The sequence below is a fragment of the Nerophis lumbriciformis genome, linkage group LG17, assembly GCF_033978685.3.
Source record: "Nerophis lumbriciformis linkage group LG17, RoL_Nlum_v2.1, whole genome shotgun sequence".
NCBI classification, from domain to species: Eukaryota; Metazoa; Chordata; class Actinopteri; order Syngnathiformes; family Syngnathidae; genus Nerophis; species Nerophis lumbriciformis.
Window position 1 is genome coordinate 14554401 of NC_084564.2, and position 108100 is coordinate 14662500.

General features: G+C 39.0%; 3 protein-coding genes and 1 long non-coding RNA gene across 4 annotated transcripts; 3 read left to right on the forward strand and 1 right to left on the reverse strand.

The window, feature by feature from the left end:
• Positions 1-11528: 11528 nt before the first annotated feature.
• bace2 (beta-secretase 2) lies at positions 11529-52929 on the forward strand. The gene is made up of 9 exons (XM_061972573.2): positions 11529-12004; positions 35083-35171; positions 35414-35630; positions 39098-39229; positions 39403-39537; positions 44461-44562; positions 47844-47993; positions 48064-48232; positions 51567-52929. The coding sequence occupies exons 1-9, from the start codon at positions 11708-11710 to the stop codon at positions 51806-51808; spliced, it is 1533 nt and encodes a 510-aa protein (XP_061828557.1). The 5' UTR covers positions 11529-11707; the 3' UTR covers positions 51809-52929.
• On the reverse strand, positions 42998-59791 carry LOC133614537 (uncharacterized). Its single transcript, XR_009816593.1, has 2 exons — positions 59666-59791; positions 42998-44587 (listed from the first exon to the last, which is right to left on the reverse strand). It is a non-coding gene; the product is annotated as an uncharacterized lncRNA (long non-coding RNA).
• srsf1a (serine and arginine rich splicing factor 1a) lies at positions 59619-67732 on the forward strand. The gene is made up of 5 exons (XM_061972574.1): positions 59619-59779; positions 59916-60152; positions 62748-62938; positions 66785-66957; positions 67120-67732. Exons 1-5 carry the CDS (start codon positions 59634-59636, stop codon positions 67315-67317), a joined length of 945 nt encoding a protein of 314 aa, XP_061828558.1. The 5' UTR covers positions 59619-59633; the 3' UTR covers positions 67318-67732.
• Positions 67733-69753: 2021 nt separating this feature from the next.
• dynll2a (dynein, light chain, LC8-type 2a) lies at positions 69754-77182 on the forward strand. The gene is made up of 3 exons (XM_061972576.2): positions 69754-69922; positions 70339-70483; positions 76496-77182. The coding sequence occupies exons 2-3, from the start codon at positions 70352-70354 to the stop codon at positions 76631-76633; spliced, it is 270 nt and encodes an 89-aa protein (XP_061828560.1). The 5' UTR covers positions 69754-69922; positions 70339-70351; the 3' UTR covers positions 76634-77182.
• The last annotated feature ends 30918 nt before the right edge of the window (positions 77183-108100 follow it).

Below are 108100 nucleotides of genomic sequence, written 5' to 3' on the forward strand. Positions count from 1 at the left end.
TATATATATATAAGAAATACTTGACTTTCAGTGAATTCTAGCTCAATATATATATATATATATATATATATATATATATATATATATATATATATATATATATATATATATATATATATATATATATATTTTTTTTTTTTTTTTTTTTTTTTTGGTTAAGTTTTGTACCTGACAAGTTTCGGCTACCTTGCTTCTGCAGCCTTCATCAGAGGTGTCACGTGATGTTAGCGTTAGAGGCGGTTGAAATCAGGAAGCGGGCCCCAAAGACTGTCAACAGGGACGAAGGAGCCTACCAACTATCCCACACCTGGGACACAGTCCTGCAGGGCCGCCCCCGGCCGTTTGGTAAACATCCAGACGACAGGGGGCGCCCCGCCCTATCCCCGGTGCACGCCAGGGGACACCACCATCCCACCGGAAGTGGTGGGATGGAACAATCCATATAACACGTCACAGATGACGTGACGCTAACATCATGTGACACCTCTGATGAAGGCTGCAGAAGCAAGGTAAAAAGTCTTTAATAAGTGAAAGTTGGAATAGGGAAGGGAAGGCTGTGCAAAACAAAACTCGACAGGTTACAAAAATAAAAAATGGAATTGCTGGAGAACAGCAAGGACTTACGGGCAAACACGAGCGGCAAGAGATGCGTCCACAATGTGCATGCAATGACAGTTAACGTTCCGCCACAAAGTTCTTCTTCTTCTTCTTTTCAGTTTTACAGCTGCTGGCCTCAATATGTGTTACATTACTGCCATCTTCAGTTTCATGTTATAATTACATAACAGTCTCTCCTTGAGACCAGTATGATTTAAAAATTCCCATAGTATTTCCCTTCCATTTTCAATGTCCGCAACATTTCTCAGGCTCTTCAGCGTCCCATCCACAGGTCCCAGTACCCTCAGTTTTTCAGTCATAGTCAGTCTTCCTATATTATATTTAGTACAGTCCAAAAAAACAGTTTTTACTGTTCCTAATACCCTACATTGTTCACACATTCCTGTAGGGTGTTTTCCAATTAAAAACAATTCATCATTTAAATAGCTATGCCCAATCTGCCCTAATTCTGCTTATTATTACTTGATGTTTCCTTACAATCCCTCTCCATCTTGGAACCCGGACCAGGTTCTGAACAGATAATAACTGCCTTCCTTTTTCATAATTTTCCCAAATTATTTGCCATTGCTGACTAGCCCTCTGTCTAATGATACTTTTGCCTTCCCTCTTAGATAACTTAATGTTTACATCAATCTCATCTTATCTAAGACTACGAAGTTAGCAAAAGGTTCCATTTAAATAGTCCTGATTGCTACCAGGATACATGTGTGGGGCGTGGTTAAGAGGGGAGGAGTATATTGACAGCTAGAATTCACCAAGTCAAGCATTCCATACACACACACATACATATATATATATATATATATATACATATATACATACACATCCTGAAAATATGCAAACAAAACTGTGTTTAGATCATTGATACTTCAAACTTGCATAAATAAATCTTAATATAACATAACTTGGCTTCTGAGAGCTTCAAAATGTAATGAATAAAATGCTAAAGTTGTTGATAAACAAGCAATTATTTTAATAATTAGATATGGTCATTTTAAATTAATTATTATGATCATTTAAAATTAATTATTTCAAACATGTTTATTTAAATGTATAATTCTATGGCTGGATGTAATAAGGAGTCAGAAAAAATACAAATAAAAATACAATTCATTTTGATGTTTTTAGCAAAATATAGTAAAAATGTATTTAGTTTGTTTTTTTTTTATTAACAAATATATTTATTCGTAGGTAAAATAAACATAATAATACAATTTATCTCTAGTCTGGATGATTTAGTTCTTATCACCCTGTTGTACTCCCGTCATGAAAAAAGGCTGCCCTCACTCAGGTCTGCATGGAGCTGGAGGGGGCGTGGCCTCCAGCTCCGGCTAAAAACCGGGAGATTTTCGGGAGAATATTTGTCCCGGGAGGTATTCGGGAGAGGCGCTGAATTTCGGGAGTCTCCCGGAAAATTCGGGAGGGTTGGCAAGTATGCTAATAATGGAAGTTAGCTAAGCAGATAAAAGTGTTTTTCTTTATTTTTCTCAAGCTGTTGTACCTTTCAAACCCCTGTATTTGTATAAGTATGTAAATGTATCCAAATTACACCTTAAAAACAGCATATTGCAGCAAAGTTATACACCCCAGCACACTAAGACAATAACAATTAACATTTCAAATGTATACTAATTTCAAAGGTTAGTGTCATTATTCTTTAAAAGGGAGGATAAAAGAAAATGTATTTGAGGTGGGCTATTATGAACTAAATATATATCCTTTTTTCAAAAGTTTTGTGGGTTTTTTTCAACAGTCGTCCCTTGTTTACTGTGGTTAATTGACCACGTTAAATTAATTTTCGCGGATTGTGAATTTCTGTCGAATATGAACCATTAATCAAATCTGAAATATTTTCATAGCTACAGCATAAAAAACCTGTTCATGACCTTCTAAATACATTTTTCAACATTATGAGAGCCCTCTTTACATGAAACAACACACTTAGGTCACCTTTACACTCTTTTAATCCATCATAGTAATGCTCGCAATACAAAAAAAAATTAAGGCAATACAAAAAAGGCCATAACTTTGAGAATATTCCAGTGAGAGATCCCATTTTTGGCCCAAATTGAGATGTTGAAGGGGATCTGCACTTTTTTTTTGGAATTTTGCCTATCGTTCTCAATCATTATGAGAGACAAGAAGACAAAAGGGTTTTGTTTTTTTAGGGTTGTCCGATAATGGCTTTTTGCCTATATCCGATATTCCGATTTTGTCCAACTCTTTAATTACCGATACCGATATCAACCGATACCGATATATACAGTCGTGGAATTAACACATTATTTTGCCTAATTTGGACAACCAGGTATGGTGAAGATAAGGTACTTTTAAAAAAAAATTATAAAATAAAACAAGATAAATAAATTTAAAAAAAATTATTGAATAAAAAAGAAAGTAAAACAATATAAAAACAGTTACATAGAAACTAGTAATTAATGAAAATGAGTCAAATGAACTGTTAAAGGTTAGTACTATTAGTGGACCAGCAGCACGCACAATCATGTGTGCTTACGGACTGTATCCCTTGCAGACTGTATTGATATATATTGATATATAATGTAGGAACCAGAATATTAATAACAGAAAGAAACAACGATGAGTGCGAATGAGTGTAAATGGGGGAGGGAGGTTTTTTGGGCTGGTGCACTAATTGTAAGTGTATCTTGTGTTGTTTATGTTGATTTAGTTAAAAAAAAAAAAAAAAAAAAAAAAAAACGATACCGATAATAAAAAAAACGATATCGATAATTTCCGATATTACATTTTAGCGCATTTAGACATCTCTAATCATGTTGTATGTTTGCATGTTTGAAATAAACTCAAACTCAAACTCAAACTCAAACTCAATCTCAAACTCAAACTCATTTGCCCAAAAATAGTCGTCTTCGTTGTCTACTACCAAATCTGCCATTATTAGAAAACACTTGCATTTGTTTCCGGAAGTAGAAACACACATTTGTTGCCGGAAGTCGAAAGTGCGTTGCTATGGAAACAGAAATAAATGCGCTGAGGAATTAGTTGATTGATTAAAATGACCACAATATAGTAAATATTGTACATATTACATATTGTTATGAACGTGTCTGTTACTACATTATATATAGACTTGCAGCAGTGACGTGCAGGGCCTCACCTGCCATCATGGAAAAAAAATAATGTAAAAAGAAAAAAAAAAATTAAATTGTTATATGTATTCAGTGATTATACTATAAAGTTATTTTCCATTTAACTTCACCAGTTTTAGATTATTTTTATTCAAAATCGCTGAATTTTCACATTTGCCGTTCAAATACTGAGAAGAGAAGGTGCGGTGATCAGCAGCCAGTTGAGGCACGTCACTCAGTTGTGCCTCAACATGGATTGCGGACTCGGCTAACTGCTGGCCTGCTGTGCAGTGAGACCGTATTGCTATATGAATTATATTATACATTTCCATAGTTTAGTTAGCTGAGGTATATAATGTACAGTGTATTTTGTCAACAACTGTATGTGTGTAACGTATTTCTTGTGCTGAGCAATCATAAAACGGCTGCGAAGACGCACTGTGTGAGGCTCGCGTAATCCCGCCTCCTGGTGCCGGTTAATGCACCCCCGCGCAGAATGGACGGGAACGCCACACCAACCAAAGCCCACACCCAAACCCTCCACGTGCAAGACCGAATCCACCCAAAAAAAGTCACTTAACAAGAAGCCAAAAAGTGCAAAAACAACAATGCTCGCGTTGGAGGAGCCGCGAACGACTACAGGGACACAACATTAGGTACACCTGCAGACTGCAGCACGGATTTCATATTTCATTCATTCACAACTCCTCCAACACGAACACCACTGTTCCAGCACTTATAAGTAAAGGTAAGACCATAATAACGTTTTTTTAATTAAATGTGCTTTTTTGTGTGCTGCAGTTTGTATGTGTAAAGTTAAAAATAAGTTAAAGTAGCAATGATTGTTACACACACACTAGGTGTCGTGAAATTTGTCCTCTGCATTTGACCCATCCCTTGATCACCCCCTGGGAGGTGAGGGGAGCAGTGGGCAGCAGCGGCGCCGCGCCGGGGAATAATTTTTGGTGATTTAACCCCCAATTCCAACCCTTGATGCTGAGTGCCAAGCAGGGAAGAATGCTGGTATGAGCTTTTAAACACAACCCGTTAACTGCTGCCAATCAAGGGTTCATATGTTTGTAAATCTGACTGTGATGAAGTCAGTGCCTCACCAGCCATGAACCTCACCGCACGTCACTGACTTGCAGTGTGTATATACAATGTTGATGGAAGGTTTTGAGGTTGTCTTAGAAGGCATTGAAGGCTACAACGGTGACTCCCATTAGCCGCATTTTCCAAGCATTTTTTTATCATCTTTAAAATCCTAAAAAAAAACAAAAAAAAAACATGAATTCTTGTCTCTCATGATTGTGAACGATGGGCAAAATTCCCCAAAAATGCAGTTCCCCTTTAAGTTTGGTTAAAAACCACAGATAATTTGACTTTGATCTGAATAAAACAGTGACCAGTATCAATATGGAAAAACAAATCGGTACGATTCAGTCTTGTGCAGGCGGTTATATACAAGTTAGCCATGCATTCTCAGGCCTTTGGGAAATCACAGGCGTTAAAGAGGAAATACGCTCAAATCATCCATTCACAAGACCCAGGGCATGACAAGCACTACACAGGAAAGACACGGTCACAGCCTTCCCTCGCATTATTCAGGTTATTGTAAGCGTGGTGGTTTACTGCAGTTAGCGAAGGGTGAGGACGATGAGGGCGAACATGTGACCAGTCCCGCTGTGGACTCATGGAGGAATTCACAGCCAGACACTGGTTGCCTGTGTGGAACAGGCAGCGTAGAAAAAGCTCTGTGACGTCTGTGATCTAGTCTCAACGCTTTGAGCTGCACATTCGCCCGCTTTGTGTTGACTTGTTTGGACCAGATGAATAAACTCGGAGCGAAACATAACGTCTTTACATTGGCACCGTGTCCGGATTGAAGATATACATTAAATAATAAAAAGTGACAAGCGAATGGTTCAAGTTACTAACTATAGAAGCTACAGTTGTATTGTTTATTTTTAGATAAAACCCATGTAATATTGGCACATATATGCTAAGCTTGTGGTAGGTACACGGGCGCCATGTAGTGGTACGCCAAAGAATCACTTGATTAAAGTACAGTGTATTATTTACCTATCATTAAACACAGTGTTACTGTTCACACTGTGTGTAATGTTACAGTGGCCAAAAATATGAAATATACCGTATTCTCCAGACCATAGGGCGCACCAGATTATAACACGCACTGCCAATGTAGGACTGTGCACCCTAACAATTATATGGTGAAATTTGCGGACGATACCGTGCTCCTAAGCCTTCTACACAAGGATACGGACCCCTCTGTGTACCAAGACGAGATAGACCTATTTATTAGGTGGTGTGATACCAACCATCTTATTCTAAATGTGACCAAGACACAGGAAATGGTTTTGGATCCGAGGAAAGTGACTGACCATGAGCCAGTGGTCATCAAAAATCAGGAAATCACCCAGGTATCCTCATATAAATATTTAGGGGTTCATATTGATAATCTTCTCTGCTGGAAGACACATATTGACAAACTGTGCAATAGACTGCAACAGAGGCTATATTTTTTGCGAAGATTAAGATTGTACGGCGTAAGCAGCCACATCATGATGATTTTCTACCGTGCCATTGTAGAGAGCATCATTAGATACGGGATCACCTCATGGTTTGGCAACCTAACCGTTAAGCTAAAAAGAAAACTGGCCGGCATGCATAAAACGGCAATGAAAATCGTAGGGAGGAAAGAATATGAGCCTATACAGAGCATCTAGGAGCAGGCAGTTAGGAATAAAGCTAAGAAAATTATTTCCAACTCACAACACCCACTCTTCCCTGAAAAAGGAACCCTGCCATCAGGGAGAAGACTCCAGGTCCCACTATGCAAATCTAACCGCCTTAAATTATCATTTGTCCCAGCCTCCATTAAGCTGACCAACAATGTGCAATAGAATGTTAATACATAGGTTAGCACTTTTTTAGCACATAGCACTGTAGCACATAGCACTTTAGAACTAAGCACTTTAGCACACAGCACTTTATCCATGAGCTCTAGTGCAATGCACACTGGTACTTTATCTTTATCTCCATACTGTAGATTTTATGCCTACATCAAAGTGCCACCTATGTCTATCAAGCTCCATATTCTGATGTTTAAATGTTAGTTGTCTGGTTGTGGTTGTGTCTGTGCTTGTGTTTTTGTTCTGTTGTTTTTGGGTATGTTAAGAAAGCAATGATGCACTGTGCCCAAGACAAATTTCCCCGCGGGGACAATAAAGTTGAACCTTGAACCTTGAATGAATGGTCTATTTTCGATCTGTTTTCATATATAAGGCGCACCGGATTATAGGGTGCATCAAAGGAGTCATGTTATTATTTTTGTCTAAATGGAAAGCACTTCCTTATGGTCTACATAACATGTAATGGTGGTTCTTCGGTCAAAATGTTGCATAGATTATGATTTACAGATCATCTTCAAGCCGCTTTCTGACAGTCGCTTCCGGATGCACCAATTTGTGGGCGGTCTTATTTACGTGGCTCACCTTCGGCAGCGTCTTCTCCCCGTCATCTTTGTTGTAGCGGTGTAGCGTGCAAGGACGGGAGTGGAAGAACTGTCAAAAGATGGAGCTAACTGTTTTAATGACATTCTGACTTTACTTCAGTCAATAACGGAGCAGCGTCTTCTCATCCGGAAACAACAACAAGGCCGGAAATGTGTACCGTGAAAAAACGTCCGACCGGAACTCTCTAGTACAGGTTCTTAAACTTGTTGGAGGTACCGAACCCCACCAGTTTCATATGCGCATTCACCGAACGCTTCTTTAGTGAACAATAAAATGTTTTTTTGTTTCAAATTCAAGACAAAGTTATATGCTTTTGGTAACACTTTAGTATGGGGAACATATTCTAAGTAACAAAGACTTCATTTAGAGTTATTTGGACACTAGGGGAACATATTCTAAGTAATAAAGACTTAATTTAGAGTTATTTGGTTAGGGTTAGGGTCAGGGTTAGAGGGTTAGGGTTATAACCCTCTATCGGTGAATAAGGCATTAATAAGTACTTAATAATGACTAGTTAAGAGCCAATATGTTACTAATTTGCATGTTAATAAGCAACTAATTCATGGTGAATATGTTCCCCATACTAAAGTGTTACCATGTTTTTTTTTACTGGTGAACAAAATGAACCGTGCATGAACATCACCTTGTTCAAAGAACAAAACCAACACAGTGCATAAACTCACAACAAATTACACACCTGCAAATCAGTCAGCTGTTGCCGTATCCGTAATACGCCGATAAAGAGAAGTTTGTATTTACACGATGAGTCGGGTGTGTTTTGACCTCCGCCGAACCCCTGAGGCTTCGATCGAACCCAGGTTAAGAACCACTGCTCTAATAACTAAAGTTCCTTGGGTGAATAAAATAAACTCACTACACCGGTATGTTTTAGCGCTTTCATGGCGAGTTTACTGACAGATATAAGTAAGAACTTTACACTACTTTATATTAGAAATGGCAACAGCGGAGGATGAATGTCCCATAACAAGAAGATAGAGAAAAAGAAGTAGCTTATCGACCATGGTGTTCTCAGATATTTATGCAGATCCAAAATACAGATTAGCAGGTACCAGAAGGTAAGAAAAGTTGCTTTTGAATAATATTGCGAAACAAAACGGCAGATAATATGTCTTACCTTATACACACACATCATAACAATACTCGTATGTTGAAGCACAGTACAATCCATCAAGCGGTGCGGCTTCATAGCTTACCAAAGTCGTATTAAAACATTTTGATAGATTTTTGAGCACCGTGTGTAATGTTCTATATTTTTAATGGAACATATAAAATGTTGGTGTTTTGTTAACTAGAGTCATATTGCCATCATGTTGCAGTCTATACGTATCCCTTATGTTTGACTGCCATCTACTGGTCACACATATAATGTACCAAATAAAATTGCTTCGGGGTCGGTAGGCAAAACCGGAATTGTTCCGTACATTAGGTGCACCGGGTTATAAGGCGCACTTTTGAGTTTTGAGCCTTATAGTCCGGAAAATACAGTACTTGTTAAATAAAACCTCTGCCTTGTTTTTAATGAACGGGGGTAAAAAAGGATTTTGACAAAATAAAAATATCGATCTTATCGCTCTAGTATCGTTCATATACTGATACTACCTTGGTATCGGTTGCAACCACCAACGGTTGTTGTTATATTATTCTCTCTCTACACTCTTATTAATCTACTTATTGATGTCCTGTTAATAGCTGCTTAATGTCTGCTTTTGTTCAAGTTTACTGAGCGCTTATTTATCGGTGTTGTTTCAAACCAGCTTAGCAGCTAGTTTAGCTGTTAGCATGCCTCCTCCTGGCTTGCGGTCGGTGTGTGTTATTACGAGTGTAGCGGCTCCACACTGTGTCTGCAGATACATAATTAGCTGCTGCTGTCTAAATATTAACGCAGTGTCAGCCAGAGAGGATCGACGTTTGTGACTGGCATTGATAGGCATTAATCAGCAATGGCAATCAGGGGATTACGCTTATGAAAACCAGTCGATACTGATCAGCACATCCCTGATAATACTTGATAATACATCTAATTAACAATCAATGTATTTATTTTTTTTAGAATATATCGAGGGCCAATATAAACAAGCTGCAGGACAAAAAGGGTCCATCGCCGCACTTTGGATAGTACTTTGTTGGATTTGAAAATGTAACTAAAAAAAATAAAAAAATAAAAAAATGGGGAAAAAGTCAACAGCAATCGGTTATGAATGATGGGCAGGGCAACCACCTCATAGTAAATTCTGCAGCAACATTAGATTTTTACATACTTCACTGTATAACATTATTTTACTTTTGCTTCAGTACAATATTTTTACTATTACTGAAATAACATTTGTACACACTTTATGTTATTCAATAAGAAGGCGTGCCCAAGCATTGGACTGGTACTTAGTAATAAGTGATAGTTATTTTTAATGCATCATAGTTACTGGAAAAGTTTCACCTTTATGCCTCCCTTGAGTTAATAGTTATAAACACCTAAGTTAGACATGTTTATCTTGAATACTAGAAAGAATGAGGGGATTTCCATGCAAGTTCAGAAAGTGACACTAAATCGTTACGCATTTAAAGTCCAGTATGTTTTCATAACACTGTTTTTAATAAATGTTGTTGTATTTGCCATTACTATGATTTTTACTATAGATAATAATAATCAGAAAAGTGATTATTATTATTAATAATAATACTATTAGGATCAGAGATTGGTCAATGGTTGGCAGCAACATTGATTTTAATACAGTTTTTTAGAGATGTCCGATAATATCGGCCTGCCGATATTATCGGCCGATAAATGCGTTAAAATGTAATATCGGAAATTATCGGTATCGTTTTTTTTATTTATCGGTATCGTTTTTTTTTTTTGTTTTTGTTTTTTTTAAATTAAATCAACATAAAAAAACACAAGATACACTTACAATTAGTGCATCAACCCAAAAAACCTCCCTCCCCCATTTACACTCATTCACACTCATTCACACAAAAGGGTTGTTTCTTTCTGTTATTAATATTCTGCTTCCTACATTATATATCAATATATATCAATACAGTCTGCAAGGGATACAGTCCGTAAGCACACATGATTGTGCGTGCTGCTGGTCCACTAATAGTACTAACCTTTAACAGTTAATTTTACTAATTTTCATTAATTACTAACTGTTTTTATATTGTTTTACTTTCTTTTTTATTCAAGAAAATGTTTTTAATTTATTTATCTTATTTTATTTTATTTTATTTTTTTAAAGTACATTATCTTCACCATACCTGGTTGTCCAAATTAGGCATAATTATGTGTTAATTCCACGACTGTATACATCGGTTGATATCGGTATCGGTTGATATCGGTATTGGTAATTAAAGAGTTGGACAATATCGGAATATCGGATATCGGCAAAAAGCCATTATCGGACATCCCTATAGTATTTTTTTTTAGAGTGTCAGATTTAAAACAAAACCTTACACTTGAGAACCTTATGTATATTTTATATATTTTTACATTTTCCACATTCAATCATTCAACCTTTTTAAAATATGGATTATATTATCTTGCCAAAATGTTTTGTATTTGGGGAATTTTATAAGTATGAGTACTACAAAACAAACAAAGTGAAAGTCAAAACACAAATGTATTATTTCAGTCGTAAAACAGTAGGTAATTTATGCATGCTTTGAATGGGAATAAGTAGTACAATTTGGGGGACTAATGTAAAAAAAAAAGGTTTATTAAAAAATCTGTCATATCAAATGAAATGTCAACAAAGTTGAAAAAGCTGTTTATATGAAGATACAATACAATGTCTAACATTGCCTTTAAATTGAGAAATGTGTTTCTGGTTGTGTTGTCATTTTTAGGCCAATTCAAGGAAAAAGGCGATTAAAAAATGTTCTCGGAAATAAATATCATCCAGCAAATTTCATTCATCAACACCAAAATTTAAGTGTGTATTGTGAGTTAGGACTCCTCTAAGAATTGGTTGGAGAAAAAAAAAAAAAAAAGTAGATTCTGAGTGTAAAGTTCAATCACATGGTTTGGTTATTCGCCTGGCTGCAGGCAAACACGAAATCAGGTTGAGATTGTGGAAATAAGATCAGCATTTCCGTTAAGATGACTTCAAAATAAAACACATGTATTTTAAAATGCCCAATATTTTTGACAGTGTGTTTTAGTTTGAAGTACAACACCGGAAGTATTATGTGTTACGTTGTCTAGCAAAAGTTACTCATGTTTTTTTTTCATGCTTTTTTCACGCCACTCTAAATTGTCTCTTGCCTTTCTTTCACAATGACGACGTGACTAGCTGACGCTGTAGTGGAGAGGAAAAGTCCGCGGTGATGGCGTTGAAATAATGGCCGAACTAAAAACTTAGGAACCACGCTGTAAACCCGGAGACTCACCCTAACTTGGCCATCCCGTCCCAGCAATAGAATAACAACACGATGGCTGCCGGTGCTTATGCCCCCCTTTTGGCGTTTGTTTTCAGCTTTCCCCTCCTCGACGTCAACGAGGCTTACCTCTCGATTCCTCTCAAAATCTTCCCGGGGAAGTACAACATCTCCACGGCGGTGAGTTTATCCACCGTCCGCCTGGTCGCTCTGACGCCCGATGGCAAGGGTCTCTCCCTGGCCACCGACCCCAGCGGTCAAGTCAACTTTGTGGACATGGTGGGCAACCTGCAAGGGGACTCCGGGAGAGGATACTACATAGAAATGTTGATTGGCACCCCGGGACAACAGGTAATGTGTATTCTCTTTTATATAGTTGTTTATGGCTCTCTTCAACGTTGCTGTAACGATATGAAAATTCAATCAATCAATCAATCAATCAAAGTTTATTTATATAGCCCTAAATCACGAGTGTCTCAAAGGGCTGCACAAGCCACAACAACATCCTCGGCTCAGATCCCGCATCAGGGCAAGGAAAAAACTCAACCCAATGGGCTACAATGAGAAACCTTGGAGGGGACTGCAGATGTGGGGACCCCCCCCCCCCCCACCCCCCAGGCGACCGGTGCAATGGACATCGAGTGGCTCTAGTTATTAGTGTGAGGCCCCTTTTACACTAAGCCGGCATAATTCATTACCATGAATTGATTTACGTGGACCCCGACTTAAACAAGTTGAAAACTTATTCGGGTGTTATCATTTAGTGGTCAATTGTACGGAATATGTACTGTACTGTGCAATCTACTAATAAAAGTTTCAATCAATCAAAAAAAAGGTAAAGGTAAATCCCACCTAACCTTATACGTGTCCACACACAACAATGCCACCGTTAAAGACCACCTCCGTCCGCCGGCGCAACTCAACCTAGTACGCATGTGCGGAAAATGCACACGTCATAGTCACTTCCAGTGTTGCTTTGTGTGCCAGTTAAATTTAACTTACCTGAACAATATCCAGTGTTGTGGTATTTCAATTAACTGGAATCCAGTACGCTATAGGGCCCTTTTGCAGCGAATCACACCTGAGACATCATAAATTAATAAAATCTTGTGATAAAGAACATTTTACAACAGTCAATCTAGGGATCTAGATATCTGGTCAGGATACTCCTCACTCTTTTGCCTTCACCTTCATTGTCCATTTGTTTTTGGTGACTTTATATATTACTTTATATACTTTATATAATACTAGACCTAGACGTTGAGTCCGCGACATACATGGCGGACAATAACCGATACCGTCTGCTTTGCCAGTCCAAATGCATTCGCTGTTTTCCGTAGTTTTCCGTCGACGGCCAGGTAATACAAAACACACGCTATCCATCACATCCACGGGAGCCCACATTCTCGTTGACTCTCCTTCGACAAATGGACAAAGTTTTTCGATAAGTAGAATCACAGCTGACCTGGACATTCGAAAGTTCTCTTGCCGTCTGAGAAGTGTTGTATTCGAAATAGCTGCAATCGCTTTCTCTTAAGGTATGCATGTGTGATTTCCACAAGCGTCTGTACAGACGGAAAGAGAAACACGACATGTTTGGATGACTCGCCTTCGTATTTCCAGTGGTTAGCTCTGAGTTACGAAACCGCTTTATTATGAAATTGGCTGTGGCGTGTTCTTTCTGACGTTACTTCCTGTGTGGGGCACAGACTTTCTGGCGTCACTTCCTGTGTGGGCGCGGTCTTTCTGGCGTCACTTCCTCTCCGAACTCAGTTTGTCAATCAATCAATTAATCAATCAATTCCTTTATTGTCATTGTCATAATAACACTTAAGTCATACATGTCAACGAGATTTTGTTTGAGCTTTGTCCAGCGGCATAGAAACTGCATTGAAGTGCAGGTTGACCATAGTTTACAGTTTAGCATTGTTAGGAAGATGGCGAATAGAGGGACGTGGGGGTGGGAACAGTCGGATGTCTGATGGGTGTTCCGTTGATGTTGCAGCAATGCAATGTCCAGAGCACAATTAATGAGGTGGTGAAGAGTGAGGTAATAAGATGGTCCGGGGCAGCAAAGGGGCAGGCTGTTCATTTAGGAGTCTCACAGCCTGGGGATACAGACTGTGAGACATTCTGGTGGTCCTGGCGCGAATCGATCTATACCTCCTTCCAGAGGGTAGCAGGTTGAAGAGGCCATGTGCTGGGTGGTATCTGTCCTTCAGGATGTTGTGTACTCGCTTTAGGCAGCGAGTTGTGTACATGGCACTCATCTCTGGGAGTATCGTCCTTGTAATTTTCCCCGCCGCTTTAACGACTCGCTGGAGGGCCTGTTGGTTCGCTTTAGTGCAGCTAGCAAACCACACTAAAAAGCCGTAAGTGAGGACACTGCTGATGGCACAGTTGTAAAAGTTTACCATTGATTTCTGCGGAATGTTTGCGCATTTTAGTTTACTGAACAAAAAAAAAAGACGTTGTTGGGCCTTTCCGACTGTAGAAGCAGTGTTAATGTTGCAGCATAGATCTTCTGTTATTTTCACCCCTAAGAATTTGAAATGCTTGACCCTTTCTACGAGATTGTTATTAATTAAAAGTGGAGGGTGTTTGTTCTGCCCTTTCCTGCGGAAGTCTACAATTAGTTATTTGGTTTTGTAAGTGTTAAGAACCAAGTTATTGTTAGCACACCATGAAGCCAGCTGTTGGACCTCTGCATTGTATGCTGTCTAATCATTGTTCCTGATGAACCCAAGTACCGTGGTGTCTTCGGCATATTTGACGTTGATTGTAAACGATCAATGAGTCCATACACAGCTAAGTGCCGGAGATTCAAGAAATACCTGTGTAAAAATTTGTCCGAGGACGGGGACTTTAAACGCTGGTTTAGCGTGGCTGAAACGGGGCTTAGGCTAAATAATTATTTGTTTAAGGGGTGGAGACAAGTCAGCAGCGCAGACATGTCCCCAAATGATGCACAGATGAGTGGTCTACCCCGGGTCCCGACTTTGAACAGCTAGCGCCTCATCTGTGGTCACCTAATCTGTGCAGAGTAGAAAAGAGACGGCAGATCAACTGGTCTAAAAGGGGGGTCTATTTAAAGGCTAGAGTATACAAATGAGTTTTAAGATGGGACTTAAATGCTTCTACTGAGGTAGCATCTCTAACTGTTACCGGGAGGGCATTCCAGAGTACTGGAGCCCGAATAGAAAACGCTCTATATTTACCATTTGAAAGGCAATTAAAAAAAAAAAAAAAAGAATAGTGAACAACAGGCTGAATAAGTGTACGTTATATGACGCATAAATAACCAACTGAGAACTAACTGGTATGTTAACGTAACATATTATGGTAATAGTCATTTAAATAACTATAACATATAGACAGAGGTGGGTAGAGTAGCCAGAAATTGTACTCAAGTAAGAGTACTGTTACTTTAGAGATTTATTACTCAAGTAAAAGTAAGGAGTAGTCACCCAAATATTTACTTGAGTAAAAATAAAAAGTATGTTGTGAAAAAACTACTCAAGTACTGAGTAACTGATGAGTAACATACACACACATATCATCTATATATATATATATATATATATATATATATATATATATATATATATATATTTATATATATATTTATATATATATATATATATATATATATATATATATATATATATATATATATATATATATATATATATATGTATATATATATTTGTGTGTATATGTGTATATATATATATATATATATATATATATATATATATACATACACTCAAATATATATATACACACACACACATTTATATATATATACACATATATATATATATATATATATATATATATATATATATACAGTATATAATTTATATTTATTTATTTTGCCGTTTTTGTTTACATGTTAAAGGTGTTTTAATGAATATACATGCATGTTTAACACATATAGATTCCTTTATTTCATGAAGACAAGAATATAAGTTGGTGTATTACCTGATTCTGATGACTTGCATTGATTGTAATCAGACAGTAGTGCTGATAGCGTCCACGTTTTCAAATGGAGGAGAAAAAAAGTTCCTCCTTTCTGTCTAATACCACATGAAAGTGGTTGATTTTTGGCATCTTATTTGTCCAGCTTCCATATTCGTTTTTATACACTTTACAAGAAATACATTGGCGGCAAACTCCGTAGCTTGCTAGCTTGTTTACGCTGGCTTTCGGAGACTCTTGTTTTGAAAGCGCAGGCGCGATGGAGCGGCACTTTTATTGTGAAGACAGGAACTGTGCAGTCAGTCTTTAGGCTTTTGACGGGAAATAAAAAAGGGTCTTTTTTCCTTCACACTTTTGATTGATTGATTGAAACTTTTATCAGTAGATTGCACAGTACAGTACATATTCCGTACAATTGACCACTAAATGGTAACACCCCAATAAGTTTTTCAACTTGTTTAAGTCAGGTCATGTGACCGCCTGGCTCTGTTTGATTGGTCCAACGTCACCAGTGACTGCATCTGATTGGTGGAACGGAGTGAACGTCACCATTGACTGTATTTGTTGAAACGCAGGCACTATGAAGGTCTGTCTGACAGACCAAAACAAACAAAGCGTGCATTAACAGATCGATAAAAATTAGTAGCGAGTAGCGAGCTGAATGTAGATAAAAGTAGCGGAGTAAAAGTAGCGTTTCTTCTCTATAAATATACTCAAGTAAAAGTAAAAGTAAGTTGCATTAAAACTACTCTTAGAAGTACAATTTATCCCAAAAGTTACTCAAGTAGATGTAACGGAGTAAATGTAGCGCGTTACTACCCACCTCTGCATATAGAACATGCTATACGTTTACCAAACAATCTGTCACTCCTATTTGCTAAAGCCCATGAAATCTTATACGTCTAGTCTCTTACGTGAATGAGCTAAAAAATATTATTTGATATTTTACGGTAATGTGTTAATAATTTCACACATAAATCGCTCCTTAGTATAAGTCGCATCCCCGTCCAAACTATGAAAAAAAACTGCGATTTTTAGTCCAAAAAATACGGTAGTATCTTTGACTAATAAATCACTCGAAATATGCACTTTAGCTGAGATAGGCTCCAGCACCCCCCGCAACCCCGAAAGGGACAAGCGGTAGAAAATGGATGGATGGATGGATTCTAGTAAAACTGGTCCACCCTCTTTATGATTTATTTATTTGTCAAATTGTACATATTTTAATAAACATCCAGTTCCAAACATTGGGGCTGTTTCTAATAGGTACCTTGTGCTAAAGGTTTTGTTGGTGTATTGCAAATATTTTCCATCTACTGTACTGTAGCAGCTATTTCCAAATTGTTTGCTACCTTCCTGGAACCTGTTTCTCTTTCACACACCTGCCCTTAGGAGGAGGAAGTGTGATTTACTGGTAAAAACACATTTTGAAATGTGTATTAGTAAAAAGCAGAACACATTTTGGGCCATAACTGGTTCAATCTTCATCAACATGCAGACAATCTGCTATCATGGATATGTTTAAACGTAATTGATATATTGGAAGATTTGATTAAATGATTTTTTACCAAAATACACCCACTGCTTGTAATTTATCCATAATGTAATAGTCTAATTAAATTGACAATGAGCAAAATTGGTGGCATTACATACAAACAGCACAAAAAACACATTTATTTGGCAGATGTAGTATCAGAAATCTAAAAACCGTCAAAAGTTTGGACACTTCCTCGTTCTATAGCGTGAGTAAGTGTTCTGTGTTGTACAGTGTGCATATGTTTAAAGTGGAGGCTCCTTGTCTTGATGATGCTTGACAGGGTTGTTAAATGTGCAGATGGTGATTACAAGATAAGATGAGACTAATAGTAGAGTAAACAATCTTTGTGTTAGAGACAGGCATTGGTTAATCAATTGCGTGGCATTGGTTGGCGATTCATGGCGTCTTTAAAGGCCTACTGAAATGATTTTTTTTTATTTAAACGGGGATAGCAGATCCATTCTATGTGTCATACTTGATCATTTCGCGATATTGCCATATTTTTGCTGAAAGGATTTAGTATAGAACAACGACGATAAAGTTCGCAACTTTTGGTCGCTGATTTAAAAAAAAGCCTTGCCTGTACCGGAAGTAGCGTGACGTCACAAGTTGAAAGTCTCCTCACATTTCCCCATTGTTTACACCAGCAGCGAGAGCGATTGGGACCGAGAAAACGACGATTACCCCATTAATTTGAGCCAGGATGAAAGATTCGTGGATGAGGAACGTGAGAGTGAAGGATTAGAGTGCAGTGCAGGACGCATCTTTTTTCTCTCTGACTGTAACTTAGGTACAAGGGCTCATTGGATTCCACACTCTCTCCTTTTTCTATTGTGGATCACGGATTTGTATTTTAAACCACCTCGGATACTATATCCTCTTGAAAATGAGAGTCGAGAACGCGAAATGGACATTCACAGTGACTTTTATCTCTACGACAATACATCGGTGAAGCACTTTAGCTACGGAGCTAACGTGATAGCATCGGGCTTAACTGCAGATAGAAACAGAATAAATAAACCCCTGACTGGAAGGATAGACAGAAAATCAACAATACTATTAAACCATGGAGCTGTAACTACACGGTTAATGCTTTCCAGCCTGGCGAAGCTTAACAATGCTGTTGCTAACGACGCCATTGAAGCTAACTTAGCTATGAACCTTGACAGAGCTATGATAAAAACATTAGCTCTCCACCTACGCCAACCCTCATCTGCTCATCAACACCGAAGCTCACCTGCGTTCCAGCGATCGACGGAGCGACGAAGGACTTCACCCGATCATCGATGCGGTCGGCGGCTAGCGTCGGATAGCGCGTCTGCTATCCAAGTCAAAGTCCTCCTGGTTGTGTTGCTGTAGCCAGACGCTAATACACCGATCGCATCTACAGCTTTCTTCTTTGCAGTCTCCATTGTTCATTAAACAAATTGCAAAAGATTCACCAACACAGATGTCCAGAATACTGTGGAATTTTGCGATGAAAACTGAGCTTTTTGTATTGGATACAATGGCGTCCCAATACTTCCGTTTCAACCATCGACGTCACGCGTATACGTCATCATACCTAGACGTTTTCAACCGGAAGTTTTGCAGGAAATTTAAAATTGCACTTTATAAGTTAACCCGGCTGTATTGGCATGTGTTGCAATGTTAAGATTTCATCATTGATATATAAACTATCAGACTGCGTGGTCGGTAGTAGTGGGTTTCAGTAGGCCTTTAAGCAATTGAGGCAAAAATAGAGTGCACTGTTGAGGTACTGTTGATTTAGTCGCAAGTCATGGTCTGGAGAAGAAGAACATGACTTCAAACCTTTTGGATTCAAAACTATTATTAAAGAAAATCGTGCATTTCAGCCACACTTTCTGAAATGCAAGTACTGTACCATCATGTGAGATGTAAGTTTTTGTGCAATTCTGAGGCATATTTTTACCCAAAATTTTGGTTGGTTTCCAAATAATACAACCTTGATGGTATTTAAATCAAGCAAATCCTTTGTCCAAACAGTAATGGTATAGAGAACTGTGGTGCAAAACCCTAATTCACAGATCATGTCGAAGAAGGGTTATTTTATGTTATCTCCTTGGGTGCAGTTAAATTCTCTGTATCCTTGCTCTGTTGTTGCCTTACAGTACTCCAGTTTTTAATAACATAACACACTAACACAGTAGCCTATTGTGTCACATCATAGAATCAGATCAGCTGTCCACCGCCACTATGTTGGGATAGTACCGTGTCTGTGGGGTGCACGCAGCCGCCTGGAGGTGTGTAGGTACGCTCAACCCTCCTCACATGCTGCTCTCACATGATGCTGGCCTGTGAGGACCATTGTTTCTTAGCAGGCAGCTGACAGGGATTACGAGGCTCCCAAACGGAGCACAGAGCTGCCCCACACTTGCAGCGACTCCCTCGTCTTTCTTCCTCCTCATTTTCAGGGTGATTACGCAGAACTAGGCATGTGTGATCTACAATCATTTATCCGGCTTGATACGTTAAGTGCCCTAACAAGATCATATTAATTTTTAAGGGAGAATAAATGGTCCCAGAAGGGATTTTCCCAGTCGCTATTAAAAATACATGATGCTTTAGGCTGTTGTAGATTTAACACTAACACAAACTGGTTGCGATAGGCTACTTAAAGCAATGTAGAATTGTCTCATTAGTGACTGGAATCAGTGTTCTAAGTAGTCTCTGGTTTTAGAGTCCTGTGTTAGAAGCTTATCGTGTGGGCTTGTAGTAGGGCTAGACAATTATTCAAAATTGTATTTCGTTTATGGCTAATCTAATAAAAACAAATAATGGGCAGCGCAAAGTTCATGCAAATTCTGGAGCTTGTAGTGATGAATAAGTGGAAAAAAGACCACATCTACTACAAGTGTGGGATCTCACCATGGTTGCTCCTTTTTATGTGACTAGGTATGGGAATTGATACAATTTTTCCAGTTCCGATTCACAAATCGGTTCCTTCACGGTTCTCATATATCGATTCTTATTTGGAGAAAAAAGGGTAGATTAGCATCAATTTTGTTTAGTTTAGAGGTAACATTACCTTACAAAGCCTACAGTGAGGTCTCAAGAGACATATATGTAGTATAGAAGAAAAAAATAACTTTTTCTAAATATAAGAAAATAACATTCTATATATAATTTAATCATGTGCAAAATGCACAAGAATGTAACATTTAGTAACATGTGATATTAACTTATTACATGCAAAGTGAGATATGGCAAGCCTTAATTGGTTAATACGTTTGATGATTATGTGTATGAACACTTTGAATTGAAAATCTCAGAAAATGTAAGGTTTCAGAAAATGTAAGCCATGATGATCAAACAAATAAAACCTTGACATATCTCACATTGCATGTAATAAGTTAATATCACATATTAGGAGTAACATACATGTGCAGTTACTGTGCAGGTGAATCGAAATTTTAAAACAATAGATAAAACTAAGCTTTGGCAGTCAGGAAGGCAGAAAATTGAGACATTGGAGGAGTTTGGCAAAGCCATGGAGAACGACTTCTGGATGACTTCAAAGAGATTCTGGATAGAGGCAGGAATCTTTGGCCACTTCACGATTCAATTACGAATACGATTCATGGGCTGTGATTAGATTCTAAATTGATTATTTATACATCAAAGTCGTGTGCCGTCTATCTATGGCCAGCTGCCGGACTGTATTGTTATTATTGTCGTTTCTGATTTATGAATGTACTTGTTAATTTCGTCTTCTTGGATGGTTACTCTCTGCTGTAACGCGGTTCCCAGTAGACTTCTGTTAAAGTGTACAACGCATTTATTATTTTATTGTTTTACTACCTCACATTCAAGCTAGCTTAGCGCTGTGGTTAGTATAGCTTGTCCTCTCCTCCTCCCTTCTCCGTGAGTGTCTGCGCTAACACGTGTAAAAAATAATATTAGTTAATGGTTCTTCGATGGTTAGTTATTCGCAAACCGAGAACTAATGTTTAGAAAACATTAGCCTTAATGCCACATTTTAGAACCGTCTGTATTACTTTATCAAACATTCGTAAATTACCGATATTTGGACATTTGTCCATTGATTCATGAATCGCCCACGTTCTAATCACGATGAATCGGAGAATCGATTATTTTACCCACCTTTAATTCTGACCCACCAACCGTCTTCTCTGGAAGGGGAAGCAGTGTACTGTCAACACGGTGTTTGCTTGGGACGGTGTGCTGCTGACCTCGACTTCGGATGTTCTGAATCTGTGAAAGGAATTCTTCAAAGATCTCAATCCCTCTTACACGTCTTCCTGTGAGGAAGCAGTGCCCGGGGACTCTGTGGTGGCCTCTCCTATCTCTGGGGCTGAGGTTGCCGAGGTAGTTAAGTAGCTCCTTGGTGTCAGGGCCCCAGGGGAGGATATGATGATACCATGTCATGTAGTACAAATAACCATTCATTCAATTTCTTCTGTTAGCATTTCAGCTCAGCAACAGCATCCCCAATGTCAATAGGGTTTACAATTTCTTGTTACTATCTTCATTTTACCGGGTCTAATGTGTCTCTGCAGCAAAAGCGTAAATTTCGCTAATACTGCTTAGTGATGCCCCGGCGTCAATACGCACCTGCTATTCCACAATATTGTGCTAAACGATTAGCGCTATTTACATAAAATGATGATGTTGATGTGATTACACGGGCAGCAGTTGTTAAATGAGTCATTGCCTATACGAGCCGCTAATTGCTGCATCTGTTAGCATGTGGCGGAGTCGAGGCGACGTGTCAGCCGGCGAAGATTTCACAGCTGCTAATTGGTACAAACAGGTAGCAGATTGTTGCCTGAGCGACGCCACCAATTAGACAGTGAGTGCTCAACTGCGTGTGATCACAGCATCGCGGCTCGTTGGGAAGATTGGCCCTGAGGCTCAGTGGCCAAGATGAGGGAGGAAGAAGTAGATGTGCCATTTATCCGCCTGTGCCTTTTAAACAAATTAGAACCAAGCCAAGCGAGATATTGTCAATGTATGACACATTGACAATATCCCACAATCAATTACATGAGTGCCTGGAACCTAATCTATTTGTTTGTTTACATATTTGACCGGAAGGCAATATCGTTAGCCATTACGTCCGCTAACCAAGGGCCGTGCTGCACTGTAGTGATGGTAAACCTGATTATATTTACCAACTTGGGTACCTGTGAGTCACTAACCAAAATGAATCTATTCACTTGATTCACTCATCACAAAACGCATGCGCAAAAGCTTGCACATGTATGGTTACTTGATTCACCATCACGGAGCGCATGTGCAGAACCTCACAATTCACTCATCACAGAGCGCATGTGCAGAACGCTGCACATGACTCAGCCGGCTGAACATGTCTCACCGTCGTCCATCTACTCCAGTGTTGGCGCTAGGAATTTTCAAAATGGTGTCGCAGCGACCCCATCAAGTCATAAAAATGGGTTCCCGCAGTAAATTTTTGGGGCCTCACTTTTTTGTAACCGTTTTGAAAACAAATGATAAATGTATTCATTATCCCTGTTATAACTCACATTCTATAGCAGTGGTTCTTAACCTGGGTTCGATCGAACCCTCTGGGTTCGGTGAGTCGGCCTCAGGGGTTCGGCGGAGGTCAAAACATACCCGACTCATCGTGTAAATAAAAACTTCTCCCTATCGGCGTATTACAGATACGGCAACAGCAGAAGTCACACTGATTTGCAGGTGTGTAATTTGTTGTGAGCTTATGCACTGTGTTGGTTTTGTTCTTTGAACAAGGTGATGTTCATGCACGGTTCATTTTGTGCACCAGTAAAAAAACATGGTAACAGTTTAGTATGGGGAACATATTCACCATTAATTAGTTGCTTATTAACATGCAAATTAGTAACATTGGCTCTTAACTAGTCTTTATTAAGTACTTATTAATGCCTTATTCAGCATGGCCTCATTATAACTCTAACCCTCTAACCCTGGCCCTAACCCTCTAACCCTGGCCCTAACCCTCTAACCCTTACCCTAACCAAAAAACTCTAAATTAAGTCTTTGTTACTTAGAATATGTTCCCCATACTAAAGTGTTACCAAAAACATATAACTTTGTCTTGAATTTGAAAAAAAAAAACGTTTTATTTTTCACTAAAGAAGGGTTCGGTGAATGCGCATATGAAACTAATTGGGTTCGGTACCTCCAGCAAGGTTAAGAACCACTGTTCTATAGTGTCCATCCATCCATTTTCTACCGCTTATTCCCTTTGGGGTCGCGGGGGGCGCTGGAGCCTATCTCAGCTACAATCGGGCGGAAGGCGGGGTACACCCTGGACAAGTCGCCACCTCATCGCAGATACAATAAGAAAACACGTTTTTATGCATATGTAAATGTATTCAGTTATAAACATCAATTCACTTTCTTCTTTCCTTCGTGGATCTAAACTTTACCGCAGCCTGTATTTTTTTTCTATTTTTTCATTTAATATGTTGTAGGTGTATTTATTTCAGTATAAAAGTGTAAAAAGTGTTTTGCTTCGGTCATGAAATTATGATAATCGTGTGCCAGGGCATACATGCATATGACAAATTTAATTGATTATTCTCACCTGTATGTAGATCATCGGTCCTTTAAAAACCGCCACATCTACACTTTCATGTCAAATAATGCCAGCAAACTTAGAATTTTGCAAGTTAGTTTCAATGTCATTTAATACAGTGGCACTCAATGCCTCTAGCATTTCATCTCTGGCTTCGTGATGTGGTGTGGTGTGTTCCCCTTTAAGAATGGCGGTATGTGGGGTGAGTGACGTGTGTAAGTGAGTGGGCAAGTTAGGAGAGAGAGCGCTAGTATGTTCACGAGTGTTAAAGGCCTACTGAAATGCGATTTTCTTATTTAAACGGGGATAGCAGGTCCATTCTATGTGTCATACTTGATCATTTCGCGATATTGCCATATTTTTGCTGAAAGGATTTAGTAGAAAACATCGACGATAAAGTTTGCAACTTTTGGTCGCTGATAAAAAAAGCCTTGCCTCTACCGGAAGTAGCAGACGAGTAGCGTGACGTCACAGGTTGTGGAGCTCCTCACATCTGCACATTGTTTGCAATCATGGCCACCAGCAGCGAGAGCGATTTGGACCAAGAAAGCCACAATTTCCCCATTAATTTGAACGAGGATGAAAGATTCGTGGATGAGGAAAGTGAGAGTGAAGGACTAGAGGGCAGTGGGAGCGATTCAGATAGGGAAGATGCTGTGAGAGGCGGGTGGGACCTGATATTTAGCTGGGAATGACTAAAACAGTAAATAAACACTAGACATATATATACTCTATTAGCCACAACACAACCAGACTTATATTTAATATGCCACAAATTAATCCCGCATAACAAACACCTCCCCCCTCCCGTCCATATAACCCGCCAATACAACTCAAACACCTGCACAACACACTCAATCCCACAGCCCAAAGTACCGTTCACCTCCCCAAAGTTCATACAGCACATATATTTCCCCAAAGTCCCCAAAGTTACGGACGTGACATGCACATAGCACGCACGTATGGCCAAGCGATCAAATGTTTGTGTCTGCGTATCCAACTCAAAGTCCTCCTGGTAAGAGTCTCTGTTGTCCCTGTTCTCCACAGGCCAATGGTAAAGATTGACTGTCATCTTTCGGAAATGTAAACAATGAAACACCGGCCGTGTTTGTGTTGCTAAAGTCAGCCGCAATACACCGCTTCCCACCTACAGCTTTCTTCTTTGCTGTCTCCATTGTTCATTGAACAAATTGCAAAAGATTCACCAACACAGATGTCCAGAATACTGTGGAATTTTGCGAGGAAACAGACGACTTAATAGCTGGCCCACATGCTGTCTCAAAATGTCCTCTACATTCCGCGACGTCACGCGCTGACGTCATCATACCGAGACGTTTTCAGCAGGATATGTCGCGCGAAATTTAAAATTGCACTTTAGTAAACTAACCCGGCCGTATTGGCATGTGTTGCAATGTTAAGATTTCATCATTGATGTATAAACTATCAGACTGCGTGGTCGGTAGTAGTGGGTTTCAGTAGGCCTTTAATAGCATGGTGGATGTTCGGTCGGCTTTGTGGAAAACAAAAATAATGAGTTGTAACAAATCGACGGTCTCGTCATTCCGACCAAAGAGCTGTAGGGACTCAGTGGAGGGTGTTACTGCCTACAGCATATCGGTCCTGGAGGGAACGTCTCCCCTGCGCTCCTCGACCTCGGTCTAGGAGCCGACAAGCGAGAAAGGTGTAACATGATGTTTCTTGGTGCCTGGTGAGGCTGGATCTTTGAAAATCAGTGCACCCGGTCGTAAAGGTGTTCTTTTTATTAGCCCGTTCACATGGCGTGCAAAACATATTTCCATCTGCATAAGTGAGCCTTTTGCTGAAAAGTGGCTTCTGAAGCCCCTTTTCATTCTTGGGTTTATTGCTCGCCATGACCAAAACAATAACACGCGGGAGTCCTAATACCGGAAATGCAGTATTTGTGATAGATAAAACTTTTCTGCGAATCAGAATTTAAGAAATAGTACCGGAAAGTTAATTAATTTGAAGTCAACCAATAAAAACGCAATAAACGGGGACGGAAATTTGATTCGGCAAATCTAAACAAAACAAAACACCGGCGGAAAGCGATAATCGATAAAAAAAACAACAAGTAAACCAGAGTTTTGACTCAGAGAAGGCAGGGTCTATAAAAAAAAAAAAATAAATCTGCATCCCGGGGTCGCGCGGACTTCCGTTAACGCGCATCCTTTCTGATTTCAATGCGTAAAAAGACACATAAAGTGCGTTAACGCCAACAGTGTACTCCATTACAAGGCGCATGTGTAGGGATTTGCACATACGCAACAGATAATACCATTTAATTTTAGATTTAACACCTGCAAAAATTAATGCTGCGCAACTTTAACAGGTAGCAGTATTAATTCAACAATGGTGAAAACAAAGATAAATTCACTTTGTCTTGATAAACTGCAGCCTTTATTCAAAGTTAGTTATATCCACTGTCGCAACAGTTAACGACATTGTAGTTTTTGCCAACCACTCCTCGTGTCACTTTCTGCCTGTGAGCTCCTCATCTATAATCCACCTGATTGTCAGTGATGTGTTAAAACAATACATCATACACATACAGTTGTGGACATAATACATGCAACTTATAAAAGTGAATTTTCTGGACCGAATAAAAACTAAATGCCATGCAAGTGATTTAGCGATGGCAGGAAGTGGAAAGGAGAGTTGATTTAAGGCAATAAACATATGTGTTGCTGTTTCTATTTGGCAAATACATTTATAGAAACACAGTTAGATTGAGAGGGGCATAATTAATTACATGTTACATAGTTTATTCTCTTAATTGGCTAACATGGCAGTGGCGAGTCACTGAGCAAATCAATGAGTGCTGTTTTATCAAAACACTTGCAGGTTTTGAATGATTCATTCATGACTCGCACATCACTACTACTCCGTACTTGTTCACTGAGTAGATGCATAAGGTTGCTCACTTTAATTGTGTAACTTGTGGGACATCGATTTGCAAATGTGTGTGTAATCAGATCTGTGTCCGTTTCCTAATTCGTGTGTCTGTGTTTGGATTTGTGTGTTAAAAAAAAAAAAAAAAAATCTGTGTCTGTGTTCATCTGTGTGAAGAAGAGTTGAAGCAGACATTTCAGGTAGAAAGTTTTAGTTTGGTATCGACTTTCTGTGTCGGCCACCATTCGAATCGAAGCTAACTTCAGAATTGTTAATAACACAGGGTGCTCGGCGCCGACTAGTGGTTAGTGTAGACAAAGGAAAGGTGAAGTTGTGTTTAGGGCCGCAACTAACGATTAATTTGATAATCGATTAATCTGTCAATAATTACTTTGATTAATCGATTAATAATCGGATAAAAGAGACAAACTACATTTCTATCCTTTCCAGTATTTTATTGGAAAAAAAACAGCATACTGGCACCATACTTATTTTGATTTTTGTTTCTCAGCTGTTTGTACATGTTGCAGTTTATAAATAAAGGTTTATAAAAAAATTAAAAAAAACATTTAAAATAAAAAAATGCCTCTGCGCATAGCATAGATCCAACGAATCGATGACTAAATTAATTGCCAACTATTTTTAGAATCGATTTTAATCGATTTAATTGATTAGTTGTTGCAGCCCTAGTTGTGTTACAATACAGGGGGAATAAGACGGCACAGAATGCAGGGACGTAGTTTAGCTCTATTTATTTTATATACAAAAGTATGGAGTGTGAAACTAATCCAAAATGTGTATAGTGTGCGACTATGTGTAGCGATTATCTGATGAGTATTACAGGAAGTGTTGAGCGAGGTGCAGAAGTCCAAGGGGGCAAGGCAAGCTCGGAGGTCCATGGGTAGGCAAGGGCAGGGGCGAGGCGTCAAGAGTCCGGGAGGTCGAGATCCAAGAAGAAGCCAGGGAATAGGGGGAGACGAGACACACAGCTCGTGATGCGGGAACGGAGGAATGCTGCTGGAAGACGACAAGGGACACGAGACAAATGAACACGGAGGGGGAGAAACAGAGAGAGAGAGAGTGTGCATAGAGCTAGGGATCTTCGGCTTACTGTACTGGAACAGGGTGCTACGTTCTGGCCCGGAACGCAGGTTTGAACTGGCTTAAGAAGTCCAGGGAGCTCATCAGCGGCAGGTGTGTTGAGTGCTGACTGATTGGCGATTGAATGCAGCCGCCTGCTGCAGCCGGAGTGGCGCGCACTGGAGTGCGCCCGGGCTGTGACAAGTTACCGAGAAATATTTTCTACATGTACTGATTGTTACACGCACGTACAGATCTGCCATGGCAGAAGTGTAGCAAAGGTGTAAAAAGACAGCTAATCAAGGAATCCTGCTTTATATAGAGTTAAACACGGACGCGTAGATTTATTTATTTTTTTACACACACACAAATGCCAACACGGACACGCAGATCTGATTACACACACCGATTGCGATATTCATTTGGAAATTGTTTTGCTACAATAATACTTCCATACCTTACCATACCAAAGTCCTACTACGAATGAATGTATCACTGCATCCCAACATATTTTCCATTTTGGCCAGTTTGACCGGTTCAGACCTACGTCTTTGAAAGATGGTGTTGCCATCTTTAACACACAGCAGTTGTTTTGGATGGTACAGTCACAGGGGTTGGACCGATGCCAGTGCACTGAGCAGGAGGTGATAAGCGTGACTCCTGCTTGACTCCGGGGCCTCCTGGCCTCGATCAGTCTGTTGCACATTGTTGATAATTACCTATGCCAAGGAGGCCATGTTTTTTTGTGCCTCTACATGGTGTGAAAATGGACCTTGGTGGAATGCTTTACATTTTGCAGGGTTGGCTCACTGGGCTTTTGGAACATTACATCATACTTCTATGTTCTCCTGGCTGATAATACCTACTGTAAGTACTAGTTAGACAGGTTTAGGAGGAACAAGGCACAAGGAAGTATTTGAGAATGTGTGATTGTCGACTTTGTAAAGCGTGGAATGTGCACCTTCACACGGACTACTGTGATCCGATAATTATGCATGTGTGTTGTATGAGATTCACAACAATTGCTTTCAACAAATGAGGACTGGAAAAAGAGTGTCGCATTTAACATTTCAGACTTCATTCCTGGCTTTGTGAGATAGGATGCACTCTCAAAAGGAGCTGTTCCGCCTCTGGTACGGCTCTGATGCCTCCAAAGTCAGGAACATTTGTGAGAAAAGCTGTGGAAAAAATATGTTGTGTACCGTATGTTTTATTTCTTCCAGTACAATGATATTGTGATATCGCTGTATCGTAATGTAATCGTTATTGCATTATTGTGAGTTAGTCTGCGATTCTCACCTATAGGGTGAGGTATATAGGGTATGTACTTCTAAAATGCATTGAAGATATGCTTTTAGGTATGGCAGGAGAAACAGTTGTAGATTGGCTTGGATTCCCGGAATAGTTTGGTCTGTTCATTTCTCATACTTCTATGTGAAGTTCCTTTTACATGCACTTTCTCTTTGATTTTTTTGGCCAAACGCTGTGTGTCTCCAAAACGCGAGGGCACGTTTTTTGTCTTTTTTGCACATTCAGCCGGTTTGGTACCGGACTGTCTGCGACTCAGGTTTTCTATAGCCGAGTCTGATTCGTTAATGTTTTTTGTTTGCTAGCATGGTACATGGTAGCACAAGCATAACTAATGGGGATCCCCACAAATAAACAGACCTCATTTGTGACTTTTTCCACCTCAAAAAAGCTAAAACACTCAGATAAACAAATAAACAGCAGGGATTGTATAGTTTGGTTATGGTTATGGTTAGAGATGTCCGATAATATCGGCCTGCCGATATTATCGGCCGATAAATGCTTTAAAATGTAATATCGGAAATTATCGGTATCGTTTTTTTATTATCGGTATCGGGTTTTTATTTTTATTTTTTTATTTTTTTTTTACAATTAGTACACCAACCCAAAAAACCTCGCTCCCCCATTTACACTCATTCACACAAAAGGGTTGTTTCTTTCTGTTATTAATATTCTTGTTCCTACATTATATATCAATATATATCAATACAGTCTGCAAGGGATACAGTCCGTAAGCACACATGATTGTGCGTGCTGCTGGTCCACTAATAGTACTAACCTTTAACAGTTAATTTTACAAATTTTCATTCATTACTAGTTTCTATGTAACTGTTTTTATATTGTTTTACTTTCTTTTTTTATTCAAGAAAATGTTTTTAAATTTATTTATCTTATTTTATTGTATTATTTTATTTAAAAAGGACCTTTTCTTCACCATACCTGGTTGTCCAAATTAGGCATAATAAAATGTTAATTCCACGACTGTATATATCGGTATCGGTTGATATCGGTATCGGTTGATATCAGTATTGGTAATTAAGAGTTGGACAATATCGGAATATCGGATATCGGCAAAAAGCCATTATCGGACATCCCTAGTTACGGTATTAGTTTATTTCAAGCGTGCCTACAATATTGTACATGACATATTTCCCCTTTGTCATTACAACATGTTCGAAAAGAAGTAGGAAAAAGAAAAGCTTATTTAATTCCACCCCCTTTCCTTTTCATAGTAATTGCTAACATATTTATTTGTTCACTCCCTGTGCTCAAATATATACATGAATAAAAAACTACACAATAAAGTGCCATGAATAAATAAATAGTGAAGTAAGTTGTGATTCACATGAGATGAATAAGATTCACATTTTTCAATAAGGTTCAGATGTTTATCAGGATTATTCTTCTTTGTACAGTAATTTGTAAACACTGTGAGTTTGAACAGTTTGTTAAACCTGATCATATTAGTACTTTGTTTGTCTCATTTGTTTAATCCATTCCATAATTTAATTCCACATACTGATATACTGACGGTCTTAAGTGTTGTACTTGCATACAATTGTTTTAGATACCATTTATTCACAAGGTTATTTTTCTCTTGTTGAAAATAATTGTTAAACATTCTTAGGTAGCAGGTTATAGTTTGATTTGTGCATAATCTTAGCTGTTTGTAAATGCATAAAATCATTGATTTTTATTATGTTTTAATTCAATAAATAAAAGGGTTTGAGTGTTCTCTTTAACCAACATTATGTATTATTCTAACTAACCCTTTTTGTAACACAGTTACTACATTAAGCGCACTTGTGTAGTTATTTCCCCATATGTTATATATGGTAACACTAGCAAGCAGTAGAGAATATGGAGTGATTTTTGGTCCAGAACATATTTTGCTTTATTCATTATTGAAGTATTTCATGCCACCTTATGTTGTATGTTTTTAGATTTCCAGTTCATTTTATCATCTATTACTACACCTAGAAATTGTATTTATTTTACCCTGTCGATGTTCACTCTGTCTATTTGTATTTAACTTCCTACTATGACAGAATATCATTATTTTAGTTTTACTAAGGTTCAAGGATAGTTTGTTTTTGTCAAACCATAATGTATTCAGTTGTTCTGTTATTTGTCTTAGCTTTTTTGTGTTCTCTCCTGAACAAAATGTGATCGTATTAATACTAACTTTAAGTCCTAAGTAATTTTACAGATGCCTTTTTTATAAAGATTGAACAATTTTGGTCCCAATATTAATCCCTGGGGTACGCGGCAAGACGTATTTAGCGTTGTAGATGTGTGTTCACCTATTTTGACGCATTGCTTTCTGTTAGTTAAGTAGCTTCTTAGCCAGTTCAAGACCAACCCTCACAATGCCATACGCTTCTAACTTGTTTATTAAGATATGATTAATTGTGTCAAATGTTTTTGTTAGATCCATAAACACTGCAGTTTACCATCTATTGCATTGCCAATTTCCTCCATTATTCTATTAATGCCATTGATGTTGAGATGTTAGCTCTGAATCCATATTGACTGGATATGGATAACATTTTTCACCAAGTACCACCTCAGAAAAAAACGTGGCTTTCAAAGTACCACCGTAATGACCAACATTAAAATACAGTAGCGTAGTAGGCTTAAGTATTTATTAAAAACAAGGCAGAGGTTTTATTTAAAAGTATGTTACATATTTTTGGCCAGTGTAACATTACACACAGTTTGAACAGTTTGAATATAGGAAAATAAAATATTGTACTTTAATTAAGTGGTTATTTGGCAAATCAACAGATGGAGCCCATGTACCACAGTTTGAGTATCACTAATGTAGATCATTTTTACTGTATACATTGTCCCAACTTTGGTCTTCAGACCTGTGGTTCTTAACCTTTTTGACCTAGGGGCCCAACTTTTCCACTACAGAGGAGCCTAAATATTAACACTGAATTAGTAATCATACTCTTGATTAGTTCATAAATTTTATCTAAACTACATACCTTTTACAACCTTGTCAAATGATAGGAAACCATAAGTTAATCAGACTGATTACAAAAATAATTACTAATCAAATATACTGCATAAGAAGGTACTCAATATTGAAGAAAAATTGATTTACATACAATTATGTTGTGCTAAAATAAATAAACTAAATTGATAATGAATGTGTTTCTTAACAATAAACTGTCAGTAAAATTAAAGTGCAAATAAAAATACAGTTTTGCAACTTTAGTCATAATTGTTGCGCTTAAGAAACTTCTCTCGGACTTTAGCTTCAGACTTCTTCTGTTTGTTTCAGTTTGTCATTACTGCCACAACTGGTGGAAAAGTGTATTACAACTGGGTATTGCTGCAGCCCATAGGAACCACAATTGTCCATCCATCCATTTTCTACCACTTGTCACTTTCAGGGTGGCGGGGGAGGGGGGTTGAGCCTATCCCAGCTGCACTCGGGCGGAAGTCAGGGTACACCCTGGACAAGTGTCCATGGTTCAATTCCAGGGCTCAGGGTCTTTATGTATGGAATTTGCATGTTTTTCCCGTGACTCCGTGGATTCTCTCAGGGTACTTCAGCTTCCTTCCACTACCAAACACATGCACGGACCACAGTTGGAATTTTGCTCAAATACTTTCATTTTTCGCTTGAGTTTGATACATTGTTTCAGATCTTTCTTAAAAGCATTCATCCTTTCCTGTGTGCAAATTCTTCAAAATGCCTTTTTGTAATCCACGTTTCTCTTCCTGTAGTTTACTTCACAGATTGTGATAACTGGTAGATGCAGGGTTTCCCCTAGATTGCCAAGATTCCCGTGGCGTTGGAGCATGCTTAGGTGCGTGGTCACCATGACGTCATCATATAATTTGCTATGATAATATGATTTTTTTAAAAGGCTCAAAAAAAATGTACAGTACATTTAAAACAAATATGTTATTAATTAGTATTAACATATATTTTTGTAATATTGTTTCTATTTTCAATTGTTGCTGCTTATTGTACAATGTACTTGACTTTTTCAAGTGTCTTTTAGAATTATAGTGACTTTTTATTTATTAAAAACGACCATCAACATATCTAGCAATTTTTTTCTGGTGTTATTATAAAATGTACTCGTGTTTAGAGACTCTACACAGACATGCTGACAACTCTCCAGACAATGGCGTGTGTCTTGTTTACATTACAACATCCGGTTTCAGCAGCGCTGTTTTTGGTGATTAAAGTCTTTTTTCGGCGTCCGAATGTCATTGCATCATTAGTCAATATTTGGAATTGGCTGTTATCATAAGATTCTCAATAAAGATGGAAGTGTGAATGTTGTCTGTCTATCTGTGTTGGCCCTGTGATGAGGTGGCGACTTGTCCAGGGTGTACCCCGCCTTCCGCCCGAATGCAGCTGAGATAGGCTCCAGCACCCCCCGCGACCCCGAACGGGACAAGCGGTAGAAAATGGATGGATGGATGGGTTAAAAATAGCAAGCGTCAGACTTTTGACTTCTTCTGGAGCCTACAATGCATTATATTAATTTAATGTGTTTTTATGTAAAAAACAACAACTCATTTTTAAGGTGTGGCAGCTCTGATTTTGCTGTGGCGGTGCGCCACCTTTAGTTACATTAGGGGGAACCCTGAGATGACCACTTGTAGTATAATTGCCTGAATCATTAGTCAACATATTATCAATGAACGTGACCTGTAGTTCTGCTTGATTTGTAATTTGTTTTGTGTAAACTCATGCTATACATTCTACCTATGAAGCCAACAATGGCCATAATGCTTATTAGGGTTCAAAAGATCAATAGTGAAGTCCCAACATTAGAAAATTACTTTTAGCCTTATTTTAGTGAAAGTTGCCTTAATCTAGTCCTCAGACATTTCATACTTGACTTAAGTGTTCTATATTTACAGCTGGTCAATAAATGTTTGCTTTTTTAAAGTCTGGTTAAAATAAGTTGTTTACGGTACATGTTTTGTTTTTTGTTTTTTTAAATGAAGCAGGTTTCAATTGGGGATGTCCGATAATGGCTTTTTGCCGATATTCCGATATTGTCCAACTCTTTAATTACCGATACCGATATCAACCGATACCGATATATATACAGTCGTGGAATTAACACATTATTATGCCTAATTTGGACAACCAGTTATGGTGAAGATAAGGTCCTTTTTTTTTAAATTAATAAAATAAAATAGGATAAATAAATTAAAAACATTTTCTAAGTAAAACAATATAAAAACAGTTACATAGAAACTAGTAATTAATGAAAATGAGTCAAATTAACTGTTAAAGGTTAGTACTATTAGTGGACCAGCAGCACGCACAATCATGTGTGCTTACGGACTGTATCCCTTGCAGACTGTATTGATATATATTGATATATAATGTAGGAACCAGAATATTAATAACAGAAGGAAACAACCCGTTTGTGGGAATTATTGTGAATGAGTGTAAATGGGGGAGGGAGGTTTTTTGGGTTGATGCACTAATTGTAAGTGTATCTTGTGTTTTTTATGTTGATTTAATAAAAATAAAAAAACGATACCAATAATATAAAAAAATGATACCGATAATTTCCGATATTACATTTTAAAGCATTTATTGGCCGATAATATCTCTAGTTTCAATCGAATGTACGCAATGATTTTAGTGCATGTACTGAGAGAAGAGTCTCTTCAAGTGCTCCTTTGCGGTTAAAGTCACAGGTGCCTGTTAGGTATCAGTTTAATGACCCCTGTCAGGATGAGGGGCCCCTTCCACAGAGGTGCTAAAGTGGCTCCACATTGTACTCCCAGTAAAAGTAGTGCCGCCGGGCTAATTATTTCTTGCTCATTAATTTGATGCCTATCTCAACAGCAGGTCAGCCACTTGCCATGGTGTGCATGGCGGTATGGCGATCTTGGCTTCTTACCCCCTTTCTGTGACAGAGCTATTTACACACAGTCAAACACAAGGGTTTCCCTGACACTGGCAGTTTGCAGAAAGGCAGATGTAACTAAGCTGTGGGGTGGAGCAGCCAAAAGCTAATGTTTGTTAAAGCAACTCCTATGGTGTGTGTCTTTCAGCTGAACATCCTGGTGGACACGGGCAGTAGTAACTTTGCAGTGGCTGCAGCTTCACACCCTTTTATTACTCACTTCTTCAACACTGCACTGTGAGTATACCAAGTTATCAGTGTGGGCCTTTCCTGTTCCTCCGATAATCTTATCAGGAAACATCACAATGTGTGTTCTAATTTAACAACTTCCTTTTGTTTGGCGGTGCGTGTGTGCGTGTGTGCGTGTGTGCGTGTGTGTGTGTGTGTGCGTGTGCGTGTGCGTGTGCGTGTGCGTGTGCGTGTGTGTGTGTGTGTGTGTGTGTGTGTGTGTGTGTGTGTGTGTGTGTGTGTGTGTGTAGCTCCACTTCCTTCACCTCAGCCGGCCAAACAGTGGCTGTCAGGTACACCCAGGGCAACTGGATGGGTGAACTGGGCGTCGACGCTGTCTCAATTCCCAAAGGCCCAAATGGCACCGTCACCATCAACATAGCCGCCATCTTGTCATCCGAGGGCTTCTTCCTCCCCGGCATCAACTGGCAGGGCATCCTCGGACTAGCCTACCCCATGTTGGCTCGGGTGAGACCACACACGCTGGATTCTGAATACATATATTTTGCCGTGAATGTAGGTTTGCCTGGAGGGGAAATGGTAATGGTAAAAGTCGTATTTGATTTGGACATGTGTAAGATGTTACATTGAACGTTTTTTACGCTTGCATGAATTAAAGAGTACGAAAAACAAGAGCGTATTTAATACTTACATTATTTGCTAATAGGGGATGAAATACAGTAATGAAAAAAAGGCAAAAAAGAAAGAAAATAAATATAGATACCTTTGTAAATAAATACATAATTATAAACAATAGATAGATACAAATAATAATTACAATATATTTAATGAATAAACCATGATTTTTATTAATGTTACATTTAGATTTAGTATGGTATATTATTATTAGGTCAATTGTTTTGAATTAACCGCCTACATGTCCTAACCCCCAGTCCATTATAGGATGCTGGTTGACCTCTGATTTGTTTGCATTTTAAAAAGGAAAGTATCCAATAACAAATAATGTAAATAGAAGTGATCTGTTCACTAATCAAATTGTATTTTTAATGAATTGATTACAAGTGCGATTTTTATACCGGTAGTAACATTTTTACTAGGGGTGTGAAAAAAATCGATTTTCGAAAGAATCACAATTTTTATTTGTAACAACTCTTAATTGACTGAAAGAAAAGAAAAAGAAATCGACTTAATACATTTTTAATCTGTCCTGTCCAGCCACTCGGGCAAATCATATTGTTGATGTAGATGCCCATATCTGCTGTACAGATTTACTTTAGAAAAGAGAAATGTTGGATACTTCTCTTGTTGCCTTATTTGTATTTGACTTTATTAAAGGTTGGGGTAAAATTTTATTTAAAAAAAACGGTTTTCTTTTAAGTAATATCAAAATTTATCAGAGCTGTTTGTTTATTTTATGAAGCAATGTAGTTAATCATAGAAGTGGCACCCAATGTTATAATAGAATAATTGATTTTGAATTGGGAATCGTTTTGAATTGAATCATCACCCCCAAGAATCGATGCCAAAATATTCACAGCCCTAATTACTAGGGGTGTAACGGTACACAAAAATTTTGGTTCGGTACGTACCTCGGTTTAGAGGTCACGGTTCGGTTCATTTTCGGTACAGTAAGAAAACAACAAAATATAAATGTTTTGGTTATTTATGTGCCAAATGTGTAAACAATGGCTTTATCCTTTTAACATTGGGTACACTATAATAATTCTGCCCACGTTAATCAACATTAAACTGCCTCAAGTTGTTGCTCAGATTAAACAAAATGACAAAACTTTTCTTCTACATATAAAAAGTGCAACATTAAACAGTTTCAAGTCACTCATCATGCTTGATTTATTACAGCATTTGGGAAGCCTGTAATTGATTTTTATTATGTAAATGTTATATTTTTATCAACATGTGATAGCAGGGACCCTGCCATTCAAAACTAGGATGCTGCATTACTAATGATTAATGTAACTATAGCTGAAAAAATTGTACAATTGCAATAAGAGAGACTATTCATCCCTGAACACCATGGAGTTCATGCAGGCTTAATGATGCACTTACATTATTATATCAACTATCAGAGACAGAAACTCTTAATTTAACATAATGTCCTGCTTCAACACAGCTCAATCAACACAGAAAAAGGTAAAGGTAAATAACAGACAGACAGGGCTTTGCTGTCCGTAACACACACACACACACATATGCATGCATGCACACACACACACCGCAAAATGAGCTAACGTTACGCTAAAAACGAATTAGCCTTCACCTCAAGCCAGGACTGCGAGCGAGCTGAGCTGCCGTTTAGGTTTCCAGAACATCAACGGGCTCATAGTGATGTTACTAGTAGTTGACTGGGAGGTGTTTACTATAATTTGGGGAGAGTCCGCAGCCTGATGATTACCTGCTAAACGCTAAGCACTGACTACATGCGCTCTGAATACGCACTGCTGATTGGCTGTTACCGCTCTGTTTGTAACCAATCAGATGGTTGTATGGGTGGGACAATGCTGTGTGCTGTGTAGAGTCCTGACAGAGACAGAGGCAGAAGGAATATGTTCGTGTGGAAACTCGTTCGGTACACCTCCGAACCGAACCGAAACCCCCGTACCGAAACGGTTCAATACAAATACACATACCGTTACATCCCTACTAATTTCTACTGTCACACAAGTAACTGCTGTATCATTAAACCTAACAGCAAGTTTTGTACTGCCATTATGACAAGTAACAAGACATGTGACGACTTTGCAATCCTACAGAAGAGCATGAATGGGAAACTACAACCCGTGGGCCACATACTATGTGGCCTAGTTGTTGGCCCAGTCTTTTTAATAGACACTGTTTCTACCGTGCTTTTATTGTTTTCCTCCTCCTTTATGTAGCCACCCGAAGATTTATTGATCTTGTAATGGTAGATAGTAGCTCGCTAAGCTACCTTCTTTCATTATAGCAATGTGGAGGTTCACCTAATATCTGATGGTAACGTTTGGCATCGTAGGGCTACATATAATTTCAAATATTATTAAAAAAACAGCCAGTTAACATCTAAATTTCCTCCAATAAGCACACAAAGATGATATTTTCTTGTATTTTAGTGAAGTAATTTACAAAAGACAAACATGGTAGGATATAAGCTACTAGGAGCTAGTAGCTACACAACAGCTAAGCACACAATAGCACACAAGGGAGACACACGAAATACAGCTTTGAAATGTCCTTAATTGAACAATATTGCCGTTTAAAACTTGATACTTGTCAAAACAAACAAGTATCAAATAATTTGAGTTGTATATTACTTACACATACATACAAAGTATCCAAGGCAGAAGCATATTAGAAAGTATCTAGTAGCAAACGTGTCCGCATCATTCAATGTACTGTGTCATGAACTTAACTTAATGGATTATTGTGGCCACTAGGTGTTTTCAAAAAACAATTACCACTCCACTTCAGTCTGTCATAAGGTTTGTCTTTTCCATACCCAACAATGTTCTCTGTTTGACTAATTTCACTTGATCAAGCCTTTCCTAACATTTTACACTGCAACATTATAAAAGTATGGATTATTTGTGCTGATATTCAATCAGAGCAATATTGGTATCGGACATCACTCAGGATATTAATATTGACATTGTACCAGAAGTAACAAAAAAAACACTCCTATTTATGATACATGTATATATAAAAAATCCTATTTTCAATTTTAAAATCCACGATTGACTGAGACTGTAGTAAGTGAACCGCAAAGTGGCGAGGGAACATTGTATGCCGTATTATTTAGAATTTGTTTGGTGGTGGCGTCATTCTGATAGGCATACTTGCCAACCCTCACGAATTTTCCTTTGAAATGTTTGGGGAATTGTCTTTTGTATCAATTACAAATCTAGAATGCAAATGTCAAAAACTGCCAGCACAAATTAGTGATCATGTGTGTGCGGGGGGATTTTTGTTGTCTTTTTCAGCCAGATGCATCAGTGGAGCCCTTCTTCAACTCTGTGGTGAAGCAACTCGGTATTCCTGATGTCTTTTCCCTCCAAATGTGCGGCACTGGAATTTTGGCAGGCAGCTCCGCCGGCGCTCCGGGTGGGAGTCTTGTGAGTAGTCAGCAGGGGCAGCAGGGAATTTGATTGAAAAAAAAAAAGACCGGAATATCTTAAAGGCATGGATTGTTAGGAACACACTTTCTTCTAATATTAATGGTGCATGCTTAGTGAAGGCATCATAACTGTTGGGTTTGTTAGTGTGATTTTATTTTTGTGTGTTATAGATCATGGGAGGGGCTGAGCCCTCTCTGTATCGGGGGTCAATCTGGTACACTCCTATAGTTGAGGAGTGGTACTACCAGGTAGAGGTTCTAAAGCTGGAGGTTGGCGACCAGAATCTGGAGCTGGACTGCAGAGAGGTGATATTTTCACATATAATTACTGGGTTTAGTCAAACATTGCCTTACAAAGTCACTATAAGACACCATGTTTAGAAAGAAAAAAAATCACTTTGATTTTGGAAATAGCTGAGGTCAAAATCTAGATCAGTGGTTCTTAACCTTGTTGGAGGTACCGAACCCCACCAGTTTCATATGCGCATTCACCGAACCCTTCTTTAGTGAAAAATAAATAAAAACTATTTTTCAAATTCAAGACAAAGTTATATGTTTTTTTTTACTGGTGCACAAAATGACATCACCTTGTTCAAAGAACAAAACCAACACAGTGCATGAAGTCACAACAAATTACACACTTGCAAATCAGATGGAAAATTAGAGGGAACATTGTTTGGTGGTATCCATAATACGCCGATATGAAGAAGTTTTTATTTACACCAGTGTTTCCCACACATTCATTTATTTGTGGCGGCCCGCCACGAAAGAATTACGTCCGCCACAAATGGATTTTTCGGCTTTTGACTCGCTCGACCGCTCATAAAAGCAATGGGACTGTCTGTGAATGTTGCTTGTAGTTACACCTCCGGTGCAGTAGGTGGCGGTAGCTTACTATGCATTGTAACTCCGCCAATAGCACTTAATTCACCTGGTGGGCCAGAAGAAGAAGAAGAAGAAGAAGAAGAGGGACGGACAGGATCAAAATATTCGCCGGCTACTTTTCACAATGATGGCGCTTCCTACGTTTCTACCTCAAACGTCCAAAAGCTGCTGAAAGCCTTGATCCAGGATGCCATGGGGAAAAAAACTTAAATGGTGCCTTTTGGCGATAGTTAGCAGCTTGGTGGCTCATAGCCGGCTAGCTAACGCTTGCTAGCATGGTAGCATTGCTTCATTTTTACAGGTGTTATAGATAGATAGTAGTGATGGGTCCGGCAACACCGATGCATCGGCGCATGCGTCGAGCTCATAGAGCGAAACCCTGTGTCGGTGCGCGTACGGCTTTTAGAAAGTCACGTGACCGATCATGAGCTGTTTTTGGTCACGTGACCGATACGCGAACTGTGTCGCACTGACGCCTCCTCTGTGCCCTGTGGCGGCTCTTTTCTACAGCTGGAGAAATAATAACTAAGAAGAGAAAGCGTCTAAAATTGAATACGTTGGAAAAACTGTTTTTTTTTTAAATAAAAATGTGTAAAAAAAAATAATAATAATTTCCAGGTCCACAAGCATCCTGATTCACAACACGTTCTCTTAGATTTCCATGTTATGATACATGTTCACATTATTTATTGACTGTATCTAAAAAAGACAAAAATATATTTTTATTTAAATGAAGTTATGAAATAATCCTAAATGAAATACAATGACTTGGTTTATATTATTGTATATACTAGGTCAGTGGTTCTCAACCTTTTTTCAGCAATGTACCCCCTGTGAATTTTTTTTTAATTCAAGTACCCCCTAATCAGAGCAAAGCATTTTTGTTTGAAAAAAAAAAGATGAAGTAAAATACAGCACTATGTCATCAGTTTCTGATTTATTAAATTGTATAACAATGCAAAATATTGCTCATTTGTAGTGGTCTTTCTTGAACTATTTGGAAAAAAAGATATAAAAATAGCTAAAAACTTGTTGAAAAATAAACAAGTGATTCAATTATAAATAAAGATTTCTACACCTAGAAGTAATAATCAACTTAAAGTGCCCTCTTTGGGGATTGTATTAGAGCTCCATCTGGATTCATGAACTTAATTCTAAACATTTCTTCACAAAAAAAAAATCTTTAACATCAATATTCATGGAACATGTCCACAAAAAATCTAGCTGTCAACACTGAATATTGCATTGTTGCATTTCTTTTCACAGTTCTTTTTGACATACATTTTAGTGACAAACCTGAGCTTGTGCTTCACGGAGTTTATGAACTTACATTCATATTTTGTTGAAGTATTATTCAATAAATATATTTATAAAGGAATTGTTGCTATTTTTAGAATATTTAAAAAAAAATCTCACGTACCCCTTGGCATACCTTCAAGTACCCCCAGGGGTACGCGTACCCCCATTTGAGAACCACTGTACTAGGTCATAAAATCAGTGTCAGTTGAGTCGGTCCATAGGTTGCCTGTAGGGATTTTTAATGTCCAGCAGATGTCAGTATTTAGTGACACAGTATCGACACAGTATCAATACAGTTTTGCAATGTGTCGAAACGCTTCATGAGGCCTCATCAACCCATCACTAGTAGATAGGTTATAGCTGCATCGCTCGCGGCTCGTCATATATTTAACGTTAATCCGCGATTTCACCGAGCGTTTCACTGACGGTGAGCAGCCTGACGCTGCTTCATTAAGACCGCCGCTGTTTGACTCGGGGGCCGGGCAGACGCACGTAGTAACAATCACGTGTTTTCATACCGACGAGCTAACGTGTCCAGGTTATAACCCTGTTGTCAATAAACACACATGGACTGAAGCTAAATTGTCCACTGCAGCATGTGAATGCAATGAAAAGAATACAATCTGAGCCAACCAGCTGTTAAAATGTTGTCCAGGTTAATGTTTTGGCCATTAAAGGCCCTTCATTTCAAGATTTCAACTGTGATCGGGCTTTAAACAGGTGGCTGACCTGTTCAGATGAGTGTAACTGCTACTGGTCAAATAATGTGAAATAGCATTTGATTTACATGTATGCAATGCCATTTAAATGTATTTATAGATAATAATAATAATAATAAATACTGTGTAGTGTTGTAAATAGTCAACGGGAAGAATTTTAGTAAGATATAAGCCATGAGCACTACACAGCCAGAAAAAAACCTAGGCAGGACAAGTAAAAATATTGGGGCAAGTAGATTTGAGAAGTCAGGCAAGTAGAAAAAAACCTTAACGTTGAACCCTGCATGTGTTGAGCTGCTGCCGCTTAAGGTTAGACGGCACTGTACATAGAGCGGTTCTGCTCGTTAGTACCGGTAATAAATTCTAATGTTGGATGTTCACTCCTTCACACAGATGAGTATAGAAAAATATTTTCAACAGCCGAAAAGGGCTCGACTTGGAGAGGAGGTAGGCCTACAGTCCGGACCACAGGTGCGACCAGTTCAGCAGCAGCAGGAGGAGGAGGAGGAGGAGGTTGACTGACTGTGGCAGGACACCTCTGCCTCTGTTTCACTTCATGTTGCTGGTAAATAATATGGTTGTAGTAGTAGGCTAAAGTTAAATTATTTAGTATTCACTAATTAAAGGGGCAGAGCTTTAAGAGACATTTTAGCTTTTATATTTTATAAGATATATTTTTTGTAAGAACCACAATTAATAAATATATTTCAGTGAATCACTAATTGTTCAAATCTGTATATAAATATGTACATAAAATGTTGTAATTATGTTCCAACTCCGCGTTCTTCTTGGTCATCGCAGCTGCCGCTGCAACCACCCGAGCACACCACCACAAATAGATGCCTGTCCTGTGGGAAACACTGTACACTATGAGTCGGGTGTGTCTTGACCTCCGCGGTGGAGGCTCCGCCGAACCCCTAAGACTGACTCACCGAACCCCTAGGGTTCGATCGAACCCAGGTTAAGAACCACTGATCTAGATCAATAGGTTCTACAGGCCACACTTCTTTAGCCTTGTTCACACTGCCGGTCATTCTGATTATGGTGCCCATATGTGACCTGTATTGGATTTTTTTCATATCATTGTAAGGAACGCAATTGCGATGTTCTTCAAATTTGATAATCGTCATAATTCTTCGCCAAAATAGAGGGGTGCAAATTAAATAATTGACAAACTTACAGAAAATAGGCAAATGTTTTTATGTGTTTAGTACTATTACCATATTTTCCAGACTAGAGAGCACACTGGTATATACGCTTCATTTAATTTTAGAATCAAAAAAATATTTTTCCATATATTAGCTGCACCGGAATATAAGCCGCAGAATTATAAGTTGCTAAATGAGTTATTTACACAGAAAAAAATTATAAATGCTTATTTACATAACATAATTGTTTTCAAACAGTGCCTGTAACACGGCAATAAAAAGGCCGATCAAAGAAAATAGAAGTCATCGTCATTGATCCACTAGCTGCGGAAGCTAGCTCTCCAATCAGCTAAACAGCCTCAATAACGCCACGGTGACAATTTGGTGAATTTACTGAGGAATTTGTGAAACTGAGAGAATGCCGTTGTAAATTAAAATTATTATCACAGACACTTACACACATTAGCCGCACCGTTTTATAAGTCGCAGGTTTCAAAGCATAGGAAAAAATTAGCAGCTTATAGTCCGGAATTTACGGTAATTTTTCCGGAACTCGCCTCAATGTGTCGCCGCTCTTGCCTTCGACTGCTCGCTGACACGCTCTTCAAAGCAGACGTCGAAGCAAATGTACCGCAAACCGCTAGAGCCAAAATACTTGCCCTCTTCCTTCTTAATCGTCTACACGCAATAATTTGGTTAAAAAATGTTGACTTGGATTGCACAAAGTCCTTAAAATTGCCACAAACGCGCCACGACTGAGACGGACTAAAATTGAAGCCATGTTTACTTCTGTAGAGACTGCAGCACGTTGACATCATGTCTGCATGTGGGTCAGAATGCTTACACATTGGACATCGCATTTTTGTAATATGAACGATATTAAAAAGATTGGATTTGCCAAAAAAATTCCAAATTGGACATCCTACCCTGCAGTGTGAACGTAGCCTTTATGCTTCTAAGCTCACTACATTAGTACACAATTCTTGTCCATTGTATTCCTGTTTGACTTAAGGACCAACACTTGTAGCTTATTCTATCCCAAAAGTCATATTGGCACAAGTTCTTGTCAGTGCTTTGAATCCAATGTTGACGTTCTGTCACTCGCTCAAGGTCTTCCATCGGAGTCTTCTCCACTCCCACTGACGAGCCGCACTTCTCTTGTCGCACTTTTCTTTCAGTACAACATGGATAAAGCCATAGTTGACAGCGGCACGACGCTGCTGCGACTCCCCGTCAACGTCTTCAATGCGGTGGTGGACGCCATCACACGCAGCTCTCTGGTACGCCGCCGTCTTCTTCTCCACACTATGATGAAACATGTCAAGAGCAAAGGGATGTGGGGGGGAGGATGGTGCGCCGTTCAAGGACGCAGTTTTTTTAGAATTCTGAATTTTATACATAGTTTATTGTACTTCACTATACAGTATGTCGCAGAAGTGAGTGCAGCACGCACATTTCAGCAAGCATAAATGTATATATTCTCAAGGGACCATACTATAGAAATGAAACCAATATATGCATTAGAGTAGTCAGTGTATAGCAGTACACATTTACTATCCACTGTAAATGAGTCAACACACAGCCGTCATTGTGTACGTAGGCAAGAGAATGTTGTCTTGCCTGCAATGGTCGTACCTAATCACATTTGAATCGATACCGTACTAATTTCCGATTCTCAACGGTACCCAGTTTCCGTACTTTTATGTGTGTTCATGTGTTAATAAATGTTAATTTGTTGAATAATAAAATCTCATTTTTGTATTTAACATTTAAAGGGGCTGTTTGCAACTTGCTTACAGTAACATTTTTCAAAGCAAAACATTGGCTAGCTTAGGATACCATGAGTGGTTAAACAGAACACATTTGTGTTTGAACGGTGTCTATTTTTCCCAATCACTAAGTTTGTGTAGTAACATTTTTTACTGTCTCGCATTAAATGATTGGTGTTTGTAGCGGTCATTCACCCTGTCTCGTCAACACGTGCACACATACAAAAGCAGTCCAAGAGAAGCAAGGAACAATTTGCAGTCATATTGTTGTTGTGATAAAATATACATTCAATGATTGTTAACACTAACTAGCCAAATCGCTATTAATAGCTAACAAGACCTAGAAGCCGGAAGAGGGCGGATATACAGTGTAAAACACATTCACACAGATGTCTAGAGGGCGCTCACTTTCCAAACATCCCCTTAAAAATGAGCTGATAATGATAACTGTGCTGTTCAGTGTTTATATATATTTTTTCCTACACTTATGAGTCCCGCGTCCAAGTATTATATAAAATATTTTGTTGCGCATTACAAAGTGTTTAAACTGTTAGTATTGTATTTAATACACACTAAATGTTTGACTGTAACGTGAATGTTAGTTGTAATTTTTATTAACACATTTGGAGGTGTTGAAAATGCCATGTAAAATCGCTAATGCTAATGCATGTCTATGGAAACTTTAATATAAATTAGTGTCGAGTTAGCGCATTTTGAAAACTGAAGCCTTGCTGTATTTCAGAGTGCTTTTTATCAGGCATTCTTGCTTTGTTAGCATGGAAAATTGTAACATTACTTAAAGGCAGTGGCTGAGTCTGCTGTAAGTACTGCCTGAGTCCTTGTTTGCCGGCCGAGTCTGCAACCAGTTGTGACGTCACGTGCAACAAAGATATCAATATGGCACCGTTTGAGTTTACATAAATCGATACCCGGTAGTACCGAAGGAATTCGGTCATTGCCAAACAAAGTACAGAATTCAGTACCCATCCCTAATAGTGTCCTTGTCTCGGGCTATACAAATGCTAGGGAGAGCTGCGGTTCATTGAGGGAAATGAAACAGAACATGGTCCCCATTCATTAGAGAGTGGTAGTTTTCCAACACGATAAAGAGCACAAACAAATGCATTGTCAAACAGATGGAAGAGTGCAAGGTGCCTAACATCACCAGCTTGATGTGGAGGAGTGGACGTAACCAATAACACTAATTCAATGCTCAAGAGGTTTAAGGCAAATGTAGATAACAATGTTGCTTACACGGGCGGTATAGCTCGGTTGGTAGAGTGACCGTGCCGGCAGCTTGAGGGTTCCAGGTTCAATCCCCGCTTGCGCCATCCTAGTCACTGGCATTGTGTCCTTGGGCAAGACACTTTACCCACCTGCTCCCAGTGCCACCCACACCACTTTAAATGTAACTTAGATATTGGGTTTCACTATGTAAAAGCGCTTTGAGTCACTAGAGAAAAGCGCTATATAAATATACTTCACTTCACTACACTAAGTATTGATATTTTGGACATATTCACTGTGAGGTGTACTCACTTGTCTTGCCTATTTATTTAGTATTTTAGTAGATTCTTATCTATACCTCTACACAAGATGCACTACACTAAATCCCCAAGTTTAGTTTATTTAATTTTTGTCCCGTGAGAAGATATACTGACTGCTGAAATTAATCTCAAATAGTGTCACACTGTACATTTGAATTTAGCTGCAAAGAAATACTAATCATCATATTTACAGTATATCTATTAACCATATTTGTAATGTTGCATTCATTTGTTTAGTTTGGTTTGCTGTCAGTTTTTAAATTCTATTTGCACTATAAAATAACACTATTCTACTTGTTATATTATAATCTATAAGCTATTTATAAACTAATCTGTTTACATATATTATATTTAAACCATTTGGCATGTTAGGACATTTTTGTTTATAGAGCACTTCTCACAGAGAGCTCACAAAGTGCTTCACATGGTTAAAATTTAAATGGTACAATCTAATTTTAGCACATAGCTTGATGCAACAACAGAAACATTGGAACTAGATAATAATATATAAAATAATAAAACGATAATGTAATACTGCAGAAATTTTACGACATACAATCATTTTCGTGGTACTCATTGGGCTAAATCTGCAACCTCGGGTACGTTCGACAAAGATCAAATCGTACAAAAATTGCAGCAATTTTTTCCATAAGAAAAAATGTAAATCACCTAAAAACACCCAAAAATATGAACACAAAAACATTTTACAGAGAATTGTTATAGTTTTACATGCAGAAAACAATGTGAAATATATTTAAATTAAATGCCAAATGTATAAATGAACATTTAACATCACCTTTGTACTTTGCTGGGAGTTCTTTCTTGACTTCAATATAGTTTTCACCTTCTTTGTCAAAGTGCTGGCACTCGCAACTTTCTTTGGCCCCATGGTGTCTTATTTTGCTGTCCAGCAATCTATCCATTTTCTACCGCTTGTCGTATTTAATTAAAAAAAAAAAGTCAAGACTAAATCACCAAAGCATGGGATTCTTTGTTTGGGCACTTGATTCCATACAATGATACACGGGCAAACAGACCAGTTTGGCCATACAATAATTGAGTTGGTTTGAGATAACCAGGACAAACTTGGCGAAAATTTCTGTTGCAAACAGAATCTTACAAAAAGTGGGGGCGTATGAAAACCGAGCTACCACTGTAGCTTCCAATTGTTTTTGGTAATTCAACTTAGATTCTTGATAAAAACCTTAAAAGTCGTTATACTGACATTTTCTGTCTGTCTTTCAGATCCAGGATTTCTCCTCTGGCTTCTGGGACGGCACCAAGCTGGCATGCTGGATGAGGGGAGATACCCCCTGGAGGTTTTTCCCCAAACTGTCCATCTACCTGAGGGATACCAACGCCAGCCAGTCATTCCGCATCACCATCCTGCCTCAGGTACATCAACGCCAACGCCAGCATTCCTAAAAAGAGCGTCTTCATCCTTTGTTTCTCCTGTGTGTTGAAGCTGTACATCCAGCCAATCACAGACGTGGACGGCACACTGGACTGCTACCGTTTTGGAGTGTCTTCGTCCGCTAATGGCCTTGTGATCGGAGCAACGGTGATGGAGGGTTTCTACGTGGTGTTTGATCGTGCCCAGCGCAGACTGGGCTTTGCCCTCAGCAACTGTGCAGGTCAGGCTACATGCAGTGCATATATTTTGGCCACGATAACCACGGTAAAACTCCCAAAGTTTGGTATGACCGCTTTGAATTAATATCATCAAAGATTGATAAGTGTACTTTAAAAAACTTACGGACTGATTGGCGCCAGCTCGCTGACTTTAATGCTAACATGAAAACAAGAGACATGAACGTCTTTCCCCAATAAAAGAATGACATACCGGTACCCCAAAATAAACGTATATAAACACATTTCTGTCTGAGTAACTAAGCTATTTAATTGTGCTGTCTTTGCCTGAGTTCTAGGATTGCTGAGCAGTGTAGGACACGACACACGCCAGAAATAATAGTAATAGACTTTTTTTTTTTTACGCACATTTCATTGAAGTAAACGTTAAAGTGCGAAGGTACGAAATAATGTTTAAAAATGTTATATTTATTTTAGTCTTTTTTTTTAATTGAAATAACGTGGTCCAAAAATGTCAGTGTGTGTGTACAAGTACTTTTTGAGGACATTCAACAATAATAATGATAATTTTGGTCACAATAACCGTCATGTGACATTTTCATATCACTACATCCCTATTATATTGTAAATACTGGACATACTTTCATGCTGACTTCCGGACACGGGTTAAACTATAAACTATTAAAAAGCAAGCAGACGGAACTGAAGCTCTGTCCAGACATGAGTTTTCCCACACTCTAAGGACAAAGATGACTTTTGTTAAGTATTAGGTAAACAGACGTGTCACAGTTTTTGTCTGAGCAATATCATCTCTTTGATTCCTAAACCGCCAAACACATTTGCTTTGATAATTTTCTGTCTCATACGTAATTTCTATTTTGTTTGCTGTAACTAGGAAACCTAAACTATGAATAAATAGGAGAAATGTTGGTTCCTTCTGTTGCAAATGCTCATTCAAATTATATATATATATATATATATATATATATATATATATATATATATATATATATATATATATATATATATATATATATATATATTAGGGGTCTGTGATGAGGTGGCGACTTGTCCGGGGTGTACCCCGCCTTCCGCCCGATTATAGCTGAGATAGGCTCCAGCGCCCCCGCGACCCCAAAGGGAATAAGCGGTAGAAAATGGATGGATGGATGGATGGATATTAGGGGTGTAACGGTACGTGTTTTGTATTGAACCGTTTCAGTACGGGGGTTTCGGTTCGGTACGGGGGTGTACCGAACGAGTTTCTAAGCTAAAGTCTTAACAAACTGCTTTGCTTCTTCTGCCTCTGTCTCAGCCCCACCCACACAACCATCTGATTGGTTACATTCAAAGCGGTAACAGCCAATCAGCAGTGCGTATTCAGAGCGCATGTAGTCAATACTCCTGCGTCGAGCAGATAGGTGTTTAGCAGTTGAGCATAAGGCAGCGTACTCTCCCCAAATTATAATAAACACCCCCCAGTCAACTACTAGTAACATCACTATGAGCCCGTTGACGTTCTAGAAACTTAAACTGCAGCTCAGCTCGCTCGCAGTCCTGGCTTGAGGTGAAGGCTAATTAGCTTTTAGCGTAACGTTAGCTCATTTTGCGGTGTGTGTGTGTGTGTGTGTGTGTGTGTGTGTGTGTGTGTGTGTGTGTGTGTGTGTGCGTGTGTGTGTTAGGGACAGCAAAGCCCTGTCTGTCTGTTATTTCACTTGAACTCCATGGTGTTCAGGGATGAATAGTCTCTCCTATTGCTATTGTACTATTTTTTCAGCTATAGTTACATTAATCATTAGTAATGTAGCAGCCTAGTTTTGAATGGCAGGGTCCCTGCTATCACATGTTGATAAAAATATAACATTTACATAATAAAAATGAACTACAGGCTTCCCAAATGCTGTAATAAATTAAGCGTGATGAGTTGACTTGAAACTGTTTAATGTTGCACTTTTTATATGTAGAAGAAAAGTTTTGTCATTTTATTTAATCTGAGCAACAACTTGAGGCAGTTTAATGTTGATTAACGTGGGCAGAATTATTATAGTGTTCCCAATGTTAAAAGGATAAAGCCATTGTTTACACATTTAGTAAATAAATAACCAAAAAATTTATATTTTGTTGTTTTCTTACTGTACCGAAAATGAACCGAACCGTGACCTCTAAACCGAGGTAGGTACCGAACCAAAGTTTTTGTGTACCGTTACACCCCTAATTTATATATATATATATATATATATATATATATATATATATATATATATATATATATATATATATATATATATACATACAGCTAATGTTTTAAAAGCCCACGGCACATTCTAAAAATACTATTAAAATAAACAAAAACATAACAAAAGCGAAATAAAAAAGCTTAAAGGTTAAATGTAATTTAGAAAAAGTTGCAATGTTGACTAATAAAACAAAGCTGGTTTTTTTTCTTTCAAACTGTCATTGCTCAAAACATAATATTGTATCAAAATCAATGTTATTATGAATTATTGACCTATCAAAGGTTCCGATTACCGTATTTTTCGGACTATAAGTCGCAGTGCTCCAGATTTTTTCCTTCTTTTTATGCATTTTCGGCAGGTGCGACTTATACTCCGAAAAATACGGTACTTCACATCAAATATTCCACTAAGAAAAATATTTTTGGTGGAAGATTTTGCAAACCTGATAAGTAAATAACCAAAAAATTAATATTTTGTTGTTTTCTTACTGTACCGAAAATAGTTTAATCCTTATTAAAGTTAGGAAAATTAGACTGTTATATAGTATACATTTAAAAAAATATGAAATAACTGAAAACATGTTTTATATTCCTAGTTTCTTCAAAATAGCCGCCCTTTGCTCTGATTACTTTTTCGCACACTCTTGTCATTCTCTCGATGAGCTTCAAGAGGTAGTCACCTGAAAGGGTTTTCACTTCACAGGTGTGCTTGAAGCTCATCGAGAGAATGCCAAGAGTGTGCAAAGCAGTAATCAGAGGAAAGGGTGGTTATTTTGAAGAAACTAGATAGGCTCCAGCGCCCCCCGCGACCCCAAAGGGAATAAGCGGTAGAAAATGGATGGATGGATGGAATATAAAACATGTTTTCAGTTATTTCACCTTTTTTTGTTAAGTGCATAACTCCACATGTGTTCATTCATAGTTTTGATGCCTTCAGTGACAATCTACAATGTAAATAGTCATCAAAATAAAGAAAACGCATTGAATGAGGAGAAGGTGTGTCCAAACCTTTGGTCTGTACTGTATATATTGGTATACATATTTAGGTATATTTTTTTTATTTATTAAATGTTTCGGACAAAATTAAATTACACACCCTGATGGTTTTTTTTTTTTGCTTTTTATGTGACACGTCTATGCAGTCAGCGGCGAAGCGCCTCTGTCAGAAATCGCCGGGCCCTTCTCGGCGGTGGACGTGGCGACCGACTGCTCGGGCCGATGGCTGAAGGAGCCGCTGCTCTGGGTCATCTCCTACGCGCTGATGGCCGTCTGCGCCATCATCCTCATCATCCTGCTGCTGCTGCTGGTCCTGCCCTGCCGGCGGCGAAGCTACTCGGGGGAAATCACAGACGAGTCGTCGCTGGTGCGCCACCGCATCAAGTGACTCAGGGGGATTGTGCGGGCAGGGGGCGAGGGGAGCGCCGCCGCAGAGGCGGGAAAAGGGGCACGGCCGCGCACACGGGTGCACACGGAAGCAACGACCACATCACAGAGGATTGATCCTTCCGGTAAACTCTCAATAGACACTGTTTGTGATGGGACAATGAACTAGTCTTGTTTTAACTCTGGATTAGTCAACAGAATGTGAAGGGACAGTTTATCTCACAAGATGTCTGGTGACAGCTTGGGAGATTCCGAAGTGACGTTCATGGACAAAACGTTATTCCAGATGCTTTTATTGTCTGCACCTGTCCATCAGTGACGGGTGGTTTACCCTCTACTACCCCCCAATACCCTGCTTACGTGGTGACCAAAAGCTGCTTAAACAATCACTGATACTTTCATGTCATGTTTACATTACACTTGACGAGTTTCTTTGACACAGAGATTGTGCACTTTCAGAAACCACAAAAAAAAAGAAAGTAGCCTTAAAGTTCCCAAACAAGGGGATTAGTATCAGGACTGTGCCAAAAACCTACCAAATCAACCGAGGTCTCAATGAACAGCAGTGCCTTCCCATTAGCACTTCCTGTTTATACGACCAATGAGGGTTTGCACTTAATTCAATGGTAATAATGCAGCATGTTCATGTATTTTAACTAATTCTATCCAGTGTTTTATCTTTTTATTTAAGTCTTTTGTTTTGAATGTGAGTGTGTATAATGCTTCAGATTTTTTGGCACATGCTGTACAATTGCCATAATTCAAACCAAAGCATATTTTAACTGCCACGGGCACAATCATGTATGAGCAAAGCTAAAATGACCTATAAATCATGGTTGGTTATGAGCCTCTAATATACATATGTGAACCTAGGTGTGGACTCTAATGCCATCTAGTGGATGAGCTGAAGAGTGCAAGCAAATGAAGGAAGGTACAGTACACTGCAATCATTTAAAATTCGCCTTTTTATGAGTGTATTTTTTTGAGTCCTGTAAATAAAGAGCATGTGACCAAAAGACACAAATTTGTACTTGAGGGAGATGTGATATGTATCTCAATGCAAGTTTAGGATAATCACTATTTTGTAAAAATACAGTGGGGCAAAAAAGTATTTAGTCAGCCACCGATTGTGCAAGTTCTCCCACTTAAAATGATGACAGAGGTCTGTAATTTTCATCATAGGTACACTTCAACTGTGAGAGACAGAATGTGAAAAAAAATCCAGGAATTCACATTGTAGGAATATTAAAGAATTTATTTGTAAATTATGGTGGAAAATAAGTATTTGGTCACTTCAAACAAGGAAGATCTCTGGCTCTCACAGACCTGTAACTTCTTCTTTAAGAAGCTCTTCTGTCCTCCTTTCGTTACCTGTATTAATGGCACCTGTCCACAGCCTCAAACAGTCAGACTCCAAACTCCACTATGGCCAAGACCAAAGAGCTGTCGAAGGACACCAGGAAAATAATTGTAGACCTGCACCGGACTAGGAAGAGTGAATCTACAATAGGCAAGCAGCTTGATGTGAAAAAATCAACTGTGGGAGCAATTATCAGAAAATGGAAGACATACAAGACCGCTGATAATCTCCCTCGATCTGGGGCTCCACGCAAGATCTCATCCCGTGGGGTCAAAATGATCATGAGAACGGTGAGCAAAAATCCCAGAACCACACGGGCGGACCTGGTGAATGACCTGCAGAGAGCTGGGACCAAAGTAACAAAGGTTACCATCAGTATCACACTACGCCGACAGGGAATCAAATCCTGCAGTGCCAGACGTGTCCCCCTGCTTAAGCCAGTGCATGTCCAGGCCCGTCTGAAGTTTGCCAGAGAGCACATGGATGATACAGCAGAGGATTGGGAGAATGTCATGTGGTCAGATGAAACCAAAATAGAACTTTTTGGTATAAACTCAACTCGTGTTTGGAGGAAGAAGAATACTGAGTTGCATCCCAAGAACACCATACCTACTGTGAAGCATGGGGGTGGAAACATCATGCTTTGGGGATGTTTTTCTGCTAAGGGGACAGGCAGACTGATCCGTGTTAAGGATAGAATGAATGGGGTCATGTATCGTGAGATTTTGAGCCAAAACCTCCTTCCATCAGTGAGAGCTTTGAAGATGAAACGTGGCTGGGTCTTCCAGCATGACAATGATTCCAAACACACCGCCCGGGCAACGAAGGAGTGGCTCCGTAAGAAGCATTTGAAAGTCCTGGAGTCGCCTAGCCAGTCTCCAGACTTCAACCCTATAGAAAATCTGTGGTGGGAGTTGAAAGTCCGTGTTGCTCGGCGACAGCCCCAAAACATCACTGCTCTCGAGAAGATCTGCATGGAGGAATGGGCCAAAATACCAGCTACTGTGTGTGCAAACCTGGTAAAGACCTATAGTAATCGTTTGACCTCTGTTATTGCCAACAAAGGTTATATTACAAAGTATTGAGTTGAATTTTTGTTATTGACCAAATACTTATTTTCCACCATAATTTACAAATAAATTCTTTAAAAATCCTACAATGTGAATTCCTGGATTTTTTTTTTCACAGTCTGTCTCTCACAGTTGAAGTGTACCTATGATGAAAATTACAGACCTCTGTCATCATTTTAAGTGGGAGAACTTGCACAATTGGTGGCTGACTAAATACTTTGTTGCCCCACTGTATGTCCCCTTTTATTATTTACTTGTCATGTACAATAGAGTAGTTTTGGAGACAATGCAGCATATCATGCACTTTTGTTTTTATTCTGGCGTAACACTGCAACAGAACTATTATCTTATTTTGTGATCGGTCATGTTAGGAGATTTTGGAGACACTGCAGTATATCATGCACTGTTGTGGCTATTTGGGCGTTACACTGCAGCCCAACAATCTTATTTCGGTGAGTACAGCATACAGTTCACTTTATTTGTTATGACTAATGTAAAGTAGTCTTTGAGACACAGCAACATATCACACGCTGTCGTGACTATTCTGGCATAACACTGTAAAACAAGAAGTGTTTTTCGTAAGTTTACCACATAGTTTGAGTTGTTTAATATCGTTAGGAGCATATCATGCACTGTTTTGACTATTCCAGCGTAATACTGCAAAATAAGTATTTTATTGAATCTAGCATAGCATACAGTTCATGTTTTTTACGTGTTAGCAGTCGTGTTGAGTAGTTTTGGAGCCACTGTGGCATATCATGCACTATTGTGACTATTTTAGCAAAACAACTAGCACCTTATTTCACCAGCATAGTATGCAGTTAAGTTGTTTATTTGCTATCTGTCGTAAGGAGTAATTTTGGAGACAGGGCAGCATACCATGCATTGTTGTGACCATTCTGGCAAAATCCTGTACAAGAATATTAGCTCTTTATGTGGAGTCGTTTTTGAGACAGGGCATCATATCATGCAGTGTCGCGACTATTTCGACATAACGCTGCACAACAAGTAACATATTTTGCCAGCACAGCCTACAGTTCTTGATATTTATTTGCTGTTGGTTATGTGGAGTTGTTTTGGATACAAGGCAGCATTTCATGCACTGTTGTGACTCTTGTAGCATAACGTTGCAAAACAAGAAACATCTTATATTGCCAGCATAGAATGAACTTCCTGTTTATCTGCTATCCGCAGTGTTCTGGAGTAGTTTTGGAGACAGCCTATCATGCATGATTTCTGTCATTTGGAGAAATAATGGCATAGCATGCACTGTTGTGACTATTCCAGCGCAATACTGCAAAATAAGAAGTATTTTGCTGAATCAATTATAGCATACAATTAATTTTTCTCTGTTTGCCAGCAGTCTTGTGGAGTAGTTTTGGAGACATTGCAGCATACCATGCACTGTTGTAACTATTTGTGTTGTTTATTTGCTATCCGTCATATGGCGCAGTTTTGGAGATGGGCCAGCATATCATGCATTGTTGTGACTATTCTAGCATAATACTGCACAACAAGAATTATACTTTGTGGCACTTACAGTTCTTATTATTTATTAGGCTTTGGTTATGTGGAGTCGTTTTGGAGACAGGGCAGCATGTCATGCAGTGTCGTGACTATTCTAGCATAACGCATTGTTGTGACTATTCTAGCATAATACCTACCGCACAACAAGAATTATACTTTGCTTGCACCGCTTACAGTTCTTATTTATTAGGCTTTGGTAATGTGGAGTCGTTTTGAAGATACTGCAACATACCATGCACAAAACTAGCACCTTATTTCACCAGCATAGTATACAGTTTGTGTTGTTTGTTTGCCATCCGTCATATGGCGCCGTTATGGAGACAGGGCAGCATATCATGCACTGTTATGACTATTGTAGCATAACATTGCAAAACAAGAAGCATCTTATTTTGCCAGCATAGAATTAAGTTCCTGTTTATTTGCTATCGACAGTGTTCTGGAGTAGTTTGCATGCTTTCTGTCATTTGGAGAAATAATGGCATAGCATGCACTGTTGTGACTATTCCAGCGCAATACTGCAAAATAAGAAGTGTTTTGCTGAATCTATTATAGCATACAATTAATTTTTCTCTGTTTGCCAGCAGTCTTGTGGAGTAGTTTTGGAGGCATTGCAGCATACCATGCACTGTTGTAACTATTTGTGTTGTTTATTTGCTATCCGTCATATGGCGCAGTTTTGGAGATGGGCCAGCATATCATGCATTGTTGTGACTATTCTAGCATCATAATGCACAACAAGAATTATACTTTGCTCGCACTTACAGTTCTTATTATTTATTAGGCTTTGGTTATGTGGAGTCGTTTCGGAGACAGGGCAGTATATCATGCACTGTTATGACTATTCTAGTATAACATTGCAAAACAAGAAGCATCTTATTTTGCCAGCATAGCATTATGTTCATGTTGCTTGTCTACTATCGTCAGTGTTCTGGAGTAGTTTTGAAAGCAACGTATCGTGCATGCCATCGATCATGTGGAGTTGTTTGGAGACACAACAGCATATCATGCACTGTTGTGACTATCCATGCATCCATCTTCTTCCGCTTATCTAAGGTCGGCTCGCGGGGGCAGCAGCCTAAGCAGAGATGCCCAGACTTCCTTTTCCCCAGCCACTTCATCCAGCTCCTCCCGGGGGATCCCGAGGAGTTCCCAGGCCAGCCAGGAGACATAGTCTTCCCAACGTGTCCTGGGTCTTCCCCTTGGCCTCCTACCGGTCGGACGTGCCCTAAACACCTCCATAGGGAGGCGTTCGGGTGGCATCCTGACCAGATGCCCGAACCACCTCATCTAGCTCCTATCAGCGGCTTTACTTCGAGCTCCTCCCGGATGACAGAGCTTCTCACCCTATCTCTAAGAGAGAGCCCCGCGACCCGGCGGAGGAAACTCATTTTGGCCGCTTGTACTCGTGATCTTGTCCTTTCGGTCCTAACCCAAATCTCATGACCATAGGTGAGGATTGGAACATAGATCGGCTCAGCTCCTTCTTCACCACAACGGATCGATACAGCGTCCGCATTACTGAAGACGCCGCACCGATCCGCCTGTCGATCTCACGATCCACTCTTCCCTCACTCGTGAACAAGACTCCGAGGTACTTGAACTCCTCCACTTGGGGCAAGATCTCATCCCCGACCCGGAAATGGCACTCCACCCTTTTCCGGGCGAGAACCATGGACTCGGACTTGGAGGTGCTGATTCCCATCCCAGTCGCTTCACACTCGGCTGCGAACCGGTCCAGTGAGAGCTGAAGATCTTGGCCAGATGAAGCCACATCATCTGCAAAAAGCAGAGACCTAATCCTGCAGCCACCAAACCCTGACTGCGCCTAGAAATTCTGTCCATAAAAGTTATGAACAGAATCTGTGACAAAGGGCAGCCTTGGCGGAGTCCAATCCTCAGTGGAAATGGGTCTGACTCACTGCCGACAATGCGGACCAAGCTCTTACACTGATTGTCAGGTTCAAACACTGATGACATCTATTAAACAATACAAGAAGCAAGGAATTAAACAGAGACAGAATTAAATTTGGCTCAATTGAGGAGAGAAGCATCTGGGCTGTACTCTTGTACAGTCTCCATCACGCTCTGGGGAAAGATTGTACGCCTCCTCTTTTATTTGGGCTTTCCCTGATTACATGGCAACAGCTGTTTCTAAGGGACGGGGGTCGTAAACAGCCATCGCTTTTGATTACAACAGTTCAAAGAAAAGGTCCTGCTTCCTGCCCGCTTTGTAGTTCTTGGGTCAAGACAAAATCTTTCTGTGGATTACAACAGAAGAAAGAAACAGAACACCAACAGCGGAGTTTTACAAGCCTTCTTCTTGGTAGGTTCAAAGACAGCTTTTGTCCTCTCGCCGGGAACTCATTGAAACACAAAGTTTTGTGATAACTTAGATACAATTATTCTGACACTGATCATACAAGGAGCGGTCCGCCACAATCAGACAGTCCGACACCACATACTCTCTGAGCACTCCCCACAGGACGTGCCCGCTCGAATGCCTTCTCCAAGTCCACAAAGCACATGTAGACTGGTTGCGCAAACTCCCATGCACCCTCAAGGACCCTGACGAGAGTATAGAGCTGGTCCACAGTTCCAAGACCAGGACGAAAACCACACTGTTCCTCCTGAATCCGAGCTTCGACTATCCGGCGTAGCCTCCTCTCCAGTACACCTGAATAGACCTTACCGGGAAGGCTGAGGAGTGTGATCCCACGATAGTTGGAACACACCCTCCGGTTTTTGATTGATTGATTGAGACTTTTATTAGTAGATTGCACACATACTTGCCAACCTTGAGACCTCCGAATTCGGGAGGTGGGGGTGTGGGGGCGTGGTTAAGAGGGGAGGAGTATATTGACAGCTAGAATTCACCAAGTCAAGTATTTCATACATATATATATATATATATATATATATATATATATACACACACATCCTGAAAATATGCAAACAAAACTGTGTTTAGATAATTGATACTTCAAACTTGCATAAATAAATATTAAGGAATATAACATAACTTGACTTCTGAGAGTTTCAAAATGTAATGAATAAAATGCTAAAGTTGTTGATAAAAAAGCAATTATTTTAATAATTAAATATGGTCATTTTAAATTAATTATTATGATCATTTAAAATCAATTATTTCAAATATGTTTATTTTAATGTATAATTCTATGGCTGGATGTAATAAGGAGTCACAAAAAAATACAAATATAAACACAATTAATTTTGATGTTTTTAGCAAAATATAGTAAAAATGTTTTTTTTTTCGTTTTTTTCTTAATTAATAAATATATTTATTTTTAGGTAAAATAAACACAATAATACAATTTATCTCTAGTCTGGATGATTTAGTTCTTGTCACCCTGTTGTCCTCCCGTCATGAAAAAAAGGCTGTCCTCACTCAGGTCCGCATGGAGCTGGAGGGGGCGTGGCTTCCAGCTCCGGCTGAAAATCGGGAGATTTTCGGGAGAATATTTGCCCCGGGAGGTTTTCGGGAGAGGCGCTGAATTTCGGGAGTCTCCCGGAAAATTCGGGAGGGTTGGCAAGTATGATTGCACAGTACAGTACATATTCCGTACAATTGACCACTAAATGGTAACACCCGAATAACTTTTTCAACTTGTTTAAGTCGGGGTCCACGTTAATCAATTCATGGTTCCCCTTCTTAAAGAGAGGAGGAACCACCACATTTGATAAGAATCCAGCATAGCGTACAGTTCATGCAGTTCATTTTCTATGGGAGTAGTTTTGGAGGGAAAATGCTCCTCTATTGTTACATGGCAATGCTCATTGCATTCTTTCCAATTCATGATATATGGCCATTACAAGTTGTGGAGCGACTCTTGAATTGACTGTAAGAAACGATGCGTGTCGTGACGTCATCGGGTCCACTTACTCAGCTCCAGTACGTGGCGGACTACTTTATTACGCGGAGGCGCACCAGTCCTGAATGCGGCGCCACAGGAAGGAAGTCCGGCACTGAAGGGAAAGGCGTCTGGTTGCCGCCGCGGTGAGGACGGGGACCGTCTGCACACAAAACAACAACCAGAAAGCGTTAACCGGACCACTTTTGCCATTTAAAAAAAAATCCTTGTATCTGTATCGCGTTTCCGCTCAATTTTGACTTTTTAAATTCCTTTTTATAGCAACGAGTCGCCTTTATTAAAGCAGCGACCAGTCCCCCATTCATCCGCGATGTCTGGCGTGGTGAGAGGCCCGGCAGGGAACAACGACTGCCGAATCTACGTAGGCAACCTTCCCCCTGATATTCGCACGAAAGACGTGGAGGAGGTGTTCTACAAGTACGGCGCCATTCGGGATATCGACCTGAAAAACAGACGAGGTGGACCGCCGTTCGCTTTCATTGAGTTCGAAGACCCAAGGTAAGACGCTATTGCTAGCTTAGCTAAACCCCAGCAAAGGGCCGCCATTTTACGGCTAACACCCACTAGCTGTTACACTTTCAATACTATGCTCACTTTTGCCTTTTACGGGGCTTTTGGTTTAATTCTCCCTGCGAGTATTTGTTAAACGAGCCTTCTGTTGTTTTGTCCGCCCCCTAACACCTCGCACACTACTTAAATGCGTGTTAGCAAACAATGCTAGCTGTTAACATGTGCTTTTAACTTGCGAGCTTCTCACCGTGGCGCGGTTGGGAGAGTGGCCGTGCCAGCAACCTGAGGGTTCCTGGTTCGATCCCCGGCTTCTACCACGTCCGTTTTGTCCTTGAGCAAAAGACACTTCACCCTTGCTCCCGATGGTCGTGGTTAGCTCCCGCCATCAGTGTGTGAATGTGGAAATAGTGTCAAAGCGCTTTGAGTACCTTGAAGGTAGAAAAGTGCTATACAAGTATAACCCATTTTACCATTACCTTTTATTTATATACAAACCCTGTTTCCATATGAGTTGGGAAATTGTGTTAAATGTAAATATAAACGAATACAATGATTTGCAAATCCTTTTCAACCCATATTTAATCGAATGCACTACTAAGACAAGATATTTGATGTTTAAACTTTGTTTGTTTTTTGTAAATAATAATTAACTTAGAATTTCATGGCTGCAACACGTGCCAAAGTAGTTGTGAAAGGGCATGTTCACCACTGTGTTACATGGCCTTTCCTTTTAACAACACTTCGTAAACGTTTGGGAACTGAGGAGACACATTTTTGAAGCTTCTCAGGTGGAATTATTTCCCATTCTTGCTTGATGTACAGCTTAAGTTGTTCAACAGTCCGGGGGTCTCCGTTGTGGTATTTTAGGCTTCATAATGCATAATACACCCCATACCATACCATCACAGATGCTGGCTTTTCAACTTTGCGCCTATAACAATCCGGATGGTTCTTTTCCTCTTTGGTCCGGAGGACACGACGTCCACAGTTTCCAAAAACAATTTGAAATGTGGACTCGTCAGACCACAGAACACTTTTCCACTTTGTATCAGTCCATCTTAGATGAGCTCAGGCCCAGCGAAGCCGACTGTGTTTCTGGGTGTTGTTGATAAACGGTTTTCGCCTTGCATAGGAGAGTTTTAACTTGCACTTACAGATGTAGCGACCAACTGTAGTTACTGACAGTGGGTTTCTGAAGTGTTCCTGAGCCCATGTGGTGATATCCTTTACACACTGATGTCGCTTGTTGATGCACTACAGCCTGAGGGATCGAAGGTCACAGGCTTAGCTGCTTACGTGCAGTGATTTCTCCAGATTCTCTGAACCCTTTGATGATATTACGAATCGTAGATGGTGAAATCCCTAAATTCCTTGCAATAGCTGGTTGAGAAAGGTTTTTCTTAAACTGTTCAACAATTTGCTCACGTATTTGTTGACAAAGTGGTGACCCTCGCCCCATCCTTGTTTGTGAAAGACTGTGCATTTCATGGAATCTACTTTTATACCCAATCATGGCACCCACCTGTTCCCAATTTGCCTGTTCACCTGTGGGATGTTCCAAATAAGTGTTTGATGAGCATTCCTCAACTTTATCAGTATTTATTGCCACCTTTCCCAATCAGTTTGGAACATCAAATATGTTGTCTTTGTAGCATATTCAACTGAATATGGGTTGAAAATGATTTGCAAATCATTGAATTCCGTTTATATGTACATCTAACACAATTTCCCAACTCATATGGAAACGGGTTTTGTATATATGTACAGCTCCACTAATGGACATTGGAGTGTTACTTTCAAAGGCAAAATTAAAGTATTGCTAGAAACATAATTTTATATGGGGCTGTATTGTAATAAATGTATAGTACATGTTCCAAAAAGAAAAAAAGCATAAAACACCACCAGAATTAGAGATATTACAAGTCAAAGTGATGAAGCTTAGTGTTACGCTCATGACTTGGTGTAACTAAACATTAAGATGAAGGCAATTGCGTTTTATTGATATTTGAAATGTATTCAATGTTTATAAATGAATATTGAAATGTATTCAATGTTTATAAATGAATATTTAAATATACTAAATGTAAAAAGGGAATAAATATTCAAAATAAGATCATTAAATGAAATCTAGTTTGGTTACGTCATCATGAGCACAACACAAGGTTGTAAAAGTTTCAACTACAATTCTAAATAAGATGTCAAAAGCAAACTGAAATCAAATACACACAGCTTAAAGATTGATCAATACCTATTTAAATTTATTAATACATAAATATGATTATTTATCAAAATATAAAAGAAATATACCTGAACAGAACGCTCATGATGGTTACACCAAAAAGTAACGCTATGAATTGCGTTTTCCCAAGTTTTTGTGGCATTTTTATGCTATTTCCAAGCATCTCCTTTTTATTATCGTTGATTTTAAATGGTCAAACTAATGCATATTGTATATGCATGCCCTAGTAAACAAAAAAAGTCATATTTATTTTGGTTGTTACATTTTGAAGTACATTTGTGCATGTGGGTGCGAATGTACCCATTACCAGAGCTGTACACATATATATGCTCCGTTTTTGACAGGGATGCCGGCGATGCAGTCTATGGCCGGGATGGATACGACTACGACGGCTACAGGCTCCGTGTCGAGTTCCCCCGGAGCAACAGGGGCGCCGGTAGAGGCAGTTTCAGCGGGGGCGGTGGAGCCGGTGGAGCCCCGAGAGGCCGCTATGGTCCTCCATCCAGGCGCTCCGAGTACAGAGTTGTAGTGTCCGGTAAGAAAACCAAAGAATCTAAGGCCATGTCCACACCAACATGGAGCGTTTCAAAAACACATATTTGGGGTTGAAACAATCCCCATCCACACAAGTGTAGTTTCAAAAGTGTCTTGTGTCTACACATAAACGCATACACTTGCTGTCATGCACATTTTGTCCAATCAGAAGCCTGAAAAAAGCAGCAATATCTGACTTGGTGGCATTACACACCTGTTATGTTTATTTTGATGTACTAGACATACACAATGACATGTACATTACCTTTAAAACCAGCCTGCATGTACACAGAGCCCTGGAAACATTATCAAAGAGCGAATGCACACCTGTGCTGCTGAAACCCAACATTTATAGAATTATAACATGTTGAGCAACATGGTGATGTATTACATGTGCAGTGAAGTGTACATTATTTCTAAAATCAGCACACACTAACAAGCCAAGGAAACCATTTTGCATGTTTAAGTGCTTAAAGTTAAAGTACCAATGATTGTCACACACACTAGGTGTGGCGAAATTATTCTCTGCATTTGACCCATCACCCTTGATCACCCCCTGGGAGGTGAGGGGAGCAGTGGGCAGCAGCGGTGGCCGCGCCCGGGAATCATTTTTGGTGATTTAACCCCCAATTCCAACCTTTGATGCTGAGTGCCAAGCAGGGAGGTAATGGGTCCCATTTTTGTAGTCTTTGGTATGACTCGGTTGGGGTTTGAACTCACAACCTACCGATCTCAGGGCGGACACTCTAACCACTAGGTCACTGAGTAGGTTATATAAGCACACGGACGTGCGCGTACTCCTGCAAAACTGTCGTGGAATTATAAAGCATTTAATCACCGATATAGTGATATATTACATAAGTAATGAAGTGTATATTGTCTTTAACATCAGTACACACTACAAGGAGGACACTACATTGTTTTTTTAGTTGCTTGGTGGCTTTTTATGCGCGACCACGAACGCGCATAAACCGGCTCCATCTACAAATATGGAAGCAACACACGTAAGCTAACTTCATGATTTGTCGTTAAACAAGGACTAAAAACATAAGATAATGTTGCACCTTTCTTATGACACTGAGCAAAAAGTCTTGCTTGTCAAAGTTGTCCCATCAGCTGGAGGTTCGACAGCGATTGTATCTAAAACAGCTGACTGTCATTAGCGTCGGCGGGAGTGTCGCAAAGCCCATTTTGATGTCTTTTTACTAATGTAGAGTGAAAATAGCAGCATGTTTACATTCAAACATACATTAGTCCTCTTATAGTGTTTAAAGGCAGTGTTGTTGAGCTTGGAAAGGACAGCATACTACCGTGACATCATAAGTCTCAGTTTGTGCCGTGTACACGCATAAGCAAAGCGGAGAGTTTTGAATCTACAATTTGGCCAGAGTTTGCAAAAGTCTGCGTTTTTAAAGACAAAAAAAGTATGCGTCTGCGTGTGGACAAGAGGCCTAATCGCAGCGATAGGTATGCGTGTATTAAGTATCTATTCGTGTGGACATGGCCTAAGTATGGTGCATGCATTGTTGTCGTGTTTCTGTGCTGTGCTCAGCTTCCCAAATTATGCCATCATGCTGACCCCCCAAAAACGGGTTTTAATTTTAGCTATTCAAAGGCAAATGGCTTGACAGTATGCAGCTAACATCCGCAGACTGTTAATATCAAGTAATGTAAGTGGAGGACATCTTTTGAAGTTTTGTAGGTGTGAGGTAAAAATGTATTGTTGAATGAACCACAAAGTATTTGTGGAGGGCTTTGATGTTGTAAACATCTCTGACTGAGACCAATGTGATCAGAGTAGTTTTTATCTGACAGAGCCAGTAGACTATGACCATGAATGTACTTTAGTAGCACAATGGGAGATGTGCACTCACATTAGCACAAATATAGTTGCTCACAACCTGCTCCAGAAGACCGCTCATATTCTAAAGTATATTTGGTAGAAATAAAGTGTTCACTACGTGTGAAGTCAATCAATCAATCAATGTTTATTTATATAGCCCTAAATCACAAGTGTCTCAAAGGGCTGCACAAGCCACAACGACATCCTCGGTACAAAGCCCACATAAGGGCAAGGAAAAACTCACCCCGGTGGGACGTCGATGTGAATGACTATGAGAAACCTTGGAGAGGACCGCATATGTGGGTAACCCCCCCACCGCCCACCCCACCCTACCCTAGGGAAGTCCAAGTGTCCATGTACTGTGAGACTATATGAGTCATACCAAAGACTATAAAAATGGGACCCATTACCTCCCTTCTTGGCACTCAGCATCAAGGGTTGGAATTAGGGGTTAAATCACCAAAATGATTCCCGAGTGCGGCCACAGCTGCTGCTCACTGCTCCCCTCACCTCCTAGGGGGTGGAACAAAGATTGGGTCAAATGCAGAGGTTAATTTCACCACACCTAGTGTATGTGTGTGACTATCAGTGGTACTTTAACTTTACTGTCCCTTTTCTGGTTGACCTATGACATCACACTAACCAACTGCGGATTCTTGCAACTTGTTTTAACTGATGTCCGCTGTAATATTAGTTCAGATTACAAGTATTACGTCTGTAATGGCTATGCTGATGTCAAATAGCAGACACCATCAATAAATTATCTTGAATTGCGCTACGAACATAACTCTACTACCTAAAATGTATTGGGGCGGAGGCAGGTCCAAAGCAAAGAAAGACCGGCAGAATAATTTTTTTATTTCATAAGGCACTTTCGATTAACAGGAGTTTTTAATCCGAAGGAAAAGACAGTTGGTGCCACGGATGATACTGTTCCAGATGAAGGTTGCTATTGTTCTGGACTGTCGGGCCAGTCGTGCAGTTATTGTTAATTAGTTTGGAGTGCACAATTACAGCGTGAAGAGGCTTGCGTACGCTTTATTATTCGCCTTTTAATACACCTGATTCATTATCTTTTATTTCGTTCGGGAGTCAGAATCAAGCCGGCATTTTACATTTCCTTAGCTATCTTCTTAAAAAAATCTGCTTTTTTTTCTCCCATCGGTGCACTTCAAAATGTTACCTTCTTTTAATTTGTGAAGTCAATAAACAGTCTCTTATCCATTGCTATTGTTGCTACGTTTTTATTGAATGGTATCTGCTTCCGGGTTGTATCCGGGGCGTTGGGACTGGCGCAATACGAAGGGTCTTCTCCTGATGTATACACCCACTCGAGAAATCTGGTTTCCAATCGCATAATCCAGGTGTGTAAGTCCAATTTTTCAAAAACCAAACACGTTCGGATTAAGGTGTCTCCATGGCAAATTCGACTAATTTAGTGCATGCACACGTGCTGACTGACACATAGTCAAGCCTCCATGTTACTACAGGTTTTCACAACCATGTCAGTCCTCTGTACACATGTACAAAAGGTGCAATGGAGTGCAAGTTACAAAAAAAATGTAAAATCCAGTTTGGAAAAACATCCCAATACTCGTACTGCTGTTTGTCTTGTAGAGCAGTTTTGTAGAGACAGTAGTATGTCATGCACTGTTGTGAATATTATTGCATAACACTGCAAGCAAGTATATGACTTTGCCAGCATTGCATACATTTCATGTTCTTTATTCTCTGTCAGCCATGTAGAGTTAAGTATGGAGACAGTGCAGGATACCATGCACTGTAGTGACTAATAATACTGTAAAAGAGAAACATCTCATCTCACCTGCAGAGAATATAGTCCATGTTCTTAATTGCCTCGTGTCGTGTAGAGCAGTTTCGGAAACACGGCAGCATATCATGCAACGCCATTACTATTTTTATCTCAGCACGTGCACACGAATACACTAAGTCCTAATAGGGAAAATGTAATGTCATCATACAATGCCTGTCATTGTTTTTTAGGTCTCCCTCAGAGTGGCAGCTGGCAGGACCTGAAGGACCACATGCGTGAAGCAGGGGACGTGTGCTACGCCGACGTCTACAGAGATGGAACCGGTGTTGTAGAGTTTGTGCGCAAGGAAGATATGACCTATGCCGTTCGAAAGCTGGACAACTCCAAATTCCGCTCGCACGAGGTATGTGTACTGATTTGGTCTCTTGGCATGGATTGTGTGTCTTTGCTGTGCAAAAGGTGAGTACTCTCTGGACGCGCGCCTCTTCGTCTCCTCTATGGACTGTCCTCGCACCCAGGGAAGGAATGTTGTCCCTTCAATATCCAGTTCTCTTGTGTCCGCCAGGGAGAGACGGCTTACGTTCGCGTGAAAGTAGACGGTCCCCGCAGCCCCAGTTACGGAAGATCCCGCTCCCGCAGCCATGGCAGCAGAAGCCGCAGTCGCAGCATCAGCCGGAGCCGCAGCGATTCTCGAGGCCGCGACAGAGCATCGCCACGCTACTCGCCTCGTCCCAGCCGCTCTCGATCCCGCTCTCGCTCCTAAAAACTGATGTTTTCTCCTTCCCTCCCATCTTGATGTACCCAACGTTGACACAATCTTCCCACTGTTTTTACCTCATGAGATCTCAGCTGTTGTTTTTTTATTTTGGTCCTGGTGTGCTTGTGGATGAGCTTGGTATGTAGATGTACCCCTTCCCTTCCTCCTCCTCCTCTTTTCTTTCTTCCCTTTTGTCTTCTCTGCTTTTTTTCCTTTAAAATGTGCTGAGCTTCAAAAATGTTGAGTTGTAAAGCAAACTCAATGTTTTTGTAAGTTGTTTTATTGTTTTTTTTATACTAGATGCTTCTCATTGGGTATTTGTGGGAGGACTGTTTGGACAAAGCCCAACATTTAACTGTATTTTACCTTGTGTCTTCCTTTAGACATCTGAAGAGAAGGATTAAAGTGATTTGGAATAAAACCATTGTGGAGCACATTTCATTTGTATGGTCAGGATAGGACATCAGGTCAAGGCAAATGGTATGCTTCATATTCCATAAATTGTTTTTTGTTATAGATTGCTTTGTTGTGCATGTCTTTGGCAAAGGCCATTTGTGCTGCATTTCGTCATAGATGACAAATTGTAACATGTCTTTACGGCCTGACACCAGAAAAAGTCAAGTGTTGTGAAGTCTAACATCTTTGCTTGCTGTCAAATGAAACAGACTAAATGTGCTGCAAAAGCAACCCTCCTTAATTAGCGATTTTTTGTAATTTGGCAAAAAAAAAAAAGATAACATGAGTGCTCAAAAAATTTGGCCCAAAATCTTGACATTCTATTCTAACGGTCTGCCTCTGATTTTCTTCCTGGTATTTCAAGGTTTTGATTGGAGAGGAGTGGCTCAGTGGATCCCAATCCTTGGAGCTGGATGAGTGGATCGATTAGGAAAGTGATAGGCAAGGATGGATGCTCGGAACGGGATCCATTTTTCCAGGATTTTCAAAATTGCAGAACTAATTTTAACGGGATGTCCCGGAGCAACTTTTATTTTTTTAAATAGCCTGCCACCTGCCTCTTTTTTTTTTCTTTTCTTTTCTTTTTTTTTTTTAAAAGTTTTTCAGTGATAATAGTTGACAAGCAAAACAGGACCAGGAAGTTGGATCAAAGGATGGAATCGTAGATGCCTGGTATGAGGGAATCAAAATTTGGGGGAGGGGTTTAATATGCGGGGGGGAACTCGTTTGTATCTTGATTTTGCTTAACTTTTCCTCCTTTTCTTCTAGCATTTTCAATAAAAGCACATCAAATGAGCTGAAGAAGCCTGTTTTTTTTTACATTTTTTACCAAAACAAACTTTTTATCTCCATTCAAAATGATTTAACATCTTTGCATTATAGCTGCTTAGTATGTGGCTCGTACTTAAAGTTAAAGTACCAATGATTGTCACACACACACACACACTAGGTGTGGTGAAATTTGTCCTCTGCATTTGACCCTTGTTCACCCCCTGGGAGGTGAGGGGAGCAGTGGGCCCAGGAATCATTTTTGGTGATTTAACCCCCAATTCCAACCCTTGATGCTGAGTGCCAAGCAGGGAGGTAATGGCTCCCATTTTTATAGTCTTTGGTATGACTCGGTCGGGGTTTGAACTCACAACCTATTGATCTCAGAGCAGACACTTGCAGGTGTTTTTAGCCATTTTAATTGCATGTCAGCAGTCCTTTTGTGATTGTACAGTTAGGTCATAAGTGAATATGTCTAGTGCTATTATTTAAAAAAAAAAAAATAGTATTCAGTTTAAAATTGATTGACCACACAGAAAAGTATTGGTAGCAATAACATATTGACTTAAATTTGAATGTAAATGGAAAAATAAGATAGCACAATGGACATGTGTTCTCAGTTCTACAGATTCAAAATTAAACACATTTTTAAAAACTATATTAGTAGGATAATGTTTAACTTGAGCCCTTCTAAAGACATAGCTAGTTTTGAACAATAGAACACAGACAATGACACATGCAACAATATACAAACGCACATCCCATACGTCACATATTTACAGGATTGAGCATCAATATATATATATATATATATATCAATGTTTATTTATATAGCCCTAAATCACAAGTGTCTCAAAGGGCTGCACAAGCCACAACGACATCCTCGGTACAGAGCCCACATAAGGGCAAGGAAAATCTCACCCCATTATATAAAACAAACAAGACAAAAAAGGGCTTGTCTAAAAACATTTACACGACAATCATTTAAGTTTTTTTTGTTTTTTTTAACCATTTCCCAAAATTTTAATAATTGACTGACGTCATTAATCCAATGGATAAATGTGGGTTTTACTTCAAGTAAATTACCGAGTGTGCGTATCAGCTGTTTTCGCGCCATTGTTAGTGTTGCATTCTGGGAGGACATAAGATGCCGGCATAGAGGAGCAGAAGAAAAACGCCTGCACAGCGCGGGGAGGCGGGATTCTCAGCCAATAGGAAGCTGCAGCCTCAAGCGAGAGGGGCGGGGCTAGGTAGCAAGAGTGGAGCGCAAACGTACCTCCATGCTCATTGTGTGCATGTTTAAAAAGCAATTACGAAGCATCTTGAAAACTCGCTAGTTGAAATCCACATTCGGAAAGCCTTATTTCCCCCTACAGCAGCACTAAAGGTAAGGAACGTTTTTTTATTTTTTTTTTATTTTATTGAGTGAGTTCCTGTCGTTGGTGAGTTGTTTCGACGTAAGCCCACCGGAGTGCTTGTTCATGTGTGATTGTACCGTCAGCCATTCGGGTTTAATGATGATTCATTAAAACTGATTCCGCGAAGTAATGTCACTCCGCCTGGGTCAAGTTTCCAAGCTATGCGTGGCAAAGTCACCCATGCGGAGGATGACTCGTTGAAAATGGAAGTTGGAAAAACAAAAAGCAAGGAGTCGACATATATGTGCGAAATTGAGCGCGCCCGATGCTAATTGCCCCGATGCTAATTGTCCTACGTGTGTGATTGACATTCGCAGTGGTCACATGTGGTGTTGATTTCAGCGCACTACGTCACCGCTCTCTTCCCATTCTTCCTCCCCCTCAGCATTATCGTCATCATGACTGACAGGAAGGCCGTCATCAAGAATGCTGACATGTCGGAGGACATGCAGCAGGACGCCGTGGACTGTGCGACGCAGGCCATGGAGAAGTACAACATAGAGAAGGACATTGCTGCCTACATCAAGAAGGTACACCACACTGCAATATCATTAAAGCATTTTTTTTTAAAGCCACACAGTCTAAATAACTAATTTTTTTATTTGTTATTGTTTTGGTCTAACTGGTGTCCGTAATTCAGAACATTAGAGTAGATCATTTACATATTTGTTTTGAAGAACATTGTCAATTAATAGCGTTTTAATGTTGCGGGTGGTGTATATTGTAGTGTCCCGGAAGAGTTAGTGCTGCAAGGGGTTCTGGGTATTTTTTATTTTGTGTTACGGTGCGGATGTTCTCCCGAAATGTGTTTGTCATTCTTGTTTGGTGTGGGTTCACAGTGTGGTGCATATTTGTAACCGTGTTAAAGTTGTTTATAAGGCCCCCCTCAGTGTGACCTGTATGGCTGTTGACCAAGTATACCTTGCATTCATTTGTGTGTGTGAAAAGCCGTAGGTGTCATGTGATTGGGCCGGCACGCAAAGGCAGTGCCTTTTAAGGCACGCCCCCAATATTGTTGTCTGGGTGGAAATTGGGAGAAATTCGGGAGAATGGTTGCCCCGGGAGATTTTCGGGAGGGGCACTGAAATTCGGGAGTCTCCCGGGTAAATTGGGAGGGTTGGCAAGTAGGACTGGGAGCCGCAACTGCTCTGTACTTCTCCCTACGTCCGTGTACCACTCCGTACAGCTGCGTTTTTAAAAAAAGTCATACATTTTACTTTTTTGAAATCGATACCGATAATTTCTGATATTCCATTTTAAAGCATTTATCGGCCGATAATATATTAAAACAAATATGACCATGAAGCACACAGCCATGATAATGTCTTAAAGGGGAACTTGACTTTTTGGGGGAATTCGTTCACAATCATTATGAAAGACATGAAGGGTGGATTTTTTTTTTTTTTATGCATTCTAAATATTAAATACATTTGATCAAAAGTCAGTTTACAATGGAGCCTATGGAAGCCGTTTAATTCTGCTTACAGAGTCCCTAAAAAACATCCAAACACCTCCACTAGGGTTTTATATACATGATGTAAGTATATATGTAATGTGGTAACAGCCAATTATGTATTTTGATAATTTTAAGCATACGTGGTGCATTAGTTTCCAAAACGCAATTCAATGTTTGCTCTTTTTTGTTTTTTAAACATCACTGATTACTCGCTGAAGACTTAATAAGAGCCAACAAACATAATAAAACATCACTTACTGTACAATGTCTGCTGTCATTAGCATGCCGTCAGCTGCGATGTTCATATATTCCCATTTAGATGAAAAATGTCTCATACCCTCATTAAGAAACGGGGTCGGGGGGAACAACACTTTTCGTGTTGTTCTCGCCAGTTCCAAGTCCGAAATGGCTGTCAGTGTCCCAATTTGTCGGATTATATTCTCAGCCATGTAGTTTCCAGGTAAGATGCATGATTAATGATCTATAATAAATTTACACGGAGAAGGGAAGCGAGGAAGCAGCAGACCACTCGATGTAAACACAGGCAACACACGCTAGTGATCACGCCGCACAAAAAAGTGCAGTTAGTTCCTCTAATACTTTTTGAAATTGAAGATAAGAATTGACACATTTTCATATTTTCTAAACAAAGTTTGGCAAAGCTTTTGTTTTTTAAATGTATTTTGAACTATTATTTTTCAGTCAAATGTCTTATTTTAATACTATACAAGAATATTAAAACACATTTTAATATGACGCCACAGCCAAAATCACACATTTAGATCTGTATAATTTTATTTTTGCAACTGTTATTTTAAGTATTCTAACTCAATGTGTCTTACTCGTATTACAATATGTACCCTTTTTAGATCATAAATATATTGAATTAAAGATTCACTGTCCACTAAAATGTTGACCTTTTTAATTTCATGATTTTGTCTTATTTATGTATTAGTTGATTTAACTAAAATTATGCAGCTGAGAGGCTCCAGCAATCCCAAAAGGGACAAGCGGTAGAAAATGGATGGATGGATAACTTAGAAAGTGTTGTCTTTGTGTGAACCATTTAAGGCACAATGGAAAATTACGTAATTTATGAATTATGGATACAAACGAGACGTGAATGTAGCCATTACCGGTAATTGTCTATTCGCTTATCTGAATGAAGTGCAACCAACACTTCAGTTTGAATTCACAAGAGGAAACATTTTCTGCTCATTTTCAACATTCAAGACATTTTCAATAAAAGTACAGTAACCAACATTTAAACAGATTTACCTGCAACTTTCGCAGTTTTTTTTTTTTTTTCAACATAGAAATAAAAATATCAACAATAAAGTGCAACCAGCATCTCTTCAGGTTAAATTAGCAGTGGTTTGACCTGCAACTAGTAGCATTTTAATAAAGAGCAACAGTGGCTGAGAAAAGTCAAGAAGTGCAAATACAACAACTTTCAGCTATTGCACGATTGCAAAGACCACAACAAATACAAAAGCCAAAAACCACAACATAAGGCCATAACACAACTATAAGCCAAAACACAACCATATAAAGACAACCGACAGCAGACTAGTTTAGCTGACGGACCACAATGGCTGAGAAAACAGTGTAATGAATGAAGTTGGGAAAAGTAAGTGAAGTATATAAATAACATTTTTTTATTTGATTTTTTTACTTTTTCAATAGTACTAATATACTATTGTTCATCACACTGTTTTTAAACTTCCACCTCAGCTTGGTCTGTCTGAAATTTGCTCCGCTGTCACTTCCGTTTTGTCTGTTGCATCCTTTCTGGTTGAAAGTAGTGTTGCAGCTTTGTCATTGTGTTGTTGTAGCTTTTGCGATCGTGCTGTAGGTGAAAGTTGTTGTAATGTAATCAAAGATATTATCTTGTCGCGTTTGCGTTTTGTTGTGATCTTTCTCGGCCACAATAGCTATCCGCCATCCTTGTTTTGACGACTAATGGCGTCGGGCAGACAGACTTGAGTAACGTTTAACGTATTTTATCATTAAAAGTGCTAAAATTCATAAAGTTTGCTATTCTTAAATCTAATATTTCCTTTTTCTAGTATCAATAAAATCGATATATTGCGTTTTTTGTTTTTTTTTCCCCAAAAGGATTTTGGATCGATACTGACCTTCCGGAAGGACAACTTGCTAAGCACAGGTCGATTTAGTCAAATCTTAGGAATATAAGTCGTTACACCTCTAATAGTTATTAAATGAGTAGAACTAATGGTTATTGAACAGTAATATATAGTTTAGCACCTAGTGTAATGCTGAAGGAAGAAAAACTTATGGTTAAAAGTTTCGTTCAATACGACTTCACTTCCGTAGGTGGCAGTGTTGTGCACAAATGATCTTTCAAAATGTGTGTTGATGTACATTTTATAAATAAAACCATGTGCTGTTTATTTAAAACCATGTGCTGTTTATTGTACCGTAATTTCCGGGCGATACAGCGCAACAGTATTTAGGCTGCACCCAACACCAAAAATAAGTGCTGATATACCGGTACACAATATTTAATAAATCTTTATTTCCATACCTTAATTGTTTCCAAACTGTGCTTGTCACACAGCAGTAAAACGGCTGCTCAAACAAAACAGAAGTCCTTGTCATGGACTCACAAGCTGCGGAAGCTAGCTCTCCAATCAGCTAAACAAACTCAATAACGGTGGCGTTTTGGTGACTTTACGAAACTAAAACAATACAAAAATAATGCTATTGTAAGTTAATGGTACTAACAGACATTAACGTGTTAGTATATTCGCTATTGTTAACGGCGCTAGCTTGATTAAATTACGATAGCATGTACAAATATGCATGAAAAACACTCCTACAGATATCACACATGGGACTGTATAAGTATGAATTGTTTTAGTTATATTGTAAACCTTACAAACGTTACTTGGAGTAATTAATGATAGTGATGGGTTGAGGCGTCATGAAGCGTTTTGACACATTGCAAAACTGTGTCGATACTGTGTCACTAAATACTGACATCTGCTGGACATTAAAAATCCATACAGGCAACCTATGGACCGACTCAACTGACACTGATTTTATGACCTAGTGCAGTGTTTTTCAACCACTGTGCCGCGTGTGCCGTGAGATAGAGTCTGGTGTGCCGTTGGAGAATATGTAATTTCGCCTATTTGGGTTAAAAATATTTTTTGCAAACCAGTAATAATAATCTGCAAATGTGCCGTTGTTGAGTGTCTGTGTATAACCATGTAATACTCTTCCATATCAGTAGGTGGCAGCCGGTAGCTAATTGCTTTGTAGATGTCGGGGACATGGTTTGTTGTGATCATAATATGCAGACGACAGCGTGCAGGTAAAAAGGCGTCCGTCTAATGCTTAAACCAAAAATAAACAAAATGCAAAAGGCGAGTGCCGCTAAGAAAAGGCATTAGGGAAGGCTATGCAAAACGAAACTGAAACTGAACTGGTTGCAAAGTAAACAAAAACAGAATGATGGAAGACAGCAAAGACTTACAGCGTGTGGAGCAGACGGCGTCCACAAATTACATCCGAACATGACAATCAACAATGTACAGAAGACATGAAACTTCTACAGGAAAATACCAACAAAACAGGAAAAGCCACCAAAATAAGAGCACAAGACCTAAAACACTACACACAGGAAGACCAAAAAAACCCAAATAAGTCACAGCGTGATGTGACAGTACTTTGAGACAAGAGCTATAGTCATGCATGGTTGGTTATGGTTTGAATTCTTATCCAAAACTTGCGAGAACAACTTTTTATTGTCAATATCAGCTACTGAGTTTAATGTTTTTATGGTTTCTGCTGGTGGTGTGCCTCCGCATTTTTTAAATGACAAAAATGTGCCTTGGCTCAAAAAAGGTTGAAACACTGACCTAGTGTATATACAATAATATAAACCAAGTCATTGTATTTCATTTAGGATTATTTCATATCTTCATTTAAATAAAAATATTTTTTATCTTTTTTAGATACAGTCAATAAATAATGTGAACATGTATCATAACATGGAAATGTACGAGAACGTGTTGTGAATGAGGATGCTTGTGGGCTGGGTTTTTTATTTTATTTTATTTTTTATACACAGTTATTAAAAAAAAAAAAAGTTTTTCCAGCGTATTAAATTTTAAACTATTTCTCTTCTTAGTTATTATCCTGGGTGTCTCTGGAACTTCATTTTCATGCCTGGCCCTATAATGCCTCAGCATTGAGGAGGTGGATTTGTTAATGTACGACAATTCTGTCGTACAAATGCGACATTTAACCTGCAGAAAACAGGAATAGTAAACTGAGAATCATTTTGAAGAGATTTTGAATTCTAATAGATCGAGTGGAAACTTTGAGAGAACTGGATGAAACGACAAGGAAATGAACACAAATACCTTTTTTTCCCGATACAAGATCAAAATATTCCCGCACAGCGGAAATCTTTCTTTTTGCCTGAGGCTCCTCCATGATCTCCGACGACGATAAATTACAAATGACCAACGACAGAAGTGCGGCGATTCTGTTGGCAGCAGCATCTTGTTGACAGATGCGCTTGCTTATAAACACAGTTCGCGTATCGGTCCGAAACAGCTCATGATCGGTCAAGTGACTTTCTAAAAGCGGTACACGCACCGACACAGGGTTTTGCTCTATGAGTTCGACGCATGCGCCGATTCATCGGTGTTGCCGGACCCATCACTAATGAATGAAGAATACTTTCGAAGGGGTGGTTATACTTCCGGTTCAAGGCACGGAACAGGAAGTACATTGTAGACCTGCAGTGAGCAAACTCGTCCTACAGACGGCGCCATAGCACAAACGATAACACACCTTTTCTGTGTCTGTCGGTGTTCTATGAAACTATTTGTTGAATACAAGTCACCATGGGTGTTGGCGAAGAAAAATCCATAAATTAGCTGCACCGTTTTATAAGCCGCAGTGTTCAAAACGTTCGAAAAAAGTAGCGGCTCATAGTCTCGATGAAATGCATATTAAAGATAGTCTCCTAATATTAGGCCTGTTTTTTGTTGTTGTAGTCTGTCTACATTTATATTTTAAAAAAATGTCTCAACTGTCATCTTTGTAGGAATTTGACAAGAAGTACAACCCCACCTGGCACTGCATCGTCGGGAGGAACTTCGGCAGCTACGTGACCCACGAGACCAAGCATTTCATCTACTTCTACTTGGGCCAGGTGGCCATCTTGCTCTTCAAGTCTGGCTGAGGCCTTTCCCTGCGGACGTCCATTTTTTCTTTTTGTCTTTCCTTGTTTCGCTTCACGGGGAACGCGTCGGACAACGACATAACATCACGACGCGAAACTGGCTCGTGCACAGTTGCATGGACGGTACTTTTAATTGTACTTTTGCGTAAGATTACTTTTTTGTTGATTGCCGTTTGAATGCAAGTAATAAAGAGTTAAAATACCGATAAAGTAACGCCGTTGTCAACACGTCATTGTCATAAGCGCTCATTGGTTTGCTTCCATTTGGAGTTGAGGTGTGACTGCAACCATTTGGTAGAAGATTCTTAATTTAGAGTCTAACAAGTTTGTGCGATTTAATTTTTTCCCCCCCGCAATGTGAAGTGATGGTTCTTGAGCATTTTTATTAAAAAAGTGTCACTGTGAAAGTCGCTTGAATCTTTAGTCGTCTCCTAACGTCGGCTAGCTTGCCCTCACGCTTCCATGCATTCAAACTTGACTTTCTGCACGTTAAAATAATTTTAAAAACGCACGTCGTGGTGTCTTTTTTTTTTTTTTTTTTTTTTTTTTTTTATGTTACAAAGCCAACTTTTTTTTTTTTTTTCGCTAAACGGTTTTCTTCGAAAACTCGTAGCGCAGTTAGCCGGGTAGTCGTGTCGTTTTAATGTGACGTCGCTCTCTATTTTTTCTGACCGGAAAGACGAAGCATTTTCATATTTGATATATTTCCTTTGGCGGCTAACAAAATGTGTCGATGCTAGCTCAGACTTGTCATCTTGTTTCGTTTTTAAAAGGGAAGTCTTCCTGCTCCGAAAGGAAGTCAGTATTGTTGCGTACGTGTTGTTGTCGTCAATGTTAGCGCTGTTCCGATACTCTTACAATTTGCACAAAACCTGTGCCTGCCATTGCTCTCAACAGTATCGGGCTCCAATACAATTGCACATCGTTAGAACTAGGCAGTATGTTGCTAAAAAACCAAAATGGCATAAAAATAATAAAATAATTGACTTACTAAACTGGCATTTAGCGTCTTCATTTTTGATGAACGGAAAGTGTTTTAGCCTAGCGTCATTTAGCTTAGCCTTCCTGGGCCTAGGATTCAAGCATAGCCTAGTATCTAAATTTGCTCTTTTTACATACTGTATAGGCTTCCGGAAGCAAAAGTTTAATATTACGGGGCAGTTTGTCGCCAAAACAATAGAATAAAAAGAATTGTGGCTGTTGTCTACATTGTGATGGAAAAGTGTTTAAAGTTAAAAAAGTTAAAGTACCAATGATTGTCACACACACACTATGTGTGGTGAAATTATTCTCTGCATTTGACTCATCACCCTTGATCACCCCCTGGGAGGTGAGGGGAGCAGTGGGCAGCAGCGGTGGCTGCGCCCGGGAATCATTTTGGTGATTTAACCCCCAATTCCAACCCTTGATGCTGAGTGCCAAGCAGGGAGGTAATGGGTCCCATTTTTAAAGTCTTTGGTATGACTCGGCCGGGATTTGAACTCCCAACCTACCGATCTCAGGACGGACACTCTAACCACTAGGCCACTGAGTAGGTAGGTTTAGGTAGTAGGTTTAGCCACTTAGCATAGCATCACTTAGCTTTGCCTTCCTGGTCCTAAAATTCAAGAATAGTTTACCATCTTAAGTCTCTCCTTACAACACTTATAGTTTCAGAAGGCGAAACGTGTCATCTCAAATATACTGAAAACAAACAAGGTACTGCAGTTAGTCTTTTTTTTTTTTAAGCGTTAGCTTGGCTTAATTTACTTTGGCCTTTCAGGGTTTTGCAAAGCTCATTTTTGGAAAGAGGTAAGTGGCAAGCTTATTGTTGCAGACATCTAAATTATGTGGTTTTGTCCAATTTTGTCTTATTACTTTAGAGCAGTGGTTCTTAACCTTGTCGGAGGTACCTAACCCCACCAGTTTCATATGCGCATTCACCGAACCCTTCTTTAGTGAAAAATCAAATGTTTTTTTTGTTTTTTTTTTCAAATTCAATCAATCAATGTTTATTTATATAGCCCTAAATCACAAGTGTCTCAAAGGGCTGCACAAGCCACAACGACATGCTCTGTACAGAGCCCACATAAGGGCAAGGAAAAACTCACCCCAGTGGGACATCGATGTGAATGACTATTAGAAACCTTGGAGAGGACCGCATATGTGGGTAACCCCCCCCCCCCCCCCCTCCCTCCCTAGGGGAGACCGAATGCAATGGATGTCGAGTGGGTCTGACATAATATTGTGAGAGTCCAGTCCATAGTGGATCCAACATAATAGTAAGAGTCCAGTCCATAGTGGGGCCAGCAGGAAACCATCCCGAGCGGAGACGAGTCAGCAGCGCAGAGATGTTCCCAACCGATGCACAGGCGAGCGGTCCACCCCGGGTCCCGACTCTGGACAGCCAGCACTTCATCCATGGCCACAGGACCTGTGTCTTCCTCCCCCCCCCCCCCCCCCCCCCCTCCACAAGGGAGAGGGGAGCAGAGGAGAAAAGAAAAACGGCAGATCAACTGGTCTAAAAGGGGGGTCTATTTAAAGGCTAGAGTATACAAATGAGTTTTAAGATGGGACTTAAATGCTTCTACTGAGGTAGCATCTCTAATTGTTACCGGGAGGGCATTCCATAGTACTGGAGCCCGAATAGAAAACGCTCTGTAGCCCGCAGACTTTTATTGGGCTCTGGAAATCACTAATAAGCCGGAGTTCTTTGAACGCAGATTTCTTGCCGGGACATATGGTACAATACAATCGACAAGATAGGACGGAGCTAGACCGTGTAGTATTTTATACGTAAGTATTAAAACCTTAAAGTCACATCTTAAGTGCACAGGAAGCCAGTGCAGGTGAGCCAGTATAGGCCTAATATGATCAAACTTTCTTGTTCTTGTCAAAAGTCTAGCAGCCGCATTTTGTACCAATTGTAATCTTTTAATGCTAGACATAGGGAGACCCGAAAATGATACGTTACAGTAGTCAAGACGAGACGTAACAAACGCATGAATAATGATCTCAGCGTCGCTAGTGGATAAAATAGAACGAATTTTAGCGATATTACGGAGATGAAAGAAGGCCGTTTTTAGTAACACTCTTAATGTGTGATTCAAAGGAGAGAGTTGGGTCGAAGATAATACCCAGATTCTTTACTGATTCGCCTTGTGTAATTGTTTGGTTGTCAAATGTTAAGGTGGTATTATTAAATAAATGTCGGTGTTTAGCAGGACCGATAATCAGCATTTCCGTTTTCTTGGCGTTGAGTTGCAAGAAGTTAGCGGACATCCATTGTTTAATTTCATTAAGACACGCCTCCAGCTGACTACAATCCGGCGTGTTGGTCAGCTTTAGGGGCATGTAGAGTTGGGTGTCATCAGCATAACAATGAAAGCTAACACCGTATTTGCGTATGATGCCGCTTAGCGGCAGCATGTACATACTAGAGAGTGAAGGGCCAAAAACCGAACCCTGAGGAACTCCGCACTTTACCTTAACATAGTCAAGAAAAAGTTTTGTTTTCTTTTTTACTGGTGCACAAAATGAACCGTGCATGAACTCACAACAAATTACACACCTTACACACATTACCATGAATTGATTAACGCAGACCCTGACTAAATAAACAAGTTGAAAAACTTATTTGGGTGTTACCATTTAGTGGTAAATTGTACGGAATATGTACTGTACTGTGTAAACTGTACTGTTTCATATAATGTATTCTAGAGATGTCCGATAAATGCGTTAAAATGTAATATCGGAAATTATCGGTATCGTTTTTTTATTATCGGTATTATTTTATTTTTTTAATTAAATCAACATAAAAAACACAAGATACACTTACAATTAGTGCACCAACCCAAAAAACCTTCCTCCTCCATTTACACTCATTCTCACAAAAGGGTTGTTTCTTTCTGTTATTAATATTCTGGTTCCTACATTATATATCAATATATATCAATACAGTCTGCAAGGGATACAGTCCGTAAGCACACATGATTGTGCGTGCTGCTGGTCCACTAATAGTACTAACCTTTAACAGTTAATTGTATTCATTTTCATTCATTACTAGTTTCTATGTAACTGTTTTTATATTGTTTTACTTTCTTTTTTATTCAAGAAAATGTTTTTAATTTATTTTATTTTATTATTTTTAAAAACGACCTTATCTTCACCATACCTGGTTGTCCAAATTAGGCATAATAATGTGTTAATTCCACGACTGTATATATCGGTTGATACCGGTAATCAAAGAGTTGAATATCGGATATCGGCAAAAAGCCATTATCGGACATCCCTAATGCATTCTCTTCCTTTGCAATCTGCTAGTAAAAGTTTCAATCAATCAAAAAACCTGCAAATCAGAATTAGAAGGAACATTGTTTGTGGGTATCCATAATACGCCGATAGGGAGAAGTTTTTATTTACACGATAATTCGGATGTCTCTATACCCTCGTGGCGGAGGTTCCGTCGAACCCAGGTTAAGAACCAGCGCTTTAGACCATGGGTGTCAAACGTACGGCCCGCGGGCCGGATCAGGACCGCCAACGGGTAAATCCGGCCCGCGGGATGAGTTTGCCAAGTATAAAAATGAGCTGAAATTTTTGAATGAAACAGCTGTTCTAAAGGTGTCCACTAGGTGTCACAATAGCAATTCCTTGTATTGTTGTAGATCAGTGGTTCTCAACCTGGGTTCGATCGAACCCTAGGGGTTCGGTGAGTCGGGCAACAGCAGAAGTCAGACTGGTTTGCAGGTGTGTAATTTGTTGAGAGTTGATGCACTGTTGGTTTTGGTCTTTGAACAAGGTGATGTTCATTTTGTGCACCAGTAAAAAAAACATGGTAACACTTTAGTATGGGGAACATATTCACCATTAATTAGTTGCTTATTAACATGGAAATTAGTAACATATTGGCTCTTAACTAGTCATTATTAAGTACTTATTAATGCCTTATTTGGCATGGCCTTATTATAACCCTAACCCTCTAACCCAGTGGTTCTTAACCTTGTCGGAGGTACCGAACCCCACCAGTTTCATATGCGCATTCACCGAACCCTTCTTTAGTGAAAAATATTTTATTTTATTTTTTCAAATTCAAGACATAGTTATGTTTTTGGTAACACTTTAGTATGGGGAACATATTCTAAGTAACAAAGACTTAATTTAGAGTTATTTGGTTAGGGTTAGAGGGTTGGGGTTATAATAAGGCCATGCCAAATAAGGCATTAATAAGTACTTAATAATGACTAGTTATGAGCCAATATGTTACTAATTTGCATGTTAATAAGCAACTAATTAATGGTGAATATGTTCCCCATACTAAAGTGTTACCATCAGCGGATGCCGAAGCGCATAGTGCAAAGAGGTGGCCGTCAGTTGCTACAGAGCTCCAAACTTCATGTGGCCTTCCAATTAGCCCACGTACAGTACGCAGAGAGCTTCATGGAATGGGTTCCCATGGCCGAGCAGCTGTATCTAAGCCATTCATCACCAAGTCCAATGCAAAGCATCGGATGCCGTGGTGTAAAGCACGTCGACACTGGACTCTAGAGCAGTGGAGACACATTCTCTGGACTGATGAATCCCGTTTTTCCATCTGGCAATCTGATGGACGAGTCTGGATTTGGAGGTTGCCAGGAGAACGGTACATTTCGGACTGTATTGTGCAGAGTGTGAAATTTGGTGGAGGAGGAATTATGGTGTGGGGTTGTTTTTCAGGAGTTGGGCTTGGCCCCTTAGTTCCAGTGAAAGGAACTTTGAATGCTCCAGGATACCAAAACATTTTGGACAATTCCATGCTCCCAACCTTGTGGGAACAGTTTGGAGCGGGCCCCTTTCTCTTCCAATATGACTGTGCACAAAGCAATGTCCATAAAGACATGGATGACAGAGTCTGGTGTGGATGAACTTGACTGGCCTGCACAGAGTCCTGACCTGAACCCGACAGAACACCTTTGGGATGAATTAGAACGGAGACTGAGAGCCAGGCCTTCTCGACCAACATCAGTGTGTGACCTCACCAATGCGCTTTTGGAAGAATGGTCGAAAATTCCTACAAACACACTCCGCAACCTTGTGGACAGCCTTCCCAGAAGAAGTTGAAGCTGTAATAGCTGCAAAAGGTGGACCAACATCATATTGAACCCTATGGGTTAGGAATGAGATGGCACTTCAAGTTCATATGTGAGTCAAGGCAGGTGGCCAAATACTTTTAGCAATATAGTGTATTTGGCACATTATGATGTACCTTTTTTCTACAGGAAACTAATAAGCTTATCATTTTAGCCACTTAGCTTACCCTTTCTGGGACAAAACAAAATACAGAGGGTTGCAACTGCATAATCATTTTTCTTGTTTTAAACCACTTAAGCTATAAATATGTTGCCACTGTATTGTTTTTAATAAATCAATGAGCTTTAGGTGCCAGGAGACTAGTGTTTAAGTTTTTACAGAAAAAAACGCACATTGATTGATTGAAACTTTTATTAGTAGATTGCACAGTACAGTACCGGTACATATTCCGTACAATTGACCACTAAATGGTAACACCCGAATACGTTTTTCAACTTGTTTAAGTCGGGGTCCACGTTAATCAATTCATTGTTTTAGTCACTTAATTTAGCCTTCTTGGATTCAAAGCATAGCCTGGCATCTAAACTGTCTAAAAGTCTCTCTTTTTACATAATAGTTTTTAGGAAGCAAAATGTATTGCCTAAAATGTACCGAAAAGAAAAAACTCTTGTTAGTTTGCCAGTTAAACTTTCCAAACAAGTTAGTTAGCTTAGCTTAATTCAGCCTAGCCTAGTTTTTCCTCATTGATTTATTCAGTCCCAAATGGATCAAGTTAATCAAAAAATGTTTATAGTTTAGGTATTTGTTTTAAGATTTCATGCAAATTGATGCACTGAATATTCCTGCTATGGACTAATTAACCAGGTTGATCAAGTTTTTCTTGGTTATATTTCTTCATTGCTCATAAGGACACACTGTTATGCAGAGGTGTTCTTAGAACAATTTTATCGACCAATGTTATTTATAGTCGGGGTTTGTCAGAAATTAGTATTGGAAACACGTATACGTTTGCAAGCTTTATATTACAAAAGTAGAGTCAAAATTTGATGGTATTGTCTAATTTTATTTATTATTACATAAAATTAGACAATTTGGAGACAATTATTTGTTTTTACAGAAAAACTAATACATATATTTTTAGCCACTGAGCTTATCCTTTCTGTGCCTGCTGAGGCGTAAACTCACTGTTACAAATAAGGATTACAAATGCTTCGTCGTTTCTTTTTTAATTTTATCGACTTAACTAAATGTATAAAAAAAAATTTATATATGTATTGTATTTTAATCGATTCATGATCTTTAGAGGTGCCAAGAGGCAAGCAACAGTTGGAACGTTTTGTTTTTATAGTCAATCAGCAGCCTGAGTCACTTGCAGTTCAGTATTTTGGCCACAAGATGGCAACCTCTCCTAACCTACTGTATAGGACAGGCGGCTTGCTGGTTTAATGATATTTTGTGAGATAGGCTCCAGCACCCCCCGCGACCCCAAAAGGGACAAGCGGTAGGAAATGGATGGATAGACACGTGACCTAAGTTCATATGATTCCTACCCTTTAGAGTAAGACAGCGATACATTTGCTGATATCTCCTTTTTGGGCATTGGCACTAAGTTTAAATTGTTTCTTTTAATGTAAAAAAAAACCTAACAGAATATAGATTAAAGGCATGCAATATTTAATTAATATTCATAATGATGTTATCATTAGTACTTTTATTTTTTTTGCATGCACAGGCTTTACCCTTTGTCCTTGCGTAGGGCACCCAAGGGTGACATGCTTCATAAATGATGGTTTTGCCCGGTCTGCTTTGCTGCACCCGAGAGCAGTTTGTTCTAGTGGTTTCCTCCCTGCCATGAAGCTTCTTTTTTTTTTTTGCATCCCATTGCAATACGGGAAGTCGGCGAGGCACTCACCCCGCTCGGTTTCGCTCAGGTGTGGTATCACTCACATGCCATTAGGCTCATTAATGGAGCCATTCAGGAGATTAGAAAGGCCGTGTGGGGAGGCGAGAGAGGGGCGTATTTAGACTGACTTGTTGACACGGAAAGCGGCGACCAACTTTTTTTACGAACTATTGTCCAATAGGAAAAGGGAATTACTCAAATCAGAGGTCAAACTGTGGCTGTCATAAAACTGTATTTTGATACCAAATGACGTGTGTAGCTAAAATGTCTTGTAACTTCTAATTTGTCTTATAATCCAACAAGTTGTGGATCGGGTTCTGCAGTTCCCTGCAACAGAACGCAAGCAACACAAGTTGTGCATTGGTCCTCCATTCTCTTGAGTCACCTGAACATGCATGCGCGACAAGTTGTAAATCGGGTACTCGATTCACTCAAGTTACCTGAGCAGAGCGCGTGCGCAACAAGTTGTAAATTGGGTACTCTATTCACTCAAGTCACCTGAACAGAACGCCTGTGCAACAAGTTGTAAATCGAGTACTCGATTCACTCAAGTTACCTGAACAGAGTCCGTGCGCAACAAGTTGTAAATCGGGTATTCGATTCACTCAATTTACCTGAACAGAGCGCCTGTGCAACAAGTTGTAAATCGGGTACCCGATTCACTCAAGTCACCTGAACAGAGCGCGTGCGCAACAAGTTGTAAATCGGGTATTCGATTCACTCAATTTACCTGAACAGAGCGCCTGTGCAACAAGTTGTAAATCGGGTACCCGAATCACTCAAGTTACCCGAAACAGAGCGCATATGCAACAAGTTGTGAATCGGGTACCTGATTCACTCAAGTTACCTGTAACAGAGCACGTGCGCAACAAGTTGTGATTTGGGTACTCTATTCACTCAAGTTACCTGAACAGAGCGCATACGCAACAAGTTGTGAATCGAATACTCGATTCACTCAAGTTACCTGAACAGAGCGCATACGCAACAAGTTGTGAATCGGGTACTCTATTCACTCAAGTCACCTGAACAGAGCGCATACGCAACAAGTTGTGAATCGGGTACTCGATTCACTCAAGTCACCTGAACAGAGCGCCTGCGCAACAAGTTGTAAATCGGGTACCCGAATCACTCAAGTTACCCGAAACAGAGCGCGTACGCAACAAGTTGTGAATCGGGTACTTGATTCACTCAAGTTACCTGAACAGAGTCCATGCGCAACAAGTTGTAAATCGGGTACTCGATTCACTCGAGTTACCTGAACACAGCGCGTACGCAACAAGTTTTAAATTGGGTACTCGATTCACTCAAGTTACCTGAACACAGCGCGTACGCAACAAGTTGTAAATCGGGTACTCTATTCACTCAAGTCACCTGAACAGAGCGCACGCACAAGTTGTGCAGCTTGTACCCGATTCAATCGAGTAAGCCGTAACAGATTGGACTGTGCCTAAAAATGTACCTAAATATGTCGGTTGCAAACATCCTGCGTGACTAAAGGGCGGGGTCAAAGGTTGAGTTCCTTTCATGGGCCGCCATGTTTTTATGGTCTGATCTAGCGCTGATACTACTGGAAACACTCATTGACATGGTAGATATCGTTTAATTTCATATCAGACCACAACAACCGCTTGTTCTGTGTGTTTGTAGCCAAATGTGGAAGAAAATGAAACATTTGCATGTTTGTGTTGACCTAAAGCGTCCATTCTCCCCCCATCCCCCTTTCAACGCCACAAAGCATCTTATCTGCACCAAACCCTTTATGGACCATCACCTCATAATCCTGCATCTTTACTGCCCTGCTGTGCGCTGCTGTCAAGGATAAGGTAATCTGCTCATATCTTATAGATACTTCTAAAAGTTGGATTGTCTTTATATGTCCTACAAACGTGTTGTCTTTTTTTCGAGAACATTCTTCTCTATGAAGGTTTCGTGTTTTCAGAATCCCAGACGTCTTTGCAGAGAACGGTGCTTCATGTTTGGCTGACTTTCTTGCCTTATCTGAGATCATATTCCAGCACTGGAGGCATGTGATGTTGGGCAACACGGCCATAAAGCAGGCCGGCTCTTTACGGGAGACTCAAAAATCCAAACCTGCATGTTGTGGAAAAACTAATTCTAATGCAAAATCTATGCAACACATTTCTATGCAATGAGAGGGGAAGTCTTTACATTTGATTGCAAATCTGGATAAAAATGCACATGTTGGATGAAGCCACTCATTCCACCCTTTGTTGGAAATGGTAGAATGTAATCGTGTAGTCCATACCAAAATGGTGCAATCTAGTATCTTTTTATGTCACCCTCCATAAACCAGGAAGTAGTCCGTTAATGTACAATATAAACAAAAACACAACACTCTGAGATATTTTGAGAAATGACTTTTTTTCCCACCTTTAGGTCATAAATGAACCATTCTTACCACCCCCAGAATCTAAAAATGGTACAGTCCAGTATTTTATGTCACCCACAATGAACCATAAAGTAGTCCGTTAATGTACAATACAAACACACAAACAACAATCCAAGATATTTTTAAGGAAAGTTTTTTTCTTCCCTCACGAATTCACCATTCTTACCACCCTCAGAATCTAAAAATGGTACAGTCCAGTATTTTATGTCACTCTCCATAAACCAGGAAGTAGTCCGTCAATGTACAATATAAACAAAAACACAACACTCTGAGATATTTTGAGAAAGGGTTTTTCTTCCACCTTTGGGTCATAAATTAACCATTCTTACCACCCCAGAATCTAAAAATGGTACAGTCCAGTATTTTATGTCACCCTCCATGAGCCAGGAAGTAGTCCGTTAATGTACAAAACAAACACATAAACAACACTCCAAGATATTTTTAAGGAAAGTTTTTTTTTTCACAAATTAACCATTCTTACCACCCCAGAATCTAAAAATGGTACAGTCCAGTATTTTATGTCACCCTCCATGAGCCAGGAAGTAGTCCGTTAATGTACAAAACAAACACATAAACAACACTCCAAGATATTTTTAAGGAAAGTTTTTTTTTTCACAAATTCACCATTCTTACCACCCCCAGAATCTAAAAATGGTACAGTCCAGTATTTTGTCACCCTCCATAAACCAGGAAGTAGTCCGTTAATGTACAATACAAACACATAAACAACACTCAAAGATATTTTTAAGGAAAGTTTTTTTTTCCCCCTCACGAATTCACCATTCTTACCACCCTCAGAATCTAAAAATGGTACAGTCCACTATTTTATGTCACCCTCCATAAACCAGGAAGTAGTCCGTTAATGTACAATATAAACAAAAACACAACACTCCAAAATATTTTGAGAAAGACCTTTGGGTCATAAATTCACCATTCTTACTAACCCCAGAATCCAAAAATGGTACAGTCCAGTATTTTATGTCACCCTCCATAAACCAGGAAGTAGTCCGTTAATGTACAATATAAACAAAAACACAACACTCCAAGATATTTTGAGAAAGACCTTTGGGTCATAAATTCACCATTCTTACCACCCCCAGATTCCAAAAATGGTACAGTCCAGTATTTTATGTCACCCGCCATGAACCAGGAAGTAGTCCGTTAATGTACAATACAAACACATAAACAACACTCCAATATGCTTCCATCCACTTTTTACAAACTCAACCCTTATTTTTGTTAGAGGTTGTTTTTAATTTTTTGTAGGTTTTTTTCTTTCTTCCGTTACGTCACAAATTAACCTTGTTTTTTTCACTTTCTCATCACACCAATAATCCAAAAAATGGTACAGTCCAGTTATTTTACATCATTCATGAACCAGGAAGAAACCTAAAAAAAAAAATACAGGCTAAGAAACGGAGCTTTACAAAAAAAAACACCTTTGGTAGAATAATGTAATTCCCCTTTTTGAAGTGAAACTATTCCCCTGCCCAGATTAAAAAAAAAAAAATGGTATGATCCAGTTGTCGAATGGCATCCCATAATATCCTCGCTAAACCAGGAAGTAGCATGGTCACTGTAGAGGATTTTGGGGTTTGTTGGCTATTTTGTGTAGATTTTATATTTAAAATTGTTAAGTAGTTATTAACTAGACATTTTCTTTTGTGTTTAGCAAAAAATATCATCGCTAAATCTGTTTTTATGATTAGCTTTCGTCACTTTTATTCCAGTTTGCCTTCATTTAGCTAAAAGGCTAATTTAGCATAACATAGCATAGTTTACAATTTTTGTGTGTGTTTATCCTAATCCGACTTTGGTTTTAGTGTGCTAAATATATATGTTTCAATATATTTGTTTAGTGCTTTAGCTTTATTTCATAATAAGTGAGGCTTTTAGTAGTTGGTATTGCTCAAAAGTACATACAGTAATGCAATACTGATTTTTTTAACTTGACATTTTTCATTAAAAATTATTTTTTTAATGTGTGCCTTTAATTGTTGATAATAAAGTTTTGTATCATACGAATAAAACAAGTTTGTGTCAACAAACTTTTTATATTTTTATTCAGTAAAATAAATATAAAATAATGTTACAATATCAACAATATAGTACAATTATTCCCTTGATTGAGCAAAATAACCAAAAAAAAAAAAAAAAAGCAAAAAGTACTGTCACACCGATAGTAATTCTACTGTTGGTATTTGTTCCATTAACATTTACATTCACCCTGAGCCTATAGTTAATGACAATTTAGTGCTGCTTCTATACCTTTGTACATTTGACAGAATTAAAAAAAAAAAGCATCTTAATTTTTTTTGCTTGAAAATTGCATTTCTTTTGCAGAAGATGCTCCAGCCAAAGGCGTGCGAGCCGAGACAAAGCGGGTGCAGGTGCTATCAGACAGGTAAGCAATGGCGTTCTGATTGCCCCCCACTGAATTTAACACTGCCATAAAAGTGACTTTTTTATTTGATTGCTTTTTAGTCTGTCCCTGACTCTAGTCAAGGTCTATTTAAAGACAATGCCACAAGCAAAAGGACATGGGAGGTATGTGCTGGGGGGGTCACGCAGGGGGTAAGTCACCCAGGTAGGGGACATGGATACAGGCAGTGGGACTGTGCAGTCACTATGTCTCAATCGACAAGCATGGCTCCGCATGACTGGCCCTGGCCAAGCGCTAATGGCCCCCAATTACTGTTTCTCTGTCCTCCAGAAAGCAGCCAGTGTTGCGTGACCCTCCCCAATGTTTCCCCCCCACATGTAGCCACTAATGCTAGGAAAGCAGGAAATACACCTGCTTTTAAATAAATATAGTCTCTTCATTCATTGCAGGTGAGGCTAAACATAAGCAGCGTCGGTATGGCAACAGAGCGGGGAGGGGGCGGCGCCAAAGGTGGAGAGGTCAAAGTGATGTTTCACCACCGAGCCGCACGGCAGGGACATTTTTTCCAACAGGATGCCTCCTGCGCTCGGGGTTAATGTGCTGTTGGACGGACAGAGATGTGCAGATGAATTCATTTTAGGGATGAGCAGAGGAGCGTGGAGACAGCGGGGGGACAGAGTCCACTCGTGGAAAGGAGGGGGCGGGGGTTGTATGTGTTGGCCTGTGCTTGGTTCTAGAGAAACACATTAGACTAACCAGAACTGAAAAGAAAATGTGTATTTCTAGTTATTACATTACAATATTAATGTCTTTGGATTGTAATGAGGTGCACAATTTAACAGAATGACCTCGAACTTTCAGGCCTTTCACAGTGCAGTAATACCTCAACTTACAAGCTTAATTGGTTCTTGACTCAAAGCACTTGTATCTCAAATCATCATCTCCCATTGAAATAAATTGCAATCAATTTAATTGGTGCTAGCACAATTTTAACATGTAAGATTGAACATGCCTTTTAAAAATAAAAACAAACTTTTGGACAGGGATGTCCGATAATGGCTTTTTGCTTAATTCCGATATTGTCCAACTCTTAATTACCGATACCGATATCAACCGATACCGATATATACAGTCGTGGAATTAACACATTATTATGCCTAATTTGGACAACCAGGTATGGTGAAGATAAGGTCCTTGTAAAAAAAAAAAAATAAGATGAATTAAAAACATTTTCTTGAATAAAAAAGAAAGTAAAACAATATTTAAACAGTTACATAGAAACTGGTAATTAATGAAAATGAGTAAAATTAACTGTTAAAGGTTAGTACTATTAGTGGACCAGCAGCACGCACAATCATGTGTGCTTACGAACTGTATCCCTTGCAGACTGTATTGATATATATTGATATATAATGTAGGAACCAGAATATTAATAACAGAAAGAAACAACCCTTTTGTGTGAATGAGTGTAACTGGGGGAGGGAGGTTTTTGGGGTTGGTGCACTAATTGTAAGTGTATCTTGTGTTTTTTATGTTGATAAAATAAAAAAAACGATACCGATGATTAAAAAAACCCGATACCGATAATTTCCGATATTACATTTTAAAGCATTTATCGGCCGATATTATCGGACATCTCTACTTTTGAATAAGAAATTTTGTATAAAAACAATAAAATAGAATGTAGTCCAAACAACTACGGTAGTTGTATGTAGTAATATAATAATAATAATGTACAGAATCTTACAGTATCTAATTTCAACTGCTTTTCCGTTGAACACACCAGCTGCATCTTTTTACATATTTTCATGACTAAATGTCCGCCGTTTAGGTATTATTGAGAAATTCTTGGCTGTTTCACTAGCAGTGATACGCGTGATTTTGGGGATTTGATTTTTTAATTCTTCTCAGCATTGTCCTTCACGCTCACTTTCTCCCGTCCCAGGCTTGGAAAAACAGAGTTGATCTCAGCTAGAGATGTCCGATAATATCGGCCGGCCGATAAATGCTTTAAAATGTAATATCGGAAATTATCGGTATCGGTTTCAACCTCCCGATTTTCCCGGAAGACTCACGAATTTCAGTGCCCCTCCCGAAAATGTCCCGGGGCAACCATTCTCCCGAATTTCTCCCGATTTCCACCCGGACAACATTATTGGGGGCGTGCGTCACGTCCGCTTTTCCTCCATACAAACAGCGTGCCGGCCCAGTCACATAATATATGCGGCTTTTACACACACATAAGTGAATGCTAGCATACTTGGTCAACAGCCATACAGGTCATACTGAGGGTGGCCGTATAAACAACTTTAACACTGTTAACAAATATGCGCCACACTGTCAACCCACACCAAAAAAGAATGACAAACACATTTCGGGAGAACATCCGCACCGTAACACAACATAAACACAACAGAACGAATACCCAGAACCCCTTGCAGCACTAACTCTTCTGGGACGCTACAATATACACCCCCCGCTACCACCAACTACTGCGGGGTTCTTTTTTTTTCTTCATTTTTATTTATTTATTTATTTCAGGCAATGACATAAAAAAGTACAAAGTTGACAACACCTAATAATATAAATTAATATAGTGCATAAGGTAATGTATAGTATGTAATGCATGATTGTCCAGTATGTAACATGCTTGTAGCTCAAATCTTTGCTTGCAACTTAAAGCATAACAATTGGCAGAAAGACAGCTCTTTTCTCAAAACACTCTTAAGTTGCGGTACCATTGTATTAATAGCAATATTCCTACTTTTCTTTCCATTTTTTCATACAAAATCAAACATTAAGTGTTCTTAAATAATTTCATAGACTTGTGTCAAATTTTGCTGCATTGTTCCCTAACCAAATTTCCTGGTCGTACTGCACAGAAAGAATAAACAAACACAGCTAAAAGGACTAATATAGGGTGGCCTGCAGCTCTTTTTTTTATTGGCCCGCGACACATTCTGCGGAAAAAATAAAACGGCCCAAATTAGAACATTGCACAAAAAATAGAATAAATATGTTGTTGCTGCAAGACGAACTCACCAATGGAATTCATGTGCCCCTGCATCTGCGAATGTGTCTGAATCCAAGAAACGCGCAAATGTAATCGCTAATAATTGCTTATCTTTCACATGAGTACATTGTAAAAGTAATGCAATAGTTTTGTATTTTGTCATGAAACATACTGCACATGTCCCACACAATTTATTAGGTTTTGATTTAATGTTAGGATATCAAATGAAGTGCCGCAAGGCATGCTGGGAGCGCTCTTGGTTTCCCTGTAAAGAAGAAATAACCAATAAATCATACAATTGATCATGTGAAACATGTACCGGTATATTAAATGACAAATTACAAAAATATAGTTGTATTTATTGTACGTTTGTGAAAGCATTCCTTGAATTCATACACATGTTCATACACAGGTGGTGCATGAATTCACTACACAGGTGTACTGTACCGGTACATGGTTTTTTTTTGGTGATTTCCGTACATCCTGTCATGATGAACATGTGTTTTTGACTGGGCTAAAGTCCCAAAAAATCTTTTCACTGGCAGAATATAAATAATATTGCTGAAGAATAATATTGATAATAGAGAATTCAATATCTCAAGAAGGTTAAATTAGACTTTACACTAATTTTCAGTTCAGTTTCAGTTTATTTCGAACATGCATACGATAACACATATTTCCAGTTGTTTCATTACAGCACGTCCGAAAAGGAGTTGGAAGAAGCAGAGCTTATTTAATCCTACCCCTTTTCATTCCATAGCAATATTATCCCATTTCCTTGTTCTCTGGAACAGAACCGTGAATAAATAAATAATATACCATAGTAAGTAAACAAACATAAAATACATAAATAATCTTTATCTCAAAAGAAAAACAAAAAAAAGGGTTCAAGATGTTCATCATATTTATTGTTCTGTGTACTTTGTGAACACTTGTAGTTTGAACAGTCTCTTAAACTGAATCATATTGGTGCTTTGTTTGATTTCTTTGGTTAATCCATTCTATAATTTAATTCCACATATGGATATGCTAAATGTTTTAAATTAGATTTTCCTCTAAGGTTATATTTCTCTTCTTTTGTTGAGAAGAATTGTTGTACATTCTTGGGTAGCAGGTTATAGTTGCACCAAATCGTAGAATTTCAGTATTTTTGATTCAATAAATAAAGGGTTTGTATGTTCTCTATATCCAACATTATGTATTATTCTAACTGATCTTTTTTGTAACACCGTTAGTGAATGAAGGGCACATTTGTAGATGTTCCCCCATATTTCTACACAATAACTCAGATATGGTAACACTAGTGAGCAGTAGTGTTACCATATCATGAAGTGATTTTTGGTCTAGAACGTGTTTTGCTTTATTCATTATTGACGTGTTTCTTGCTACTTTATGTTGTATGTTTTTACACGAGAATTCTAGTTCATTTTAGGGCTGCAACAACTAATCGATTAAATCCATTAAAATTGATTATAAAAATAGTTGGTGATTAATTTAGTTATCGATTCGTTGGATCTATGCTATGCGCAGAGGCAATTTTTGTATTTTTTATTTTTTGTATTTTTTATCAACCTTTATTTATAAACTGCAACATGTACAAACAGCTGAGAAACAATAATCAAAATAAGTATGGTGCCAGTATGCTGTTTTCCCCCCCAATAAAATACTGGAAAGGATAGAAATGTAGTTTGTCTCTTTTATCCGATTATTAATCGATTAATCGAAGTAATAATCGACAGATTGATCGATTATCAAATGAATCGTTAGTTGCAGCCCTAGTTCATTTGATCATCTATTATTACACCCAAAAATGTGTTTTCTTTTACCCTTTCAATATCTACTCCGTCTATTTGTATTTGTGTTTGACTTACCCTTAGAGAATCAAAGATAGTCTGTTTTTGTCAAACCATCTTTTTAATTTGTTCATTTCCTCTGTTATTTGTATTAGCTTTTGTGTGTTCACAAAACGCTGTTGTATCATCTGCAAATAATACTAACTTTAAGTCCTTTGTAACTTTACAAATGTCGTTTGTATAGAGATTGAATTTGCTTTGCTTTCTAAGATGGCCAAGCTAAGTTGTGGATGTTTTATCCAGATAGTTATTAGGGGTGTGGGAAAAAATCGATTCAAATTCGAATCGCGATTCTCACGTTGTGCGATTCAGAATCGATTCTCATTTTTAAAAAATCGTTTTTTTCAATTTTTTTGAATTTTAAAATTTGTATTTAAAATTTTTTTTTTAAATTAATCAATCCAACAAAACAATACACAGCAATACCATAACAATGCAATCCAATTCCAAAACCAAACCCGACCAAGCAACACTCAGAACTGCAATAAACAGAGCAATTGAGAGGAGACACAAACACGACACAGAACAAACCAAAAGTAATGAAACAAAAATGAATATTATCAACAACAGTATCAATATTAGTTACAATTTCAACATAGCAGTGATTAAAAATCCCTCATTGACATTATCATTAGACATTTATAAAAAAAAAAAAAAAAATGAATAGTGTCACAGTGGCTTACACTTTCATCGCATCTCATAAGCTTGACAACACACTGTGTCCAATATTTTCACAAAGATAAAATAAGTCATATTTTTGGTTCATTTAATAGTTAAAACCAATTTACATTATTGCAATCAGTTGATCAAACATTGTCCTTTACAATTATAAAAGCTTTTTACAAAAATCTACTACTCTGCTTGCATGTCAGCAGACTGGGGTAAATCCTGCTGAAATCCTATGTATTGAATGAATAGAGAATCCTTTTGAATCGGGAAAAAAATTGTTTTTGAATCGAGAATCGTGTTGAATTGAAAAAAAATCGATTTTGAATCGAATCGTGACCCCAAGAATCCATATTGAATCGAATCGTGGGACACCCAAAGATTCACAGCCCTAATAGTTATGCATGTGTACATTGCCCTACGTTGTTTTGGTTTTACTATTTTTAATGTATCAAGGTGAGTTGTAGCGAAGTTATAAACCCAGTCTGAACGTATACATAAATCATACCTAAAATACACCGAAGTCACTCACATCAGAGGTTCTCAGATATTTTCTGTCATTTTTTTGGGAACCAGACAATATTAATGCATTTATCTGCACAAACCACTGTACAAATTGCTGGCATCGGCATATTTACACATAATCACCTAACTCAAAAAAAGATCCATCAAACGAGCTGAGGTATAAAAGAATTAAGAACAAATACTGAATGTGCTTCTCAGATTGACTTGAAATTTGGGCGTTTGGGCGGATCATGATTCAATTTGACACACACCTTTTAAGGGACTAGTGTGTGTCGAAGTTGGGCAAGATTGGTTGAAAAACACGGCTGCCTTCAAGCAAAACAACAAATTTTCCGTGAGTCATTGAGAATGTGTCTAATTAGTATAAAACTGAGGATTTCTGTATTACATTTAAAAGCAGTGCATGTTATAAAATATTCACAGCGCTTCACTTTTTCCACATTGTGTTATGTTACAGCCTTATTACAAAATGGAACACATTCATTATTGTCCTCAAAATTCTTCACACAATACCCCATAATGACAATGTAAAAACGTTAAAAAAAAAAAGTTTTTTATCCCATCCATTTTCTACCGCTTATTCCCTTTGGGGTCGCGGGGGCGCTGGAGCCTATCTCAGCTACAATCGGGCGGAAGGCGGGGTACACCCTGGACAAGTCGCCACCTCATCGCAGGGCCAACACAGATAGACAGACAACATTCACACTCACATCCACACACTAGGGCCAATTTAGTGTTGCCAATCAACTAATCTAATAAAAATAAAAACTCTAAGAGTACTAAGTATTCACAGCCCTTGCCATGAAGCTCAAACGTGAGCTCAGGTGCACCCTGTTTCAGCTGATCATCCTTGAGATGTTCCTACAGCGTAATTGGAAATCAGGAAGCGAGGGGCCAACACCATGAACACCTGGGACACTGTTCTTCATCAGCGATGCCAGGGTGGAGAACAGATATGGCCGGGTCAGCTGTTTTTAGACACGTCACACCAGGAAGCTACGACTGTCTGCAGGTAAGAAACCTTTCTTACACACACAAAAAGAATTGTCTGAACACAATAATTGTGAACATAGTTAATTGGAGTCCACCTGTGTTAAATTCAGTTGGTCATGATTTGGAAAGGCACACACCTGTCTATATATAAGGTCCCACGCTTGGCAGTGCATGGGCGAACACAAACCAATACTTAAGTCTAAGGAATTGTGTGTAGAATTTTGAGGACAAAAATGAAATTATTCCATTTTGGAATAAGTCTGTAACATGACAAACTGTGTAAAAAAAGTGAATACTTTCCGGATGCACTGTATGCTAGCATCTCTTACAAAGCAATTTGAGCACAACCTATAGGGGGCGCCACAAATGTAGGTTTTGACTGTGCTATATAACTGGGAAATTTGTATAGAAAGGTTCATTGACATGCCACTTGACTGTTGTCTTTCCTTGTAGTTGCATTCAAGCGTTCAAAGCCGCTGTCAGTCATCGCATCCGCCATCTGCCTCTCCAAATTGATGCTGACCTGAACTTTGAACATGCCAAGATGCCGGTGAGTAAGCTTAAAGAGTGACAGAGACACATTTCTGGACAATAACTAACCAACACAGACAGTTGTGGTTATTTATTATTTCAACATAAGAACCGTGACGCTTTCCGCATGTTGGTCAAAAATCATGGCAACAAGATTACACTTCATTTAGCTCAGGGGTCGGCAACCCAAAATGTTGAAAGAAAATATTGCACCAAAAATACAAAACAAAAATCTGTCTGGTGCTGCAAAAAGTCAAAAGCCTTATATAAGTGTTATAATGAAGGCAAGTGTCCATATTGTCTATACAAGCCTACTATCAAAGGCTGACGCAAATCTTCGATGACAGAAATTTTGTATTTTAATTTCTATTATCCACATTTTTGCAACATTGGACATCATTAGTAAAATGGAGGCTTCTCACAGGATGAGATAACTTCTGGAAATTACTAGCTCAGAGTGGCCAAAGGTTTAGATGTGTGTGTCCAAGATTAAGGAAACGGCAGGCTGTCTTCTTCTAATGGATTTATTACAATCTTTGCAAGCTGGGTAATGTTTGCTGTGGTCTGGAACAACATGGCACACAAACAACTATGAGAAATGCAGCCAATGTTACATACAGATTATGTGTCATGAGACATGCAAATATAAATCAAATACACAGAGGACATAAGTAAAATAAATTAAATGAGCTCAAATATACCTACAAACGAGGCATAATGATGCAATATGTACATACAGCTAGCCTAAATAGCATGTTAGCATTGATTAGCTAGCAGTCATGGATTGACCAAATATGCCTGATAAGCACTCCAGCAAATCAATAAAATCCACAAAGCTCACCTTTGTGCATTCACGCACAGCATACAACGTTTGGTGGACAAAATGAGAGAAAGGAGTGGCATAAAATGTGTTTTTCTGTGGCAGCGTCGGAGAAATTTGTACATGTAAACAAACTACGATGAGTTCAAGGATCTCTGAAATTAGTAGGACAAAACGGTGCTTTCCAAAATACTCTCATCGGTAAAGCATGTATAACATAAACATTGGGATTTCTAACAATTAGGAAGGTTTGTGTGATGTTTGTTCTCCTACAGAAAATATATTAAAACAAAAAAAAATTTCTTAATCTTTTTACATTTTCACACATCTCTGAAAGAGTTCCAGGGAGCCACTAGGGCGGCGCTAAAGAGAGAAATTGCAATAGTAATTGTTACACTGTTTCTTTCTTTTTTTTTTTTTTTAAATCAAATTTTAGATAACTTCACAAGTTTTAACACTGAACAAAAAGTCCCCTTTGGAAAAAAATGCAAATATGGTTAAAAAAATCAAATTGCTACTGATGCATACTGTACATCCCAATAAATAGTACAAAAATGTTCAAAATCAAAGCAGGGTTTCAAATTAAAAAACAAACTGTGGCTGTAGGCAACCTCTTGATATAGGTTTTGGCAGTATCACCGTCAGCATGATCTACTTCTGCATGTGCTTTAAGATGTTGCGACGCGCGTTACATTTGCCGAACGGAGAACTCATTTGCGGTAATATTGCTGACTGAGCGTTTTCTCTGCACAATAAAAATGTGCATCCTTATTAAGCACACGGTGCGGCGTTTATTGGATTAGAGGGTCATGTCAGGTCCCTGAAGCAATCACTCGGGGACAAGACAGATGTCATGGTTGACTGAGTGTGAAGCTTTTCTCTTTACTCATAAAAGAATAGATAACTTTGGCTTCCACATTAGGTGGCACCGGGCCAGAATTTTAATCGTTGGAAGTTGACTTGAATAAACAAAACGGGGGGGAAAAAAAGTCGATTTCAAGGGGTTGGACGTTTTTGTTTAAAACTGCACTTTAGGAGTTTAACGAAAAAGTGATCATTTCAAACAGAACACATTAAATATTTAATTGTCATTGTTAAAACAAACAAATATGAATACAGGATGCAAAATAGTGACATGGAGTAGAAATCTAAACAGTACAAAACGTGCAGTAATCATAACTGACTGGTGAATACTAGTTTTAAATTACACTTGCGGCGCCCCCTATAGGTTGTGGTCAAAATCCTTAGGCAGTCATGCAAGCATACATGAAATACAAATATCCTCCAAGTGTTATAATCCTTAGCTAAAGGCTGATTGATTTATGGACAATTAGTTGCTAAGTCCATCCATTTTCTACCGTTTATTCCCTCGCTACAAGCTAGTTGTTTTTAGCGTTGATAATCCCTCCACATGGTTACACACTCTCTTGTTCGCCGTCGCGTCAGACGTGAAATGTATACGTATGTCTACTCTTCTCTTTCTCCCATGCAATGTACTGCAGCATGCAATATGCAGTGGAAAATCCAACAAACTATACCTCACAAAGACCGTAGTTCTGGTTAGACGCTCCCCGGCCCTTCTGAAAACCAAAGTGTACATGTATTACAAATTACAATAAGTGGACCTGTGTTAGTTTTTTGGCTAATTCTTAGTTTTTTCATTGCAACAAATATATTATCTGGTTGTGTAGACACCACATTAGGGTGTCAGGTGGTTACATATGCACAGGTGTCAGGAAGTTATCATTAAAGATGGGATTTATGGCTCTTTGAATTGAGCCGTTAGTTTCAAAGAACTGTTCAAAAGACTAGCTCGTTATTTTAGTTACTTTTTTTGACAGATTTTTTAATCAAGTAAACAAACACTCGTAGCATTTATGAGATAAGATGTGGAACGGAGTAATTTGCATTTCCTCAACTAAGAATAAAATGTATATATTGTATGAAGACAAAAAGTATTACTAAAAATAAGATAAAATTTGACATACCGGTAATAAAAACGTGAATACAAAAATGTATACAGTACTAGCTGGTGTGTGTGTGTGTACGCTTGAATTACTTTACATATCAGAATAATTAACCAGACAAGTGGATAAAAATAAATAAATAAAAACATTTAAAAGTAACAATTATTGTTTTCTTTGACTCTGACTCATTGTCTAGTCCATTTGCCCGTCGGGTGATGTATTTTCATGTGCACAAAAAACTGCAAATCAGTTTTCATCGTTGAAAAGACTCTGTTCATTTGGGAACATCACAACTCTATTAAGAATCAGGTGTTACATGGGAAATTGTGCGGGGTTTTTTCTAGCTCTTCACATACATACAGTACACACTTAAACCTATTTGTGTTCCAGCAGCAATCGTTTATTTCTCTTACCAGTAAAGTCATGTTTTGTTTTGTAACATTTCACGATACTAAATGGGAAGCACACCCATCACACATTATTGTCTGGCCAATGTCGTTAAGCTCTACAACACACAATGTCACAGTGACCACAGGAGGACAATCACTACACAAGTAAAAACCTCTATCTCCTGGAAAAGAAAAGTAAGAAGAAAAAAGGAAACAATAACCTGAATTTATTGAGAAAAATATACAAGTAAACATTTGGTAGATGTTAAATACACCTTTTGGGCAACTCCTGTAAAAAAAAAAAAAAAAAGTTGGCGTGCTAGCATGACAGCGTATGGAACTGCATGTCCACATCTCCGGCGAGTGCAATCATTTCATGGTTTTTAATTGACGCTTTGGATCACCTTGGATGTGCTGCGGCATCAAGCCTCTCCCGGCTAATCATTTTGTGGTGGCCGTCGCTTACTCATATTTAAAGTGCAGCCATTCAGTGACTGTGTCTGAGTGCGTTTATATTTGTGGAACTGTTGAATCGCTGTGCCTCTTGTGAAGGCTGTTTAAACACAGTGCAGCACTTCTCTTAAAGCGACAGTTCACCTGTTAAAATGAATGAAATGTAATGCGTTAATGCTGAGGCCCAAGAAAAGAATAACAAAACCTACTCTTAAAGGAATCATATTTAGGATTGAACTACTCCAAAAGGAAAGGAGAGACAATTTTGCACAGGCAAGCAAATTAATGACAATAGTCTCAATTCTTTTGGGGTCTAAAGAAAATGTACCTGCTCTTCAACATAATCTAAAAAGTATCAAACAAATAAGTCAAAATGCTTTTGAGTGCCACAACACATTGCTCACTGAATATTCTCTCCCGGAAGAGGAGCAAAGAAGACAGGAAACACAGTTTCTATGGGCAAAAATTAAATAAATCTTTAAATAATGACTTAAATGTGACATCAATTTATCTGTTTAATTTTGTTGATAATTAAATCATAAAATAATTACATGTCATTTTTTCCTGATGTATTTTATTTAACGGTTTAATTAAGCATTCAACCGTATCCACACAGCATCACCCAGGGGTCGATGGGTCGCCACATCTGCGGTCCCTTCCAAGGTTTCTCGTTGTTCCCATTGGGTTGAGTTTTTTCTTGCCCTGATGTGGAATCTGAGCCGAGGATGTCGTTGTGGTTTGTGCAGCCCTTTGAGGCATTTGTGATTAAGGGCTATTCAAATAAACTTTGATTGATATTAATGGTATTATTCCACAATTTTCCACAATTTAATTTTCATGATTTCATCATTTATTTAATTATTTGATGATTTATTTTTTTATGATTTGATTAATTAGTGATGTCATGATTTTTTTAATTATTTCATTAAATTGTGTGTAAGCATTTAATGCATTCATTTTATCCGTCACAATCAGGCATCAAAATCAGAGGGCGGATTATAACACTTGATTGGTTTTATCATATAGCCATTTTATATATCTATCCATTTTCAGCGTCATATGGTAGATATTGTTGCATGGAGGTCAATTAGGTCAAAGTTATTTTGTAGTGACTTACCTGTACCACTAGGTTGGCAAATCTCTAGTATTTATATATAGGTTACTGAAAGTGTGAATACAGGCTAACCCATTCTGGTTTGCTATGGTGATCGGATGTGGCTACGCCTAGAAGCATGCCGTTATAGATTGCTTATAGCAATATTATTCAATGTTTAAAATCATGCTATTACTGCCGAAATGGCTGTCAGACATGATATGGACGGATCTTCAGTGACTTGTAGGGGGCTAGGGTACTCTAAACTTAACCTTAACCTAAACTCTAGCCCACTCTTCATAGTTGAATCACTATTTAGAGACAGCTACAGTATATACAAGGTTACTTTGAATCATGGGACTGTTTAAAATTCATACCCAGATTGCAGAGGAGTACAAAGATGGCTGCCGTAAACTCATAATGCATTGCTTTGAGTAAATACAATTTGAAACCATAAGTTAAAATGGTACACGAATAGTGATCTCCCTGGCTCAAACATTTTTCAATCACTGTAGCCTTGTGAGTCACTAACAAATCCTCAACAATCAGGTGAAAACAAATAGATAATAAACTGATTGATTATATTGTTACATGAAGGTTAAAGTCACTTTTTAAGTGTCCTGTACCTGTCCCACTTGAGGGGTAAAGTTTTAGTACCATCCATATATGGGTTACTGAAAGTGAGTATACAGGCTCTAACCCAATTTGGTTTGCTATGGTGATCAGGCATGGCTTCTCCTTGAAGCCAATGTGTTCACTAATTTTTATTAGGCAATTGTAGACTGCTTGTTACAATGTAATTATAAGTTTAAGGTCATCATACTCATACTGCATGAATGGCTGTAGACATAACATACAGGGACCTTCTGGGACTTATGGGGGGTAAGGTTAACCTCAGCCCTCTCTTGATAAGTGGAGTACCCATGGCACGTGTAGTTGGGCTGCTAGATCATTGATGTGGTTCCAATCAAACCATTTAGCGTTTCAGCCTACCATTCTCACTTACGGTTTAGTTACAGCATCTTTGTATTCCCAATGCTATCTGGGTATTTAAACGGTACCATGAGTCAAAGTAACTACGTATATACAGTAGCTTTAAATTCATTTTAAGATGTAATAGATAATAAGATTGTTAGATGTGTTAGAAATGAGCTACTCTGAAATGTTTGCTTCCAAAAATGGTCTTGTTTGTGTATAACCTGTTACACAAATGTTATATACTTTACCAATGTTAAAATGCAGTATAATATGCAACACTAGTTTCAACAATACTACACATAGTACTATATATAACAGACGTATACAGCACTGCCAAATATAAAATTGTTTATTATAATGTATTACTTTATTTCAATCAAATGACTGGCCCATTAACATTCAGCAGTCTGGAAGCATGTGTGTCTCCTCTCTGCACTGACATGATGGCTAGCTAGCAAGATGTTCAACTTTTGTCACAGAGAGACACACACACACAGACAATTTTGAGGTGAGTAAGTGACTGAGGCTGTGTACAGTAGGCAAATCAAATTATCTTAATTATTTTAGTGTGGGAGTTTGCATTTAAAATTCCAGTCAAAACTTCTGACTGGTCACTCAGAAATTCCGACTCCCCACTACAAACGGAATGCACCATAAACGTCCAAACGACAAATGATTTCCACATGCGCGAATCGCTGCAATTCTCTCCCTGTGAGGTTCTGCGCGGAGCACCAGCTGACAGGCAACATCCATCATCGCTCGCAATTGATGCTTTCATTCCAGTCTCCAAGACTCAAGAACGTTTCCAATAATACTGGTAAAAGTGGCTAGATTTGTCACTGGTAAATGTAGACATTTTAAAGCACTGGCCAGATTCAGCAATAAAGTCACCGGATTGGTAACATCGTTGTCTGAAGAAGACAAAACAATGCATAAGAACACAGTCAGTGAAAATTCACTGAATATCTTACTTACCACAATCATTGTTTCAAAATGGTTTTCCTAAATGTAACGTTGTTTGTAAGTAGATGTTCCAAACAATCAGGTAATGCATTTTTAGAAAGAAAAAAACCATTGGATTGACCCCAAAAATTAGCATAGCAAAGCATTGTGGGTGCACGGTGGCAGCCATTTTAACTGTCACGATCCATCCATCCATCCATCTTCTTCCGCTTATCCGAGGTCGGGTCGCGGGGGCAGCAGCCTAAGCAGGGAAGCCCAGACTTCCCTCTCCCCAGCCACTTCATCCAGCTCTTCCCGGGGGATCCCGAGGCATTCCCAGGCCAGCCGGGAGACATAGTCTTCCCAACGTGTCCTATGTCTTCCCCGTGGCTTCCTACCGGTCGGACGTGCCCTAAACACCTCCCTAGGGAGGCGTTCAGGTGGCATCCTGACCAGATGCCCGAACCACCTCATCTGGCTCCTCTCGATGTGGAGGAGCAGCGGCTTTACTTTGAGCTCCTCCCGGATGACAGAGCTTCTCACCCTATCTCTAAGGGAGAGCCCCGCCACCCGGCGGAGGAAACTCATTTCGGCCGCTTGTACCCGTGATCTTGTCCTTTCGGTCATAACCCAAAGCTCATGACCATAGGTGAGAATGGGAACGTAGATCGACTAGTAAATTGAGAGTTTTGCCTTCCGGCTCAGCTCCTTCTTCACCACAACGGATCGATACAGCGTTCGCATTACTGAAGACGCCGCACCGATTCGCCTGTCAATCTCACGATCCACTCTTTCCTCAATGGTGAACAAGACTCCGAGGTACTTGAACTCCTCCAATTGGGGCAGGGTCCCTTCCCCAACCCGGAGATGGCACTCCACACTTTTCCGGGCGAGAACCAAGCACTCAAATTCCATAAAATGTCACGATGCATTCTGGGGAAAAAAACATCACTTAAAATAGCAATGTGTTTTGGCACGTTTAAATAGGTTGTATTTTCTGAATCGACAAGTAGTTGTAGTACCTTTTACCTGAGTGAAGCAGGACACTTGTTACTGCCGCCGAGGTTCAGCATGTAGAGCGGCTGTCCCAAAACATGAGAATTGTAGATTCAGCTTCAGTGATTGTGTCCTTGGGCAAGACACCTCACCCACCTTGCTCCCAGTGCCACTCACACTGGTATAAATGTCCCCACCACCAACATCAGTGTATGGGTTTCTCAATGTAATAAATCAATAGTGAAAAAGCATCATATAAATATCATTCATCAATGTTCATAGTAATGACATGAGGAAGGGAAGTGCTGCTTCTGACTTTTTATCTGAACATTGTCTGGTTGTTATTTTGAAGCTAAATACATCAACTCCATATAACATGGTACTTTGCACATGCTAACAGTAAAAATGCTAACTTTTTTAGCTGTATTCCTCAGAGTCACATAACTTGGTTCCTGACACAATCTAACGCATCATAATTAAATTATGCCCTCAACTCCCCCCAAAATGGATTAACTCGCTGGACTAAAAAAGACAATATAACATACATCCATAAAAGTGGACGCATGTGGAAAAGTGCAATATATTTATCTGTACAGTAACCTATTTATTTATTTATATATGCACCTTATTGCTTTTTTAGCCTGCACTACCATGAGCTTATGTAACGAAATTTCGTTCTTATCTGTGCTGTAAAGTTCAAATTTGAATGACAATAAAAAGGAAGTCTAAGTCTAAGTTAGCATTCTGTTCGGATTATCAAAACCAAGATTGCCCTCTTACCAATCTTAACTACCCGATATTCCTGAAAGTTTGGGTGGTGGGTCAAGGTATTAGGAAGGACGTGACTGCACTGCGCCATGCGTGCCCGCAGACTCTCAAGAACCCAGACCTGCCCGTTTATTGCTGCTTGCAGCTTTTACTCATATTGTTACACCGCCATATTGCGTTTTTGTCTGATTATAATTGTGATCAAAAATGTAATCATTCAATGATCTTGAAAATTAGGAGCCTTTCTAACCTGTTTCGAAATTGTTCTATTATCATTTACATACCAAATATTATATTTTGATATTTATCGATATTGAAGGAGTCTGCAATATGTATAGCAATTTAGATTTTAGGCTATATCGCACATCCTTACCGAGAACCGATTAATGTAAAATCAAGCGACACCATATTTTGGTCCAACTCCATAGCTCTCCAACACTGCCCTCTGAGTCGTGCTCCATAAATGATACACTACTGTCATCTAATGTCTTGCAACTGTATGCAAAGTCTACTATACGATACTTGCAAATGAGACTCACAAATGTAAGAAAACAAGATACAACTCCCGGAGTTATCAGTTAGCAGAATTATCATTATCAGCTCAGTGTCAATTGTTCAATTAAGAACATTGTTGATTGTTGGAAAATTTCAAGTCAATCTGAATTATTGGGAGGGGGGGCTGGGAAACTGGGAAACTTCACATACATTTTAGATAGGGATGTCCGATAATGTTTTTTTTGCCGATATCCGATATTCCGATATTGTCCAACTCTTAATTACCGATACCGATATCAACCGATACCGATTGGAATTAACACATTATTATGCCTAATTTTGTTGTGATGCCCCGCTGGATGCATTAAACAATGTAACAAGGTTTTCCAAAATAAATCAACTCAAGTTATGGAAAAAAGTGCCAACATGGCACTGCCATATTTATTATTTAAGTCACAAAGTGCATTATTTTTTAACATGCCTCAAAACATCAGCTTGGAATGTAGGACATGCTCTCCCTGAAATAATCCTGATACCCACTACAACTATGGGAAACACTGTACTTTGACTTTCACAAAGTGCTTTTTTTTTTTTTAAACATGCCTCAAAACAACAGCTACAAAAACAATGAAGGCACACAGCTTCAGTCCAAAGTATACTATAAACTGGGCTCAATCTGCCCTGTTCTTAACGTATTCCTATGAGTAACACAAATGTGCAAAAAAACAAAACAAGAAAAGCACAAAAATAAAAAAAATGGTTCAATCGAGACTAGTAGATAACACAGCCATCCTTTAAAGTGCATGAACCTTAATAAAACTGCTTCAGTCTAGACTAGTAGAAAACACAGCCATCCTTTAAAGTGCATGGGGAAAAAAGACACAAAACATAAATAAAACAGCTTCACTCAGTCCAGACTATTAGTCTATTTGTGCAACAGATGAAGCTCAAAGAGTGGGCTAGTTCTTTTTCTCCTTGTCATCACGTGTGAGAGGTAGATTTTTCTGAATGAAAACAAGCATCTGCAAGAGGTTCTGGGTATTTGTGCTGTTGTGTTTATGTTGTGTTACGGTGTGGATGTTCTCCCGAAATGTGTTTGTCATTCTTGTTTGGTGTGGGTTCACAGTGTGGCGCATATTTGTAACAGTGTTAAAGTTGTTTATACGGCCACCCTTAGTGTGACCTGTATGGCTGTTGATCAAGTATGCTTGCATTCGTGAGTGTGTGTCAAGCCGTAGATAGTATGTGACTGGGCCAGTACGCAAAGGCAGCGCCTTCAAGGATGAATTGGCGCTCTGTACATTTTCCTGCGTCCGTGTACACAGCGGCGTTTTAGAAAGTCACAAATTTTACTTTTGGAAACCGATACCGATAATCTTGAAACCGATACCGATAATTTCCGATATTACTTTTGAAAGCATTTTTTATTTTTTTATTTTTTTTGTCATAAAAAATATACAATCATGTGTGCTTACGGACTGTATCCCTGCAGACTGTATTGATATATATTGATATATAATGTAGGAACCAGAATATTAATAACAGAAAGAAACAACACTTTTGTGTGAATGAGTGTAAATGGGGGAGGGAGGTTTTCTGGGTTGGTGCACTAATTGTAAGTGTATTTTGTGTTTTTATTGTTGATTTAATAAAAAAAAAAAAAAATATTTTTATTTATTCTATTTTATTTCTTGTGCGGCCCGGTACCAATCGATCCACGGACCGGTGGTTGGGGACCACTGCTGTAGCTGGTCAAATTTGGGTATTTACACAATTGTGCTGGAACCAGAATTTCACTTATTTCCGGGAAAATTTCCCTTATTTTCAGATTGCAAATGCTGACATGAATGAATGAAAACGCATGAATGAAAAAATAATAACACATTCTACAAAATAAAGGTGCATATTTTGACTAGTTTTCACCCATGCAGTTGTTCAGGAGTAGCATGGCTAGCTCACACAAAAACCCGTTGGGGTATGGATGTACTCATTTCACTGTCAGCATATTAAAAGTACCAAACGTGTCTGACCCTATGATCATCTGGTTGTGCAGAACCTTGACAATGATCCCATTTAGCTCGCCACACCAGCATCGATCCATACAGGCAGAAGGAAATGTGCTGATTCCTTGCACACCAGGTTATATATTAACTGTTAACGCCAAAAGAAGGAGAGGAATTAAAAAAAAGAGAAAAACGAGTTGGCTCAGGACAGATAACCTGCTACTGCGTCTGTCAGAGC

Excerpts from the sequence above, each read along its gene's own strand:
- bace2 (XM_061972573.2), top strand. The coding sequence starts at position 11,708 with ATGGCTGCCGGTGCTTATGCCCCCCTTTTGGCGTTTGTTTTCAGCTTT. Across the intron at positions 35,631-39,097 it reads CCTACCCCATGTTGGCTCGG|CCAGATGCATCAGTGGAGCC; the intron begins GTGAGACCACAC and ends TGTCTTTTTCAG. Across the intron at positions 39,230-39,402 it reads GCGCTCCGGGTGGGAGTCTT|ATCATGGGAGGGGCTGAGCC; the intron begins GTGAGTAGTCAG and ends TGTGTGTTATAG.
- dynll2a (XM_061972576.2), top strand. The coding sequence starts at position 70,352 with ATGACTGACAGGAAGGCCGTCATCAAGAATGCTGACATGTCGGAGGAC. Across the intron at positions 70,484-76,495 it reads TTGCTGCCTACATCAAGAAG|GAATTTGACAAGAAGTACAA; the intron begins GTACACCACACT and ends TCATCTTTGTAG.
- srsf1a (XM_061972574.1), top strand. The coding sequence starts at position 59,634 with ATGCGTGTCGTGACGTCATCGGGTCCACTTACTCAGCTCCAGTACGTG. Across the intron at positions 59,780-59,915 it reads GGCGTCTGGTTGCCGCCGCG|CAACGAGTCGCCTTTATTAA; the intron begins GTGAGGACGGGG and ends TCCTTTTTATAG. Across the intron at positions 66,958-67,119 it reads CCAAATTCCGCTCGCACGAG|GGAGAGACGGCTTACGTTCG; the intron begins GTATGTGTACTG and ends TGTGTCCGCCAG.